The sequence below is a fragment of the Herpailurus yagouaroundi genome, unplaced genomic scaffold (genome assembly GCF_014898765.1).
Source record: "Herpailurus yagouaroundi ecotype Mexico unplaced genomic scaffold, PumYag 247, whole genome shotgun sequence".
NCBI classification, from domain to species: Eukaryota; Metazoa; Chordata; class Mammalia; order Carnivora; family Felidae; genus Herpailurus; species Herpailurus yagouaroundi.
Genome location: NW_024412464.1, coordinates 448,495 through 589,215, shown reverse-complemented (window position 1 = coordinate 589,215; position 140,721 = coordinate 448,495). Strand labels below are relative to the sequence as shown.

The 140,721-nt window shown below is 52.4% G+C and overlaps 3 protein-coding genes and 2 long non-coding RNA genes across 21 annotated transcripts in view; 3 read left to right on the top strand and 2 right to left on the bottom strand.

Moving 5' to 3' along the window:
• Positions 1–24,971: 24,971 nt before the first annotated feature.
• On the top strand, positions 24,972–70,643 carry CRHR1 (corticotropin releasing hormone receptor 1). Of its 3 annotated transcripts, none has more exons than XM_040460042.1 (13): positions 24,972–25,148; positions 45,697–45,784; positions 54,229–54,384; positions 58,271–58,356; positions 63,940–64,046; positions 64,791–64,911; positions 65,140–65,293; positions 65,591–65,651; positions 67,760–67,832; positions 68,099–68,184; positions 68,407–68,542; positions 68,723–68,764; positions 69,334–70,643. In XM_040460042.1, the coding sequence occupies exons 1-13, from the start codon at positions 25,116–25,118 to the stop codon at positions 69,472–69,474; spliced, it is 1,284 nt and encodes a 427-aa protein (XP_040315976.1). In that variant the 5' UTR covers positions 24,972–25,115; the 3' UTR covers positions 69,475–70,643. The 3 variants fall into 3 exon arrangements, with proteins under 3 accessions (XP_040315976.1, XP_040315978.1, XP_040315977.1); XM_040460043.1 differs by having other exon boundaries at positions 24,973–25,148; positions 54,229–54,348; XM_040460044.1 differs by lacking the exons at positions 68,407–68,542; positions 68,723–68,764; positions 69,334–70,643 and adding an exon at positions 68,264–68,391.
• Positions 70,644–78,578: 7,935 nt separating this feature from the next.
• SPPL2C (signal peptide peptidase like 2C) lies at positions 78,579–80,804 on the top strand. The gene has a single exon (XM_040460082.1). The coding sequence runs from the start codon at positions 78,657–78,659 to the stop codon at positions 80,691–80,693; it is 2,037 nt and encodes a 678-aa protein (XP_040316016.1). The 5' UTR covers positions 78,579–78,656; the 3' UTR covers positions 80,694–80,804.
• A 29,074-nt stretch (positions 80,805–109,878) lies between these two features.
• MAPT (microtubule associated protein tau) overlaps positions 109,879–140,721 on the top strand; it is a 96,423-nt gene continuing 65,580 nt past the window's right edge. For 4 of the 15 annotated variants that reach the window (XM_040460076.1, XM_040460073.1, XM_040460074.1 and 1 more), the window contains exon 1: positions 109,896–110,055. The gene's annotated coding sequence lies outside the window, so the exon portion shown is untranslated. Of the gene's footprint in view, positions 110,056–140,721 lie in introns of all 15 variants that reach the window. The other 11 variants (XM_040460067.1, XM_040460065.1, XM_040460079.1 and 8 more) reach the window with 8 other exon arrangements.
• Positions 132,166–137,593, bottom strand: LOC121020157 (uncharacterized). The gene is made up of 2 exons (XR_005785984.1): positions 135,563–137,593; positions 132,166–132,564 (listed from the first exon to the last, which is right to left on the bottom strand). It is a non-coding gene; the product is annotated as an uncharacterized LOC121020157 (long non-coding RNA).
• LOC121020156 (uncharacterized) overlaps positions 138,568–140,721 on the bottom strand; it is a 6,237-nt gene continuing 4,083 nt past the window's right edge. Inside the window, exons 1-2 of the long non-coding RNA XR_005785983.1 lie at positions 139,204–140,721; positions 138,568–138,806 (exon numbers count right to left, since the gene is read on the bottom strand). The exon at positions 139,204–140,721 is cut by the window's right edge and continues 4,083 nt beyond it. This is a non-coding gene — a long non-coding RNA (uncharacterized LOC121020156). The remainder of the gene's footprint in view (positions 138,807–139,203) is intronic.

The window sequence follows — 140,721 nt, the reverse complement described above, 5'->3', positions numbered from 1 at the left end:
GCTTGGCAGACAGCACCCCCCGGGTTCCATCACCAACATGGCACATCCTTCCTTTCATCTCCCTGGGCTCCCTGGCGCTTACGCTTTCATTGAGCCCAGCATCTAGCAAATAGCCCCATTGCTGCCTTTTATCTGTTTGCCTTTCAACTTGAGACCCTCTCTCCAGGGGCCTTGCCTGGCGACAGCACCCTTCAGAACTAGAGTGGGCTATGCCAGGCGTTTCAATGATACTAATTAATGACGTAATAATAACTGTAAAATCAGCTCCCTCCTCATTAGGGTGCTGGGCATGCCGGGCAGTGCGCTAAATGCTTTACGTGCATCATTTTATGTTTTTCTCACCACCACCTTTTAGGGCAAAGGCTCAGAGAGGCTGAGCAACTTGGTTGGGTGGCACGGCTTAACACAAGCACCAGACAGATGTTGGACTCAAGGCTGTCCAGTTCCACAAACTCCTCTGTGCACTAGTGGTTCCCAGGTCCAAGCTCGTCACCTTAGACTTATCAGGGGACCTTGTTAGAAATGATTTCTGGTCCCTCATTTTCAGAACTTCCAATTCAGTAGGCTTGGAGTGCGGCCCAGGAATCTGTTTTTTGTTGTTGGCTTCTATTTTCACCGTTTCTCTCAGAAGATTCGGGAACAAGGCCAGATGTATTTATGTACAGAGCCAGGTGTATTCGGGTACATCCCCCCGCCCCCCATAGATGTACATGTAATCTTCAAGAGCGAAAGGCAGAGATGTGAGTTGGGGGAGGGGAGGTCTTCCTGGGGAGCACACTGTGGGCCCACCCCCCACCGATCCTTTCCCCAACCCATCAAGAGCCTGAACCCAAACCTTGACCGGCCCCTTCTCAAGCTCTCCACTTTCTCCTGCAGTGGAGAAGAACAAGGAAAACACAACTGAGAACAGACGGAGCGAAAAGGACTTTCAGGGAACATAAGGAGAGGCTTGGGGACAAGGTGCCCGAAGTTGGACAAAAGGCATGGGAGAAGGTAGGCTGGGCGATCTGTGGGGTCTTTGGTCTCAGTGTCCCCAGATTAACCCACAGTGATGGTAGACTGTGACTTGTCAATCACTGAACAATTACGTATGAAGCAGCAGTGAGAGCTATTGCCTAGAAAGTTGCTGTAGGGCAGAGAGGAGCATAAAGCTTGTCCTTGCCCCCGCCCCCCCCCCCCCCCCCCCAGCACCGAGCCTTCTCGTTGCCGCGTGTTAATCCTCTGACACAATTTTGCCAAAGAATGGGGATCTTCGGGTCTAGTCGGAGGGCAGGTCCAAAATCAAGGAACGGCAGAAATTACTCTGGGACTGTACACAATGAAGTGTTAGCATGCGCTACAGCACGGATAAACCTTGGCGCCAGTAGGCTAAGTGAAATAAACCAAAGCCAAACACTGTGTGATCCCACTTATACAAGGTGCTTAGAGCGGTCAGGTTCAGAGACACAGAAAGTAGACCAGTAGTTGCTGGCGGCTGGGGGAGGGGGAATGGGGAGTTAGTGTGTAATGGGGACAGAGGTTCAGTTTTGCAAGGTGACAAAAGTTCTGGAGGGGCGCCTGGGTGGCTCAGTCGGTTGAGCGTCCGACTTTGGCTCAGGTCACGATCTTGCGATTTGTGTGTTTGAGCCCCACGTCGGGCTCTGTGCTGACGGTTCGGAGCCTGGAGCTTCCTTCGGATTCTGCGTCTCCCTCGCTCTCTGCCCCTCCCCGGCTCGTGCTCTGTCTCTGTCTCTCAAAAATAAATAAAAATGTTAAAAAAATATTTTTTTTGAAGTTCTGGAGACCAGTGATGGTAATGGTTGCACAACTGTGAGTGTACTTAATGCCACTGAAGTGTACCCTTAAACGTGGTTAAGAGGGTCAATCTTAGGTATTTTACCACAATTAATTTTCTTAATTTTAAATTTAAAAAATTTGTGTTGCATTGTGTGGGGGTGGTAGAGACTGTTAGTTTCCTGCCGATATTCACTCTCTTCTCTTTCCACAGAAATAGAAATTTTAAGGGCACCGGGTGGCTCAGTCGGTTAGGCGTCCGATTTCAGCTCAGGTCATGATCTCATGGCTTGTGAGTTCGAGCCCCACATTGGACCCTGTGCTGACAGCTCATAGCTTGGAGTCGGCTTCAGATTCTGTCTCCGTCTCTCTGCCCCGCCCTTGCTCACACTCTGTCTCTTTCTCTCTCTCTAATATAAAAATAAAACATACAATTAAAAAAAAAAGAAATAGAAATTTTATATGGGCACAAGGGCATTCAGAATAAAGACCACATTTCTCAGCATCCTTCTCAGGTAGGTGTGGCCATACGACCACATTCTAGTACATGGATGTAAGTGAAAGGGTCCTGTGAGAGCTTCTGGAACTTTCCTTAAGAGACAACACCAATGCACCCTTTAACTTTCCTCTTTGTCCCTTCCTTCATTGGCTGCCGGGAGTGTTGCCATCTTGGATCATGAAGCTGGGGGCCAAGAGCTCATGAGTCACACCTGGCAGGCAATACAGTGTGAGGCCTTAAAATTGAAACACCATATCAGCCCTGAGCTACCTGCCCAGATGTCTGTGTGAGACAAAGATAGACTTCCATCTCCTTCGAGCCACAACTATTTGGGGGTTGTTTGTTTGTTGTTGTTGTTTTGATCATTTGTACACAAACTTAAACCTAGGGGAATACAGAGGGGTAGGATGAATGATGGTGGGGTCTCAAGGAACAGAAAGGACCATGAGGTTGGAGCATTGGATGAAGGCAGCATGGATGAGGTCGGGCCAGAGCTGTCCTGATAAATGACGGGCTGCGAGATGAGTAAGGTCTGGCTCGTGTGCTCAAGGAACCCACTGTCTAGTGGGAGAAACGTTGATCTGTAGCCTGGGCCACTGCAATCAGCCATAAGGATCTCTTGCCACCCACGCATCAGGCCAGTGCACGGACTCGTATCCAATCTTCACAACAGCCCTATGAGGCAGGTGCTATTATTATCATCCCTGTTTGTCAGGGGGAAACAGGCTTATTATGGAGGTTAAGCAGCTCATCGAGCAGAGCAGGGATGGCGACTCAAACCAGGGATGGTCTGATCCTTAACCACTTTTTTTTTTAATTGTTAATATTCATTTATTTTTGAGAGAGAGACAGAGACAGAGACAGAGACAGAGACAGAGTGCAAGCAGAGGAGGGACAGAGAGAGAGGGAGACACAGAATCTGAAGCAGGCTCCAGGCTCTGAGCTGTCAGCACAGAGCCCGATGTGGAGCTCGAACTCACCAGCCGTGAGATAGTGACCTGAGCCAAAGTTGGACCCTTCACTGACTGAGCCACTCAGGGGCCCCTTAACCACTTTACTATAGGGGAACTCAATGGTCCCTTCAATGGGGACTCAATGGGCTCTCAATGGCTCATGGTCCTGGTAGGGTTCTGGAAATCTCTATGCAGGTGACATTTGTTCTGAGCCTCAAAGAGGCATGGAGCAGGGATATTCCAGGTGGAGGACACAGCAGAGGGGATGGCATGTCGGGGAGCTGGTGAGGCTGACTCAGGAGGGGTGTGGTGGGAGACAAGACTGGAGAAAAGGAGACTCCAATTCCACACAAAAGAGCTGCACAGAAGCCATCTCTCAGGCCTGAAAGTGTTCCTGGCTAAAGGGCTTGAATTATAGATGACTGTAGACTTGGGATGATGGATCTTCCAGAAATATGAATATTTTCTTATTTTTAAAAACATTGTTATTAAAAATGTTTAAACATTTATTCATTTCAAAAAATGTTTTAAATGTTTATCTATATTTGAGAAAGAGAGAGACAGAGCATGAGCAGGGGAGGGGCAGAAAGAGAGGGAGACACAGAATCCGAAGCAGGCTCCAGGCTCTGAGCTGTCAGCACAGAGCCAGACGTGGGACTCGAACTCACGAGCTGTGGGATCATGACCTGAGCCAAAGCCAGACGCATAACTGACTGTCACCCAGGCGCCCCAACATCTATTCATTTGAGATGAATTTGAGAGAGAGCACGAATGTGCGCGTGAGCAGTGGAGGGGCAGGAAGAGGGAGACGGAGAATCTCAAGCAGGCTCTGCACAGTGAGCGCAGAGCCCGATGCGGGGCTAGATCTCACGAATGACCTGAGCCTAAATCAAGAGTCAGCCGCTTAACCAACTGAGCCACTCAGGTGCCCCAGAAATAGGATTTTTTTTTTTAAAGGCCAAATTTTTCTTGGGCAGAAGGGATTGCAAAGTGCGGGGGTAGGAAGGCAGGTGAATTCCCACCTAGAAAATTGGTAGTCAAGGGCGCAATTAGCATGGCAGGTGGTAGCACCTGGAAAGGGTTTTCCAAAAGAAGAACTGCAAACTGCTTGCAAATGTCGATGGATAGTTCCAGACCGTGGGCTGTGAAAACTAAAGTATCTCCAGAGACGCTCAGGGAGAAGTCAGACTTAATTTCAGCAGAGACTGGTCACAGTTTTGTTGAATAGAAGGTACGCATCTATACTTGGGAATTGGGGTTACTTTAAATCTTGCGCCAAATAAAACGCTATCTTAAATTCAACAGGCAAAAGAGAGGCGTTAGATAAGTATTTATATCATTGTTTTAGTGTCTCTGCTTTATGAAAAAAAATCTATTTACAAATAGAGACGCATGAGATGTAGCAGCTCAGGAGCGAAACCATTGTCTGACTTGCACTCTGTGGGGGCGGCTACTTGATTTGGGGACAGGGGGCCAAAGAGAAACTAACCAGCCCCTCGGGGGCACAGCCCCGCCTCCCCATGCCACCCCTACTCCAGGAACAGAAAATGGGTAGGGTGCGGGTAGGGGAGAGGCGAGAGTGCCAGTGAGGGAGGCCTCTGGGGGAGAAGGCCTGCTCGGCAGAGGGGGGAGGCATCAATACCCCATCCTTGCCTTTGGGGGAAACTTGTAGTTTCTGCAGAGTGCTTTTATTTTCTGTAACCACAACATTCCCGTGGAGTAGGCAGGACATCCACAAAGTGGCATTATCCCCGCTTGCGGAAGAGGAGAGCCTCAGAGAGGTGGTGTGGTTTTCCTAGGCACACAATTGCCGGGTGGTGCAGGAGAGAGCCCAGACATCAGGTGGGGGGTTGGTGTAGGTGTCCCAGCAGAGGCATGACCCGTGGAGGTGGCATACGTTCCAACCCAGAGTGGCTTGTGGGAGGGAAGGGCGTGGGTAGGGACTGATGTCTGGGGGACCTCTCTGATCCCCGTGTCTTTCTCGTGCCTGCTTGCCCACCCCCAGCACCGTCCCGCAGCCAGGGGTGGGACCACCCCTTCCCCCAGGGGACTGTGCCCCATTGCCCTTGAAGCAGCTTTATACCAAGCCATTTGTCTCCACATGCATCTGTGCTCATTTTTCTTTTTTAAGAAATCAGAATGAAATTTTATTAAAAAAAAAAATCGATACCCACCCCATAACCTGCAGCACATGAATCGGAGAAGCTTACGTTTCTCAGTCTCGGTGCCTTTTTGCGAGGAATCCCCAGTGTTTCTCCCACTCCCTTGGCCAGAGGTCTTTCTGTCATGGGGTCTTTGATGAGCCACCTCTGGGAAGCCAGCCCCACCCTCTTGTCTTGCCAGCGGCTTTGCTCAGCAGTCCCTTCTCGCCCCAATTCACTTCCATTCTCCATCCTGGCCGATTTCCCCACCCCCCAACCCCCCAGCCCCAGCCAGGCCAGCCTCCCACAGACTCACTCTGGCGCCCAGCCCCAGTTCACCAGCCTCTCCAGCTGTCCGGCCCCGTCACATCCTTCAACTCCTGTTTCAATATCACCTGGTCCGAGAAGCAGGCACTTTGGAGTCAACAGCCTCTGGTCTCTACTCACTCCTGTGTGACCTTGGGCCCACTGCATAACCTCTCTGAGCCTCAAGTCCCTTATGGGTAAACATGTGGACAATAACACCACTTTCACACACTTTGGGGCTGAGGAAATTAACCTAGTGTATGTAACAGCCCTTAGGACAGGCTCAGCGCTTGTAAGCTCTCGGGAATGTTGGAGTCCTTTCTTTGGCCCCCTTGGTGCTCTCTGCTCCTTCATTCCACCTCTCTGCCAGAGAGTTTATTCTGGGGACAGAGCAGGCTACCCCCGCCTCCTCCGCTTGGTGCATCCAGTGTGGTGGGCATCCAGCTCCCGTCTGGAGGGTCAGGGTCTGAATTCTGTACGTAATGAGCATTCGGTGCACATCAAAGGGAGATGGGGGCTGGAACGGCAGAGGAAGGAAAGGAGGAAGAGGGGAAGGGGAAGGAGAGGAGGAGGGAAATGAAGGAGAGGAAAGGAATAAAGGGAGGAGCAAGAAAGAAATCATGGGGGCAGGGAGGGAAGGAAGGTCTCCTTTATCAGCAATGGATATCTTGTGAATTCCACACTGATTGGTACAGAACAGGGGCTTGAGGCCCTTCATGTGAGTGGATGGGTGGATGGATGGACGGGTGGAGGGAAAGAAGGGAAGGAAGGGTGGAGGGAGGGAAGGAGGAAAAGGAAGGAAGGAAAGAAGGAAGGAAGGAAGGAAGGAAAGAAGGAAAGAAAGGAGGAAGGAAGGAAGGAGGGAATGTGGTGTTAGTCTGTGTTCCCCTGCTCTGGACTTCCCTTTCTGTCCAGCTTGGGGTGATGTGGGGCTTCTAGGTAAGAGCCCTTGGCTCCAGAGGCCCTGTACTGCCCGGGGGGACCAGGAAAGCCCACCCCGGCCAAGTGCAGCATGGCGGCAGGGAGAACAGAAGCAGCCCGTCCGGCCCAGACAGGCCAGAGCACGGGCCTGAGCCGCGCCCGGCTGGCCAGAGGTGCGTTCTCCTTCCTCCTCGGGCTTCCGCCTAGCCTCCGGCTCTCCACCCTGGGGCCTTGCTGAGGGGCAGGCCTGTTTAGCATGCGCAGGGCCACCTGCCTGGCTGTAGGTGGGAAAGGAAGCAGGACAAGAGTCCTCTGGAGATTACTGGGCTTATAAAGGCCTGCCTGGATGGATGGATGTCGGCCTGCGTGGCAGGCAGGGGGCTGGGAGTCAGCCCAGGCCTCTGTGCCCTGATGCCGAGGGAGGCACCGGAGCTGCTGGGGCCCGAGCTCACTTGGAAACCCCCCACCCCCACCCCTACCGCTGGGAGAGCCCTTTCCCAACTGGACTGTGTGGAACTCTTCAAGATGAGAGAGGAAGGAAGGGGTATCCTTAGTCTCTGTCCTCTTCTCAGACATTCACAATGCAGGGAGTATAGTGAAGGCTCTGATGAGTCCTGCAGCAAAGAAACCCTTTTCATTTGAACATTGCCTCCCCAAACCTCTTCCATCTTCTGAGAGCACTCAAATCACATCTCGAAGAGGCTAGAATTTTGTAGGATGCGGTTTGGAAATGCTGAGGCAGACTAGGGAAGAGAGTTTTGGCCCTGGAAGTATTGAAAAGCCACCGAGGTCCCTCTGGAAAACTCCTACCCATCCTCTGAAGCCCACTTCGGAGGCCTCAGGCTATCTGTGGTGTCTCCTTATTGGGAGAGTCAACCAGTCCTTCATCTGTGCCCCGTGACCCTCCCACACCACTTTATTCTGTTCTTTTCCCATGGGGCTGTTCGGTTACGCTTATTTGCTGCTGGACAGAAGGCTTCTTGAGGGCAGGAACCGTGTGTTGTTCGACTTTGTTTCCCTACCTAATAAATAATAATAAACATGATAAACAGGTGCTCACTGCTCATTTACCTGTAGCGTTTAGCACAGCATCCTTACTTTACCGAGAAGTAAGCTGAGACCTAGAGAGGGGCCAGGCCTCGTCCAGTGTTTACGAGTCGGACTTGGGGGGAGGGGATAGGGAGTGCCCCCCAAGCTTCCAGGCTCCCTTCAACCTGCCCTCTCCCCCACCCTGACACTGAGCCAGTTGCCGTGAGTGCTGGGTTTTCTCTCTGGCATTTCTACTAATGGTCGGGCAGGAAAAGGACTCGGGTAGGGAGAGGCCGTAGCGAATACCCCCGCTTAGTTCAGCAGATGTCAGGATGCTCATTCTGTTCCCACCTCAACACCTTGTTTATGTCACCGTTGGCTGCAGGTTTGGTTCGAGGGCTAGTGCCCCTGACCAGGGTCCTGCTCTGGGCCTTATTATTATTCTGCTGCATCTGAGGCTGACTGCTAGCGTCCTGGTGGGGACAGTAGCCATCAGTTACACAAGCTAGGGGAGGGCACGGAATCCTGCAGCAAGTGACAGGGTAGGACTGCACCCTCATCAGTAGCTCATCCCCTCTCCGGTCTTCTTCAGGGGCCCTAGTGAGGGGGACCCCGGAGCTCTGTGCCAGCCTGGCAGGAGAGCAGGTGTAGAGAGAAGGCAGAGCAGGGAAAAGTGTCCTGAGCCGGGAGGGCAGTGCCACCCCCTACACCAGCCCTGTCCACCTCCAGAGGCAGCCAGACTCTGCTCTGGCCAGGCTGACTCCTGGTGTCTCTGTCTATGTCCTCTGTGTGGCCTTGCCTCCCCCCTGCCCCCCCCCCCCCACCAAGGGTTCACATGCAGGGTGTGGGTTCTGGGGAATGAGGGTAGCATCTTCTCTTGGGCCAGTTATGCAGTTGTACAGTGGCCTTATTTCGTGCTGATGCCTGGAGGGGGCGGGGGTAGCCACAAAGGAAGTGCCAGATGAAGTTTCCTTTCAGGGAGCTTCGTGTCTAGTCACCCGAGACGCACCTCTGAACCTTCCCCAGGGCGTGGCAGCCGGCAGGGACCCCTCGAGGGCAGAATGGTCAGTTGGCAGCCTGGGATGGGGCAGCAGGGTGGGCAGGGCAGAGGCTGTCGGCGAGCTAGTGTAGGATGGGGCGCAGGGATGTGCATCAGGGGAAGGAGGACTGGGCTTTCGGAATAACCATGCGCTATCGGTGAAGGTGTGGGGCAACGGGGCACCCTGGTTTCCTGAGGAGCCCTACCTTTGTGCACTCGTGCCCCCAGTGGGATAACTCCGAGGACTATGCCCCACAAAGTCTCTCCAAGTTCCTCCGTGGGATTAAGCTCCAGTCACTGTAGGGGTAACCTGCTTGGTTTCCTCCACTCCCTGTCTCACTCTCCCCTCCTCCACTAGGGCTTCCTGGGATCACCCCCCAAATAAACTACCTGCCCTTGAATCCTTATCCTAGGGTCTGCTTCCGGGGAAACCCACCCTAAGACAGTGCAAATTGGCACGATCTATCTGGAGGACGATTTGGCAATAAGGGTCAAAATTATAAATGCACATGTTCATGGGTGAGCAGTTCTGGGAATTTATCCTATAGATATACTCTTTTTAAAAATTTTTTTTCAAAATGTTTTAAAAATCAAAAAAAAATTTTTTTAATGTTTACTTATTTTTGAGAGAGAGAGAAAGAGAGACAGAGCATGAACTGGGAAGGGACAGAGAGAGGGAGACACAGGATCTGAAGCAGGCTCCAGGCTCTGAGCTGTCAGCACAGAGCCCGACACGGGGCTCAAACCCACAAACCTCCAGATCGTGACCTGAGCTGAGGTCGGCCACTAAACCAACTGAGCCACCCAGGCGCCCCTCTCTTATAGCTATACTCTTATATATGTCAGAAGATTTAGGAACAAGGTTGTTTTTTGTAGCACTCTTTATAAGAGCCAAATATTGGAAACGCCTAAAATGCCATCCCTGGGGATAATTTAAAGAGAACATGGTCATCTGATGAGTGGGATATTATGCGGCCATTACAAAGGAATGACTGGGGATGCTCTCTGTAGACCGATTTCGGACAATCTCCAAGATAAATTAAGTGGGAACAAAACCAAGGTGCAAAGAAGCATGTTTGTAGGAAACAAAAAGAGTGTGCAGCCATAATTGCTTGTTTATGTGAATAGACAGACGACGTCTGGAAGGGTACCAAGAAACTGATAAACTTGGAGCCTCTGGAGAGAGGCACCGGGCAACTAAAAGCCAGGGAGGGAGGGGAAATTTCAGGAGATAGTCTTTATACTTTTTGATTCTTGTATCATGTGTGAGTTCTGTGGTATCTGTTAATATATATATTCATTATAATGTATACATTATATATATATACATATATATGTATATATATATACACATACAACTTAAAAATAATTGTGAAGAATCCCCACAATTCTGCCCGATCACAGGGTTTTGCTATAGTGATCAACCCAATTTTGGCTCGTCTCGGGCAAGTTGGACCCATGGCCAGGGGCATTCAACCTTCCCTTTCTCATTTAGCATTCCCATAAGGTGGTTCTGCATCATTACTCCAGCTTTCTAAATAAGGAAAGTAGGCCTGAGTCCAGCCGTCCCCCAAGACGCTAAGAGTCCAAGCTGTCCTTCCCCTATCCCTTCCCGGGGTTACCAGAAGCTTCCCGACACAGGATTGCAGGTCTTCCTTTACTGAGCTATTTGAAATGCAGACTGCTGTCTCTGGAGAGGATGAGGTGAGGCAGAGGGCTGGACGGAATGACCTCTCCACGTGAGCTCCTTGTGAGTGGACACCACGTTCTATTTCTATATATTCCAGAGGCCTGGTGCAGTATCTGGCACGTTCGTCGGAAAGATGGGTGAATGCGTGTTTTGTTGCCCCCAGAATCTCAGGCGCAGAGGAATAAAGGTCTCCTTCCGGCTCCTGGGATCCTAGGTCAGTGAAAGCAGGCGAACGACACTCTGGAGTCGGACACATTCTCTTTGAAATCCCGGCTCTGCTCTCCTGCCTGCCGTGTGACCTCAGGTGAGTCTCTTCACTCGAGCTTCAGTTTCCTCATCTACGCAACGGGTGCAGAAACGCCCTGGGCCATAGATTAAGACCCCATCAAGGTGCCACCCAGTGTGCCTGGCACATAGTGGCTCTGCTAGGTACCTGCTCATCTCCCTCCTTTGGGTGGAAGAACAACCACCACCGAGATCAGACATTGTCCCCTCTTTGCCTCCACCAAGCACCCTCATGTCAAGGAGGTCCTCCTTCTGTCTAACCGAAAGCCCTCCTGCTAATTAACCCCCATCCATGCCCCCTGTGCTACAACTATCCTCGGGTAAAAGGAAAAGCTGTCAGCCTGGTCCCGCAGGAGCCTCTCCAGATCTGAAGGCACAAAGCAAGTCAAGGTTGAGTCTCGTCCACTGGGGGCCCAGCAGTCCGGCCCCTCCTGCTCAGCCCCAGTCCAGTTTCCATCCCTGTTATCCCGTCGCCTCCTGGTACAGGGTCAGCCGAGAGCTGTCCAGGGTACCAGGGCCCAGCGCCTGCCCTTCTCCACCACACTCCCTTCCTTCCCACCCAAGAAATCGGCAAATAGCTCAGATTCCGATGACAAGGAGATTGAACCCCAGGCACGGCAGCCCTGACAAGCTGCATTTTACAATAAATCCCCGCAATTAGACTCTGCAAACAGCACCACTGTCACTTCTCTGATACACGGCAGGGAATTAGCTTAATGTCCCTGGCAACCAATTCTTGGACTAAAAATAGTATGGCTGTGGGTTCACCTTCTCCTGCTCAACATCCAGTCTCTGCCAGGGAGGGAACGGCCTTGGGGTCCAGGTCTTGCCCTGGTGCTGGGGACTGGGCGTCGAGGGTTAACTCGGCTTTAACTAATGTGTCTGTCAAGGAATGATCCAGCAGGGCGGGGGTGGAGGCCGCCTTCTGTGGGGGAGGGAAGCCAGGCTGAGCTGTTTTATTTTAAATACTTTTCGAGGCTTTTCGAGTAGGCAGCCACCTTCCCAGAGGACTCCTTGGTTGGCCTGCCAAAATACCACCTCTTCTCTACCCATCACACCCCACCCCCCCCCCCCCCCCCCCCCCACAGCAGCACACCGCCATTTGGGGGACGATGGACTGGGGCTAGGTTCTAGCCCTCTAGTGCTCACCGTCACTTCCCTCTGGTTTGTAGTTTCCTCGTCTCCAGAAGGAGGGATTAAGTGAGTTCATCTGATTGTGTATTGGATTGCCAGACACAGAGTTTCCAGCATTTTGTCCCAAATGTCCTCACAAACATGAAGATCCGTGAAATACCAACACATCAGTGTGCAAACTCCTTGCCAGACCATCAGGCAGCACATACAAAGCAACATGGATACAAAACACACGTGTGTTCACACATACCCACAACCAAAAGAAGTTTCTTTGTGTAACACTTACTTCTACGATGCGTGGTGCTCTGATATGTTTGCTCCTTTTTTTAAGTTTGTCTATCTCTATCTATCTATCTATCTATCTATCTATCTATCTATCTATCTATTTAGAGAGCTCGTGTGCACGTGAATGAGAGACAGGCAGAGAGAGACAGAGAGAGAGAGAGAGAGAGAGAGAGAGAGAGAGAGAGAATCCCAAGCAGGCACCTCACTGTCTGTGCAGAGCCCGACATGGGGCCCAGTCTCACAAACCGTAAGCTCATGACCTGAGCCAAGATCAAGAGTTGGACGCTTATCCGATTGAGCCACCCAGGTGCACCCCCACTTTTTAATATTTGAATGCTCGTTCTGACTCACTAAATTTATTTCACCATCTTTTTTTTTTTTAAGGTTTACTTATTTTTGAGAGAGAGAGAGACAGAGTGCGAGCAAAGGAGGGGCAGCGAGAGAGGGAGACACAGAATCTGAAGCAGGCTCCAGGCTCTGAGCTGTCAGCGCAGAGCCTGACACGGGGCTCGAACTCACAGACTGCAAGATCTTGACCTCAGCCACATTTGGACACTTAACCGTCTGAGCCACCCAGGCACCCCTCACCATCTTGTAATGGGTTACAAATTGCAGTTTGGATACGGCCGACCTAGTTCAGCTCCTTATTTTACAGATAGAAGTACTGAGGTCCAGAGAGGGGAAGGGACTAGCCCAAGGTCACACAGCTGGCTGGTAGGAAGACCCGGACCAGACTCCAGGTCTGTTGGTTTCACGGTGGTTATGTCTCCTCTTGGACACCGACCCCTTTACTTTGCAGCTGCTCCTACAAGACTATAGCTCTAGAAGGAAACGGGCCATGTCCCCAACACTACTGTCCCTCCCGCTGTGAAATCCTGGCCCATAGTAGGTGCCCAATAAATGGCTCCACTGGGCTGATGGAATAGTGATGAGCAAGTATTTGGGGACCAGCGATGGCCCTGCTGCAGTGGGGGATTAATAAATGCAGTGGCCTCAGCCCGGAGACCAGGTCAGCTTTAGCTCATTACCAGGCCTGAGCTCTCCCAGGGCTTAGGAAGGCTGACATTCACCTTGGAGCAGAAATCCCCCAGCCAGGGGCTGGGGGAGAATGAAGAGAGGTAGCTGCTATTAGGAGGGGATGTTAGAGGTGGGCAGGGGCTGTGGAGACCAGGTGGGTGTCAGAGAGAGAGGGCGTGAGGAGGGCTGCAGCCCATTAGAACAAGCTCCAGACAGAATGGAACTCAGTCTCCTCTGACTCCTCCCATCTTTCTGGAAGGCGTGGCTGCGGAGATCTGGGAGGCGAGGCGGGGACAGGCAAAGGGGGAGATGAGGGATGGAGACACAGAAATGAGCAATTTCCACAAGCTCTCCCGAGTTAACATCAGAGACAACGTCAGGGGCCAGGAGCCCCTTGAGGCCTCCCACAGCCCCTCCCCCACCCACTGCCACCCCCACTCCACTCCAGTCCCTGGGTCTGTGAGAAATTCGAACTGGGGGCTGGGCAGCCTGGGAGGTCCAGAGAGGGGAAGGGACTAGCCCTCTGGGAGGGACCAACGCTCATTTGTTGACAAGATGAGCGGCCACTTTGCCCAACCCTTGTCCTCATCCCTGGAGAGAGACTCAGGAATTGGCCAGCACGACTCCCCAGGCGGCTGTTCCCTGTGGCGGCCCCTGTGCACTCCTGAGCACCTGTGATCAGCACAGACGCAGACCGTAGAAAAGGAGACAAGTAAGGTGCCCTGGCAGGAGCAGGACCCTGGCCATTGGTTTATGCATTCATTTGACAAGTGTCCGTCGAGTTCCTGCTACGATCTGGGCACGGGGCTGGGCTAGGTGTGCAGGAACGTGGCTGTGATCAAGACAGAGCTTAGGGGAGCAGGGAAGGCAGACTTGGGACAAGGGTGTTTTGAGTGGCAAGGGCATCTCACGGAGCTAGTCTGGGGCACCGGTGAGGCTTTCTAGAGGGAGTGAAGTGTAAGGTAAAATTTCCAAAAACGAAGCTGAGAATTCCAGAGTTGAGAAGTTGAAATGCGACAGGTGGCCTGGGGAGCCCCTCTTGTGTGCCGTTCGTTGGGGTCTCCTCGGCCCTGTGTCTCAGCCTCAGCTTTGCAGCATTGGGAACTTTGTTATTTCAGCTGCCTCCAGCAGGCTAGAACTCAGTGGGGCTGACTCACAATAAACAAACTTTCCAGAGACTGAGTCACATGTCAAAATGCCAATTTGTTTTTCTGTAATGGAAGTATATTTGGTAAGCTGAGCCTCTCTGGCAGCCTGCTTCAGGATTAGAAAACTGGGGTGTGAGTCTCAATGCCACGTTATACCAACTAAGGAGATAGGGGCAAAGCTTTAATCCTCTATGAGCCTCGGTTTCCTCATCTGAAAATAGGGATAATAATGGTTACTCAGGGCTGTCATGAGGAGGAAGTGACCTATTGTCAAATACAAGTGCCCCATTTTTCTATAAGAATACTGTATTCAGGTTAGTGATTCCTTAAATTTGTGTTTCGTTTTTAATAGATGATCAACGTACGTGGTATGAAATCCCAAAGTTACCAAAGGATGGTTACCAAAGTTGACAAGTGGGTCTCCTCCCTGTTTCTCACCCCTGCCTCACTCCTCAGCTACCTAGTTCCTCTCTTTGAAAGAAACAAATACTTATCAGCCTCTAGTGTATTCGTTTTTCTTCAAAAAGACTTCCTTGGGGCACCGGGGTGACTCAGTGGGTTAAGTGCCCAACTTCGGCTCAGGTCATGATCTCCCGTGAGTTGGAGCCCTGCGTCGGGCTCAGTGCTGACAGCTCAGAGCCTGGAGCCTGCTTTGGATTCTGTGTCTCCCTCGCTCTCTGCCCCTCCCCTGCTCGCACTCTGTCTCTCTCTGTCTCTATCAAAAATAAACACTAAAAAAATTTTAAACAAAAACAAAAACAAAACTTCCTTTATATTATAGAAGTAATTCATGGTTAAAAAAAAAATCCAAAGAGAATAAAAGGGAATACAAGGAATGCATCCTGTCTCTCGAGCCCCCCAAACTCACACCCTGGAGGTGACTGTGGTTGCTGGTCTGTCATATTCCTTCACAGGGTAACTATTAGGGCTGGTTCCAGATGCACTTCCAAGGGAGAGACTGCTCAGGGCACCAGGTTACAAACGAGAACACGCAGGATTAGTCAGGAGGTAGGCAGAGGCAGTGAGAAGTTCCCAGGGGACATTTCTATCAACTTAGGGCCATGTAATGAATTGCTTTTCTCCACCCCAGGGAGATTTATCATCCACCCACCCGCCCACCCACCAGTCCATCCATCCAACCCTTGCTGGCTGGGTCCTCTGCTAGGTGCTGTGGGAATACAAGATGAATATGTAAAACACTCTCTTCTCTTGCATCATCTGTCATTGGGACAAAGGACATACATCATGGATTTATTTAAGTCTGAAAGGGACAGGAGAGGTCCCCTAATATACCTCTAGCCCCCACTATGGGAAACTGAGGTCCAGAGAGAAGATGTGACTTGCCAATATCATGCAGCAAAAAGACTGCTGAACCGGGGCTGGAGGGCAGGTGTGGGGACACAACCCTAATATAAGGTGGGAACTGGTGCAGGAGAGAAGTGGGCTTGGAGAGTGTGGCATCCAGGATAGAGATTCTAGTTCTACAGATGGGGCAGGGCACTCAGGAAGCTGGCAGAGCTTAAGGACAAGGGCCAGGGCAGGGAACTTGGAGGCTGGATGTCTACAGGGGAGGACCCAGAGCAAGCCTGGAGACGTAGGTTGGGCAGGACATTCTGGTCCAGATAATGGGGCCATCCTTGGAAGTTTAGCAGCCACAGGCCCGGGGCCCCCGGGGTACCCCTGGAGTCATGCAGTGCACAGCTGTCTCCATCAGCACAGTGAGACAGGCATGGGCACAGCCTGGCTTTGCTACTCTTTGTCTTGGACGCCTCCGCCCCCTGCCCTTCCCTACCCCATAGCAGTATCTCTCCAGTAAGGTTTGGGGAGATGTCCTCCTGACATCTCTACCAGCCATGCCTCCAGCTGGACTCCCTCCACTGGGGTCTCTGCTCATTTTTTTAGGTTGCACCGAGCTTTGTTCTGTCTCTCCAGTCAGGCCCCCTGGGAGGCCTCACCATCCCTCTAGTTCACTAGAGTCACATGCAAGAAAAGATTCATTGTGCACTGTCTCATGTCTGCAAACTCAGCTTCTGAGCAGCCCGCACTGACCAAAGTTTTAGCAAGAAATGCATGACCCACTTGAATCGGAGAATTCCAGAAGGGTTTATTGAAAAGACTGTTTACAAAGATTTGCACAGAATGGGGAAACTACCGGGGGTCATGCGGTATCCTGAGGCCAGCGAGGACTGATTCTTCTGAGATCCAAAGAGACCAGGGGAGGAAGAGGGGAGAAAGAAGTTACCAGAACCTCTGGAGAGAGGTTGCTGTGGGAGCGGCAGGGGCCCCTGGTCAAGGGACACAGCCATGCCGTGGCCACCCCCACAGGGAAAGAGCTAGTGGGATAAATACACAACTCACTCTCCTCTCTTTAGCTCATCTACAGTCACGGCTTCCTATTGGCCGAACCCAACAGAAGGTGGGTGCGTGAGGAAGCCATTTGGTACAGTTCACAGCGGTCAGCCCTGGGACTGGGACACAGCAGGTAGGGAAAGGTGGAGGGTAGATATGGAGGGGCAAATGGAAGGTCCCCGCACAACCACCGTGACCTTCTCCATCGCTGACACAGCCACTCTCGCTCTGTGCCCTCACGAGTCCAGCCAGGCTCTGTTTCCTGTAAATGGACCTCCCACCCATCTTACAGGTAATTCCTCCTCTTCCCCCTCTCCTCTGCCCCATGACTCAGAAGCTCTCTGTGCTTTTCCCCTACCAAGCGTGCAGGTGGGATGAAATAACTTCAGCCTTTATCACCCCCTTGCCCTGGCCACATGGGGATGGAACCATCTGGCCAGCCTCAGGCCAGTCCTCTCATGCAGGAGGGACCCATGCAGCATGAGGCCTTCCTCTTCTGGAATGAACTACTGTTGTGTGGCCATTAGGCTGAGCCCCAGTCAGCACTTCTGTGGCTCAGGCGTACTTGGGGGTACTGGCCCACGTCCAGCTGAGCCACTGGGGCCTGGCCAGGTGGCAGCCAGCAAAGCGAAGCCTGGCTCTGAGCCACAGGCCTGGCTTAGGAAATCAGGCAGTGAGCAGCCCATGGGAGACAGCCTGCCTACAGGCACCTCAAGGCAGGGGTAGCGTGACCCGGCCCCCATCCCAGCTACAGCCAACTGGACCGAGGTCTCAGGTCCACAGTGTCCTGCAGGGGCCACAGGGCATCAGTCAGGCCTGAGGCCTGACGCATCAGTACAGAGTGCAGGAATCTGAGAGTCAGGAGACCAGGCTCTGCCCAGCTCTGCCCCCAGTACCCCTGGTCTTGGAAAAACTGCCTCCCCCTCTGGGAAGAACCATTTTTCAAAAAATGACAGCTACTGTACAACCCTAATATATAAAACTGGCCAAAAACCAGGGCAGCCTCAGAGCCCCTTCCTCAATCTCCCCATCGCCACTTTCTCCTCCCGCCTCGTCTCTAACTTCAGTCCCTGAGGCATCTCTTCAGAATCCCGGGGTTCCAAGGAAGATGGTCTGGAAACCCTGCCATATGTGCTCCCTAAGTGGTCCCAGGCAGCTCTCACATGCTGTAAATTTTTGCAGTGCATAAAAACAGGCAAAACGTTACCATAGACTCCCATGTACCCATCATCCAGATTCGACAGTTAGCAACTCACCGCCAACCTTGTTTCATCAACATCCCCACCCACTTCCTTTCCTCTCGCATTACTTTAATGCAAATCCCAGACACCATGCCGGTTCATCTGTCAAAATTTAGGTTGTATCTCCAAAAGATAAGAACTCAATACCATTAGCACGCTTTAAAATTTCTAATTAGAATACCTGTTTCCAATAGTTTATTTCTAGGTCTTTTTTTTTCCTGTTTGTTTGAATCAGAGTCTGCGTGAGGTCCTCATATTGTAGCTAGTTAATACAGCTCTTCAGTCTCTCTGTCTTGCTCTGTGAGTTGTAAGTGGCCAGTAAAAGTCAGGGTGGCCAGTTTTCCCAAGTTTCTCTGGGTGTGGTGAAGACATTCCCAGCAAACTGGAAAGGAAATCTGATCGGCCCGAGCCCTTTTTAAGGCCTGAGAGGAGGGGTAAGAAGGAGTGAAAAGGCCAGGCTGAGTCTCAGTGCTGTGGTTTCCCACCAGGAAGGTGTAACTGCCTGTTCTGGGGGGCCCGAGTCCAAGGCTGGGGTGAGATCAAACTCCAAAACAGGAAGTGCTACATCGGTGGGTCCAGAAGGATCCAGAAGAGGACAGATCCCTAAAGAGTGCACTGTCCTGGAGGCAGGAGCCTGGCGTCTAATCCGATGGTAAGATTGACCATTAACTGTAAACGTTTCATTTGGCATCTGCTGAGGCGCAGGACTTTGCCAGAGACTGGGACTACCGAGATGAAAAGGAAGCAGCATCTGCCCCCCAAGAAGCTCACAGCTCTTCAGGGAAACAGATAGGCACATTGCACATTTAGCTTCTAGACTTCAATGTACCCATCAGTAAAACAAAAATAATAGCACCTTACCTATTACACGAGCAGGTTTCTATGAGACCTCTCCTAGTTCTGAATAGGATTTTAAGAATCAGAAAAAAGGGACAAATGATACTTATATTAGAGTGGAGGGGGGAAGGCTAAACACTAACCTGGGAGAAGGATACAGAACATTCACAGAAGACCCCAGAGCCCTTAAGTCCTGTCCTGGCTCTACCAACTACCCAGCTGGGGGGACGTTAAGCAGAACCCCCCCCCCCCCACCATGGTATTACCTCAGTGCCTTCCCTGGAGCCTCAGTGTTTTCAAAATGATGGAGTTCAGGAAATCTGGAGTGGGGAACCCTTGCTTTTCTGTGGTTTTCAGACAGAATAGAATGTCTAGGTTTGGATCATAGTCCCATGGAAAGCCCAGGTTTCTGCTGTCCATGGTACCAAACTTGTCTAGGCCATGGTGCTTCAACCTCCACACTATGGATATGTTGACCAGATAATTCTTTGCTGTGAGGGCTGTCCTGTTCATTGAAGGATGTTTAGTGACATCTCTGACCTCTACACACTAGATGTCAGTATCTCTTCCCCAGTTGTGAAAAACTAAACTGTCTCTAGACTTTGCCAAATGTTCCCTGGGGTGGGGGGCGGGGGAAGCCCCTAGCTGAGAACCACTAGTCTAGGCTAGAGCGATGCTATTTCTCTGTGAAAATATGTGAGTGTGTGCCCTTCCTTTTGACTCTGCACAAATGGCCAGCATCTCTGATCTATTTTCGCTTCCAGAATGTTCCCATGGTGTCAACCCTTCTGACTTCAGTGCGCCTTTAAAAAGTTTTCTTAGAAACAACTTCAGTGGCCCTCTTGGCCACACTTAATAAGTGCAAAAACATGGTAATTGTACCCAGGATAAGCATACTTGCCCTGGATCAATACAGATTCAGACTGGGGGAGGGGGGAAGGAGGAGGAATGGGTAGGTCACCTGAGAACTCTGAGTGACCCACCTTGCCTATGTCACTACCAAGCTTGTCCTGTGGCTTGCCTTTACTCCCCTCTTTTGTCCTCCCACTGAGAAAGTAGAAGGAAAGAATGATTTTAGAGACTCATTTTCTTGGAGCTATGATCTCTTCTGGGTGATATCACAACTGCCTAGGGGTCTAGGCTCAGCTCATGTCTCTGGTACACTGGAAAATATCTGGAGTGGGAGCTGGGGACGTCAGGCTGGAGTCCTGCCTGTGTCAAAGCCAGCCTTGTGACCTCGGGCAAGAGATCAACCTCTGAGATCAGATTTCTCATCTGTAAAGTGAGGCTATTAATACCTTTTTTAGGGGGTTGTTATAAGGATTAAATGAGAAAATGTTTGTGAAAGAGCTATGTGGTACAAGCTGCCATACGAATCCTAATTACTATTGTTATTACCTGTTGTTCTAAATGAGAGAAGGAATAATATCAAGTCCTTTATCCAAGGGGATCCTCAGCCTGTCCCCTCCCCCCCCTCAGTTCTGCTGAACCTCACCCAGCCACTGCATCCCCATTTCTTGTCCCCATCAGATCAGTCTCCTCCCTTGCCATGCACTTGTTCCTATGGCTATGTCTCTAAGGGACCCTCCTGCCTGGAAGGCCTCCTCTCTTCTCCACCTGTCCATACCCGTGTCCTTCAATCCTTCAATACCCAACTCCCAACCCACCTCCTCTAGATCTTTCCTCTAACATAGGGGGTGGGCAAAGCCCCGTTTGTCCTCCTCTCCCAACTGAGCTACCTACAACCCCACAAACCCAAGACAAAGTTATGGGTCGATCTGGGTTGAAGATGATAAGATGATGATGATGATGATGATGATGATGATGATTTGTAAGATTTAATAATAAGAACCACTAATGTTTTTGAAGCACTTCCCATGTGCCAGGCACTGCACTAAACACTTTGCATGTATTAACTCATTTATAGAGTGCTGGCTGGCCATATGGGATTGAACATCTGTCTCTCGTCCAGACCCCAGCACAATATCACTTCCTTAGTAGAACCTTCCCCGTTGGCCCCAGGCAGAATTAATATTTCTGCCTCCATACCCATGGTGCCTGGTCTGTTATTGACCTCATTTCATTAGGTTTTAATTATTTATCAAAGTCTCCCCTTCCATTCTGTGACCGTCTTGAGGACTATCTTTATTAACCTTGGCGTCCAACAGTAATTGTCACATAGTTGCTGCTCATTAAATACTTGTTGAATGAATGCACTGCTGAATGGGGTAATTAATACCATCTTCCCCGATGTGCAGGTGGTTTTATGAGCTGTTCCCTACACGAGGCCATTTTCCTGACCTTACGCTTGAAGAAGCATTCTAGACCAGTGCTACTCCAAGCACGATCCCTCTGCAAACAATTTGTTGCCAGTCCATGACAGGGCAAGTGCAGAAATTGACAGTAAGCTTTTAGGAAATGTTAGGTACCTTGACAGTAGTTTTAAGTCCACTGGATCTAAAAGCTTTAAAAGTCGGGCTTTTATTTTGTATGTCTTTATCTGTTGCTTCCTTTTTCTAATAATGCGTTCTCACTGTTCTTTGCAATTATATCATCCGGCAATAGATTAGACTTTAAAAATCAAGAACTGTTTTTTTCGCCCAAGGAGTCTGGAACCACTGGTCTTGCTCCAGACCATCAAACTCACTGGGATACCCATGGTTGAAGTCAACAGAACCCATAGGTAAGGGGGCATCATCTGTCTCTCCTACTGTTTGGAAGGATGTGGAAGTGTCTCTTATTCCTGTTTAAATTCTTCATTTTTCTCCTTTCTTCCAAATCTGGCAGGTTAAATGAATGAAAGGTGACTCTGGTCTGGGCCTAGACAGGAAGAGGGGAGGGTAAGGGGGAGTCAGAAGAGAGTCTGAGAAGGGAATGGTCACCAGGAGCAGGGGGCTGCCCTGAGGGGGGTGGGGAGGCTGCTAAGGAGACCACTCAGCTGTCAGGCTGGCTGGCTGGAGCAGCTGGGGCTGAGATGGGGGAGGAGCATGGAAGGCCTCGGGACTGGAGGCTTCACCAAGCCCAGAGGATGAGAGCCAGGCTCTTGAAGGTGGAAGGAAGCAGTTTCAGGACAAATGAAAGGGGATATCGAATCCTTCTACAGAAGGGATGTTAAACAGGAGGCTCTTGTACCTCCCCCGAACTAAGCGGTAAAGGCCAAAACTCTAAGTAGGAAGGTAATGGAGTGATATAGAAGCTCTCCTCTTCCCACCCCAGAGTGGGAGTGGGGTGTGGATGTTAAGTCGGTGAAATCAAGACAGTCCACTTGGTGGAGGGGGGAATTGTACCATCTATAGATGCTCCTTTATTTATTTTTTTAATTTATTTATGAGAGAGAGAGACAGCATGAGTGGAGGAGGGTCAGAGAGAGAGGGAGACACAGAACCCGAAGGGGGTTCCAGGTTCTGAGCTGTCAACACAGACCCAGACGTGGGGCTTGAACTCACAAACCAGGAGATCATGACCTGAGCCGAAGTCGGATGCTTAAGCAACTGAGCCACCCAGGTGCCCCTGTAGATGCTCCTTTAGAAAGAGAAGGTCTGAATCCCAGGCCAAAAAGGTAGGAAGTACAAGGCATGATTACAGCCTAATCGATGGCATTAGCATATTTAAAGATCAAGTCTAGGGGAGGACAATGGGACTCAGAAAGGCAGAATTTGATGGTGTTTATTAAACATAGAGAAACACAGAATCTGGAAATCTGGAGCTGTCTGGTCCCCGGAGAGTCAGCTCCAAGGCTGGGCAAGGCTGGAGAGCAAGGTCTTATCAGGGCCTGGGCAAACCTCCCTGAGGACCCACCAGCTTCCTCTCCTCTGATTCCACCCACAATCTACTGCTGCCGTGACCTTCTAATCAAGAATTCTGTTCCCACAAAGAATTGCCTAGAAGGAGGGACCATGAGGCCTATACATCGGAGCATCAGGTCCACTTGATAATGGTGGTGGTGGTGTTGGTGGTGGTGACGATGATATTATAGCCACTACAGCTAACTTTCACTAAGCCCGTGTCAGGCACTGTTCCAAGCCATTTACAAATATTAACTCATTTAAAACAACCTACAACCCTATGAGGTAAGTCTACCCCCATTCTTAGATGAGAAAATTGAGGCACTGTTAAGTCATTTTTCATGTTTATACAGCTTGTACGTGGAATAGCCAAGACTCGAACTCAGGCTGCCTGACTCAAGAACCTGCCCTAGGCTAGACCACTATGTGTTTAGTTTTTTTTCTTTTTTGAAATGTTCACTTTTGAGAGAGAGAGAGAGAGCACGCGCAAGAGTGCACAAGTGGGGGAGGAGCAGAGAGAGGGAGACACAGAATCTGAAGCAGGCTCCGGGCTCCAAGCTGTCAACCCAGAGCCCAACATGGGGCTCGAACTCACACACCTTGAGATCATGACTTGAACTGAAATCAGACGTTTAACCGACTGAGCCACCCAGGCACCCTGCATTCAATTTTTGTTGAGGACAAAAATTGGCAGTCTGGCTGGTGTGCCCATCCATCTCTTTTGGGATTGGTTGGGGTGAGTCTGGGCCGGATTCAGCGTGACCAGCTCTGCAGCACTAACCTAATGGGGGTTTTGCAAGACTCGGGACTATGTGCTTCACCTAGAAAGTGCCGTCTTGTGTGGTTAAGCCAGTGTGACCAGCTGACTTCCTGGGCAATGCCCCTCCCCACCTCAGAGCCCAACCCTCCAGGCACTTTGAGCTGGGAATCAGGAACCTAAGGAGTAGGCTTACCAGCTATGGACTTTGGACAGGTCACCACCTAGTGTGTGTGCCTCAGTTTCCTCACAAGTAAGCTGTGCATGTTGAACCACGCTAGCCCTTACAGTAACTCCCTTTCTAAGTGAAGAATCAGGTGGAACCACGAACGCGCTGGTTCTTGCATAATATAAGAAGTGAGTAGATGGGAGGAGGTGGGTGGGCCCAACAGGGCACAGAATCCAGGGCAGTTAGGTTCAGAGTTCGTGTCAAAGCTTATTCACCGCCACTGTGGGACCGTGCTCCTCCACCCAGGAGTCCTCGGGGCTTGCTCTGAGAGGACTTGGCCAGGCGCTGCAGGCTGAGGCTTTGCTGGGTGGCCCCGCCTCTCTCTTCAGCTCCCCCGTGGATGCGGGAAGGGTTAGAAGTCAAAAAGTCTGTCCAACTGGAAGGGCTGGAGAGGAAAGTTTAAGGGGCTGGAGGAGGCGGGAACGGCTTCCCAGAGCTAGGAGCTGCGTAGGGAGCTAGAGAGCCAAGGCCAGATGAAGACCCAGAGGTCTGGAGGGGCGGCTGACCTCTCCCCCCGAGGCTTCGGCCGACAGGGGGCGCTGTGACCTCCTCCGCGCCCTGCTAGCTGGATTCCTAGCAGCTTTCCGCTGCTGTAGTGTAATGCGCGCTTGTCTTTCCCCTCCACGGTGCTCAGGTGCCCTCTGGTCCCGCGGAGCACCGCCGTCTCCCTTCCTCTTAGGGGTCCCGGGTTCAGCCCCTTGCCTGGAACAAACTGGGCAGGGGCTTAGTCTGTGGAATGAATGGATGAAGGAACGAATGAATGAAAATGAACGAATGAATGAATGAAAAGGATTCGTCCCACAGAGCTCCGCGTCTCCGCGCGCCCCCGACATGTGGATGCCAAAGGTGCCGGGGGTCGGATGCGACGCCCGCGCCCTGCTGAAGTGGGGGCGGCGGGGACCTTCTGGCCAGCTGGCTGCAGGGCGGGAACTGCCCAAACGCAGTTCCCAGCTTCACCCGGTTTCCGCGGCGCCCCTGCTCATTCGGGGCTGCCTTACTCCCCGGTCTCCAACAGCCTCGCTCTCATAGATTCACCCGGGCTCCGCCAGACCCCCCACACTCCCTGGACTCCCCAGGTCCCCACCTCTAGCCAGGCGGGAGGCGGGAGACTGCCACCTCTCCCGCCCCCGCAGGCCACCCCCCCCCCCCGCCTCCATCCCAGGCTGCGGCGGCCGCCACCGCTGCCAGCGCGTCCCGCCGACTGCCGCAAACCTGGGCTCAGGGAAAGGGGGTCAGCGCGGCGAGGGCGCGGGGAGCAGGTCCGGGAGGGGAGGGGAGGGGAGGGCGCGGAGGAGGCGAAGGGGGAGCGCGCCGAGGGGCGAGGCGCGGAGGAGGGACCGAAGGGGAGGGGAGAGGCGGGGGAGAGAGAGGGGAGGGGACACTAGGCGAGGGGGCGGGGAGCCGAGGCGGGGAGCTGCGCGGACCGAAGGGGAGGCGGCGGGGACGCCGGGCGGCTGCGGGTCCGGCTGAGTCGGGAAGCGGCGGCCGGACCAGCCCGGGCCGGGGAGAGCGGGAGCCCGCGGGGCCGGGCTGGGCTGCGTGGCCGGGGAGCGCGGAGCCGGGCACCTCGGCGCCGGGCAGCGACACGGGAACCCGGCCGCCCAGCCCGCGCCGCCCCAGCCCTCAACCGCCGGCCGGCCCCTCTGGGATGTCCCAGGGACCCAGGCGTCCGGGACGGTGACCGAGCGAGCCCGAGGATGGGACGGCGCCCGCAGCTCCGGCTCGTCAAGGTAAGAGCGAGCGGGTCAGCCCTGGAGAGCAGGCGTCCCCAGCCCCCGGACCGGCGCGGGGCGCGGGTGGGCTGTGGGTGTGATGGGGGTCACCGGGGAAGGCTGTGCACACACAGGTCCCTCTCGCTGGACCTCTGGAGCCGGCGTGGCGGGGGCGGGGAGGACTCAAGTGAAAAAAGACATCATTGTGGCGAAGCTGCGGGGCTGTTGGCGGAGGAGGGGGTCCGCCCACCCGGGCAACCAGCTCTGTGCGGAGAATCGCTTTAGGCTCTGGGAGTGAAACTTGGTTCCATCTCCCACCCTCCCATGCAGACCCCGACCCCGGGTCGGGAGGCTCCGGAGATGGGTTCCTCGCGGACCCCAGCACGCTCTCAGCAGCCTCCCCCCCCCCCCTCTCCGCACGCCCCCGCCCTGGTTCTTGGGAGCTCCTTCCTGCCCCTTCCCCTGCTCGTTAAGCTGCGAGTCTGGGGAGATAAATGTCCCCCGTGTCTCCCGGCCTTTGATCAATATCGCAGTCTCCGGGGAGGAGACAGTGCATCCGGCTGCGGTTACAGTTGCTGCGCGGCGGCGGGCCGGCGGGAGCACCTCGCTCGCTCCCCGAGCCTTTGCACTCGGGGTCCCTGCGCCGTGCGGCTGGCGGCTCCTGCTTCTCCCGCTCCGGCCCTGGCGATGCGATTCCGGCGCCCGGAGTTTAGAAAAGTCGTCCGATAGCATGACCAGCGTTTGCCGGCTCCTGTTCGGGGGCGACGGGGCTGCCCGAGGGCGGCGTAGGCCGGGGAAAGGCTGGGGGTGTCGTCAGGCCGGCCCGCGGGTAGTGACAGCCGCCACTTCAGTGCCCAGGGCTTCCCAAAGCGGTTCGGCTCGCCGGGTGTAGGCGCGTAAGCAGCCGCCGGAGGGAGAGGTGGGTGGGCCTCGGCACCGCTGCCGGGGAGCCCAGCTCTCGCCGGAGGATCCCGACTCCGCAGGGTCCGTGTGGACGGCCTGGGCTACAAATGCAGACAACACCAGCTTGACTGGGTTCAGAGCATTTAAAAGCGATTACATTGAAAAGAATTGAATGGATTTGGGGGAGGGGTGCGGGTTGACTGAATTTCAGTTTTCTAGCAGTAATTAAACCAACTCTAGGTATACCAGCTCCCAAGTGGTTCCAGTTCAGCCAAATTCTTTAAATGTAACAGCGGCCAGGGCAGAGACGTTACCAGTTACCCAAGCTTCTTCTCCATCCTCTCCCTCCCCTCCCAAATATTTATAAGTTGTTTTTAAAAACTGTTTTAAAAAACCCTCCTCCACCCATTAACTGAGGACCAGCGGTGAACCCAGAGATTATTTTCTGGGTGATCAAGACTGGGGGAGGAAGGTAGGAAGAAAAACACCCAGAGAGGTTGAATAGATGGCATTGAATGGGAATATTTTCCGAAAGGCTAGTGTGTACCCAACCTTGCTCTGAATTCACAAATCATTAAACTGAATTGGATCTTTTAAATGGATTCAGAGAACTGAACTGTAGGTTTGGGGTTTTTTGTGTAGTTTTTGTGTTGCTTTGTTTTTTAAGTTTACGTGGTAATAGCCGAATGTTCTTTCTCCGGCCTTTCTTAGAATCCTGTGTAATTCTCTGCTTAGAATTGTCACGTTTTCCTAAAAGAACAATTTTTTTTTTCTGTTGTTATGTGTGTGTTTTTCTCACTAGATGGTGAGATGTGTATGCCCTTTATGTCTGGCCTAATGAACGCAGTAGGTGTTCAATAAATACCGAATGAGGGAGAGGCAGCGAATGAATGGCCAGCTAATGCTCATTTCAGTCAAATAATTACTTGTTCCTTCTATTTATGTAGCACGTACAACTTGCGGGACATTGTTCTACCTGCTTTGCAAATATTAAGTTACTTAGTCTGCTTAACAGCCCTGGGAAGTAGGGATTATTACTGAGGCACAGAGAGGCTAAGTAGCTTGTTCAAGGTCACACAGCCAGTGAGCGGTGGAACAAAAACTCAAACCTAGGCACTGTTGTTCTAAGGGTTTGTTTTGTTAGCTTTTATCAGCAAATGTTCTAAGCCACTTAAATCTCATCCTAGACCTCTGCCAGATGAGAACCCAGATAGTTCTGTCAGTCTGTAATTATTATATTTTTATTGTTGCTATTTTTTTAAGCAGGCTCCATGCCCAACATGGGGCTAGAATGCACGATCTTGAGATTAAGAGTCGCATGCTCTGGGGGCCTGGGTGGCTCAGTCAGTTGAGTGTCCGACTTCAGCTCAGGTCATGATCTCATGGTTCATGAGTTCGAGCCCCGCGTCTGGCTCTGTGCTGACGCCTCAGAGCCTGGAGCCTGGAGCCTGCTTGGGATTCTGTGTCTCCCTCTTTCTCTGCCCCTCCCCCACTCATGCTCTGTCTCTGTCTCAAAAATAAATAAACATTAAAAAAAAAAAAAAAAAGAGTCGCATGCTCTACCGACTGAGCCAGTTAGGTGCCCCTAGTTCTGTCAGTTTGAATTTAGGGGAATTCATCCAGAATCCAGTTTGGTCCCCAACAAGTCAGCCAGTGTTGGGAAAGGACCACTCTGGGACCCTTATTGTGGGCTGAGCACTGCCCTGGCTACAGAGAACTGGGGGGAGAGTGTGTGGGGAGAGTGTGTGCAGGTGAATGTGTGTGGATGCAAAGGAGGGGACAGGTGAAATATTGTCTCTGCCCCCAGGGGAGAGGGGGATCGAGCACCTCTGGGTTACCCACCCACCAGCTGCAGCTCCTTGCAGGGAGACCCAAGTGTGGCTCTAAGAGGTGGGGTCTGGGAGTGTGAGGGTGAGTTCTTCCTATGTTTTAATGTTTATTTATTTTTGGGAGAGAGAGGAAGGAGAAGGGGCAGTGAGAGGAGGACAGAGGATCCGAAGAGGGTTCTGTGCTGACATCGCGGAGCCCGATGCAGGGCTCGAACCCATAAACCGCAAGATCATGACCTGAGCCGAAGTCAGAGGCTCTACTCACCGAGCTACCCAGGGGCCTCAAAGAGAGTGAGTTCTGAAAAGGCTGCTGGTTTTATTGCTACTGTTCTTGTCTTAAGAGCAATCTCACAACGCAAGACAAAGTCTAGAAACCAGAAGGGACAATTATTACCCCCTCACCCTCCTAACACAGCTACTGCTATCATTTTTGAGATAATCCCTGTAGGCCCTTTCTCAAGTGCAGGTTTGGGCACCGCTGTGGCCATCGGGCACACCCCGTCACTTACTGTGTCACAGCCCAAGTCTGGCCCATCCTATTCTGGAGCCTCCAGAGGGAGCTTGTCAACATCTGCCTGCTGCTTATGAGTGGATATACCTTGGATCCCTGTACTGGCGCACATTTGGATCATTTCCAAATTCTTTCTTTGACGGGTAATCTGGAGCCAGTTTTTGAGGGAGGCATTGGCAGAAGGGCAAACAAGTGAGCCCAGGGCGGGGCCACAGGCTGCCTTGCTGGGTGGGGACAATTGGGCTGGCCACAAACGAGGTGCAAAGGAGGAGAGTGGGGCTGAAAGCCAGGCTAGGACATTTGGATTCGATACGAATCTCTAGGGAGGGGTCTGTCCAGTTCCCAAGGAGGATACAGACCCGTGGAAAAGCAGAGGCTGTGAGGATCAGCCCAAGTGGAAAATCCGTTTCTCACCCTCTCTGACATTTGCTCCTTGGACAGCGTCAGCAGCCAGCGGGGTTCAGCTGCACAGAAGGAGTTTGGAGGGTCCAAGGGACCCTTTGGCAGCATCCCCAGTGCCCATGACGCGTGCTGAACCCATAGACCCGAGCCCTGACCATGGTGTGGCCGGAAGGAAGGCGTTAGGCACAGGGGCTGGTCATGCAGCAGTTACGGGGTGGAAAGACCATCAGCCTGGGATTTGGCAAATCTGACTTCGGTCTCAGTTGTGCCTCTAATCAGCTGTGTGACTTAAGGTAGGTCACCGTCCCTCTCTGAGCCGTGCTTTCCCTGCCTATAAACAGGGGTATTGCACTCGATTCCCGGGTACCTTTCATGTCTCTGTGAAAGATCTGTGTCCAAACACTCCTTAGGGCCATGACCTTACATGGGAAAAGTGGGGTGCAGCAGATTCAGTTCCCAGCTCTGTTCCTCCCCAGCTATGGGACCTTGGTACTTGGTATTTGGGCTCAGTACCCTGTATAAACTTGAGTATCCATCCCTGGCTATGAAATGGAGGCAATACCTAACTCAGAAGGTTGAGGTAAGGGTGAGAGAGTTCCCGCATGGAAACCCCCCGGGGTAGCACCTGGTACAGAGTTTGTTTTCAGAAACAGGTGCAAGGATTGCTTGCATTTCAGATCAAATGGGATCATGCAGGAAAAGCAACTTGGAGGAAGAGCTCTTGGGCGTCGCTCAATACGTAGCATTTTTGCGTCTTTCCCTTTCCACAGCACTGAGCCTCCCAACCCACCGCATAGAGTAGGCATTTCACAAATGTTTGTTGACGGGATGGATGGCGTTTTTGTTGCTCCTTCCGGTTTACCACTGCGCGATCACAGTGGACGCCTTGCTGTTCCCACGAGAGGCAGATGTCGTATCAAAACCACCCTAGCAGAAAAGCCATCTCTGATGCAGAAAAGAGTGGAACCGCCCCTGAAGGACACTATTTTAAAAAGGAAGGAACGGAGGAACGGAGGAAGGGAGACAGCTCGCAACAAATAGCCAATAGAGCACCCCAGTGATTTAGAGGATCCGTTGAGAGTAGAGCCTTGGCTCATGAAACTCTAGCCCCTTTGCTGTGACCGGAGGCGAGCTGGCTGGCAGCAGGTGACCTGGAGCCTTTCTTGTGTCCTCCTCTGTGCAGAGCGGGGTGGGGTGACCTCTCCCAGCTCTGACTCTCCCCTAACCAACGACGGCATCGACAAAAGGAAGCGTGAGTCCATTTTGGAGCTAAGGCCGAGTCTCCGTTTTAGCTACAGGTTTACATTCAAAGAATGAATTTGTTAATTACAAATGACCCCTGTCTGCTTAGATTCTCAGAGTCCCTTGGAACTAACATCACCCAGTCCTTTTTCAGTGCTTGTCTTCAGGCTTGCTCTCGGTCAGCCCTCCCTCACTGCCCCCCAGTGTGGCAGCCAGCATCTTCTTTCACAGGTGGGAACATCCCGTGAAGCAGACGGGGGCTCCAGGCAAGTAAGGTCATCTCTCTGAACCCCAGTTTCTTCATCTGTAAAAAGGGAGAAAAGAGTACCCACTTTATGGGATTAATCACCATGATTTCGTGAGATGTCAGGGGTGAAATTCAGCACAAATGTAGTGTCTGGCATATAGTAAGTGCTTAATAAATATTCACGATAGTAGTCACTTAATAAATCTTGCCAAATTTTATTAATCCAAAGAGGACCATCAAAGGAGGGGCGAGGAAATGGGAGGTGGAGGAAGGAGTGCTTGGCAGTGGAGAATCTTCCCCCTGCCCCAGAGTCCTTTTCGCAGTCCCCCGGGGAGAAGGGACGGGGTCACCTGCTGTCAGCTGAGGGCAAAGGTCAAAGGAAATCGGCTCTCTGAACATCTGACATATGTGAAGGAATTTGATAATAAAAGTAGAGGCATGTGGGGAGGATAATACCAAATGATTAACTCACTGATGCAAACAATGATTTTGAAAACAACTAGCTGGAACCTATTAAGCCACAGATTATTAACCTTTTCAGAGTAAGTGGTGTCTACTTCGGCAAAATGGAGAGAAGACAGGTGGGGAGGACCGGAGGGAGGAAGCTTGGGGAGCGTGGACGTAAGCTTCCTTTTCTGTGAAATGGCCACGTTGAGATGCGTTTCTGGGAGACAGGTCCCGTGTCCACAGAGCTGCCGACTCAAAGGCTCAAGCCAGACGTGTTCTTTGGCAACTGTCCGTGCAGCAGCCGTGAAGCTGTTTCAGGGACAAATGAAGATATTGCGAGTGCCCTTCCTGCCCTATAAACACAGGTGATTTCATGATCCCACCTTGGCCCTGCTGCGGCACCCCCCCCGGGGCGCGGGGGGGGGGGGGCCCCCGTGAGGTGCTTAGAGGAGAGCTTCGTGGGGTAGCCCCCCCTCCACCTTTCCATTGGTTCCCGACCTCCAGCCAATCTGGTGGTGAGCCAGGGCGCCTAGGTCAGAGTCCAGGACAGAAACTGGCCAGACTGGTCCAGCTGCTTCCATAGCTTTGTTCTAGGCTGTCAGACTACAATTTGGAGTGTTCAGAGGTGGTGGGGCTATCCTGAGGCACAGTGGGAGACTTAGGGGACCTGTGGGACAATGTTCTGCCCAGTGTGTTTGGCAGGTACCTGGAGGCGAGTGATGGGCTAGGGCAAAAGATGGCTGCGACATTTCATTTACGGCAGGGACTTTCTCCGCTTTGATCCGTATTTCCCCAGCCTCCTTGGCAGGGTGTGGGAAGGGCTCAGGGGTTTCCAGAGGTGCCAGCCCTGACACTGTGAGGATAGAGCCGGGTGGGGAGAGGAAAGGAGGCCAAGGATGCGGGGCTGGGCTATGCAGCCTGGAGGAGGCAGCTGGGTCCAGAAGGGGGTTGGCTACTCAGGGAGAGGGTCGAGGAGAAAGCTAAGGCACAGTCCTCCGGGGTCCAGGCCTCCTGCACGGGGGGCCCCCAGTCCCACTCACAGAAGCAAAGACCCAGCAGGCCATGGGCCTGCTCAGGATGGACAATTGTATTATTACATAAGATGTGGGCATGCGGACAGACAGCGAGGGAGAGGCAGACAGAGAGACAGAAACTAAAGGTGATGCAGAGGTGAGTACCTCTTGAGCCAGAGGTGCTGGCTCAAGTTGGCGAGAGAGAGAGAGAGAGAGAGAGAGAGAGAGAGAGATCAGGAACAGAAGGGCCTGGAGGACAGAGGAGGGAGGAAGAGAGAAGGAGAGGGAAAGAGGGAGAAAGAGGTGGTAGCACGAAAAAGGACCTGTGTGTCATTTTTGGCCGTTCTGGCTTTGCACTTTCTCCGTAGCGCCCGAGAGAATGTGTGCCCTGCTTTGGAGGCCAGAGATAGCATTTCCCCTCTTCGTTTCTTCCAAGAACTACCACCCCACCCCATCGCTAGCCTTCCCGGGGAGCAGGGATGCTCTGAGGCTGAGGCTCGCCGTGTGGAGGCTGCGGATGAGTGTGCGCAGACAGGAGTGCTCCCCTCCCCCTCACCAGCCTCCCGCTGCCGCCCCCCCCCCCGCCCCCGCCCCCGCGCCCGCTCCCCGGCCCCTGGGCTGAGTTCTCCTCCCCAAGTTCAGAAGGAACACAGCCTGCTGCCTTTGTGGTCCCAACTGATTACACACGCAGTCTGTCTGTCTGTCTATCTTGAGCCACTTTTGCATCATTTGCAATAGCGTGCCCCCACCCGCTACCCCCTCAGATGGTCACACCCCGGCCTGTCTTCTCTAAGCGCAGTCAAACCCGTGAGGTGCGTGGCACCCACCGGCTCGAGGCCAGGGCCAGAGGACTGACTCCCAGAGGAGCAGCCGGGCACCCGGGGGCTGTGGGTTCAGCAGTGGACGGTCACTCTCCGTGGTCACCCCCTGGGCCACACGTGCCTGGCTGGGAGGCTGAGAGGCTGGCCCTTGGACAGAGGCCTGTGTCCTAGGCTTGGCCTGCGCCCCTGCTCTCTCCCCTCTTCCTGCCCTTTCTCTCCACTTCACCCCACTTCTCTTGGCCGGATGCCTCTGTGCCAGGGCTCACACCCATGACCCCATGGGGTCCTCCTGTCCCTCTCTAGAGGTGAAAGAATCAGACGCTCCCAGCAGCCATCGATCCTCTGTCCCTCCGCCTCGGTCACACTGCCCCCTCCCCCCAGCCAGAATACTCATGTCTAACTGCCACCCTGCCTTTGGCCATGCTTCTGCCCCCCAGTCTCTGCACCAATCCTATGTGACACGTCTACCAAAGTCGTCTTGAACTATCCCTACCCCCTCTTCCAGGAAGCCCTCCAGTCGAAGTACATCTCTCACTGGTTGTTCCTGTGCTTCTGCTGGGTCTTCTCCTTCCTCTCGTGCATGGTGGGCTCTCAGACAACAGGGGCCCTCCTCCCACAGATGCTCCACACGTTCACTAGCCAGACCCCACACGGACCCCTGGTCACTCACATCCTCTGAGCCCCTGTTCCCGCCGTAGATTGGGAGCTGTCAGGGCCGGAGGAGTCTCTTAAATTAAAATAAAAACAAAGGTCTCCGGCACCTAGTCCAGTGCTCCACGCACACACGGCGCATCATGGATGTGGAATTTAGGCGAGGGGTCTCCCTGATCCTGCCTCCTGCTGCACGAGTGTCTGTGCTCGCAGAGGTGCTGTAGCGACAGGAGACACAGAAATGACAAGCTAGACAGATTCCTCTGCTTCTGCGTGTGGATTTGTGACTCAATGGCTTATCCAGCCCTACGCTGTCAGTGCCACTTAGTAACATTGAGCAATTCCGGCCCTGCCCGGTGTCCCACCCCGGTCCCCATAGCACTGGGGGCATCTCTCCACATGAGAAAGCAAGGGCATCACTTTACATCATGAGGGTCTGGGCAGGGTCAGTGGGAGACATTGCTAGAGGGAGATTTGGGGCTGGGCTGAGGACAAAGGTGCAAGAAACTTCTCAGAAACTGGGGTCTTCATTTTTTTTTAATATTTATTTATTTTTGAGAGAGAGACAGAGTGTGAGCAGGGGAGGTGCAGAGAGAGAAGGAGACACAGAATCCGAAGCAGGCTCCAGGCTCTGAGCTGTCAGCACAGAGCCCGACGCGGGGCTCAAACCCATGAACCGCGAGATCATGACCTGAGCTGAAGTCTGACGTTTAACCAACTTGAGCCACCCAGGCACCCCCTGCGGTCTTCAGACAGCAGGGCACTTAGGTCCTCAAGCTGGGGCTGGGGAGGAGGCGTGGTGGCGGCCCAGGTCTCCCTCCACATCCCTGCCCTGGTTCTGCTGGTAACGAGGCAGGAACAGCCAGGCAAGACAGACGTGGGCAGAGGACTCGGGAGGAAGGTAGTGGGTCCATTCTTGGCTCCCTCCAGGGGATCCCGTCTCTCAGTCCAGATCCTAACCCCTCCATTCCCTATGGGTGGGGGGCAATCTTTGGTGTTATTCCCTCCAGTTTGCTGGGCCCCGAGAGCTGTGCCATGATGGCTGCAGCCAGGCTGTGAAACGCGAGGCACACGCACACCCCCGAGAAGCGAGCAGCCCCGAGAGGCAGCACTGACCCTAACGCTGAGGCGGTAGGTGCCCACCAGGTGCCACCTCCTGGGCAAGTCCCGCAACCTCGCCAGGCTTGGTCCTCATCTGGACCATGAGCGAAAATAAAAGGAAACGCCTCTGTGCTGAGGGGCCCGTCCCCAACCAGACTCCCTGGGTGAGACCCCCCCCACCCCCACTTCTTCCGGGAAGGCCCCTCACCCCAGCCTCTGCTGCCCTGGATGCTGGCCCCAACCACGGAGCCTCCTCCAGGGGGCCTCCCGGATAAGCCGGCCTCCATCAGCTCTCCTCCAGCTAAGGCAGGGCTTCTCAAACGGGCTCCAGGGAAGGACCACGTGGATTTTTCCAGTCTGTGGCGGACTGGCACCTGGTCATCCTGCAAGTGATGACCGTGCGGCCTGCACCACCCGACTGCCCTGGAGAGGTGGACATCAGAGCTGGTCTAACCCTGTTGTTCAAGGAGATCAGTCTTGTGACGACACGCAGGGATATCACAGCAAGGACAATTCACATCGGGGTTCCTAAATGCTTACTCTCGGGGATAGTCTGCGGCTAGGCACCCATGCGGACCACCGTTTGAGTAGCACTGGTCTCAAGGCCTCCCCTGGAGCCAGAATTTATGGCCTGGAATCCCTGGTTCGCTTTTCATGGGAGCCTGGCGGCCGGCCGGCCTTGCTCCGCATCTGTGCACCTCCTGCCGTCAGGACTCAGCGACAGGGCCAGAGTGGCTCTTTCGGGGGCAGCAGTGGCTGGGGGCCCGAGGCAGCAAGAGCTCGTGGCCAGGAGGGCAGAATCCTTCTGCTTCCTCGGAGCCCTTACCCCTGGCAATTCTGTGCGGGCCCCTTCCTCCTCCTGGTTTTCACTCATCAAGCTGCACCTTGTCACTAAGGTCGGGGGAAGACTCATGACCTTGAGTGGTCGCAGTGCTCTGGGGAGACAAGGGAGGTCCTTCCTCTGTGGTGGGCTCACCCCAGTGCTCACAGAAATCAGCCCCACGTTGGCTCTAGGCCTTGGCCCCGGGTTGCCCAAGATAAGGGAGCCTGAAGTCTCCCTTGCTCCAGGGCCCGGCTCTGCCTCCTGCCTCCGAGATGCCGGCCCTGGGGACAGGTTGCTCCAGAGCCCAGGCTGGGCCAGCCCGGCCTGCCTATTTGGGGGAAGAGGCGGCCACACGATGCCGTCCCTGGGCGGCTCACTTCCCTGCATTGGCTGCACCGCGGGCAGGCACTTCCTGCTTCGGCTTTGCACCTCCCATGCGTACCCCGGCCTGGAGAAGCCGACTGGGCAGCACGAGCAGGGAGGTGAGGGACCTCCTGTCTGCCCAGCTGGCCAGGCACCCCCATTCCCGAAGGACCCCGGCCTCCAGCCTGAGGCCAGGAGTTTCATAAATGACTGGTCCAAGGTCCCCCACGGGGCATTTGCTGGATGGAGTGAGATCAAGGCCTCTTTTTGTCTTACAGACCTGCCTCCCTTGTTCTCCCATTCTTCCCAGGGTCCCCGCCCCCCACCCCCCCCCCCCCCCCCCCAGGTCCCCCCCCCCCCCCCCCCCCGCTCCCAGCTTCCATGATGGGCTGGCAGGTGCATGTTTTCAGATCCGGGAGGACGCTGCAAAACCCTCCAGCCCCCGGTTTCCAAACCTCAGCACTGTTGACATTTGGGGCCAGGCCATTCTTTGCCGTGGGGGCTGCCCCGTGCATTTGAGGGTACAGAGCAGCCTCCCCAGCCTCTAGCCACTAAGCGCCAATAGCACTCCTCCAGCTGTGGCAACCGAAAACGTCTACAGACATGTTTCGTGGGGGACAAAAATTGCCCCCAGCTGAGAACCACTGGGTTAGTTCAGTGACCCTCACTTCTGGTGAATCACTTGGTGAGCATTAAATAATAGACTCCTGAGTTTCCCCTCAGATCTGCTGAACCTGACTTCCTGGGGTGAAGCCTGAGACACAGAATTTTCTACCTCCCAGATGCCAAGGACTGCCTGGAAACCTCGGATTTCATCTAATTTGCTCCTTTTACAGGCAAAGAAACAGACGGGGCCATTTTCTATCTCATGGATGAGTATATAGTTATTCCTAATCGCTGCCGTAAATGACCCTGCTCGATGGGGTTCGGTGGTCAAGGAGTCCCTTGAAACCAGCCCCTCACGGCCTTAGAAGGCAGCTGCTTCTCCAGAAAACCCAGCCTCAAAACCTTTAGCCGTTTTCTAATAGGACCTGATTTCCACACGTCAGATGATTTCACTCTGCCTTCCCGGCCCTCTTCACATCCCTTTTAAGACGCGGCTTCTCAAAGGATATCCCTTTTTTGCCGACCCCGAAATCCTCCTTGCTTTACTCTTGTCGCAGAGCAGGCTGAGCCGAGGAGGACACAGCTGGTAGTGACACCTGTGTTGCCGGTGACTTCACACACTGTCCCCAGCAGCTCAGCTCCGTCTCCCAGAGGAGCAGCTGCCTCTCCCACGCCCTCAGGGGTGGTTTCCCAGTGTCTGGGAGCCACTCACGGCTTCCAAGAGCAAGGGGCCGGATCAGAGCCCCATCCAGGTTCCACTTCTCTCTGAGAACCAAACTTAACCCTTCCTGAGTCCCCTGACAGCGTCTGACTGCCACTGCCAGCTCTTGGGAAGCCAGGCTGTGGCCCCGAGCCAGAGATCAAGAGGCAAAGGAAACCTATACCTCTTCTTCTGGAGGATCTATGCTGGGGGGAGGGGTGGGGAGTAGGGAAGGAGGCAGGACGGTCAGGGAAACAGGCTGTCCTGGCCAGGGGTCCAATCCTGGCACGGAACACGGCTCCTATCCCAGGCCCTCCGCTCACTGTGGTAAACAACCTTGAGCAAGTTACCAACTGTGCATGCCTCAGTTTGTCATCTGTGCAGTGGGAAGAGAATAAAGGCTCCACCTCTTGGGGTCCAGAAGGATTAAAAGAGAGAAATGAGAGTCTGGCACCGTGCAAGCCTTCAGTAAAAGCTAGCGATTAGAGGAAAGGAAGAAGGAAGAAAGGGAGTAGGGAGGGAGATGGAAGGAAGGAGGGAAGGAGGGAAGGAAGGAAGGAGGGAAGGAAGGAAGGAAAGAAGGAGGGAAGGAAGGAGGGAAGGAAGGAAGGAAGGGAAATGGAGACTCGTGAAGACTAAGAGAGCTGGGGAGGTTGAGACCAGGACAGAGAGGGGACGGTGGGTGGGAGGGGGCCGGGAGGATGAGAGGCATGAGCTGTGGGAAAATACTAATGAGTGGATCTAAGGGGGAATCCTACCAAGAGAGGGTGAGAACGAAGGCAGAAGCAGCAGAAAAGGAGAGCAGACCGGGATGGGACCCGTGCCGTGTTCCGGGCACCGCCGCCCCCCCACCTCCCTTCCCTGTGCCCAGCGAATCCCCACCACACGCGTTCACAGGTGGATGCTGGCGGCTAGGAACAGAGCACCGGTGCAAAGTGGGTGCGCCTGCCCTGGGTGGCCCCGGGGGACCAGTCCGGGAACTTCCGGACAGGAGGGCCAAGTCAGGAAGGAAGCCACTTGCACCAAGTCAATAATGGTTCTCATAACCGATCGTTAACGGCTTACCATGTGTTCGGCCCCAGGCTGTTTTAAATGCACCCTGTTGTTGAATCTCTTCAAGAGCTTTAGGGTGTAACTATTTCATCCTTCTTAGCCCCATTCATAGATGGGGAAACTGAGGCTCAGAGAAGTTAAGTCACCCAAGGTCACACAGGAAGGAAGGGGCAGATAAAAGATTCCCATGTGGAATTTTCTGGCGCTGGAGTTGGAGATCTGATTTCTACTCTCCCGTATGTCCTGAAGGCGGAGCATATTCGGACCTGGAAAGGAATGTAGGGAACACACCGCCCTCCTCATTTGACAGATGAGGAAACCGAGGCAGGAAAGGGGGCAGGGGAATGACTTGTCCATGGAACAAGTTCGCCAGAGTCAGAACAGGATCTCAGCCCTGCACTGCCCACCCCAAAATGTTTTTGCCTTCAGAGCACCCCTCTAAGGAACTAAGAGCTGAGCGTCCAAGAGAGAGCTCCTCGCGGCTAGAGGAAAAGATGCTGGCGAACGGGAAATAGGAAATGTCCTGGTGGGGATAATTACAGGACCTCGTGGTCAAAGGAGACAGAGTAAAAACCCACCTGTTCATTCATTCAGTCAGTCAGTCAGTCATTTATTCATTCAATGCATAGTGGGACCTACTCTGTGCCAGGCCCCGCCGTGGGTACAAAGTCAGCCAAACAGAGACCCTGCCCTCAGGGTGCTTATAATCCAATACCTGGAATCTTTGGAAGGGTCTGTGTACATCCAGAGCTGGGGTCTTGTAGGTCCTTGCTGCCTCTGGGGTGGGTGAAGCAGGCACCCAGTGCTTTCGGCTGTGCTGAGAGAAGCAGCAAGGGGAGGGGGCAGGGCATACCTTGAGCCCAGGACCCCAGGGAGAAGGCGTGGGGGCGAGGAACACCCCAGAAATCCCCCCTCCCTGATCTGTAGGCAGGAGATTTTCCTTTCCATTTTTTCCTCTCTGCACAACAGCAATTTCAGTTAATTAAATGTAACAATAAATTATTTCTCATCTGCCTAAAATAATCTTTCCCAACCCACCCACTTTTGGGGAAACACACAGGCTCTTTGCCTTGAGGTGGGGACAGGCTGTGGCTGTTACAAAAAGAGGCTGTCGTGGGAGGACCTGGCCGGGGCAGGATGGGGAGCGGAGGCTGCTGAGGGGGCAAAGGCCCTGGGCAGTCACGAGGGCCGAGAAAGGGCACGTGGCCTCACTGTCCTTTGTTCCAAGTCTATTTTTACCCCGGCTGGTGTCCAGAGCACCTCTGCGTGGATCAGAAAATGCACCCCGGAGGGTCTCAGTTCTGCTCGTGCACAGCCTGCAATTCTAGCTCCCGGTGATCCCTCTGTTTGGCACCTCTGTGCAGGGCGGAAACCACAATTGCACGTGGGCCCTGCCTCTCCCCACCACCATCACTCTGTGTCTATAGATCTATGCCCTGTAGGCACAGACCTGCCTCTGAAGAGTTGCCTGGGCATATGTTTTGCTTCTACAAACCAGATCCCAGTTTTTAAATGCAACAGGGGAGCTAGCTTTTTAAAGGAATCCTGATTTATGACCTTCCTCTTTTTCACATTTAGATTTTCTTCTCTTGGCTTTACTTAAAACAGGCAGCACCTTGCAAACCAGATACCTGATAAGAGGCTAATATCTAAAAAAAGATAAGGAATGTGTCCAACTCACTAGCAAAAAAAAAAAAAAAAAAAAAAAAAACCAAAGAACAAAAAACAAAACAAAACAAAACAAACAAACACAAATAATCCAATTAAAAATGGACAAAGGACCTGAATAGGCATTTTTCCAAAGAAGGTATTGAAATGGCCAGCAGGTGCATGAAAAGGTGCTCACTCATCATCAGGGAAATGCTAATCAAAACCACAGCGAGGTATCGCCTTCTAGAATAAGTACGGATGCGGAGGGCAAGGAACCTCCATACACTGTCGCTGGGAATGTAAATTGGGTCCGCCGCTGTGGAAAACAGTATGGAAGTTCCTCAAAAAATTAAAAATAGAGCTTTTGTATGAGCCAAGAATTCCACTTTCTGGATGCATATCTAAAGGAAATGAAATCATTATCTCTAAGATCTGTGCCCCCCCCCCCCATGCTCATGGCAGCATTATTTACAATAGTGGAGACGTGGAAACAGCCTAAGTGTCCATTGAATGAATGGATAAAGACATTATCATCTATACATATATAGAGAGAGAGGCTTGTGTTAGTTCAACTCTCTCCATAATCAAGGAAGATTCTGAGGCCCAGAATGACCGAATTATGGACTCGGTCCATGGACACACGCAGAGAACTTAAAGTTTCAGAAGTGATCTCTCTCTCTGTTTTCCCCATGTGGCCCACCTCCCTGGGTACAGGTAGGAAAGACCGCATGGCCTAGAGGCCCAGGTGACTCACCCAAAGTCACAAAATCAGTGGCAGGACTGGGCTCAGAACTCAGCAGAAGCAGGAGGGATCCTATGGAGGGATCACTCTGGAATATGGCTATGGCTTTGTCCCTGGCCCCTAAAAGAGGTTTTCCTGGGGGCCGTCCCAAGCCCAGCATCAGAGGTAGTCATGAGGGTGGCAGGGTGGGGGGGGGGGGAGGCAGGCCCTTCTCCTTGCTTTTCATGAACTCCTGGGTGGTGGGGGCAACCCCCCCGCACCTCCAGGCCACCCCTCTTCTCCCTCCAGTGGCCCTTCCGGACCCTCCCTAAAAGGTTAATCACCCAATCATCCCATCAAAGGAAATTGCACTTTTGTGCCTTAAAGAGCGAATTGAGCTTCGGCAGCATAGTTATTTATGGTCTCTAATAAGCATTTCTGGGTGTGATTAACCTTTATGCCAGAGTCACACTGGGAATTGGGATGGCAGCTTCAATTCCAGCCACTGCGCTGGCCTGGGGGTGGGACACGGGCAGCAGCTGTCAGACTCCCACCCCCCACCCTCCCTCTCTGAGAGCCCCTGCACCCTTCCCTCTCCTCTGCCCATCCCTTCTTTCCATGCCCTGCCCTGATCTGGGCCATCCGCCTTCCTCCAGCTACTACCCGCTTGAAAATCAGACCCAGGTGGCCTGCCCCCTGGATCCTGGCCCCCACCCAGCTGCTAAAAACAGCTCTAGGACCTTGCGTTCTACCATAAACCCCTATAAAACAGAGAGCATGAGACCTGCCCCGCATGCTTTCCTTGGAACAGTGCCCCTTCCTCGGGGCATTGTTCCAGTTCCCTTGGAACAGGGACCCACTGGGTCCTTGGACAGTCATGCTGTAAATCCAGCGGCCACGCACCCTTGGCCTTCTCAGATTTAATGTCCAAGGTTTGGCTCCTTGGTGAGTGGAGGAATTTGTCACTGAGGCGCAGGTTTTATTTGGGGCCTTGGAGCTGCCGGGCTTCTGTACAGAAGCGAGGCATCACCTAGTGAGTGAGCCTAGCACTCCACCAGCTGCAGGTTCCTGGTGCCATTTTTGGTTTTCTCTACCACCTGTCGGGAAATAGTAAACCTCCTAAAGTCCTAAACACTCGGCTTGTCAGAAATGGTTCTGAAAGGAGAGCCAGCAGCTAGAGTTAATGACCGAGGGGAGAAGCTAGCAGAGCGGCCCCAGAAAGTGGCGGTCCTAGGCCAAAATCACTTTTGGTCCCATTTGGTGGAGGGCTGGGCCTCTGATGTGACCTCACCCACCGTAAGCTCTGGCTATGTATTTTGGGTGGCAGACCTCCCTGAGCAGGGGAGGGATCTCTGTGCCCTCTCTGGGAAAATGGCTGTCAAGACCCACAACACAGTGCATTTAATTACAGGGTTTCACAACTCCTTGTGTTGCTCGTGGACCCCAGATTAAGAACTCACAGCCTTAGGGGCGCCTGGGTGCTCAGTCAGCTAAGCCTCCAACTCTCGACTGTGGCTCAGGTCATGATCTCGCGGCTTGTGGGTTCGAGCCCCGCGTTAGGCTCTGTGCTGACAGCTCAGAGCCTGGAGCCTGCTTCGGATTCTGGGTCTCCCTCTCTCTCTGCCCCTCCCCTGCTTGCACATGCTCTCTCTCTCTCTCTCTCTCTCTCAAAAATAAATAAATAAATAAATAAAAGTTAAGAAACAAAAGGGGCGCCTGGGTGGCTCAGTCGGTTGAGCGTCGGACTTCGGCTCAGGTCATGATCTCGCAGTCTGTGAGTTCGAGCCCCGCGTCAGGCTCTGTGCTGACAGCTCAAAGCCTGGAGCCTCCTTTAGATTCTGCGCCTCCTTCTCCCTCTGCCCCCCACCCCTCCACTCTCTGTCTCTGTCTCTGTCTCTCAAAAATAAAGAAACATTAAAAAAAATTTAAAAGAAAAGAACACACAGCCTTGGAAGGAAACAAACAGTATCCTGGAAATTCTGGGGGCCTGTTCCTCTCATGCAATAATTACTTGTGGATGGAGCTAGAAATCTGGTGAATGTTGAAGAGGAGATCAATGTGTGTGTGTGGGGGGGGGGAGAAATACACAGGAAAACTCTGGAAGTGTTCATGGAAGTGGGTTGAGGAATGAGCTAGAAGCCTTTACAGACCCTTCCTCAGAGAAAAACGTGGCACAGGCACCGATTCTGTACAGAGCCGACCTTTCCCGAGAGGAGAGGGTGATTCAGGAATTTTAAGAAGCGTTTTTTTCTTTGCATGGTGCAAACCCTGTTGGTAGAAAATGCCTTTGGGAGCCATCACCTGTGAGGAAATGGAAGGACTGGGGTTACAGGCAGCCAGCCAAGGACAGGCTAGCCCTTTGTCCTTTGCACGGCATGTGGTCTGGTTTCGTGATGAATCTGGATTCACTCTGCTCCTCCGTGAACCCTAGGACATAAAGGTGCTAAGCTAAGGCCTTCCTGCCTATGTATTTGCCGTTAATCAGAACCCAGGGGAGTAAGTGCTTTGGAGCGTGGTGATTCCGGGCATTGAGGACCAGCCAGAGGTTCGTGACCGTGGTGAGCACCTGGGTTCAGCGCATGCGCAGGGGGACATGGGCACATCGACAGGGGACTGAGTTGCTTTGCTTTGGAGTGCTGGGGAAGGAGCTGCCACGGGGAGGGCTCCGGAACTGGCTTTCCGGGACTGCGGGGCTCACCAGGTGAGGCGGTGGGCCAGGAGGGGGGGTGCGCGGGCCAAGAAATGCAGGGTCAAAGGTGCGTGGACAGTAGCGGGATCCCGCGGCTGGGCAGGGACAAGTGATTCAATGTGGCTAGAACACGGTGTACTTTCGAGGGGGGTCTGAAAGACCACGGCACGAGCACAAAGCACGGCTTCAGGATTAGAAGGACTATAGCGGAATGTCTGGTGGCAGGGCTGCTACTTTCAAATAGGGCGTTTCCAGTTTCTTTAAGTGGCCTGCGACTGGGGCCTCACTTCCATTGTGTGTGTGTGTGTGTGTGTGTGTGTGTGTGTGTGTGTTGGAGGTGGAGACAGAAAGAGAGAGAGAGAGAGAGAGAGCGCTGGGTCCCTGCTGCCTGTGCTGAGCTGAGGACAGGGTTCGTCAGTGAGGACACTGCTGTTTGCGTAGCTAGCGAGAGCCGCTGGCTGGCCTAGTGGCTCCCTCCTCTCTCTCTCTCCTTCTGCGTTTTCATTTGGAAAACGAGGGTGAAGCTAGTTCCCCATCTCTCTGGGGACTGCGAAGTTTAATTACTGATTAATAAGGTGTTGGAAGTTCCTTGGGGCCAGACAGATGAATGGGTTTGTTCTAATCACTCCCAAGTCCTAAGAGCCAGTTAACTGAGCGTCCCGAGTGCTGGGCACAGACTGGGGGCGGGGGGGTACAGGGCTGGGGGTGTGCTTGTTAGCCTGGAGCTTGGCCCAGCAAGAACAGAAAGACCCCCGCGATGTGACGGAGTGTGACAGGAGTCCAGCAAGGGACTGGAACAAACAAGGCTCACTAAGGACACAGCGATGAGGGGACATGTGGGTGAACCATTAGGCCAAGAGGGGGCTTCCTGCAGGAGGTTGGGGGCAGGACAGACTCCAACCAGAAGTGGGGAGCATTCGATTCCACGTTGGGATGGAAGGTAGGAGTGAAGGGAGCAGAGCCCGCCTCTATCATGAGACGGGAGTGGGGAGGAGCAGGTCCCGGGGCAGGTGGGTGGCACTAATGGGGGGGCAGTGTGGGAGCGGATATTCATGGCTAGTGAGTAGGGAAGGCTCGCTTCTGGGAAAGGGCAGGTCAGGTTGCTTCTGAGGACTGGGGGAAGGTCCTGAGGTTCGAAAGGGTGAGTGGGGAGGAGTCCAAGGGAAGGGAAGATATACAACACGGGGAGGGATGGGATAGGGGGTGTCCAGCTTGGGGAGCTCAGGGCAGGGCCGGGACTTGGGTGAGGCGAAGGAGTCATTCTCCCCAAGCACAAAATGTAAGGGTGTCCAAAATCTCATAATCATGATAAACAATATTTTAATATTATCACTGATTTTCCCTTTTACCCCAAGCTCCAATATGCCCAGACTGTTACTGAGTTTGTCTTTTGAAAAAAGTTTTTGAGGGGCGCCTGGGTGGGTCAGTCGGTTAAGCATCCAACTCTTGATTTGGGCTCAGGTCATGATCTCACGGTCGTGAGATCAAGCCCCGTGTCAGACTCCATGCTGAGTGTGGAGCCTGTGTGAGACTCTCTCCCCCCTTCCCACCCCTCCCCCTCTCATTCTCTCTCAAAATAAATGAATAAACATTGAAAGAAATTTAAAAAGGCAGACAGAGCTTTGCTGGACCTCAGCACCCACGTCCAACAGATGGAAGGAGGAGGCTGGTTACAATGCCCGCCCCCCGCCCCCAGCCCTCAATGTGCTTCTTAATACCCTTGAAAATCAAGTCCCAGGAGAGACAACTGTCTTGCCACTAACCTATGACTCAATAACAATCAACGTGACCTGTTGAGTGCCTGTTGTAGACCTGAAACACAGTGTAATGTCAGCACATTTGAATGCAGTGAACAGAGGACTTCTCTATACACACTGCCTCATGGGAACCTGGGAGGGAGGGCCATTTACAGGTGAGGAAACCGAGGCCCAGAGAGGCCAAGTAACCTGCCCCTGGCAACACAGGGCTGGATGCCATGTCTCTTTTGATTCTAAATCCATGGGAGGGTGGTGGCCTCAAAGGGGACGCAATGATGGTGGGAAGGTGCTAGTTGAAGGGGCAGCCCTCCTGGTGTGGGGCCCATGCCACTCTCCTCCCAAGTGACCTAAATTCTGGAATCAGAGTGACAGGGAGCCCCCGGGGAGGATAAGGAGCAAAAGTTCTCCCTGGAATAAGGCAGGCCCCCTTTCCAGACACAAGTACCCCTTCACTCAGTTTCCTCATCTGCAAACGGGGACAGCCATGCCGGCCCCAGGGAGAGTTAAGTACCATGGCAGATGTAAAAGGGCTCCGTGAACCTGGAGGCACAATTTGTAGTGACTGGTAATTAGCTGGGTGGGTATGAGAGCCTGAAGCAGCTCGTTAAACTGGGCCCCACCGCCTGCAGCCCGGGAGGAAGGCCGGCAGGTGCACTATTAAAGAATATCTGTGAGCCCCCGAGTGCTCAGCAGGCGGGTGAGTGTGTGAGTGTGTGTGTGTGTGTGTGTGTGTGTGTGTGTGTGTGTTGGGACACAGTTGGGTCACCCTTGGGATCCCATGGGGATGGAGGTGGCTGCCCCGGGCACAGCCTCAGTGAATGTCAGGGAGAAGGTTCACCATTGTCCTGGGAACTTGGGCTCCCGCTCTTGTTACCAGCCTCCCTTCCAAGCCCTTCCAGGCACAGATGACATGGGGGCAGGGGGAGGGCAAGGTGGGATGGGGTGTCTGGGAAGAGACATGCAGGAGACAGAAGCGAGGGGAAGCAGGAAGCTCACGGCACGGTCTCACCCTGTCCCTCGTCTCCCTGTGTCCACAGGCCCTTCTCCTCCTGGGGCTGAACGCCATCACCGCCTCCTTCCAGGACCAGCCCTGCGAGAGCCTGTCCCTGGCCAGCAATATCTCCGGTGAGTCCCCCTCCCCTGATCCTGCAAGATCCCAGGTCACCACAGCCCCCCACCCCCTCCCCGCCCCCGGGTCCCCCAGGGCCTGCACACAGAGCCATGCCCTAAGGCAGGGGCAGCAGAGGGATTTCCTCTCCAGAGCTGCCCGCAATTTGTCAGGTCTCCGCAGAGCACTGTGGGAGGAGCGTGCTAAAGTTGGCGTCAGTAGGGTGGGAAGGAGAGCTGCGGTGAGATCACAGCATCTACCATGGGCACAGGAGGGTCCTGTGGCAAGTGCGCCACGCGGTTATCTCCCCGGCTCTGGGGTGGGCCACAGGGGAAGTCGCCCCAGCCCTCGCCGTGAGAACCAACAGAGCGGAGGGCTGGGCGGTGACTCAGGCACCCGCGAGGAAGTCAAGGCTGCTCTTCTGTGCTGCTAAAAATGCCCAAAGCGCAATACTGTAGGGTGCTAGCTACACGCCAGGTACTGTTGGAGGCGTTTGAGATACATTACCCCCATTCTCACTTACACCTAAGGAAACTGAGGCTCAGAGAAAAACGAGTAAGTCCCAGAGCCAGGATTTGAGCCTAGGCGGCCTGGCTCCCAGATACACTTTTTAACCCCGTGCTCTATGCCTCCTCAGTAGAAACTACTGCATAATTGCAGATATTACTAATGACTTGTATACACACACCATTGACAAAGCCCTTTGGGATGATTATCTTACTTCTCACAAGAGTTTAAGACTCGGCATTTGTACAGGTGAGGAGACTGACGCACGGGAGAGCCAGGTCTTTGGTTTCTGAGGCCACGTCTTTGCCAGCTTCGGGTGTGGGCCCCTCACCCTCACCCCGGCCACTCTAACCAGGGTCCTGGGGGTGCTGCTGCCCACGAAGGTGAGGGGGGCCCCTGCACCCGAGGGTCTTTGGGAGGCTCGCTGTTCTTTGGTGACTCCGTTTCCTCTTCGGGTCTCCCCTTGATTCAACCCAACTCATTAATTGAGTAGCTACTGTGTCCCGGGCCCCATGCAAGGCATGAGAGGTACAAAAAGGGGCTCACAGTCTGGTCTGGGAGTCAGGCCCACATCACATGTGCTATGGAGCAAAACGCAAGGGGCATGCTGACGGGGAGGTGGACGCTGTGCACCAGCCGGGAAGCAGAAGGCATTGGTTTCCGATCCTGGGCCTGCGGGGAGAGGAGGCTTCCACACCTTGGAGCGGCTGCCTCCTGGCCTGCTGGTCTTTTACTGTGGGGGGAGCCTGGGGAGGGGAGAGGAAGAGCACTGGGCTTGGAGAAGGCTAACTGGGTCCATGCTTAAAGTGGCACCGTCCTGTCCTTCTGCCCCAGGGACCCTTCTAGTAGCCACAGGAATGAGCATGCCCTTGACCCCCTTGGGCCTCACTTTGCCCAGACTGTAAAGTCAGGGAGGGGTGTTAACTCCCAAGGATCTGTAACAATTAAATGCACTAAGTTTTGTGGCAATATGTCACAAACTATAGAGAGCCTACCACTACCGGGTATTATTTTTTTTAAGTTTATTTATTTTTGAGAGAAAGAGACAGCGCGTGAGTGGGTGAGGGGCAGGGAGAGAGGGAGACGCAGAATCGGAAGCAGGCTCCAGGCTCTGAGCTCTCAGCACAGAGCCTGACATGGGGCGCGAACTCATGAGCGGTGAGATCATGACCTGAGCTGAAGTCGGATGCTTAACCAGCTGAGCCACCCAGGCTCCCCACTACTGAGTATTATTTATTATCGTTGGTAACACGAGCAGGCTTTTGAAAGTGCTTACTGTATAGCTGGCATTGAGCCATGAATTCCTCACTACGATGAAGGTGGCAGGGAGGATAGACCGGGGGTGGTATGAATCCAGGAAGGCTTCCTGAAGGAGTAGGTTTCACAGTGAGTCTCTGAGAGACTGTGTGCGTGAGCCGGCAGAGAAGAGCCAATGCTCTGAGCCAAAGCTAGAGTTGACTGAAGACCAGCAGGTGGGTTTGGTGGAATGAGACGGGAAGAGGAAGCCTGGGGAGGTTCCGGGAGCCCGGAGCATCTGGCTGTAAAAGTTGGCTAAGCTAGGCCATGGGGGAGAGGAACATTCTTGAGCAAGAGCCTGGAGTTCTAGCAAAGAGAGACAGGGAGGGAAGAGACCAGGCTGAGTCTGAGATGAAAGGTCCTGCCCACAGCTCCCCGTGCACTGGGGCCAGGTCAGCCCCCATTAACCTGTTTGTTGTGCCCTGGAGGAGTGACATCTCTGAGCCCATGCTGGTGTCACCTGTCCTGGGAGGCAACGGGCCATGATGAATATCGTTCATTCCCCAGTGATTTGTACTCTGTGCCCCTACCCTCAGCCCAGACCAGCCTGGCTGGCTTCATGGCATATAATCCATCACCCTCCACAACAGCCTCTGATAACAAGCTATTTATCTTCCAGTGCCAAGACCTACCCAGACCGATGGGCACTGGTAGAGACAGATGGTGAGGGTGGGGTGGAGGGACCAGGACAGATGGATGGGCGTCTGGCCGGGGAGGCTGGCACTGAGCTGGGGCCTTTGGGGGTCCTCTCACACGCCAGGAGGAGGGAGAGGGTGGGTCCCCAGGGCCAAAGCTCATCATAGACTTGGCAACTCATAAAATCATGGCATGAAAGTGGCAATGCCAGAAAGTAATAGAATTATTGACTAGTGACATCGGAGACAAATGAAATGATATTGTTGACAAGGATCCAGGGTCATCAGTTCCTATCCCGTCTTAAGGTCCTGAACGTTAATAATAATTAACGATAGCTTATGGTTATTTAGTGCCTACTATGTGTCAGACCCCATTCTGAGTACTTCAATCTCATTCAGTCATCACAATAGTATTGTCAGGAAGTATTTTATCCTCATTTTACGGAAGAGGAACCTAAGGCTCAGAGAGGTTAAGTCACTTGCCCAAGCACACACAGTTACTCAGCCGTAGCCCCAAGATTTGAACCCAATGGGCTGCCCCGTATGTGGCTACCCGGAGAACCACGGTGCCCAGGGCCCGGGGTGGTCGGTCATCTGAGTGTGCAGAGTCACCCCTGCAGTTTCCCATACCCATAGTGGGTTTACACACAGCCCCCGATTTCCCTCAGGACCTACAATGTGCCTGGCACTGTACTAGGAGCCGGGAATGCAAAAATGGAGAGCCTGCAAACCCACGGGACAGGAGGCTCCCGCCCACTTGTCCTGATGAATCGCATACCCTGCGGAGGTATCTTTCTGTTCTGTCCAGCCCAAAACAAGGCAGCCCAACCACAAGGCGGCCGAAACAACACCAGGACTCTCTGCCTGCCCTCTGCCACCTTCCCCGTGCCGGCTGACCCGGGCGAAACCCCTGCACATTCATCCCGACTGCGCCTTCCTCTGAATGGACGAGCATGTGTGTTTCAGAGGCTTCCCGTGGGCCGCCCGGCTGCTCCCACTCTGGCGAGCCTTGGCCGAGTCCCTCTCTTGAGCTTAGACCTCACAACAGCGGGGCTGTCGCTAAGTGCCCACCTACTGTGGTTCATTCAGAAGCCGCTGATGGGAAGACCCAAAATAACTGGGGACAGGAACCAGATTCAGGTTACCTTCTGAAGGTATCTAGGATCTGCTGAGCGCTTTTGGACCCTGAGCCTGCTGGGAGAGGAATTATGTAATCAGGGGGGCGGGGGGGAGGAACCCGCACCCGATTGTGCACAAGCATTAAGTAGGCCACCTTCAAAGGGTTCTCATCATAACAGGCCCCCCAGGACCCTGATTCAGCAGGGATTTTGTCAGAGGCAGGGAGGAGCCCCCCACATGGTTCCTTTCCCCTCTTCCCTCCATTTGCATGGATTTGGGACAGTCTGACCGCAGTGCTCCAGTGAGTATCGGAGGGTGCATGTGTGGGGGTGGAGGAAGATGCAGGAAAGTTTTGTGCATTACTTTAGCCGGCTTAGCTCCACCCCTGCCTCCAGAACAAAACTCTGAAGGGATCTGGCTGCCTCAGGAAGGGGTGAGCCACCAAGTTATAGGAATGTTAACACTCCAGACATGCCAAGTACACGCTAGCCTCAGGGCCTCTGTGTTTGCTGTTACTTCTTCCTAGAACACTCTTCCCCCAGATGTGCACATGGCTCCCTCTCTCTCTTCCTGTAGGTCTGTCTGCCTAAATGTTGGCACCAAATTAAAATAGCTGTCCTGGCCGTCTTTATCTCCTTGTCCTGCTTGCTTTTTCTTCATAGCATTTCTCACTGCTTCACAGATATGTCTGTCTATCTGTCTGTCTGTTTGCCGCACCCCCTACCTCCCACCCCCAACTAAGAGCAGGGCACTTAGTTTATTCATTACTGTATTCTCAGCCCCTAAAACAGGTACTGTGTCCCCAGCTCCTAGAAAACTTCTTAGATGGTCGGTGAAAACTTGTTGAATAAAGAGCAAAATCATCGTTCCTCCCCATCTATAACTTAATTGGCCAGGAGGGGCGTCCTGGGACAGGGCGGTGTGGGGAGGAGTTGACTTAAAATAATAGCTCAGGCTTCCTGCACCTGGCTATTTGCAAGGCTGGGTTACTCCGGTCCAAACCGCTCCTCACCCCAGAACTATGATATCCAAGCGGGAAAACACCCGCCAGGAAAGCAGGAGGGATTGGGCGTTTGTGCCAGCGGGACCTGGAGGGGACATTGGCTCAAGAATCAGAGTCCAACAGCCCTGACCTCTAGGCCCGTGTAGCCCCCGTGCTGAGTGACACAGAAACTTCCCTTCCTTCCTTCTCCTAGGAGATCCACTCCCTCCCCGTCCCCAGCACCTCTGGAATTACTTCTCCCTGTACCTTTTCCTCCTGGCTTTCTGTCTGCCTTTCCCTGTTTTGCTCCCAGTGTCGTTGTCTTCTATTTCCTCTCTCCCCGCTCTCCGTCCCCACTTGCTGCCCCCCCCCCGCCCCCCCCCCCCTTCCGTCCCTTCAAGCGGTTAAAAGGATTGAATTAGCGGCGTGAATTTCCCGAAGCACCCTTCACACTGCAGGGTACACAGCAGTGTTCAACAAATGTTGCTTCCCCTGCCCGCCAAGTCCTACACACCCTTCCTTGGAGGCCCGGGCTCTGCCCGATCCTCAGGGACCACGTGTCCGCAGAGCGGTGAGCTGGAATCCCTGCGTGAGCCACCAAGGGCTGTGGCCCCAAGGAGGTAGAGCACTTTGCGGGAAGGCGGAAAGTCTGCTGTGCCAGGTTCCGCGCCTGAGGCCCTATTCGGCGCCTCCTCCTACCCTCGACCTCTGGGTCCCCGCCTCTCCTCTTCCAGCCTCCCTGTCCTCCTCTTTTACTGCCTATCCCTTCGTCCCTCCCCAGCAACCACAAGGCCAATCCCCTTAATTCTCCTACAGGGGTCTCCCAGCCTGAGCCCCGCCGCCGCTCCTGATTGGCCTTGTGCATCTGACCCCGCCCCGTCTGGCCACGCCCCCAAGCCACCGTCGGGCCCAGTTCGGGGGGGGGGGGGCCCAGGGGCCCCCGCTGGTAGGCTGGGTGGTGGCTTCTCTTCTTCCTTCCTGCAGCCTCTCCTTACCTTTCTTCCCGATTCGCACAGACGTTCATTCCCTCTAGGATTTTCTGGGCTCATCATGTAAAGGTCATGTCCCCCGCCTTCTGTGAGCTGCAGGGAGGAGGCAGGGAGAGAGAGTGGGAGAGAGGCCCTGAGCAAGCAGGGGCCAGAGATGGTGCAACCAAATGCTATGAGGGCCAGTGACCCAGACCGGGGACCACTCTGTGGTGCAGTGGGAAGAGCCCTGGGCAGGTGTCAACAGCCAGTGTTCAAACCCTACTTCTGCTTCCCAGTGTTTGTGGAACTCTGCATAAACAGTTTGACTGCTCGGGCCCCGGTTTCCTTCCCTGGGAAACGGAATGAGCACTCGTGTTAGCAGGCGGTGTGAGACCTGTAGTAGGTGCTACCGACTCCTAATCTATACCAGACTAGGGGCAAATAATGTCTGCTGTGTCCACTTCCACCGCATACCTCCCCACCAGCTGTGGAAGGGGCAGGGCTCTGGCCATTGGCTGGTACCTGGTCCTCGAGGTCAGAAGGGCCATCTGCCTAGTAGCCAGTTTCTGCCTTGGCTCTAGTCTGGCCCCGGCTGTGGCTCGTGTCCAGTCCTGCCTGCCCTCTGTTCTTTGCCAAAAGGGCTCCGGGGAAATGGCCAAGGCAGAAGAGAGAAGGACAGGGAGGGGGGTAGGATCTAGACCTTACACTGAGAGAGCACATTAGACAAGTTCCAGATGCTGCCACACGTGACATTCCATTTAGTCTCCCCCGTGCCCAGCTCAGGAGACACTGCGAATGAATGAGTGGGTGAGTGAAGGAACAACTGTCCGAGGAAGGTACAATGGTGTCGTTAAATCGGAGGGTATATGCAAAGTACCTGGCAGGTGCCTGGAGAACACAGCCCTCAAAAACGTTGCTCCCTTCCCTGCTGTCTCCTTGACTTTCTCCCCTCCCCTTATTGGCACAAAATGTGGCGTAGAAAGAATACGTGGGTTGGCGTCGAAAACACCCAGCTACGTTTCTTGGTTCTTTCGCTCATTGACTCATGACTTCGAGCAAGTCCCTTAGCTTCCCTGTGCCTCAGTTTCCTCATCTGTAAAAAGGGACTAAGGACATGGCAGGGTGGATGAGGATCAATGAAATAGACGAAGACGGGCCTTGAAAAGGCAGAGCATGGCCCATGATATTATCCCTCCCTCCCCATGGCCACTTGCCTCCAGCTTCCCCCTCCTCTAGGCTCAGCACTATAGGCACGACCCAGGAGAGATTAAAACCTCAACCTGCTTTCCTCACTCCCCTCCCCGGCCCCCCCCCCCCCCCCAGCAACCACTCACAGAGGCTCTACTGTGGCACAACACCAAGGCTTGGCCTGGCCCGCCATCTCCTCGTGTCCAGTCAGCCCCGATGCAGACTTCTTCCTCTTTCAATTAAACCACTTGGCCTCAAGGCCTCTGTCCCTAAGCCCTGATTCATAGGAACGCCTCTGAATAGCTTTGATGAGCAAGAAACACCAGCAGTGGGTACGAGTGCCACTCAGGAGTGCTAAAGGACACCACCCTAACCCAGGCTGTTTCCTGAGAGACTGAGTTACAGGCTAATCTGAGGAGGAGATGATGGCAGGTGGGCCCAGCCAGAGCTTGGCAGCTGCCGACGCCTGGCCCTGAAGAGGCTGCCCTTGCGTTGGTTCACGGCTCTCCCTGGTTTGCCCGTGCCTTCTTGTGCCAGTCTCCAGAATTATTAACCCCCTCCCATCAGGATGGGCACACTGGCTCTCAACAGGACTGGTGTGCCAACCTTATGTGGAAGAGGGCATCAAAAGGCAGAGAAGGAAGGGACAGCGTCAGGAGGGGTGCGAGGACCACCCTCGGCCCAGCCTCCACCCACTAGAGACCAAAAGCCTTCCTACTCATTCCAGAAGCATTACTGTGGCCCAGCTCTGCCCCAACAGACGCACATACATACACACACGCGCACGCTCCTCTCCAAAAAGCTCTTCAACAAAGGGAAAATATTGGGAAGGGGGTTTTGACGTGCTTTTTTGAGTCACAGACCTCTTTGAGAATCTAGTGAAGGCCACGGTCCCTGAGAATCTAGTGAAGGCCACGGTCCCTTTCCCAATTAAGATGCATGTATACACCAATTTTTTTTTTTTCATTTAATTTCAGAGTCTCTACAAACCCTTAAAGCTTCCAGTAGAGAAGACCTTCAAGGGTCTTGATGGCTGAGATTAAGAATTTCTGATCAGATCCAACTTCTTAATTTCACTCTAAAGACACGAAGGCTTAGAGAGAGCAAGCGACAGGCCTGTGGTCACACAGCAAATTAGTGGCGGAGCCCAGTCAAAAGCCGGTGTTCCAGGCTACTTCCCACTCCCGGAGGTGGTGTCTCCTTCCATTTTCTCCCCATAGTTCCCTTCTCGATCAGTCCTCTCTTAGGGCCCCGCACAGTCTAGAGCACAAACACTATGCATTCAGTAAGTGTGGTTATCAGGCCAGGGAGAAGCTGGGCCAACTTCGGAGCCAGAGCAGATGTGATTTGGTTCCGTACATGTGTGAGGGGGCTAGATCAAGGTTCCGGGCTGTTCCAGACTGTGAAGTCTCGGAGGTCCAATCTATACCAAATGAGGGGCCAAGAGAAGTGTCTTCAGGCTACAGAGCAGCAGAGCTGAAGCATCTCCAGCATTTTTTCTAAATGCCAGCCAAGACCTCAGCTTTTAACACCACCTTCAACTGTCTCTGTTCCTCCTCTACTCTAGAACCCACACTGGCTCCCTAGTGTCATAGCATCAAATTCAGATTGCTTTCCCTGATGTCTCCCCTGCATAGGGTGAGCTCGTCTCTACACTGGGGTCATTGCTCCCATCTTGTTCCCAGTTGATGGGTGAGTGTGGGCAGGTGGATAGGACACCGGAGTAGGGATCTTGCTCTGCCTCACCAGCTGTCTCTGCCCCCCAGGACTGCAATGCAATGCATCCGTGGACCTCATTGGCACCTGCTGGCCCCGGAGCCCTGCGGGGCAGCTGGTGGTTCGACCCTGCCCTGCCTATTTCTACGGTGTCCGCTACAACACCACAAGTAAGGAAGCCTCTGGAGGGCGGACCATCTGCCGAGGTGGGACAGGATGGGAAGAGCTTGGGACTTGTTGGGGGGAGGGGGGATAATAACGATAATGGCAATACCATAATACCTCTCATGGATACAACCACCATTTACCAAAGGCCAGCTCTGTGCTCTTTATTGCTAATTCCCATACTATCCCTGGAAGATGCTATATATAACTATACAGTTTTCATCATATACCGAGGCCTCCAAGGCTCAGAGAGGTTAGGGGACTTCCCCAAGTTCACCAGCTGGTAAGAGGTGAAGCTGGAGCTGGCCTGCACGTCTGTGTGACACTTTCTTCTGCAGTTGACAGACTGGGTTAGTTGGGATAAGCCTATCACAACCCTATGAGGTAGGGCAGGAATCTCCAGAATAGCCCCAACTTTGAGCTCAGAGAGGTTAGGAGGTCTGTCCGGGGCCCTGCAGACCAAACCCCTGCAGGGGGCTCAGTTTTAGGTCCACAGGCAGGGCGTTTGGCCTGGCATGCAAGCCCACAGGTCTGCTGGGAGTGGGGGAGAACTGCCCAGGGTCTGTTGGATACTCGATCCCCATGTAAACACCTCGCTACCCTGAGGCCCTGAGCCTCCACCTCCAGGCTTTGCAGCAACTTGCTACCCTACCTGTCACCCTCAGAACTAATTTGCTCTCCCCTGCCAATGACTCACAGCTCCTGCTTATCAGGAGGACAGCAGCTGTGGGCCAGGGGCCTTGTCCCATCTGAGGGGAGGGTGGGGGTCCCTAGGGGTGGGTTCTTGGGGCTGGTGAGCCTGAGCTCAGAGGCCCACGGGGGCACCGAGGGTGACCACAAACACCAGGTGGTTCACTCGGAGACTTGCCATGTGATCTTAACACATTTTCCCCCTCTTACGGCCCTTGGCCCCTGGTCTGACGATGGAGAAGGCTGGATAGCATGGCTTCTAAGACTTTGTTCAGCTCAGAACTCCCACATTCCTCCTTCTGCCCCCTCTCCTTTACCAGCTACATAAAGGGGTTAGGGTTGGTGGCTGCAACCAAGGAGGGGTGGGAAGTCCCTGGGGAGGCTTCCAGTTAGGGCGGGGAGCCAGTCCACACAGCTTCACGTGTCTGCAACCACATCTCGGACCCTGAGAGTAGAAAGACTGAGTGGGGGCGAGAAGTGTGGGTAGGGGGAAGGGCAGAAGGACCTAAGAAGAGAGCTCGGGGCTCGAGCTCGAGGCTCGGAGCCTAAAATTTAGTAGGGCCCATTTCACAATTAGGAAACTGAGGCAGAGGCTGACAGCCGTCTGAGGTCACAAAGCGCCAGGCAGGGCCACGGCTCCACTCACAATGCCACAATGCCCAGTCCTTCCGGAGCTCCCAGGAAGGAGGCGGCACTGGGGCTAGGCTGGTGCGTGGTGGGGACAGGGAGGCTGCTTCCAGGGAGAGAGAGGCCCTTCTGTGTCTCCACAGTTGCCAGATCCTTCAACTTCACCTCCAAAGTGATTTTCACGTCCAAGACTACTTTCCCTCCATCGCCGGGGCCATGGCCCCAGTCCAAGCATCTAACCCTGTCACACCCTTGCTTGGAGTCGAGCCTTCTGCGGCTCTCCATTGCCTCCATGGTCAAGTCCACACTCCTGAGTGGGGCCGGCCAGGCTCTCTGTGGCTACAGTCCTGCCACTCCCCATGAGCTCCGTCCACTCCTGTCTCCAAGGTGACTTGGCGTGACCCCAATAAAGGCGTTGGTGCCTGGGCACGTGCTGCTTGATTAGCCAGCCCTGCCTCAAGTGGAAGCCGGGAGTCCTGGGTTCTAGCCCCAGCTCCGCCCGTAACTGGGCCTCAGTTTCTCCACCTGCAGGATGGGAGGGAGGTTTGAGTGAGGTGCTCTCTCTGCTCCCTTGCTCTTCCCTCTCTGATCCCAGGAGAGGAGCTGGGCGATGGTCCCTGGACATGGAGGCGGGGCCAGAAGACTCCCCCAGCGCCAGAAAGATGAGGAATACGCCCGTGTAATCAGCAGTGACCGGGAACCCAGAATTGTACCTAATCGTTAGGCCCTAATTAATTCATTTGCTGATGAGGCACTGCCAGGACTTCCAAACCTTTTCCGAAATGCCCTTCCTCCTGCTGTATCTGATCTTCAAAGGGATGGGAAGCTTTTCCAAAAATAATCCATTTTCCCAAGACTCTCCGGGAGGACTGCTCAGCTCAGCAATTAAAGACAAGGAGGTCGCCTCCTCCCTGGCAACGACTGGCTGCGTGTTTCTTTTCAGGATCACCTCCTCCCTTCCCGCCAAAGCCTGCTCCCTCCGGATAACCTGTCCTGAGAGGGCTCCAGGCTGCCCCCCTCCCCGCCGCCGACACGCGGGGTGCCAAGGGGGAGCTTGAGTCAAGGAGGCATCTCTGTAACCCCAGCCAGTACCCACTCTGATAGGGATCAGTGACATGTCCTGAATCTCACAGAAGGTTATACGAGCAATAGTTCCGAGACAATAATAATGAAAATAATAGCTCACACTACGAGCCGGGTAGACCCCAAGCACTCAGCACATGTTACCTAAAAATGCTCGCTCAACCATCGAGGCAGGCGCCCTTGTGAAGTTTGTTCCTCTCTTGCAGATAAGGAAGCTGAGAGGTTGTGTGGCTTGCCCAAGGTCACGCAGTTAAGAAGGAGTGGTGCCAGGATTTGAACCGAGGCGGCCTGGGTTAAGAGCCATGCTCTTGCTTAAAGCAAGACCCCATCCCTGTCTCCCCTCCCCCACCCGCATGCCTCTGCCAACCCGATCTCTGCCCAAAGTCCCTTCCTTTGCAGACACCCCAGAGCAGCCTGTGGTCCCAGGCACATCCAGTCCGTGGTAGACACACTGGATTCCCCCTGGTTCCTTGCCTCCTTCCAGACCTTCCTGAAATCCTAGTCGCTGCGCCCTCAGCCCTCTGGTTGCTTATCCCTCATTTAGCAATTAGGAGAGAATCAGCAGCTCCTTCGCCAACTCTGCCCAAGGGCTCAGCTCAGCTGGGTAGGGAAGCTGGGCAGAGCTTGAAAAATGCATTTAGCTTCATTTCCCCACTGGCATGCAGAGCCCAGAGGGAGCACTTTGGAGAGACCTCAGCCTTGTGGTCCTGAAGGCCAGACCATGGCGCCCTCTTTCTGGGAGACAGGCACATCTCCCCCCCGCCCCCCACCGCCCACCCCATCATCTCACTCTTGTCCCGCTGCTGTCAGGCTTCAGCTCAGACCACAAGGCTGCTCCCCATCTCTTTAGAAGGTGACAGGTTCCGGGCCACAGTCCAGTGTGGTGGCTGCACAGACCCCCACACCTCCCGGGGCTGCCCTCCTGCCTTTTCCTCCAAGTGCTACGTGCCAGGCTGGGAGCTGGTTGTAGTGGATCCTGTGAGGGCCACCACCCGTGACATCCCCCAGCACACTCCTGCCACCTGTCACTTTCTGTCCTAAGAGGCCTTCACCTTGGAGGAGCCCACCACATGACCCTCCAGCATAAATCCTGCTGTAGAGCAACGTCACCACGAGGACCTTCCCCAACACCTGCTCTGCAAGCCCCACCCCATGTGAAACGTTTCTCAGAAGGGCACCTACCACATAATCTGTTGCCATATAAGGCCTTGCAAGGGGACAGCCACAGTAAGCTGGTCAAGCCTGCCCGTGGGCCAGTCCCGTGAACATGATCATGGCAACCTGGATGGGCAGAGCCTTGGTCCCACGGGCGGGCACTGGGGCCTTCACTGAGCCCCCAGTGGGGCCGGTGGGCAGAAAGGCAGGTGGCTTCTCTCCTCAACTTCAACCCCAGAGCCCCCAGCAAGCAGGCCCTTGTGTTGGCCCAGATGGATGGATAGATGGACAGCCCAATAGACAGACAGATGCCTGGGTTGCTCTTTGGGAGAGGAGCCCACGCATCACTCTGTCTCTCTCTCCTTTTTCCAGACAACGGCTACCGGGAGTGCCTGGCCAATGGCAGCTGGGCCGCCCGTGTGAACTACTCGGAATGTCAGGAGATCCTCAGTGGGGAGGTGAGTCTGCCCGTGTAGAGGGTGGGTCAGGCCCCAGCTCAGATCTGGGTCTGCTGCACGGGCACCCGACCCGTTGAGTGGCCATCTCCAGGGGAGGGGAGTCAAGAGGGCAGCCACCGGCTCTGACACAGAGGAGTTGGGTCCTTGTTCCTTCCTTCCTTCCGTCTGCATGCACTGGGACAGCTTTTCCTCCGTTCTCCACACCGCCCACCTGAGCTGCACATCCAGGTCCAGCCTGGGGGAGGGAAGTGGGGTCAGGAAACATAGTTGGGCCAGAAGAATTGGGCTTGCGGGATGGGGGAGAAGACCACTCAGCCTCGTGGGGAGCTCCTTACCTGGTGCCCAGTAGAGGAAGTGGAAGGAAAGGAGGCAGGGCTCACGGGCAAAAAGCCGGGTCAGCACACCTCTCGGAGCCCAGCTCACGCCCACAGGGGGATGCTGCGGGGGAGGCAGCGAAGGCAAGGCATCTTCAGCCCCCTGTTGCATCCCACCTTGACCTGCGGGTCTGCAAAGCCTGAGGCGGATGATGTGTCTCCAACTGTAGGTCGGGTGGCCAGCCTCCCGGCCTAAAACAAATAACCCTCCCCCACCCCTGAGGGGCAGGCGTCTGTCACCTTCTTGAACCTGAGCAAAGGTGGACAGCACAGCGGCTCCCAGCCTCCCCCCTGCGTTGGAGCCCCCCAAACGTCAGGAGAAGTTCATGGTCCACCCAAATCCCTCCTGCTCGAATTTAAGCCCGGTCCTTCTAGTTGGCTACCCTGTGGCTCCCACCCCGTCTGCCATGACAGGGGCCTGTCTCCCCCTCTCCACCAGTGGGGTTCAGGGCAGAAGGAGGACTGGGGAAACACCAGCTTCTCATCAGTCCCCTCTTTGGCAGTGTAACGGGGACAGCACGGGCTTTGGAGGTGGATGGTTTGGATTCTGATTCCAGCACACAAGCTATGTGACCCCAGGCAGGAGACTGAGCCTCACCAAGTCCCAGCTTCCTGGTCTGTGAAAGGGGTGGGGGTAATACAGTGTCTGCCCCCTAGTAGATGTCTGCCTGCGTCTTGGCCTTTGGAGGGCGCTCCATCCACCTGCCACCCTTCTGCCTCTCCTCTCACCTGCGGTGAGGGGGGTGGGGGGTCATTGGTGAGGAGACCGGTAACACAGCCACCCCTACCTCTGGTTACGGACTTGTTGGGAACACCCCCCCCCCCCCCCCCGCTTTCCCCGGCAGCTCCTGCTGGCCGGGTTGCCTGGCATTCTGGGTAATCAATTAATTTAATTACTGAAAATGCCATTCCCTTCTGCCAGCCTCTCGCCTCGCCAGACCCCTCCCCGCTCTCAAGACGCACCCCCCACCCCCCATCCACTCCCAAGCTATGGAGAAGAGGAAGAGAAAAGTCTCCAATTAATGGAGCAGCAGGCTTCTCACTCTGGGCCTGGGGCTAAGCCCTAATTAAGCACCAGCACCCTAGGGGATTGCAGATAATGGATTTGCAGAAGGTCTGTCTGTGAAGTGGGGCTTGCGAGGGCTCCCAGAGGCCAGGCCAGGGAGGAGACGGCCTACAGCCACCACCACCAGGGGACGAGCTCCCAACTAGTCCGTGGCCCAACCTGGGGCAATGGCACTGACCACCCCCCACCAGTGCCACCCTGCACTGGCCCCCGCTTTCCACACCAGCAGCCCCCTGACACTGTCTCCCTTCACTGCAGTGACATCCTCCCCCCCACTGCCCAGACTCATCCCCCCCCTCCCATGACACTTGTACACAATCTGCTCCCCTCCCCCACACTCTACTGAGCTGGGGAGCCTGGTCCTTGGGGCACATCGTGAGGTGACATGAAAGGGATTCTGGGCTTGTGGGCTGGGGCTCACTGCTCACAGTGATGCTAGTTGGACCAGAACTTCTGAAACGCTTAAGAATCACTGGGGCTTCTTGCTAAAACGAGGATTCAGACGTCTGACAGGGCTTCAGATTCTGTGTCTTCAGATTCCTGCAAGCTCCTGGGTGATGCTGGTGTCGCTGGTCTGGGGACCCCACTTGGAGGAACAAGGGGCTGGAGTGCCCACCGGTGGGGTGAGGGAGTAGCTTGGAAACCTGCTGGTGAGGAGGAGCCACAGAGCAGGACGGCCCGGGGGCCGGAGAGACACCAGGGCTGGGATACTGGACGAGAGCAGTGGGGACCCGGCAGGGAGGATGCACTGAGTCATCCTGAACAGGCATCGGGACAGGTCTGACTCTGCCACCGTTGGGGACAAGGTGTGTCTTGCAGAGTCTGGTGGAAGTCGGCCGGGCGCTCGTTACTTACTGGATTCTGGTCACTGAGGGTGCGGTGGAGGGGCCGCTGCCCTAGGGCCACACTGTGCCACCTTCCTCAGGGCACCAGCCGGCCCTAGGTCTCCAAGGGGAACAGGGACAGGGTGCTGGTCAGGTGCCCAGGGACTGGCTGTGTCCGTTGTCCTTCAGGTGTCCTGGCCGCTTCTGCAGTTAATGGTGGCTATCTCCCAGGTGTCATTGGGGTCCCTTGAAGTATCACTAGACATCTCAGGATATTGCTGGCCGTTCTCTGTGGGTGTCATTGACCACGTCTCAGTATTCCTGACCATGTCGAAGGGTGTCCAGCTGTCTCTTGAGCGGCTGGTAGGTCTCCTGGTAATGCTGGCCATCTCTTGGGGTGGCCCTGCCGTGTCTCAGGCAGTCTCCTTGGGCTCTCTGCCCTGTCACCTCACAGGCTGCCCTTTCTCAGGCTGCATCAGGCTGGTGTGGCAGGAGGCAGCACAGGGCCTTGTAGCCGGAGGAGTCACCCAGAGGCGGCCCCCATGAATGGTTTGGCCCAGTTTTCATCCTCGGGGGAGTAAGCCTCTCATTAGCCCCTCCGAGGGTCCTGGGCGTCTGTTTTCAGTCCCTGCTTGTCTCCTGGAAAGGCACCGTGGGGTAGAGGGGAGGAGAGGTCTCTAAGGCGACTTGGATTCCCATTGCTGGCCAGGCAGCTTGGGCTGATCACGCAGCCTCTTCAGCTGGAGAAACAGAGACAGAAGGACAGCCTCAGAGGGCCACTGTGAGAAAGGAAAGCAGTGACATCTGTAAAGCACCTGGCACAGTGCCCAGCACACAGTAGGTGCTTAATAAATCCCACTCATCCCTCCTCCAACCAAACGACCCAGGGTCAACCTGCTGTGGGGGTCCAGGGGCGGGTGTGGCTGATGGCAGGTGGCGGTGAAGGGGTTCCCTGCATGTCCTGTTCATGCTGCCCACCTGGGCAAGTGAGCAAAGCTGGGGCATCACGCCGTTCTAGCTCCACAGGTACTGTTATCACCCAGGGGCTTCGCCGCACGGATTTGTGGGAAATTTTTTTTAATTTTTTTTTTAACGTTTATTTATTTTTGAGACAGAGAGAGACAGAGCATGAGTGGGGGAGGGTCAGAGAGAGAGGGAGACACAGAATCCGAAACAGGCTCCAGGCTCCGAGCTGTCAGCACACAGACCGACGTGGGGCTCGAACTCACGGACCGCGAGATCGTGACCTGAGCCGAAGTCGGACGCTCAACCCACTGAGCCACCCAGGCGCCCCTGATTTGTGGGAAATTTAATGAAAGGAAATTAAGTACAAGCTCCAGACAGGCTGCATGTGTGCATATCTTCTGGAGTCTCTGGGTTTGGCTCTATGCCAGACTCTCAGAGACCCTTCCCATCTCCACGGTGCCAACAGATACCCTCTGCTCCCCTTCTCCCCCCACCCTCTCTCCCACTTCTCTGTCTGCCCCCGCCTCTCTCTTGTCTGTCCCCATTTATACTTCAGTGGGTCTCAACCCTTCTGAGCTTGAGCCGCTAATGTGGTTTCCTGCCATGTTCCAAACCAGCCCCTTAGAACAAGAGCTTCCTGGGCCTTCCGGACCTCAGAGGTTTTCAGTGAGGACGTGCCTTCAGGAGGGGTGTGGTGGGCTCTGGGAAGAGCAGGGGAGGGAGGGCTTGGCCTCTTCTCGGGTGCCTGCTAGGTGGCCGGCTGCAGAGGTACATCCTTTGTTCTTGGGTGAGTGAGTTTGGGCCTCAGTTTCCTCATCTGGAAAGTGAGTAGGGCTGGACTCGATCCCTTAGGACCAGCTCTGATGCCCATGGATTCTGGAATTCCGACGGGAAGGTCTGTGGAGAGCCAGGAGCTCTTCAGTAGCTCTAAAAGGTTGAACGTGACCTTTGTGAACTTACTCATGGCCTGGCCCCACCCCAGGACCCAAGAAGGGGAGGGGAGGGAGGTGCTAACAGGGACCCCCTCACACCCCCGCCCTTTGCAAAGCCGGTTGCTTTTCAACAAAATTTGTCCTTCCTTCACACAGTGATGGAGCTCTACCGTGTGCCCCTCTCGGGACCCAGGAAAGGGTGAAGAGGGGCTTTGCTCTTGGGGGGCAGAATCTGCATAGAGCTGGGCAATGGGGACCACGAGTCCCCCATGATGGCGTGGGGCCCACATCTGCAGTCTCAGCACCTTGCCAGTCTGCACGTGCTGGTTAAGAGATGCTTTGAGGCTGAGGGACCTTGAATGAGTCAACATACTTCTAGGCCTGTTTTTCTGCAAAATAAGGTATAGACTCCCTTCCAGCTCCTCTACATGGTGGCCTTAATGGGTTGAGGAGACAAGAGATACGAAAACACTCTGGACGTGGAAAGGCTTCATGCCTCAGGGAGCTTACTTACTCCGGAAAGAAGAGACCACAGCACTTCTCAGCTTCCTTTATTTTATGCAGTGGTAACACTGAGGCGGGGGGTTGGGGGGGGCTTCATTATAATCTTGGGAAGGGGTCCCATTCATTCCCAGCAGACCCCCTGGACCAGGGGTAGGACCTGGAAAGTGCGTTATGGAGCCTAGAGAGTTCTTATGGTCTGTAATGATTCTGTGGATGCAACTGCCCTTCCTTCCGTGGCCACTAGGGGCAGGTTCCCTCCGCGAGGAGGGATTCTGGGTAATCAAAGAGATGATGGCTCAACTTAGAAGTGGAGGAGGGGCGCCTGGGTGGCTCAGTCAGTGAAAGTGTCTGTCTCTTGATCTCACAGTTCATGAGTTCAAGCCCCACGTGGATCTCTGTGCTGATGGTGCAGGGCCTGCTTGAGATTCTGTCTCTCCTTCTCTCTGCCCCTCCCCTGCTTGTGCTCTCTCTCTCTCTCCCTAATAAATAAACTTAATAAACTTTTTAAAAAAAAAGAAATGGATGAGGAAAAAAGTCCTAGAGGGTTGGTGTCCGTGCCCAAGAGGGTCACCTGGGGATCGAAAAGAATGGAACTGTGAGGGCTGTGCACACGTCTTCATTTACGTGGAGCAGGGAACCCTGTGTGATGTGGAGACCCGAGTTAGCTGGGATTTGTCTAATAGCACGGAGCAGTGGGCAGAGCATGGGATTCAGGGACAGATAGACAGACACAGTCTCAAACTGGACGGCCCTGCTCCAGGGCCATGCTTGACCATAGTCAGGGCTCAGGAAGGCGAATAACTATTATCATTATCAACCCCGTCTCGGCCACCTAAGGGGGCTATCCTCACGTGTCCAGTGGGTGCAGGGGTGCAGCTATGTGGGAGCCTCACGTCTGTCCCTCTCTCCTACCTCAGAAGAAAAGCAAGGTACACTACCATGTCGCTGTCATCATCAACTACCTGGGCCACTGCGTCTCTCTGGTGGCCCTCCTGGTGGCCTTTGTCCTCTTTCTGCGGCTCAGGTGAGAAAGACTCAGTGCTGGCCCCAGGCCCTGAGCAGGGTACAGAAGTAAGATGCCGGAGGGCCGGCACTGGGCAGAGAGCACTGGGCGCCCTGCCCCCTCGCCTCGGTGGGAGGTGGTGACAGATACGGGAGCCCTAGGTCTCTTGGAGCCTCTGGCAGGGTCATTTCTGCCCCCCCCCCCCCCAGCCCAGTAACTGCTACGGGGCTCACCTTAGGCCACCCACACCCTTGCCAAGATGCACCCATTTGGGAGGCCAGGAAGGTGGAGGCCTTTGAGCTTGGACTTGCCTGGGTCCAGAACTACTGCCAAGGACGCAGGTGGCAATGCCAGGCAGGTCTGTGCCAGGAATGGGGGCAGGAGCAGGAGCTGAGCATCAGGCCTGAAGGCTCAGAGGGAGTCATCCCACTGGAAACCTCTTATGTTTTGTGTTTGCTGACCCGGGAGCTGCGGGGAGGGGAGGGGGCCATGGGAGGCACCCCCTTCAGCAGCCCCGGGTCCCTGGAGCACTGGCAGTGTGGCCAGCTCCGCCACCAAGCTTAGGTCTGGGTGGGTTTCAGGTCGGAAGGGCCCTGGGGGCATCCGGAGGGCCCCTGCCACCCTCCTGGTATGACACAGCCGGTCAGCCCTGCCCTCGCTTTCCCCATCCATACGCCTGGGCTGGAGTGACGCTGGCGGCCTGTCCCTCATCTCTCCTTTCCTCCCCTGGTTCCTGTCACCGCCCCCCCCCCCGCTGCCCCCCAGGAGCATCCGGTGCCTGCGAAACATCATCCATTGGAACCTCGTCTCGGCCTTCATCCTGCGCAATGCCACGTGGTTTGTGGTCCAGCTCACCATGAGCCCCGAAGTCCACCAGAGCAATGTGGTGTGTCCTGGGGGGGCAGGCCCACGGTCAGGGGAAGGGTCTGGGTGGGACTGCCCTGGTGGGAAAGGGGCCCAGTAAAACAGGAGCGGTTCCCTGGGCAGGGGCGGCGAGGGGGGGGGGGGGTTGAATTTGGCCGATAGGAGGCGCCAAGCCCAGGGTGGGGTGCCGCCACTGCCACACCCCTGTCCCCCATCTCAGTGTCATCTCTGGGTGGGGGTGGGGCGGCAGGGCTGGTGCAGGTTGGTGACAGCCGCCTACAACTACTTCCACGTGACCAACTTCTTCTGGATGTTCGGGGAGGGCTGCTACCTGCACACGGCCATCGTGCTCACCTACTCCACCGACCGGCTGCGCAAGTGGATGTTCATCTGCATCGGCTGGGGTGAGCGCACAGGCCCCCTGCCCCAGCCGGGCTCCCCGCTCCTCACCCAGATCTGACCAGCTGGCTGGGGCAGGGGAGAGCTGGGAGACCGGAGCCAGGTCAGGGCGGTGGGGTGAGCACCATTTGGGGATGGGGGGCAGCAGGAACACCCTGAAGGAGGCATGCTGGGCAAGTGAGTATGAGCTCGACCCTGGGGAACCCCTGCCCACTTCTAGACCCTGGGCTGCCCTGGGGTCCTCCAGCCCTGCGTCCTCCAGACCCCACCGATGGGCTCTGTGACAGCCAGTCTCTCCCCAGGTGTGCCTTTCCCCATCATCGTGGCCTGGGCCATTGGGAAGCTGTACTACGACAATGAGAAGTGAGTCACCTCCTGCCCTTCGCTGCCCTCAGGGCCCCCTGAGCCCCGAGGTCCAGTCTCCTGGCCCAGCTCTGCCTGACATTCCCCGAGGACCTTCGGCCACATCACCTGCCCAGTCAGGGTCATTATTCGTCCATACAGGGAGAGTGCTGGGGGCTGGACTCAGTCCAAGGATCCCTAGCAGTGCTGTGCTCTAGGTGAGGCTGGATGGGTAAATTCAGGCTCCTGTATCCGTCTTGCGATTTCACGCCATATAGAACAGCATAAGTGTCCCTGGAAGTCTCTGGAGTCAGATTGCCCAGGTTCTGAATCATGGACCCGTCATTAAGTAGTTATATGGCCTTGGGCTAGTTATTCCAGCGTGCCTCAGTTTCCTCATTTGTAAAATGGGCATCCTAACAACAGTGCCTCCCGCAAAGGGTTTTTGTGGGGATGACACGAGTTCCTGTATATGGAAGCATTTAGAATAATGTCTGGCACTAAAAATATTAAGACTTGTTTTACAAAAGATTCCATGGGTTTTGTAGAAATTAATCTTGATGATCTCATAGGGTCCTTCCAGCCTCCAGCTCTGACGTCCTGAGATGACTTTGGTCTCGGGTGTTCCCAATTGCCCCTGAAAATTAGACTTCTGCTGCAGTGATTCTCAGCCTTGGCTCATGTTGGAGTCATCCAGGAAGCTTTAAAAAGTCCGAACGCCCAGGCTTGACCTCCCAAGGGTGGGACGCTTACATCTGGTGGTGGTCTGGAGTGTGAGCACCGGGGATTTTAGGGGCTAAGATTGAGAATCACTGAGAGAGAGAGGCAGAAAATATGGTTATAGACAGCCTGGGAGGTGCCAGCACCTTCCATGCCAAAGCGTTCTCAGGGGCCCATTGTCTGAGTGGGGTTCCAGCTGATCTCCATCACAGTGACAAGTCCCCCCTCCGCCCTCCTAGAGGGGAGGGGGCCGCCCACAACCTCACTGGGCTGGACAAGGAGCCTGGAAAATGATACTCATATTTACCAGGCTGATCCTTCCTGACTCCGCCCGGCGGGCTCTCCCTTCGTTGGCACAGCGGGCAGGGTGGGGGCCTGGGCTGGGAGAGCGGCCAGCTGCAGACACAGCTGGGGGGCCTGGCAGTAACGCTCCGGATGTTGGGGTCCGGCGCAGGAGCATCGTAAACCCTGGGCGATGGTGCCTGTGCCCGCAGGTGGGCAAGTGATTGCAGGCGAGGACAGGAAGACCCAGTGTGTGTGAGTCTGCGTCTTGGGGGGAAAAAGGACGCCTGGCTTAAGAAAGTCAGTCTGAGTGGCTCTGGAGCGCCATCTAGTGGTAAGGTGCTGACACTGCAGCAGAAGGGATCCAGGTGTGAGACGCCGGAAAGAATTTGTAGACCCTGGGGTTAAGGTCTAGACCTGGCCCCAGACGGCTTGCATTTGGTCTCCCCGGTGTCTTTCGAAACCTTGAGTTTGTTTCAAACCTTTAAAAGGTCAAGAGGTTTCACATAAAAATCTCAGCGTCTGGTTTATGGAAGCATCATGAGATCCAGGCACCGTGGGTCTGTATACCCTGGGGGCCGTTGTCTCTGCACAAGGACATGGGACTTCCCATGTGCCCCATCCCCCACCCCCCAAGAGATTTCTGGAGGGACATTCAAGAAGATGAAAAGCGGTTCTGCCTCTCCAGCAGGTGGAGCCTGTGGAATCTCTGCCTTGAGGCTGCAATTAAACAGATTCAGAGGTCATTGGCTGTTGGGGAACCGCTGCGTGACAGGGGCAGAGAACCACTAGTCAGTGGGCTTGTGCCAGAGCCACAGTGGGGACAGAGGGGAGCAGTGGTGTGCTGAGCCCTTGCCTGTGCCGCTCTGTGCTCTGGTCCACAATTGCCCTCCGTGCCACATTGCGTGTATCCAGCTTTACATCTCATAATAGCGTGGTGTCCATTCTGCAGATGGAATAACTGAGGCACTGTGGTGGAATCTTGACCTTCTGCCAGGGTTGGAATCGAGGCACCCAGATCCTGGCTTCTGGCCCCAGTCCTGCCCTGGCCAAGCACCGCCCCTCCCCATGCCACCGAACCGGACCCAGAGGGCCTCCCCCCTTACCTTCTCTCTGTGGCTTTCTAGGTGCTGGTTTGGCAAAAGGCCTGGGGTATACACTGACTACATCTACCAGGGCCCTATGATCTTGGTCCTGCTGGTAAGAACCTGGGTGGGGGGGGGGCAGGAGAGAAGGGTGCCTCCTGTGGACTGACAGGGTCCCCGTGCCTAGAGGCGGGGGCACGGGGCCAGGAATGTGTAAGCATGAACGAAGGTGGAGGGAGAGAAGCAGGGGCACCAAGAGCAGACTTGAGACAGCCGAGGCCCTGCCCCGTCCACCCGCCCTCCCCCCAACATTTTGCACACACACACACACACACACACACACGCGCGCCCACACCATCCCACCGTGTGCTCAAATTACAGATCAATTTTATCTTCCTTTTCAACATCGTCCGCATTCTCATGACCAAACTCCGGGCGTCCACCACATCTGAGACCATTCAGTACAGGTAACCCGGCCCGCCTCCCTCCCCCAATCCTGGGGGCTTCAGAGAGCCCAGCCTCTGACCCAGGGTCTCCCCCCGACAGGTCTGACAGTCCCTCCCGAAACCCCGGCTCCCCATCTCAGACATTCCTGGGAACCCGGCACCCTGCCCCCAGACCCAGCCCTCTTCACCACCCGTCCCGGGATGGGCTGTGACTCTGGGCCTCCCCACCCCGCCTCACCTCAGGAAGGCTGTGAAGGCCACTCTGGTGCTGCTTCCCCTCCTGGGCATCACGTACATGCTGTTCTTTGTGAACCCCGGGGAGGACGAGGTCTCCCGGGTCGTCTTCATCTACTTCAACTCCTTCCTAGAATCCTTCCAGGTACCACCACCCGCCCCTCGCTCTGGCCCTGGCTGTCCCCCGACCTCCTGCAGTGGGGATTCTTCCAGGCAGGGCTCTGGAGGGGCAGGAGGCTCTGGAGAGGAAGGGGGTGGTGGCCTGGAGGTTGGGTGGGGCCACACCTACCGCAGGCCCTTGACCCACCTTCTCTGTCCACCCCAGGGGTTCTTCGTGTCTGTATTCTACTGTTTCCTCAACAGTGAGGTAAGGACGCCGGGGTCCCAGAGCTCAGGATGGAGGGGGCCTGTTGGGACCCGAGATTGTCTGCAGCCCCCTCCTGCCCTCCACGTGCCAGCCATCTCTTCCCCGCCCCTGGGTCCCTAATGGGGATGCTGCAGGCAGCCGCAGGAGGGTCCCCGCCACCTGCCCACTCTGCTCCTGGAGTGACAAGCCCACTCCTTTGCCCCCATAGGCATTTGGCACAGCCAAGGCTTCAGCCTCATCAATGAGTCTATGAAAAGGCTTGTTGAAACCAGGAAGGGCTGAGCCCTTGGGCAGGGCGTGCATGCATGCTGAAGGTAGGAACTCTTCACGGCAAAGGCCGTATGATGCCTTCGTGCGGATGAGCAAAGGGCACCCCTCCTCTAACAAATCTGCAAATAAACAACATTGGCGATGTGAAGGTCACCACCTCCCGGGTGGCCCGTGCATTTCACACCTGCATCCCGAGCACCTGTGGACCCATCACACGTACAGCTGCTCGTGGCAGCCCGAAGGGAGGGGTGGGACCTAAGACCCGGGCTCGGACATCATGCTCTGCTCCGTGCCCACAGGTCCGCTCTGCCGTCCGGAAGAGGTGGCACCGATGGCAGGACAAGCACTCGATCCGCGCCCGCGTGGCCCGCGCCATGTCCATCCCCACCTCCCCGACCCGTGTCAGCTTCCACAGTATCAAGCCATCCACGGCCATCTGAGCTCGAGGGCCGGGGAGGGGAAGACAGTCTCCAGGCTCAGCCAGCCGCCCTGTCTGTGGAGGGGATCAGTGCCTTCCCACACCCTGCGCCCCCAGAAGCATCTGGCACGGACATCCTGGGGGGTGTCCCCCCTCGCTGAACCCCCAGCTGAGCGGGAGTTCAGCCTATGAGAGCAGACCCAGTCTGGGCCAGGGGATGACGGGAAATAGCCTATAAAGACTGGGCCGGTCCCACGGCTCCTGGCTCCCCCTTGCCCCAGGCCCCCCTGGAGGCGACATCAAAATGGAGTAGAAGTGGCCAGGTGGAAATCCAAAGCAGCACACGGGTCCCTCCAAAAGGTGTCTTCTCCCACGGCACAAGATGTCAGCCCACTGGAGACCTGGGGCCTGTCCTCGCTGCCAGGGGCATCATGGGAAACTCTTGTGACAGCATCCCAACCACCATGATGGCGCCTCTGGGTGTTGGCAATGCCTTCCAATACCGATGGGAACCAAGGCAGAAGCCCTGGCGATGTCATTATAGATCAGGTGACATCATCAGGCAAACGGCCGCGCCACTAGAATCCTCCCCAGCCACCGAAACTTCATCTGGCCCTGTGGCACTTCCAGCAGAAAAGCCCTGCCTTGCTGCCTTGCACCGTTGGAACTTTACTGCCCCGCAGGCCACTCAGGCTCCCCCTCCTTGGCCACACATAATATTTGCACCCTGATTTCTGCACCTCCTGTCCCTGGTGTCTCCCCTCTGTGGAAAGACGGGGCGGGGGGGGAGAGGGTGACGGCGTGGCTGGTGAGCAAGAGCCAGGGTGTGCCCCAGCCAAAGCCAGTCTCCTCATCAGGGGACAGAGGCTACTCAGGGCCACCCTGCCACTGGCTTCAGTGGTCTGGCCCTAGGGACAGCCTCTCTGCTGGTCACAGGGAGTTTGTGGCCCCCGGATGTCCTCTGGGGCATCGTGATTAGCTAAGCAAAGATAGAAGGGGCAGGGCACTTGGCCTCTCTCTGCCTGAGCATCCTGGAGCAGGACAAGTGACTCTAGGGGCAACCAGCCAGCCCCCACTGGACCCTCCCGTGTCTAGAGGTACCGGGCCACTAGAGCAGGGCTTTGGGAGATAAGGGTGTCAGCTGTGAGGGCATGGCTGCTGTAAATAATAATATTTATCTTTTCTACCAGCATTTGTGAAGGTCTGGACTGTGCGGGGGTGGGTGGGAAGGGCGCAGCAGAGAAACGGAGGCCACTTTGCAGTCTTCGGGGCCACTGTGGGGCTGGGAAACCTGATACCATTCACACCCATCAGGCTGGGGTGCTAGGTGAGCCGCTGGGGGCACGGGTCAGCGGAGCCCAGCCGACAAGGACGCCTCTTCGAAGGGGTGAGTCATAGGGAGAGAAGGGCCATGGGTGAGCAGTGCTGGCCAAGGACACCATGGATGGGACGGGGGCCACGGAGACAGTTTGAGCAAGAGTATGGCAAGGATACCAGACAGGAATGTGTCCCAGCCCCAAGGCAGCAGGAAGTAGAGTTAGGGAGGCCTTGACACTGTCCCGGAAACAGACCCAGAGACAAGGTTCCCGGAACCAACTCAGGGAAGGGGGGCACAGGCAGCAGGTGTGGGCATGAGGCCAGGAAAGGGAGGCAGCGGGAAGGGGGCGATGGCCACACCACAGCCACCGCTGCAGGCGGCTGGAACGTAATCCTGCTGCAGAAGCATGGGGAGCCGGAGTGGGGCGCACCCGCCTTCAGCCCATCCAAGGGGCCATCTGGGAGGAAGGCTGCTCCCTGGGGGCGCTGATCTCCCTGCACTGCCCCCAGCCTCACAGCCACACAGGCCGCAAGACCAGGACCGAAGGCCCAGACAGAGCGGTGTGTGGGAGCCACAGCCTGCACTACCAGGGCAGGGGAGGGGGTCCCACACAGGCTCTCCACCAGCCTGGGGCTTGCTTCTGGGTCTCCAGCCAGGGACGCTGGGAGGGGACCAGGGCAGCAGGACGGAGATAGGGTGACAGCTTCCAGAGCAACGGAGGGGGGGGTTGGTGAGAGAGAAGCCCTGGAGAGGGACGCGTCTACCCGGAAGGACCAGAAGCGCCTGCTGAGTGTCAAAGGGCCATGACTGAGGCACCTTTGTCCACTCTGCCTTTCACCCAATGAGGTGAGAGAGCAAGGCTTCTCTTACACAAGTCAGGCTGTGGGGACGGGCACTTCCCAAGGACGGAGGAGCCCGGGAGGAGTGGGGGACATCGTCAGGGGGTTGCATGGACCAGAGGTCCGGAGGGGCCAAGCTGGGGCAGCGCCCTCTCTCCTGCTTGAGCCTCCTGGTTGCGGTGGCTGATGGTGCCCTCTGAGCTCTTGCTGTGCACTCAGCACCCCAAGACGCGGGCCAGCAAACAACTGCAAGGCCCAGAGCAGAGGACACCTCCAAGAGGAGGCTGATAGTCCCCAAAGAAGCTGCCTGCAGGGTCCCTGAGCAGGCAGGGCCTGGTCCAGATGAGCCTCAGGACGCCTCCCATTCAGAGACTGTAAGGGAGGAGGGGCCACCTGGAGCAGGTGCCCAGAGTTTAACCCTTCCCAGCCCACGGCCCCGGGGGTCCAGGGTGAGGGCAGGCCCCCAGATAGGGTTTCTGAGGGTCACTGTGCCCTGAGGTTCAGCTTGTGGGCTGGGTGAGTGGGAGTGTGACGGACCAACAGACACACACGTGGCTTCACTGGGGGAGAGGCCGGCAGCTGCAGCGTGGGGGTCACTGTGGGGCAGGCCCCTCGCTCAAGCCTGGAAGAACTTCTCCACACCACACCCAGAGGCGGTCTTCCCCTCAAGTACTTGACTCGAGCCCATTTCTCCCTGGGACCCTCCTTCATGGGCACAGAGCACCAGTGGAGGAAAAACGCACCGTGGGGTTTTGGTTTTCTGGTTCCTGCTCCTCCGCCTCTGAGTGTGACATGACCCCTGTCCTGGGGTCCTCAGTTCCCCCCCAACCCCACCCCCAGGCCTCCTCAGTCCTTCTGCGGTGCTGGGGTCAGATGCCCTGGGATAGGACTGGGGAGAGAAGCAGATGTGGGAAAAACACGCGTTAGGGAGGAAAGGGGGTTTTAGAATCCAAATAATAATACGTTAATTGTGGGCATTTGTAAATTTGCAATCTGCAAAATCCTTTATAATATTTATTATCTAATCTTCAAGTGGCTCACAGAGGCAGGAATCATCCCATTTTACAGCCAAGGGAACCGAGGCCTGGTGATTCCTCTGAGATCAAAGGTCCTCTGGGTCCACGTCCAGGGTTCTTTCCACGCCTTCAGGTGACTGAAGTCACTGGGCTTGGGCTTCAGGAGGCCAGGACAGATAGAGCAACTCTGGGAGGGGCGGGGTGGGGGAGGGTTGGTGAGCAGGAGGCCTCAGGGCTTCAGATGCTCTGGCTGGAGATAAGTCCCAGGTGAGGAAAGGACCAGCCCAAAGATGCCACAGCCGATGTCCAGCTGCTGAGCTCAGCTGGGTGGGAGTAGTGAGGGTTCTGTACATCCATCCTGATTCCCAGCACGCCCTTCCCACCTTCCCAACATCCACCATCCCTCCACTCCCTAAAATGATACTTAACTGCAGCCCAGGCCACCAGAAGCTCCTGTGGGTCTCCCTGCACCCACCCAGGCTCTGCTCAGTCCATGCAAGGGGTTCATGGGCCTCCAGCTCAAGGATCTCTCAGGATCATTTCATCGGGCCTGACTTCAAACTCAACTACCCACCCTCAGTCCAAACCGAAGCTGGTTTCTGCATTCCAACGCCAGCAATGTTATCATGGACTGAGTGCCTACTGGGTGCCTCTCACTTGTTGACCTCACCTACGCTTCATACCACCCTGTGAGCCAGGGGCTGTTACCCCCATTTAACAGATGGGGAAAGTGAGGCACGGAGAGGTTACAAGACCTGCCCCAGAGCACCCGGCAATGGCATGTGAGCCCAGGCTGGCCCCGCTCAGCTTCTACCTTGTTCCGCCCACATGCAGAAGGAGTTCTTTGCCCCTCTGATACCCTCCCTGGGAAAATTCCTCAGTGTCCTTAATTTGTGGACAAACAGCATGCAGACACAAAGCCAGATGTCAGAGCTGGCACCTGCAAAGCACGGGCATCAGGTGGCCCACTCCCGAACCCAGCCTGGCCTCCAGGCTGGCCACAGGCTGCCAGCCTCCCTGTCCCTGTGTTATCCCAGAGCATCGCTTCCGATCTTGACCTCTGACAGCCCACAATCTCTGTAGATCCTGCCGGTCGGGCTCAGGCCCAAGACTGGCCTGCACCATGTGTATTTTTCAAAGCTTTAAGTGTGTCGGAAGCATCAGTGAGATCATCTTTTGGAGAGAACTCCAGAGACCACCTTCAGTCACCAGATTGCCACCCACTCACTCCCCCTGCCCTTCCAAGGGGTCCTGGAAAGATGGCTGCCGCCCAACCTCCTTGCCCACTGGGCCAAGGCAGGTGGGGACAGAAGCAAGGGTGAGGGCCATATGCTCAGGGCCTCAAGAGGAGACTGGGAAAATGCAGCCGGCACCCCGCTAGGGTGGGGGATGACATGGAGGGAGACCTGTGGGTGCTCCTATCTCTTGCCTTCGTTACTGGGGGAGTCGAGGAGGGAGCACTATCTCTAGAACGTGCAGCTAGGACAGCACTGGGCCAGGAAGCGAGGGCAGTGAGTAGGCCAGGTAAGCTGGGCACCTACCCCACCCTTCCTGAGCAGCCACACCGGGCTAAGGCCCACTATGCCCTTGCTGCCCCAAGCGGATGAAGATAAATGCTCCAGGTGTCCCCTAGGTCCTCTAAACAGAAGGCAGAGACATTGCCCCTGGCCTACCCTGGACTGTGACCTTGAGATCCCAGGCCGTAAGAAGAGCAGCAGGGAGGGGGCAGAAGCTGTGGACACAGAGGATGCCCTCAAGGAAAGGGATGGAATCTGGAGGGGGTGGGTGCTGCTGTAGCTTGTGTGATGGCACCTACCAGGGCATTGGTGCAGGCCACTGTCTGGGCACCAAGCAGCCGCAGAGAAGAACACCTCCAGGGCTGTGGGGGCGGGGGGGGGGGTGGTCTTTGGGTGCAGAGATTGGATAGACACTTCAGTGAGCCAGGTCCTAGGAAGAGCCTCAGAGGGAATGAGCCTAAAGAGAATCCTTTGAGCCCAGGGCACCAGGAGCCCAAGGGAAGGGAAGGAGCCTACATTTCTGAACCCCAAATCAGGGCACAGACTGGTCTAGTTCCAGAACTGTGTCATCACCCCAGTGGGAGCCCCATTCCCATTCAGCTGTCACCCCCCATACCACCTTCCTAGCCTCTGCCACCGCGAACCTGTTTTCTGTCTCTGTAGATTTCTGTATTCTGGAGATTTCATAAAAGTAGAATCATACAATATTTCTCTTTTTGTGTCTGGTTGCTTTCACTTAGCACAAGTTTTTTTTAACATTTATTCATTTTTTTGAGAGCCAGAGAGAGAGCGTGAGTGGGGGAGGGGCAGAGAGAGAGAGGGAGACACAGAATCCGAAGCAGGTTCCAGGCTCTGAGCTGTCAGCACAGAGCCCGACGCGGGGCTCGAACCCAGGAACCGCGAGATCATGACCCGAGCCAAAGGCGACCGCTTCACTGACTGAGCCACCCAGGCGCCCCAGCATAATGTTTTCAAGGTCCATCCATATCACGGCACGTATCAGAACTTCATTCCTTTTTATGGCTGAATAATAGAGAGACCTCGCTCTATCCATTTATCCATTGGAGGACATTTGGGTCCTTTCCACCTATCCCAAGCTGCTGTGAATGGTCCTGCTGTGAACATTCACATGCAAGTTTGTTTGGTTGTTTGTTTGTTTTGAATACCTGTTCTCAGTCCTGTTGTTATATACCCCAGGGCTGGAATTGCTGGGTCGTATGGTAACTCTACGCGCTTCTTTTACTGAGGACCCGCCAAACCGCTTTCTAAGGCCGCTGCGTCTCCCACTCCACCAGCAACGTTAAGAGACTTCCAATTTCTCCGCATCTTCGCCTGAACTTGTTACCATCTGCGTTTTTAACCAGAGTCACCAGGGGTGCTGGTCATTGACTTTTAAGAGACTCAAGACTCCCTATGTTGGGAGAGCAGAGCCCTGAGCGAGGGTCTGAGCTGAACATCAGGAGCTGGGGGCCTGCAGCCCTCAAAAAGAGGCTGGCTGGCCCTGCCGTGCTCGGACCTGGGTGCTGGGGTGCAGAGAGGTCCTGCTTCCCTAACTGCCCCTGAGCGACGGGAGCCCACGAAGGGAAGCTAGCAGCCTCCCTGCCCCGCCCCCCATCCCTGGGCCCTGCCGCGTGTCCCCGAACCAGCTGGGTTACGCTCACCAGTCTACTGGCTTTGTTCCCTAATGTATTTCTGACAGTTCCCTTGTCACGGAAATTACTGTTTATAATCGAATTAAATGTTGTCGCAATGGTTGAAACGGAATGGCACAAACAAGGAGAAATGTTGTCGCTCATGAAAATTCCGTTGAAAGACACGATCTGAGTCACACAATCAGCTGTCGATTCAGGTGGTGGTGAGACAAATGTAAAGAAATGCCTGGGTGGGAGGAGCCTGACAGAGTCCACGTGATTCTAGTTGCCGACCACTTTGCGAGGTCCTCTCAGGCTGCCCTCCACCCCCAAAGAACCCAAAGCTGGATGTTGGGGACGGTGTCTCATCAGCATGGATTTCACAAGGAAGGCGACTTGGAACTCCAGGGGACGGACCCATCCATAATCAAAGCAGACGCCTTCAGAAGATCAGTGACTGTGCACCTTGTGAAAGTTAAAATAAAATGTGCTTCATGGGTCAAACTGTGTTCCCCAAAATGTTCTAAACCCCAGGGCCTACCAACGTGACTTTATTGGGAAATAGGGTCTTTGCAGATATGATTACGTTAACATAAAGTCATCGGATGGGCCCCAATATAGCACGAGGGAGAATGCCGTGTGACCAGAGGCAGAGATGGGAGTAACATGGATTGCCAGCCACCACCCAGATGAGGAAGGGGTGAGGAAAGGGTCCTACCCAGAGTCTGAGAGGGAGCATGGCCCTGCTGACACCTTGATTTGGACTTTGTCTCAGTCAGCTTGGGCCGTATAACAAATACCATAGACTGGGTGGCTTAAACAACAAGCACAATTTTATCCGGTTCAGGGAGGTTGGGAAGTGTGAGGTCAAGGTGCCAGCTGAGTGGGTTCCCCTTGAGAGCACTGTTCCTGGTTTGCAGACAGCCGCCGTCACACCGTATCCTCCTGTCACCTCTCTTGTGTCTCTTGTGAAACCAATCCCATTCCTGAGGGCTCCACCCTGATGACATCGTTACCTTCCAAATGCGTCACCTCCGAATGCTAAATGTAAAGTATGGAGGTGACTTTTTAAGGAGTCCCCTCTTCAAGTGATTTTTTTTTTCAGCAAATCCATCTGCTACCCAGTCCCAATCATCTGGGACAAGTGGGCTGACCACTGTCCCCTGAGCACACTGCTCAGAGCACAGCAGGGGTAGCCAGAAGCTCCATCACCCCACAGCCTGGATTTCAATCTTGTCTCTATCACCCATGTGTCACCTTGGAAAAGTCTCTTCACTGCCCCGCGCCTTGGTCCCTTCTACTGAAAAACAGGGTCAATTATAGGGGTGCCTAGGTGGCTCGGTAAGTTAAGAGTCCAACTTCGGCTCAGGTCATGATCTCACGGTTCATGAGTTCGAGCCCCACGTCAGGCTCTCTGCTGTCAGCACAGAGCCCGCTTCAGATCCTCTGTCACCCTCTCTCTGCACCGTGCATGTGCTCTCTCTTTCTCTCTCTCAAAAATAAACATTTAAAAAAAAAGAGAGAGAAGAAAGACAGGGTCATTCATTCACACATCCCACACATTTTCTGAGCATCATTTGCTATTCCAGAATCTGAGAGCAGCAGAAAGATAGACAATGTCCCTGTCCTCATGGAACTCGACCAGGGAAAGACAGAAAGTAAACAAGGAAATGCACAAACAAAATCTTGAGTTGTGGTAGTGAAAGCTAACAAGTGGGCCTGCTTGCTCCTGGCCACGGTGGTGGAGATAACGTTGGAGCCAAGGCCTGAAGGATGAGAACAAGCAGCAGGTGAGGCTTCCGGCCCGGGGGCAGAGCCGGGTAGCTCCCTGGACAAGGGAGGTGTGAGCAGGGGGGGCTGGATCTGAGGGCGGGAGGCTGGGGCCTGTGGGGTGGGCTTCTCTGAGCTCAGGTTTCCTCATCCATGAAATGGGAATGTTCAGGTAAGTTTAAGCTGCTGTAACAGAGAGATCCACAAGAAGCCAATGGCCCAAGGAAGGTAATGTATCTCACAGTGAACGTCCCCCCCTCCACACACTGTTCCATGTAGACATCCGGGGTCCCAGTTCCTTTCCTTCCTCTCTTTCTGTCCCTTAGGACAATTCCTCCTCTCCATAGTCAATGGCCTGCCCATGACTGGCTTGTGAGAAGGGAAGGGACAAACAAGGAGCCTCATGGTCTCTGTTCAGGCTTCTGAAGGGCTCCCATCATTTCTGCTCAATTCCATTGGCAAGAACTTGACCACATGGCCATTCCTAACTCCAAGGGAGGCTAGAAATGAAATTCTGGTCATGTGTCAATACAAAGAGGCATGGACTTTGAAGGACAGCATGCTGCCTCAGGCCGGTCGGATATAGTAATACCTCTTTGCAAGGGCCCACTGAGTACAGATAAAGTATCTGGCACTTAGTAACTGCTCAATAAAAGTCTGCAATAGCTTCAGAAACTCTCTGCTCAATGTCCTCATTTCTTGGCCGCTGAAGAAACAGGTGCAGAGAGAAGAGGCATCTGCTCAGTCACCCAGTCAGTGAGGGGCCAAGTTGGTCCAGACTTTGTGTCTGGGATCCTCCATCTCATCCTCCCACCTCGTATTTCAGATTACCTGACCCAGACCCACCAGGGACTGAGCAGAGTGGGGACCCAGGTGACCTCTCTGCGGGAGGCAGTGTTAGGGAACAGGATCCTGAGAGGGACCCCGTGCTCCAAAGCACCACCCTGAGCCCGGGCTGCACCGCTTTGTGACTAGGTAGGTGGGGCCCGGGTTGGTTTCCCAGACAGGAGGCAGGGCTGCTCTATGACAGAGGGCCACACCCACCCCCTGGGAGAGGGGACCCCGCTGGGAGCCGCTGCCACGTCGGGATGCAGCAGTAGGTGGCTAAGGAGGATGGCGTTCCTGGGATTCTTTCTCCTCCTCCTCCTCCTCCTCCTCCTCACCAACACCGCTGCCCGGGGGGAGTATGGCGTGGTCCACGTGGTGTCAGAAAATTGGAGCAAGGACTACTGCATCCTGTTCAGCTCCGACTATGTCACCCTGCCCCGGGACCTGCACCACGCCCCACTCCTGCCCCTGCACGATGGTACCATGGCACCCTGGTGCCCAGGCAAGGACTCCTCCCGCCAGGTCCGGCCCGGCGCCCCCCGCCGGCGGCCCCTCCGCCACACCACCGCCATGGTCATGAGGGGCAACTGCAGCTTCTATGCCAAGGGCTGGCTGGCTCAGGGCCAAGGCGCCCACGGGCTGCTCATCGTGAGCCGGGTCAGCGGCCAGCAGTGTTCAGACACCACCCCGGCGCCCCAGGACCCCCACCAGCCCCTGCCCGGCCTCACCATCCCCGTGGCCGTGCTCCGCTACAACGACATGCTCGACATCCTCCGCCACACCCACGGCAGCGCCGAGGTCCGCGTGGCCCTGTATGCGCCCCCAGAGCCCGTCCTCGACTACAACATGGTGATCACCTTCATCCTGGCCGTGGGCACCGTGGCCGCTGGCGGCTACTGGGCCGGCCTGACCGAGGCTGACCGGCTGCAGCGGCGCCGGGCCCGGGGGGGAGGGGGGCCCGGCGGTCACCACCGGCAGGAAGCAGTGGCCGCCCCGCGGGGACAGGAGGAGGAAGACGAGGGCGCGCCGGTGGACTTCACGCCGGCCATGACGGGCGCGGTGGTCACCATGTCCTGCTCCATCATGCTGCTCCTCTACTTCTTCTACGACTGCTTTGTCTACGTCATGATCGCCGTCTTCGGCCTGGGGGCGGGCACCGGCCTCTACAGCTGCCTGGCCCCCCTGGTGCGCCACCTGCCCCTGCAGCAATACCGCTGGCCCCTGCCTGGCCACCGCGCCTGCCTGCAGCTGCCCCTGCTGCTGCTGGGCGGCCTGTGCGCGGCGGTGACCGTCCTCTGGATCGCCCACCGGAACGAGGACAGCTGGGCGTGGCTCCTGCAGGACGCGCTGGGCGTGGCCTACTGCCTTTTGGTCCTGCGGCGCGTGCGGCTGCCCACGCTCAGGAACTGTGCCTTTTTCCTGCTGGCCCTGCTGGCCTTCGATGTCTTCTTTGTCTTCGTCACGCCCCTCCTCACCAGGACCGGTGAGAGCATCATGGTGGGGGTGGCGGCGGGCCCGGTAGATTCCGTGAGCCGCGAGAGGCTGCCCATGGTGCTCAAAGTGCCCTGGCTGAGCTTCTCATCCTTGACCTTGTGTGCCCAGCCCTTCTCCATCCTCGGCTTCGGTGACATTGTGGTCCCTGGCTTTCTGGTGGCCTACTGTCACCGCTTTGATGTGCAAGTCCGTTCCCGCCAGGTCTACTTTGTGGCCTGCACGGCGGCCTATGCCGCGGGCCTGCTGGTCACTTTTGTCGCCATGGTCCTCATGCAGATGGGCCAGCCCGCCCTGCTGTACCTGGTGTCCAGCACCCTGCTCACCAGCCTGGCCGTGGCCGCCTGTCGCCAAGAGCTCGCCCTCTTCTGGACGGGCCAGGGCAGAGCTAAGACACCCGCCCAGGCTGTGGCCGGGCTGCGTGGCGCCCCTTCATTTGGCTCCGCGCAGAAGCGGGAGGATACGGCAGACGTCCACACAGCCAGCAAGTTTGAGGGGGCCGCCAGCCACCTGGCAGGGAACTCAGACACCAACCTTGAAGAGGACACAGCCGAGATTGCCACCATATCCGAGGATGAAGCCGCTGGTCCGGATGGCCACAGCGATAGCTCTGAAGGCTGGAGCGATGCCAGCCTGGACACTGACGAATTTCCTCGTGCCTCCCCTGGGGCCTCGGAGTTGCTGATACCTCTGATGCCACCGATGCCATCGCCCTCAGAGCCGGGCCACGCGCAGGCCCGGGCCCACGACGCCGGCCTGCCCTGGACGGGGCTCCACGAGAGGAAGGGCTTGAAGGTAAAGGAGAGCATGTCGACCCAGCCTCCCTTGTGAACCAGCACCCGGAGACACGTGCCTCTAGAAGGTCCGGCAGAATACCTCAGAGCAAAGCCACACGCAGTCAAAAGGAAATCAGGGCATTAAAGATATTCCGTGTCTACCCAACAGAGCTCCATTTTTTGCTGGGACTGTAAGAAAGCAGTGGCCACAGAGTAAGTCCATGTAAGGCCTGGAGGGTTCTTGGGAGAGGTGCCAACCCCAAATCGTGCAGAGTGGGAAACAGGCTCAGAGAGGGCACAGGACTCACACGAAGTTACTCAGCAAGGCCAGGATTTGCTCCCAGGGCTTGCTGGGCAGTGACTTCCCCTCTCCCCCACTGCCCACCCTCCACGCCAGAGCCCCGGCTCCTCAGCTTGGTGGACAGGTCCCATCCCTCATCACCTATCTTTTCCTCATGGCCGGGTCCAACTGAACCATTACTGCTCCTCGACCACACCCCTGGCTCCCATACTTCCCTCACCGACTCTGGACACGGACCAATCCCTTCTGGCTTCAGCAGTCTCATATTCAAGATGGGACTTATAATACCATATCTACCTGGAGGCAGAGGCATAAACAAGATGACCTCTTGAGTACCCCCGTGGTTTTTTAGGCTGGATGGTGCGGTTATATGTTGCTTAAGCAGAGGAAACAAACCCGGGGGTCAGGAAGGCCTCCTGGAGGAGTCTATGTTGGAGGTGAGGGAATCATATCCACAGAGGCAGTGTGGTCCAACGGTTAGGGTTCTTGAACCAGCTGTCCCCCCAGAAATTCCAACTCTGCCACTGACCCACAGCGTGTCACTGAGCAAGTGATTTAATCTCTTAGGGGCATGGTCTCCTCATCCGTAAAATGGGATAATAATAACAACTCTACTTATCATAGGATTTGGGGAAGGTTGGAATAGTTGGCTTATGTCAGGTGACTGACATAATGCTTTATGAATGTTCATTCTGTTTCTATTACTCTCCTAAATCCAATGCCCACAAGCCTTTGAGTTCTGGCCACAACTTCCCCCCAAGCCCTCCACACCCTGCACCCCTGCCCCTACCTCCTCGAGTCAGGGAGTGCACACCAGACCCCCCCACACCCATCCTCCCCCAGTAGGGTTCCCCCACCTGGAACTTCCTGCTCCTCCCACCCCCAGGATTGGGACTGGCTGGCTCCTTCTTCTTCCAGTCCCATTTCAAATGCCCCCCCCCCCCACAGGGAGACTTTCTTTGAAGACCCTTTCTAAAGAAAGCCCAGTCTCAGTCACTCTCCCTTACACCTGCTTACTAGTTTTCTCATCTCCCCCAGTCCAGCATCAGCTTCGTGAGGGCAGGGACCACTCTGTCTTGTTCATCCAGGTGGTTCCAGAGCCCAGAACAGGGATGGTATGTCGTTAGGCGCTTGATTTGTTTGTTGGAGGAATGGATGAATGAATGAGTGAACAAATGAACGAACGAATGAATGAGTGGCTGATCCAGCATGAACCATGGAGGAAAAGGGGACACGGTGGAGAAGGCCCCACCGTGCAGGCCACCTCCCTGGGCTCCTACAGGGCCTTGGTCAGTGTGGCGATGGGACTCTGAGGGGCTGGCTGGGCCCTGGGTATGCAGGGGTGCAGGTAACAGGCATCTCGAAGAAAGCCCCCTCACTGACCCCTCCGCAAACAGCACCTGAAGGCCCGAGCCGGACAAGGGCAGAGCGTGGAGTCTGGGCCAGGACACTGACCGGCCGAGCTGGCAGCTCCTCCCACTGGAGCCGGCAGCCATCTGGCCCGGACAGAGGGGCCTCCGCAGGCCCTGGCTCACTCCCAGCCCAAGCAGCCTCCCCACTGCTGCCCTGCGTCACTGGGCCTCCCAGGGGTGGGCTACATCCCTGCACCAGGCCTGGTGGGGAGGGCTCTCAGCCCCCTCGCCCCCAGAGCGGGGGACAAAGGACCTGTCTCCCAGGAAGTTGTGGTCAGGGAGGGGCCTGCGCAGTGGGTGTCCCCATGGCGGGGCCTACGCCTACCTCCAAGAGGAAGATTCTCAAGGGGAGGGTCTGGGGGGGGGAGGCCCCATCCTCCATCCACGTCTGAACTGGACTCAGGGAAGGGCGAGTCGGACTCTGTCCTCACGGCCCGACCCGGCAGAAGCAAGCATTCAGAGGACACGCTGTCTAGACAATGGGAAGAATAATACGATCTACCTAGGGGCTGCGGTGAGCAGAAACCATACGGGTCAGGGGCTGAGCCTGGGCCCCAGAAATCTTGTAAGTGCTGCTCCTCTGGTGGCCCACGGGCCTCTGCTCCCGCCTTGACCCCAGAGCCAACGTCTCCTTTTAACTGTGGGTTCTGCCTCACTTTGCCGGTCTGCTTCCCAGAGACTGGGTTGAAGCCAGGTGGCCGGACCAAGCCGCCACCTGTCAGAGGTGCCCAGAGCTGGCAGCCCCCCTCCCCCAGAGGGCCACAGGATGCTGCACATGTGCACACACACACCTGAACACGCGTGAAGATATGCGCACACGTCCATACAGGGCCCTCGGATACACATGCATATACACACACGTACTTCCACAGGCATGTGTGGGCCCGGTACTGGGCCCTCGCACATACCTGTGCACACACGTGCACCTGGGCTCTGACCTGTTGCTGCTGTTCCCTTCCGACGCAGCCCTTCCCCACCAGGCCCACCTGGGGCCTGAGGGAGTGAGGGTGCTGATGCCTGGACTTCCCACCCCAGAGGGCAGGGCGGCCCTTTCCTGGTGAGGCAGACATTGCAATGCGATGCTCAGACGCCCCTTCAAGGAGGGCTTGCGGTCGACAGCGCCCTCTAGGGGCCGTCTCCTCATTCCGGCCCAGATTGCTTTGCAGGAAGATGGGAGACTCGGAGGGCCAGCTCATGACCAAGCAAGACAGCGGTGCCAGGGCTTGGACATCTGCCCCCAAGCCCCGCTGCCCCGGCAGAGATGGAGGCAGGCCTGCCTCCCTGTCTGACGGCCCCGCCCCGCCTGCTTCCTCTGATTCCTTGGCATTCCTGACTCCGTCTTAGCATCTGCTTCTGGGAGAGCTCCACCTGTGACAGGTGGAGCCTAAGACGGGGCCAGGGCAGAAACCAGCTTCCTGAGGCCACATGCAGGGCTCCAGGTGGCCGAGGCCTGGCGCCGGGGCCGTGCTTTGCTCGGGCTACCCAGCCTTTCTCTTTGTGGCCTCATTTAATCCCGGCAAGAACCCCATGAGGTGAATAGTGGCAGCCTTGGCCTTTTTGAGTTAATGAAGAGTTTGGTGCCCTTCTGGATTCCCTGGAGAGTGAGAACCAGCAAGGACCCATGAGGTGCTCTAATCCATAGATGAGGAAAGGAAAGCCCAGAGAGGGTCAGGACCTACCCAAGGTCACACAGCAACGGGATAGCAGAAATAGAACACAACTCTGGTCTTCTACCTCCCAGTGCAACAGCTGGGGCCAGCTTCATGCCTCAACACCCTTTCCCGCACACATCCTGGTGTGCAAAGCATTCCTCTTCCAGGAGAACTCGGGGTCTACTCAGCCCTCTACCCTGTGCCTCTCAGGAGGTACAGCCCTCCATTCTCCCTGAGGAGTAGTTGTGCGTGTTGAGAAGGAAGGTTTGTGATTCAGGGTGAAGCGTCTCCTCAGCCAGCGCAGGAGGACGCAGCTGGACTCTGGGTCACTGAGACCTCAAAGCTCAGCACGGCTATGCGCTCACCCCGTGACACGGAACAACCAAGGCCACCCCTCTGCGCCTCAATACCCTCGTCTGTAAAACAGTTTTTGCTAAGACTTACCTTGCAGGTTTGTTATAAAGATTAAATGGGGTGAGGTAGGGTATAAACAGCTAACATCTGCCAAGCACTGACAACAGACTAGGCATACACATTATCGCATTACAAGAAACCAGGTTTTAGAGCAGAAATCTCCAGGACAGCACTTAAATGTCCCCACATGCCATCTTTCCCAAATCAGCTTATAGTTCCTCAGGATTGAGCTCCCAGAAATGGAGCCATCCTCTTCTTTTGGTCGCTCCATCCAGGCCCAGTGGGATGTGGTGGGTGGGCAGGTGAACAAGGACACCTCCAGCAAGCCAGACAAGTGGGTCCCTTTGTAGTTAGATGGAAGCAAGGAAGGTTTTGTGCCTTTTTTTCCAGCAATGCTGACTTTTAAGCGCTTTTGTGCTGCCACCTGCTGGTCAGTAAGATAAGAGCAGGCGGGCTCACACCCTAAGGGCCAGGGAGGGGCATTCCATTAGGGAACTTTGGAATAACCACAATTAGGGATGATATTCCAAAAATATATACTAACCTACTCATCAGCAGAGTTCTGAAGCTCCTCGGGCCCAGGGGTAACGCTTTAGAAGCTTGTTGTGAGAAGGTGGAGGTGTCCTGGAGAAGGGTCTGAGAGTATTTTGATATTTTATGAAATGAAAAAGCTCCAGCACAGCACCGCTGAATGTCCTTAATGCTTGGAGATGGTTCACGCTCTGAGGCTCATCCCCTCTCATAGAACCAGGCCAGCGTGGGGCGCCTGGGTGGCTCAGTCGGTTGAGCGTCATGATCTTGGGGTTTGACTCCGGTCATGATCTTGGGGTTTGTGAGTTTGAGCCCCACATCAGGCTTGCTGCTGTCAGCCTGTCAGTGCAGAACCTGCATCAGATCCTCTGTTCACCTCTCTTTGCCCCTCCCCCGCTTCCACTCTCCCCAAAAGAAATAATTAGAAGAAGAAGAAGGAGAAGAAGAAGAAGAAGAAGAAGAAGAAGAAGAAGAAGAAGAATCAGGCCACCATGAAGACGTGTTTGTGGCCGCCAGCACGTAGACCATTGTTGGGAGATTGGACTCCGTATGGGCCTCCCACCCTGAGGCCAGACCTCGTCCTTCTTCTTGGAGGCCCATAGATGCCCTTCCCACACACACCTGAGCAATTATTCATTTTGTTTGGGAACACATCCGTGCTCACCACTGGTTCACTTTCCAAATGCTTAGTTTTATCTTTAGGAGTAACTCTTCCCAGGACTTAGCCTCTCGCCTCTAGGACTGCCAACAAGAGCTCCACCAGGCATGGAAGTCTGCGCCCACCTGGGATCGGGAGACATGGTCTCGGAAAGATCCCAGGAAGGGAAGCTGGAAAGGGAAACTGAGGCTGCTGCTGGGAGACCCTTGGGCTGCTAGAATTCTGGGGTATTCTGAGAAATGCCTTTCAGTAGCTTCCCCCAGCCTTTTAGGGACTTGAATAGTAGAGAAGATTGGCAGGGAAAAAGGTGTGTGAGGTCTGAGTGAGAGTGTTAGCAGAGCCTCCAGACATCTTCCAGAGCTCTCCAGAACTGAGGACAGAGAGAGAAAGCAGCCTGCCTGAGGTCACAGAGCAAGCCAGTGACAAAGGCAACCAGGAACCTGGAAACTCACCCAAGAATCCTTCATAAACAGGAGACCCTTGCTGGAATGCAAATGCTTGCCTCTCAGGGACTGCTTCCTGCAGCCCAATGTCCCCCACATACTCGGTCTTCTTAAAGCAGGAAGCCCCTGAGTCCAAAGAGAAAAGAATTACTCTGGGAAAAATCTCGGGCCCCTCGTAACCCAGCCTGGGCAAAGCCTCACCGTGCCTGCAGTTCTGACCCAGTCAGTGAAGTGAACTTTGGCAGGAAGGGCAGGTCTCCTGAGAATCCTGGCCGGTCACAGCCCAGGATCTCCTCCAGGCCATCCACTGCTGCAGCCAAGAGAGTGTAAGCCAAGGGCGGGTCTGATCTCCACCCAACCTTGCTTAATCCTTAAAGCTGACTGTGGTCAATTGAATAATGTCCCTCCAATAGGTATCAATATCCTAGTCCCTGGAACCTGTAAATGCTCCCCTCCATGAAGTGGGGGGGGGGGGGAGAGGAGGACTTTGCAGATGTGATTAAGCTAAGGATCCTGAGATGAGAAGATTATCCTGTATTATCTGAGCAGGCCCTGAGTGTAATCACAGGAGTCCTAATATGAAAGAAGCTGAGAAGTATTGCACGCAGAAGTGGCTTGGGCACTGTGATGCTGGAGGCAAAGAAGAGAATGATGTAGCCACACGCCGAGGAACACCAGCAGCCACCAGAAGCTGGAAAAAGGAAAGAACCAGTTCCCCTCCATAGCCTCCAGAAGGGGCACGAGCCTGCTGACCCCTTGATTTCAGCTGGGGGATACTGACTTCAGACTTCTGGCTTCCAGAACTGTGAAAGAATAAGTATCTGTTGTTTTAAGCCGCCGGCCTTGTGGTAATTTGTTACAACAGCCACAGGAAATTCATATGTACTGGTCCACAAACATCCCTCACACAGGCGCCTATGTACCCAGCACTGTGCTTGAAAATGAAACATTTTACAGAACAGAGGAGACAAAGAAGCAACAAAACAGCAAAACTCCCAGTCTGTGTGTTTCTTTCTGCAGAGGAGAGCCAAGCACAGGGGAAGTCAGTGAGGGAGAGGCAGGGATTGGGGTATGAGTTACCATTCTCGGGGCAGGCTCCAGGGACTTCTTTCTATTGTTATATTATTGCACTCTGGAGAAAAAGTAGAAAGGACAGGAGAGTAGGGGGGAAACACAATCACTGTTAAAATTTTGGTATATTTCCATCCAGTCATTTTTTTTTTCCTTTCAGAGGTTTTAGTGTGTTTCACTTACATAGTTACCATCAAACTGGATATACACATTGGATATATGCAACATTTACATAGTTGCAATCACATCGGACATGCTGTCAAATTGGATATACATAGTTACAATCAAATATGCATACCAATATACATTGGTATTTTGCTATAAATATTCTATGTAACCCTTGAACCTTTATTTGGAGCAGGTTATGTAGTATTCTATAGCAGATATAACCACATAGACTTTATATTCTCTTATGGATGTTTGATCTGTTTCTTACAGCCCTATGAAGAATATTTTTGGCTGCAAATTACTTTATATATTTGAGAAGGTGTCTGTAAGATAGATCTAGCCATTTTATTTCTGGGAAACTAGGGATACGAAAATCTTTGAAGGTTGTCATTCATTTTGCTGAATTACTTCCCAAATCATATTTGTGACAATTCATCCTCTGTGTATGCTGTAAAGTAGGGAAGTGATCATTTTACCATACCCTCACCAGCATCTTTGTTAATTTGATATAATGAGAACCAGCATCTCTTTAAATTTGCATATCTCTGATTAGTAGTGAGGTTAGATCTCTATTTCCTTATTCTGGTTTATTAATGGAATACTCTCCATTCCGGGGCTTACCGCGGAGTCTGACCAGTTACCACTTCCTATTGATTCGGCACTAGGAAAATCTCTAGAATCCATTTTCTCATTCCCATTTTTACAAACTTATTTGAAGACGTCACCTCTCACCTGGGCCATTGGGATCTTTGTTACAGAAAAGAGAAAAATTGTTCTTTGTCACGTCCCTCCAGCTGAAAGACTTCAGATGCCTCTCTACTGCCTGTCAAACCAACCCCCAGCTTCTCAGTCTGGTGCTGAAAGCCAGCCACAACCAGGTTTCTCTGCCAGCCAACTTTGCCTCCTACCAGCCTCCAGCCTCTGTGTGTGTGTGGTTCCCTGTACACGCTTATTCTCACTACATGCCTCTGCCCCGCTGTTCCACTCACTTGGAATGTGTTTCTTCCACCCTCCTCTGACTCCTGTGTACACAGTATCCACTGAGATCCAGTCCACGCTCCCCAACACCCCTGTGCAGGGCCCTGTCCAAGGTCCTGGAGATGAGCAGTCACAGGATGTATAGTTCCTGACTCAGAGGGTTTTACCGCCAAAAAGCAGGTGGAAGAGGGCACAGATACATTCTCACTAATTAGGAGCCTTTTGGCTTTAAGAAGTAAGTGTCTACTCAAAATATCTCATACAAAAAGAAGAACTTATTGGAAGGATATGAGATTTCTCAGGACACAAGGGCCACCAGCTCAATTGGGCCTCTGGGGAATTATAAATTAGAAAGCTGTCAGAAAGCAAAGCTGCCCTCTCTGCCTCCCAGGGCTGCATGGTTTCTGGGTATCCACTTCCTCCCCGCTCCTCCCTGAGCCAACTGCCTCTGCACATGCATTTTGCTCTTGGCCCACTGTGGTACTTACTGGCCCCAGCTCTGGGGTACTGGCCTCGATCATGGTCTCTTGGCCCAGGGATCACCACCAATGGGCAATGGTTTCTATTAAGACACCACTCAGAATCTCAAGGGGTAAAAAAAAGTATGTATTAGATTTACTCTATTTGGGCAGGGTCCTGTCCTTGGCTGTTGGTGAGCCCATGGGTCCTTCACTCGGGTGCATACCCCTGGCTTAATTAGCTGTGGCTAGAGATGAAGGGCAGGGGGAGCAGGGTCAGATGGTAAAAAGGGTTATCAGAATCTGAATTTTAACAAGGCCCCCAGGTTGTTCATGCGTTTATGAAAGTCTCAGGAGCACTGCCATAGAGCAGCAGCTACCTGTATGATCTCTGATCCATCACCTGGGAACTCACCAGAAAGACGAATTCTGAGGTCCCTCCCCAGGCCCTGGAGAAGGTCTGGGAAGGAGCTGAATGTTTCACACAGGTGCTGTAAGCAAGTTCCATTCCCTGCCCTCCATTTGCTACAGAGAAAATTCCCATCTTCTTTCCATGATGAAGAGTCAGTGTCTTGCTCTCCACCTGTCACCTGTGGGTCTGCCAAAGAGAAACCACCCCACAGCTGCTCTATATAAATGTAACACATTGGCTCCATTCATACTGGTCAGAGGCATGTCACCTCTCCCTGTGGCCCTCACTTTCCTATTCAGGCAGCAAAAGGGCCAATGATGTCTATTGTCCCTTCAAGGATCATGGGTTTTAGTGTCCTTGTTGGTTCCCCCCTGTGTTAGTATCATGTGGTTGCTGTGACAAATGCCACAAACTGAGCAGCTTAAAACCACAGCCTGGAGGCCAGAGGTCTGGAATTCAGGTATCAGTATAGCTGTTCTCCCTCTGAAGGCTCTAGGAGAAACTTTCCTTCCCTCTTCCAGCTTCTGGTGACTCCAGCCGTTTCTTGGCCTGTGGCCACATCTAACTCCAGTCTCTGTCTCCATCTTCACATGGCCTTCTCCTCTTCTCCTCATATCCCTCTGACTTTCTCTCATGAGTGCACCTGTTGTTAGATTTAGGGACCACCTGGGTCACCCAGGATGATTTTAACTGGAGATTCTTAACTAATTATCTCCACAAAGACCCCTTTTCCAAATAACGTCACATTCACAGGTTCTGGGTAGACATGTATTTTGGGGAGGCCACCATTCAAAACACTACACCATCCTCCCTTCCAAATGTTTGGGACCAGACTAGGGGCAAATGGTACCCCTGTCTGATCTCCATCTTTGTCTAGAATAACTGCAAATGACAAGATTTCTTGTTAGCCCCATATTAGAGCCAGAGGGAAAAGAATTTCAAAGAAACAAGGCACATCCCCTCTTCTCAAGGCACCAGTGGTCGGGTGGGACCAGAAGGGCCAAGAGGGATGACACTGTTGCACCCCTGACCATGGCAGTGCCCACCCTGGCCCCTATCTCCTGTCAATTTCTGGAGCTCTGGCTGGAGGATGAGAGAATGCCCTGAGAGGAAGTCAGAGCATCCTGGATAGCATTCTGGGAATGGCAGGACCCCCAGCACTCCCAGTTCTGCCAATGCAGGAGGTATTATGATCACCAGAACAGCAATTAAGGAAGGGATAATCAGCCAAACGGTGATTCTCGGGCCTCGGCAGCCAACGTTCTTTGTAGTCTGTCTCAGGGCCGAGGAAGATGAGACTTTCCAGAAAGCGAGCTGGTCCAGAAAAGGCCCATCCCAGATGGCTGCTAATGTCATTAGTCCAGTAATGCTGAGTGAAATGAATGAGCTAGCCTGGCCCCACTGTGCTTCTCTGAGGGATGCTGATAAGAACATGATCTCCCAGGTAGGGACCCCCAAGCATGGGACCAAGGAAAGGAGAGACAGGAGAACTGAGGACAGGGTGTTCATGTTGGGAAGAGGGAATCAGGTCAGACTCGGGTTCTCTTCCCAGCTTGGTTACGAATGAGTTGGGTGAGCCTGGAAGTGTTCTTAAATACAGAACCTCTACACATCATTAGAAAAAGACAAACAATCCAACAGGATATAAGATGGGCAAAGAATTTGAGCAAGCATTTTACAGAAGAAACACAGATGGCCAAAATACATATGAAAACATGTTCAATCTCTCTAGTAATTAGGGAAGCAAAACCGAAAATGACCAGAACATGAGTGGTAAAGTGGGTGACATCTGAATAAAAGTTGAAGTTTAGTTAATAGAACTGAACCGGCATTCATGTCCTAGTTTTGATCACTGTGTTAGGGCTACATAAAATGCTAACATTAGAAGAAGCTGGATGCAGGGTCTCTGAGAACTCTGTTGTCACAACTTTTCTGTTAGCCTAAACTTTTTTGCCAAATAGAAAGGTAAATAAGAACTACCAGAACAACGATGACAGAAAAGAGAGAGAGGTCACTGTCTACCCAACAGAGCGGCAAGAATTACAAAGATTAGAAAGATCCAGCGCTGGAGGTGGTACTGAGGAGGAGCCGGCGGCATCGTGCACCTTGGGTGGGAGTGTGATTTGATACAGTTGTTTTGGAGGACACTTGGGCAGTATCAGTTACAATGTCATTTTGCGTGCCCCTTGACCCAGGAATTCCAGAGCTTACCATTTACCCGACCACAATCTTTCTACTTGTATTCAAGACATGTCCAAAGGCATTTGCCACAGCCCTATTTGTAGTAACCAAGAGCAACCTAAATGCCCAGAGGAAATGCACAACACAGGAAAGGTTAAATGATACACTGCCTCTAGCCCTGAAATATTACATAGCAGGTAAAAAAGAACGCAGCGCATCCGCATGAACAAAAAGGAAAAAGCTTACAAAGCAAAAAAAAAAAAAAAAAAAGTATAATCTCACTGGGGCACCTGGGTGACTCAGTTGGTTAAGCATCCAGCTTCGGCTCAGGTCATGATCTCACAGTTCATGGGTCCACATCCAGCATCCAGCTCTGTGCTGGCAGCTCAGAACTTAAAGCCTGCTTCAGATTCTCTGTCTCCCTCTCTCTCTCTGCCCCTCCCCTGCTCATTCTTTCTTTCTCTCTCTCTCTCTCTCTCTCTCAAAAATATAAAAAATATTTTTTTTTTTTTTTTTTTAAAGTACAATCTCAGGGCACCTGGGTGACTCAGTCGGTTGAGTGAGCATCCGACTTCGGCTCAGGTCATGATCTCACAGCTTGTGGATTTGAGCCCCGCATCAGGCTCTGTGCTGACCTGGAGCCTGCTTCAGATTCTTTGTCTCCTTCTCTCTCTGCCCCTCCCCCGCTCACGCATTGTCTCACTCTGTTTCTCAAAAATAAATAAATGTAAAAAAATAATTTTTTTTTAAAGTGTAATCTCACTGATGCAAAGGAAAAGCACAAATAAAACCATACATGCCTAAATGTGTGTATAACAAATGTGTCCACCACCCCTAAAAGCTAGGAAAGATACCCTCCCGACTGGCCCAAGTTTCCTCTGGAGAGGCCGGAGGGAAAGAGATTCTTCTGGAGAGGCCGGAGAGAAAGAGATTGGGGCACGCAGGGTGGGTAGGGTGGTGCCAAAGGGGACTTTTACTTTTTCTGTATTCTTTGCATTTTTTTTTTAATTTTTTTTTCAACTTTTATTTATTTTTGGGACAGAGAGAGACAGAGCATGAACGGGGGAGGGGCAGAGAGAGAGGGAGACACAGAATCAGAAACAGGCTCCAGGCTCTGAGCCATCAGCCCAGAGCCCGACGCGGGGCTCGAACTCACGGACCGCGAGATCGTGACCTGGCTGAAGTCGGATGCTTAACCGACTGCGCCACCCAGGCGCCCCTCTTTGCATTTTTAACAATAAGGCTTTCACGTATTACTTGTGCAGTTTTTTACGATACGTTTTTAAACCAGTGCTAACCTTCTCTGACCTGCAGTTTCCTTATCTTTAAAATAAAGGAGGTGGTATTACAGTGTTACGTGTCAATTTTATCTCAAATTTTAAAGATGCAATTGATTAATTAATTAATTTAATTTAAAAACGGTGTTGGGTCAAGGCCCAACCTCTTGGGTTGCTTCCAGCTCCGAATGTCTCTAACTTGAAGCTGGGCTGTGTCCACACCGTCCTCTCCCCACCCTGCCCACACCCCCTTCTCTGTAGTCCCCACGCTTGCCAGCTTATTTCTGACTTAAGGCTTTCGAGCTTGCCCTGTCTCCCAGATGGCACGTTCTGCCCCCATCTTCCCAGCTGGCTCCTTCTGGTCATTTAGAGCTCAGCGTAATGGTCACCTCCTTGGGGCGGCCTCAAGGTAGCAGTGGGGAAGGAGGGAAAGCCAGGGCCAGATCAGAGGGGCCTGGCGGACCAGGGGAAGGAGTGAGGATCTCAGCCTCAGGTGGGTGGGAAGTCGGGAGGGATTGGGTACTGGAGGGGCAGGGTGAGGGGAAGAGGGTGGGATGACGCAAGGCTGCCTCCACACCTCATCACAGCTGAAAGTCTGTCTCGTTCATTTTTGCGGGCAGAACGTTGGACATAAGTTAGAACCTGTCCTTGAGCAATTGGAGGTCATTTCAAGGTGAACAGAGCTGGAAGAGGAGGGGAGCGTCAGAGTGAATCTATTTCAAGTGAGTTTCCTGTTAATGTCGGTTTCTACTCCTCTGTAGCACAGTGTTTTTCCGTCTCCTGGACAGTAATGGCCCTCCTCAATTCACTTAAGACTTAAAGTATCCTGTTTTGACCTCTTCTCAGATCCTGTTCTCAAAAATGTCTTTCAACACAATGGCACGTCATCTCTTCTTGCCTGTCTACTTCTTCCCCTCACCACTGTTTTCCACTCATCCTCTTTTCCCCAAACTTCCTAAGATTTTGGCCCTTTCTCCATCCCCCTCCCCTTCCGTCTTTCCCCACTTACCAAGACTGAGATTCTTTGCCCTTCCATAAATTCTCTTCCCAGAGGCATTTTGTTGCTGGTCCTGCCCACCCTTCCAGAGTGGTCATTGGGCTGGACACACCTTCCATCGATTTGGCTCCACGCACATTTCCAAGGCTGGCTTCCGTAGGCTGAACGCACAGAAAAGCTTCCGGAACTTCCTCCTCCTTCTTTCTCATCCACAAGCCCAGCCTCATGAGTTGTAAATGGTTACCTGCAACTCGCTTGGGTAGAGGGCGGGGCTGTGGGTTCAGCTACAGGGAGGGCAAGGGAAGGTCCGGGCAGGGACTCAGACCCTATCAGGCCTCTCCCCATCTTGTTCCTGCTTCTCTCAGAGGCACTTTCTCCATGAGACTAGAGCCCTGGAAGGGGTGGAGAGGAAGGGAGCCTCATCTCCCAGTTACAGCTAGACCGAGTCCTGGGGTCAGCCCAGTTTGGATCACAAACCCACTTGCACAGACAGAGAGGTGGACACCATTATAAAGGACCCCATCAGAACCACATGGTTCAAACGGACAAAAGGGATATTTCTCGCTTTTTTAAAAATGTGTGTTTATTCTTGACAGAGAGGGAGACAGAGCACGGGCGGGGAGGGGCAGAGAGATAGAGGGAGACGCAGAATCCGAAGCAGGCTCCAGGCTCCGAGCTGTCAGCCCAGAGCTCAACGCAGGGCTCGAACTCCCAAACCGTGAGATCATGACCTGGGCCTAAGTCTGACGTTTAACTGACTGAGCCACCCAGGCGCCCCCAGGCGGATATTTCTTCTAAAGAAGAGGACACACATCTCCAAGAAAAGGGGAGAGACTCCTAGGCAGACAAAACAGGAGGTGTCCACATTCTCCCATGTCTAGCCCACGGCCTGGCCTCCCTGTATATGAAGACTGATTCTTTAACAGGCAGACAGACCTTGAGAGACTGGCTGGGACCACTGGTTGTTCTTGCTGTCCCTCCTTGAGCAGCTGCTGCCCTCTGTAGCACGAGCCCAGAGTGCACTGGCTCCCGATTCCATCAGCCCCCAGCTCAAGGCATTCATTTCCAAGGCATCCTGGATGCTGCCAAACCTGATTTTTTTTTTTTTTTTTTTCAGCAGCCAGTCTAACTGGAAGAAAGTTATTTTAGATGTTAAAATGTCAGATTTGGAAGGTCGGTTGTGTCAGAAAATGCCTCATTTGTGTACAAAGGATGGGCCCATGCTTCCCTCCAGGATGCTGCCTTTCCTTTTTTTTTTTTTTTTAATTTTTTTTTTTTTAACATTTATTTTTGAGACAGAGAGAGACAGAGCATGAATGGGGGAGGGTCAGAGAGAGGGAGACACAGAATCCGAAACAGGCTCCAGGCTCCGAGCTGTCAGCACAGAGCCCGACGCGGGGCTCGAACCCACGGACCGCGAGATCGTGACCTGAGCTGAAGTCGGCTGCTTAACCGACTGAGCCACCCAGGCGCCCCAGGATGCTGCCTTTCAAAGAATCAGATTTTTTTTTTTTTAAGAGCTAAGAGACCCCCGGAGGTCATCTATTCCAATCCCTTTATTTACAAAAGAGGCAACAAGCACAGAGAAGTTGAGCATTTTGCCCAGTTCGAACAGCTTGATAGTGGCATTGGCGATTAGGAATCTTAAAAACGAATCGACACTAAGGGTCTCACCTGATGATGTTTGTACACACAAATAGGACGATGAAAATGATCTCGGACAGACCTGCCTCACTTTTTTTCTTTAGGTTTAAAGTTTAAGCCATAGATTTTTTTTTTTAAAAGAAGTTCCTACTTTCTTTTTCTTTTTTTAACGTTTATTTATTTTTGAGACAGAGAGAGACAGAGCATGAACGGGGGAGGGGCAGAGAGAGAGGGAGACACAGAATCAGAAGCAGGCTCCAGGCTCTGAGCCATCAGCCCAGAGCCTGACGCGGGGCTCAAACTCACGGACCACGAGATCGTGACCTGAGCTGAAGTCGGACGTTTAACCGACTGAGCCACCCAGGCGCCCCTTTAGATTTTTTTTTTTAATTACATGAATACTGAATCTAATTTTTCTCATCTACAAAATGCTTTATCTTTACATGCCTTTGATCTTCAGTGGGCAATGGATCTTAGCTTTACATTTTCCTGCCCTTTGCCTTCTACTTGGGAGTTCAGGGACATGGGAGCAAACACTTCAGGGCCCCAAGGGGATTGGGGCAGAAGAATTCTTTGTAAAAGAGTTGCTTCCGTCACTGGTCCACTCTTTGAGGTTTATCTAGTTTGGTCTTCACATGTGTCTTCCTTAAAGAGACACACTCCCCTGTATTTATCACGTTTAGTGTCATTTTTCTTCTTTAGTCTGTTCATAATTTTGATTCCATGTCCCAAACCAAAAGTCACTGGCCCAACTTGCAAGAGAAAGCAGTTATTGTGGATGAACAAGCAAAGCACTGGGCCCTGAGATGCTATTGTTACACACAAAAGCCCCTCTATGACTTTGTGAGAGTCAATCTCCCACATCACACAGCACGAGAAAAAGGGCACTCACTGTGCTCACGCTCTGTTTAACCCTCCCGAATTTGTAAACAACTGAAACATAACACAAACAAGTTGTTTTTTTTTTTTTTTTAGCTTGCTGGTGTTTTTAACTCAATAAACTGTTTGTTAATTAACTTCACGAGCTTTTCTTTTTAACCCCAGATTATGTCTGCATGAATGAACTCCACGGGCTGGTTTGAATCGGATGGTTTCTTTGAATACGGCTGATTTCTGTGTTCGTGCCTTGTAACAGTCAGGATGGGCGAGACTGTGGTGGAGTAACAAAAAAACCCCCAAGTATCCATGGCTTACCAAAGTTTGTTTTCTGCTCAGGTTACATGTCTCGTGAGGATCTTGTTACAACAAGGATCTTACAACAAGATCCTCACGCAGAGATCCTGATGGAGGGAGGTTGCATCTTGTGACGAGCTTCCACACTCACCTCAGCAGGTGGCGAGAGCTCTGGAGGAACTTTCACCAGCAATCGAATGTTCCAGCCCGGAAGTGACATCTGTCACCTCCCTTTACAACTCATTGGTCTGAAATAGCCCTATGACCCCATGCAACCACTGGGCACTGTGCCACCAAGAGCGCCACACAGACCTCACCCTCCCTCCCCCAACACACACACACATCCCTCACAAGAATCCCATCTTTATACTGGGTCCAGGTAAATGCCTTTCTGGGGACAGCCCAGTGCCAAATCAATTGGTCAAACATTTAAGTACTAATTATGAGGAATTTCTAGTAGGTTTTTAGACAACCAAAGTCATAGAAATTCTTCACCTAATTTTATGGTATATAAGTTGTACCTCAATATTAAAAAAAAAAAAATTCACCTGCTCCTCCCCGGGGTTGGTGGTGGTGGAGGGGAAGTCAGAGGGGTACGATGACATCTAGTGGGTAGAGGCCAGGGATGCTGCCATATACCCCACATGGCTCAGGACAGGCCCCACAGCAAATGCTTACATGGTCCAAAAGTGGATTCGCTGAGAAATCACACCTCCAGGTAGAAGGCACACAGGAGCGTCCATGAGACAGCCTGTGGCCGAGCCTGGCATAGGGTGGTGACCAGATCCCACTTTTGATAACTAATTACAAGTGGCCTCAACTCTCCCAATATGAGTAGCCCTCCCTCTCCAGTGGTGACAACACAAAATGTCTCCAGACAGCGTCATAAGTCCCCAAGGGCAGAATCTCCCCCAGTAGGGAACCCTGATCAGAAACAACACCAACCTTTGTTAACAGCACCATTTCAGCTGTGCTGCAGAGGAACCCTGGGCGGGGAACTGTAAGACTTGCCTTTAAATCCAACTCTGCCTTGGGGCGCCTGGGTGGCTCAGTCGGTGAAGCATCCAACTTCGGCTCAGGTCATGATCTCGCAGTTCCTGAGTTCCAGCCCCGTGTCGGGCTCTGTGCTGACAGCTCAGAGTCTGGAGCCTGCTTTGGGTTCTGTGTCTCCCTCTCTCTCGGCCCCTCCCCTGGCTCATACTCCATCTCTCTCTCTCTCTCTCTCTCTCTCTCTCTCTCTCAAAAAAAAAAAATAATAATTAAAAAAAATTAAAAATAAACAACTAAATCCAGCTCTACCTTTATATCACTCAGTGGCCTCCCTCTTGGGGCCCCAGCTTCCCTCTCTGTAAAATGAGAGGATTGATCAAGACAATTCCTAAAGTGGATTCAGAACTTCTAGAAGGCTCTAGGGTTCGGGTTCTGGAATTTTTCATTCCAGCATCGTTCCAGGCATAGCCTCACCCTCTCCCCCAAAACAATAGTGGGGGGATGATTTCAGCTGCACAGCAGCACTGTCCAGATGACAAGAGGTGGGGGCCGTGGGGGACCGCAGAGCGTGGAAGGCCAGCAGCCAGTGGAGAAAGAGAAAGATGGGGAAATGCATCAGCAGTGGAGCTACGGGATGCATCAAAGGCATTTCCTGACCCTGGGCTGATCCTGGGCTGACCCCATTAAAAAGCCACCTGGGACCCAAGGAATAGACAAGACGAGAAGGGGCTGGTAAAAGATTTTTGGAGAAGAAGTTAAGAGGATAAATAGCGAGCTCTGTACACAGAGAAAGGAGCAATGCACCTGAGTGGGAGGGAAGTGTGTGTGTTCGTGTGCGTGCACGCCCGTCTCTGCTGTATCCTTACTAATGGCAAGAGAAATTGGACAGTTTCAATTCAGCTTGAATCTGCCTGTAAGCTTTAAAGAAAATCATGATCACAGGATTATTAGATTTGCTGATCTCTTATTGGCCTCCTGACTCTTGTTCAGCTCCAATCAAGACAGGCATGAGAGAAGGAAAGGGAGAGGGGTGCCCTCTGTTCCTTGCCAGCCACATTTCCTCCTGGTCCATCTCAGAATCCAATAAAGCCAACAAAACTTGAAAGGGAGTGAGAGGTATTTAATAAACGGCTGTTCAGTCTGAACAATGATTCAGGGCTTTTAGAAAGCTGGAAGAAACAAGCCAGATGGCCTTTTTCACTCTAGATCCCCTAAAAAGGGCATATATATATATATATATATATATATATATATTTTTATTTTTTTTTTTTTTTTTTTCTTTGTGTTAGGTTTGTACTTGTTTGGGTTTTTTGTTTGGGTTTTTTTTTTTTTTCCAGATGCATGAACAGTTTTTTGGATTGCGAATAAACTGAGCTCCCAGGCTGTCCTATATCCACAGTCAGCACCTGTTTCTTAGAAATATCTCACCCAGTTGTTCCTTTATCCATTCAGTCTGCCAGCCACTCACTCATCAGCTGTTTCTGAAGCACCTGCTGTGTGTCAAGTACTGTGTTATGGGCTGAGGGTACAGAAGGGAAGAGAATTCAGCCCTGGCCTCCCAGAGCACCGCACTCAGAGAGACACAGGCATGTGCACAAGCAATCACACCCCAGTGTGGTCAATGGGACATCTGGGCAACACCTGGCCCTGAAAGGGAGGGCTCAGGGGAGCTAAGTCTTGAAGGACAAGTAAGAGTTATTTTTGCAGAGGGGCGCCTGGGTGGCTCAGTCGGTTAAGCATCCAACTTCGGCTCAGGTCGTGATCTCGCAGTCCATGAGTTCGAGCCCCTCATTGGGCTCTGTGCTGACAGCTCAGAGCCTGGAGCCTGTTTCAGATTCTGTGTCTCCCTCTCTCTGACCCTCCCCCATTCATGCTCTGTCTCTCTCTGTCTCAAAAATAAATAAAGGTTAAAAAAAATTAAAAAAAAAAAAGAGTTATTTTTGCAGAGATGAGAGATGGATCCAGGCTCACGAAAGGCATAAAAGCAAGAGAAAGTGTGGTGATTCATTGAACCATAGAGAGTGTATTGTAATTGGACGGTAATGTTCAGACAGGAGATGGTCAGGCCACCCCACGGCTATGGTGCCCAGGAGCTCTGCCCTGGGCCTCTGTCCCCGGTTACCAAACTGTGGTTCCCATTACTCACTTTCCCATTACTCACGGTAGCTATGTTCTCGAAAGTCGCCATGCACACTGGACTAGCAAATATCAAGCCATACTGCCTGTAGGGGAAACACAGGCTTAGAATCTTACAGACCTCTGGTCACAACGTTCTCATCAGATGGATAACACGTACCCCGGTTTTACACGTGTCTCTGTTTTTTTTAATTTATTTATTTATTTTTTAAACTTTGTTAACGTTTATTTTATTTTTTGGACAGAGAGAGAGACAGAGCATGAACGGGGGAGGGGCAGAGAGAGAGGGAGACACAGAATCGGAAACAGGCTCCAGGCTCCGAGCCATCAGCCCAGAGCCCGACGCGGGGCTCGAACTCGAGGACCGCGAGATCGTGACCTGAGCTGAAGTCGGACGCTTAACCGACTGCGCCACCCAGGCACCCCTATTTTTTAACTTTTTAAAAATTTATTGTTGAGACACAGAGCACAAGTGGGGCAAGGGCAGAGAGAAAGAGACACAGAATCCAAAGCAGGCTCCAGGCTCTGAGCTGTCAGCACAGAGCCCAATGCGGGGCTCGAACCCACTAACCGTGAGATCGTGACCCAAGCCAAAGTCAGATGCTTAACCGGCTGAGCTGCCCAGGTGCCCCCATGTGTCTCTGTTTTAAAACACCTTATTTAATACATATGGATTCATTAATGTTGAGCTCATGGCCAACAGCTCATACCTGAATGATGCTTGCCTAACGTACATAGTTTCTTGGTGAGGCACGTCACAGCCTTCCTGTGCTTACAAACACTAGACAACACTTCAGCGTCATGTTTGAGGGCCATTTTAAATGGCGAAATCACCAACAAGTAAACACAAAAATGCAAAAAGTGTGCCACCAGACTATGAAAAGACACTTGTTTACAGTGTGCGAGCTGGAAGGAGAAGGCAGAGCATTGCCTTGTTTGACCTCAGCTGGGAACGTGCCCAGTTGGGCCAATCCCATTTTTTTGCAACTCTGCCCATGTCCGTGAGTGACTGCAAAATGGCGCGACTATTGATTTGGGGGTTACAAATACATTCCAGAGAGTAGGCAAATTGACAAATCTGGAATCGTGAATAAGACGGATTGTCTGTATTTCCAAAACGTAAATACAGACCTCTAAATTCTTGGAACTGCCAATGACCACTTACTCAACAGAATATTTTGATTCTCTTCATTTTGATTTTTCCAGTAATACAGGAGAAAGGCATGAGCGAGTGTAGGGCTCTCTATCAATTTAAGACTAAAGATCTGGGAACTCATGTAAAGCAACATTACACTAGAGCAGTGTTTAGAACAGACCATCATGTGTCATTCTAGAAGGGCAGCCTGTCAGAGGGTGACATTCTCTGATGCCAGGGAAACCAGACTACTTAACCTGCAGAATCATTCCCGACTGGAGCAAAGGAGAGTGTCTCAGAGCCCCAGAGGGCTTCTCTATTATGTCAACTGTCAGCAACCACGTTGTCTGTATTCATATATGGAGGAGCACCAGGAAATCACAGCATCGTTGGGCCCGTTGCTGTCAGGAATGCGACAGGCTTTGCCCAGCAATGTTTTAAGAACAGTCTGGGCAGCCTGGTGCTTCAGAATTTTCTGGAATGAAGTGATAAATACATTCCCAGGAACCCTGCCAGGGAGATTATTTATTTGAAATGCTAGACACAGGACTAATAGGTTTTACTTACTATTTTCAAATACAGGTAGTCTCTTATATAGGAAAAAAAAATGCTGTAGAAACAGTACCCTCAGTTTCATCTCCTAGCTGACCCACTGATGTCATCAGGGACTTTTCTTTATCATTAAAGAGTATATGTCATTATTTAGGATTTGATCTTTAAAGGATGTGTGCTACTAACTGCCTAGCTGATATTTAATGCCAATTTTTTTGCATTTCCCCAATTAAAAAATTTTTTTTTATTTTAGGGGGAGAATGAGCATGTGCATGCAAGTGGGAGAGAGGGTCAGAGGGAGAGAGAGAGACAGAGACAGAGAGAGACAATCTTAAGCAGGCTCCATACTCAGCACAGAGCCTGACATGGGGCCCGATCCCATGACCTTGGGATCATGACCTGAGCCAAAATCAGGAGTTGGACATTCAACAGACTGAGCCACCCAGGCCAGGTGCCCCTGCATTTCCCCAATTTTTAAAATGTAATTTAGTAGACAATAGATTTTATTTTTTCAAGTAAGTTTAGGTTCACAGCAAAACTGAGTAGAAATTACGGAGTTTCCATTTGCCCCCCATTTGCCCCAACACATGGCCTTGCTCACTATCAACATACGGCATCAGAGTGGTACCTTTGTTACACCCCACGAACCTAGTTGACACATCATTATCACCCAAGTCCACAGTCTACATTAGGATTCACTCTCCATGTTGTCCATTCTGTGAGCTTTGACAACCACACAATGATACGTACCTACCATCATAGGATCATAGAGAATAGTTCACTGTTTTAAAAATCCTCTGTGCTCTACTCTTCCCTGCCCCCCCACCCTGCCACCCACCCACCCACCCACACAGCCACTGACCTTTTACTGTCTCCATTGTTTGGCCTTTTCCAGAATGTCATATAGTTGGAATCAGTATGTAGCCTTTTCAAATTGGCTAACCCTGAATGTGTAAGATCAAAGTTAATAAGACACTTGCAAATTGCCATGCTGTGAGCGGCTTGAGGTCTTGGTCATAGGTGTCTTAGATGTTGAAAGCATGAATGGATGTGTCTCCAATTAAAAACAAAAAAAGGCAAGCAGATTCTCCAATTAAAAAAAAAAAAAACTCAGAACACTAATAATAATCACTAGTAGTACTTACAACTTAGTATTACTTGGGAAAAGAAATGATGATGATATTTTCTCTGAATAAAGAACAGCTTGTAAAACCTAAGGTACAAATGTCAAACTGTGTCTCTCTCCCTCTCCCTTTCTCCACAGATGATAGATGGAGAAAGACAGAGGGAGAATGAGCTTTGATTCAGATCTTAAAATCCTAACTATATCCTCCATAGAGTGGGAACTTTCCAAATGATGGCATGGTTTAAGTGAAAGGAATTTCTGCTCAGCTTTTTCAAGTTTTGTGTTTGGCGTCCTCTCTGAGCATTCCCCAAATTACCTGACACTCCCCTAGGGCTGGGTTATCCAGAGTGTCTGAGCAAAGCCAAATATAAGGAGAGGATGAGCTCACGGATCCGTTATGCCCTGTCCCTATTTCTAGCCCCCAGAATCATCTTTGCTTTTTTGACAATAGAGCTGCACTGCTGAGTCATGTGTAACCTACACCTTCGTCTGAAGTTCATCCTGCTTCCTGCCGGAACCCCGGGGAGCATAGCAAGGAGCCATGGCCTCAGCAAGGAAATGGAGGGAAGGAGAGGTGATTAGAGGCATTTGGGAAATATAAAGACAAATAGGAAAACTTGAGCCTAAACAGTAAGTGGTGAGAGGTACGTCCAGAGCAATTAAAACATGGATCTGCCTCACTTTACATAACTAAGGTGTTTATAAATTTACATGTAAATCAACCTGCATTCTAACTGCAACTGAGGGAACTGACATTTAGGCAAATCTGGTGATGGTGCCTTCTGTACTGTGATGTATTTGTCTGTCAATATCCACTTTCCAATTTAGCTGTAGTATATTGATAGTTCCCTATGTTGGCTTTGAGAGAGGACTGTAGGTGTCTCAACAAAACACCTCGCCTAGCAGACAATTAGGCAGGACAAATACATTTGAGGCTGGGTATATAGCCCATGAATCTGGGCCTTTGGCTTTATATCGAAAATAAAGACACGTTGGTCTTGAAAGCTGTCACATGTCTCAAAAGCAAATGTCTTGTTATGAAAAATGTTTTCGGGGGGTTCCTGGGTGGCTCAGTCGGTTAAGCATCGGCTCAGGTCATGACCTCAGGGTTCATGAGTTTGTGCTGTCAGCACAGAGCCTGCTTCATATCTTCTGTCCCCCTCTCTCAGTCCCTCCCCCACGCATGTTCTCTCTCTCTCTTTCTCTCTCTCTCTCTCTCTCTCTCAAAAATAAATAAAAACACAGGGTGCCTGAGTGGCTCAGCCAGCTAAGCGATTAAGTGTCTGACTTTGGCTCAGGTCATGATCTCGTTGTTTGTGAGTTTGAGCCCTGCTTCCGGCTCTGTGCTGACAGCTTGGAACCTGGAGCCTGCTTCAGATTCTGTGTCTCCCTCTCTCTGCCCCTCCTCCGCTGGCACTCTGTCTCTCACTCTCTCTCAAAAATAAAATGAACATTAAAAAAATATTTTTAATAAGTAAAAACATTAAAAAACATTTAAAAAATGAAAATAAAAATAAAAATGTTTTCAGGACACTATTTCAAAAAGAAAGAATGGGTTGCTCATTCAGAGGAATTACCAAGTGAGATGGCCTCCTTGCATTATTGTGGTTATTAATTGATACCCCCTCCTCCCCCTGGAGCTGATATTAATCGGCTCACAAGGCCCTCTCTAATAAAGACTACATTTCCCAGGCTCACCGGCAGCTTTGCGAGGCCATGTGAAAATCCCGGCCTGCAGGATGTTAACGAGAATGTCATATGTGACTTGCAGAAAATATCCTCAAAGGATAGAGATGTTCTCATCTTTATTTTTTCCTCCTTTCTGGGGATGTGATGTTTGGAGTTTAAGCAGCCATTTTGGACTCTGGGGGAGTGAAGGGTTTCAGGACAGCTCCCCCTCCCACTCCATCCCCAAATGTGCCACTTTGGCATATGGATTATTTTGAGCTGAAGGCACTTGAGACCCTGTAGGCTCAAGAGAAACTTTTTATCCTCCCTTACCTACATAGAAGAATCTAAATTGGGGGTCTTTCCCAGAATAGGGGTTATTAGCAGAGATAAACTGTATCTGAGTGACCCATCTGTAATGGCAGGGCAAACATCTAATTACCAAATATCTGCTATTATTGTCCTGTGAAGTGCTTTTCTTTCCTCTGAAACCCCAGACCCCCTACCCCTTTCTGTTTAGTTCAGAATGACATATATACCTCATTTTACCTGACCTGTCTTGGGAACTTCCATGTCTACCTGGATTCCCCACATGCATGTAAATTGATATTCTGCTGTTAATCTGTCTCATGTCAAGTTGATTCTTAGTCCAGCTAAAAGGACCTTTGAGGGGACAGGAATTTTGCTGCCCAAAAGGAGTGTGCTAAGGATGATAGAGAAACCAAACCGATGGACATGGGCTCCAGGAAGGTTTTAGAATTTTTTTTTTTTAAGTTTATGTATTTATTTATTTTGAGAGAGAGTGTGAGCACGAGTGGGAATGGGCAGAAAGAGAGGGAGAGAGAGAATCCTAAGCAGGATCCGCACGGTCAGCACAGAGCCCAGCGAGGGGCTCAATCTCACCAACAGTGAGACCATGACCTGAGACTAAATCAAGAGTCATCAAGAGCTGGACGCTTAACTGGCTGAGCCACCCAGGGACCCAAGGTCTTGGAACTTCTAAATCAGCCTTTGACTCCTCTTTGTGGACTTCCATGTAAGAGAGAAATAAAATTTTCTCTTATTTAAACCACTGTTGTGCTGCATTTTTTTGTCCGAGCTAAATCTCAGACTGACCCAGTCATAAAGAAAATGATCATTTCATCTCATTGTAGACTTTATTTAATTCAATTAAATGGACTTATTAAGCCCCTCTCTACATAGAAAAAGAAGATAGGAGTTGTTAGCTTGAAAGGGGAAAAGCCCGTCTTTATTTTTACAACCTTTACTGGAATTTTAACATATCAGTACTGAATGTAGTATTAACAGTACCTGCGACTTTGTCATTAATAGATATATATTTTTTAATTATTTATTTTTGAGAGAGAGAGAGAGAGAGAGAGAGAGAGATACAGAGCACAAGTAGGGTAGGGGCAGAGAGACAGGGAAACATAGAATCGGAAGCAGGCTCCAGGCTCTGAGCTGCCAGAGCAGAGCCCAACGCAGGGCTTGAACCCTCGAACGGTGAGATCACAACCTGAGCCAAAGTCAGATGCTTAACCGACTGAGCCACCCAGGTGCCCCGATAGAAAGATATCCAATGATGCCTTCTCTCTTTGGAACTTAATTTGAAATTTGGCTGTCATCTTTCTCTAGTTATCTACTACCTACCACAAGGTCCGCTGACATAGTCACATGTGTGAGAATCTTATGATAGACCAAGTTCAGGTTCTTTTCCCAAGGGTCTTTTTCATCCCGAATATAAGTCAAGATGTGCATGGCAGAAACTTCCACCCTAATCCTTTCTCTTCTTCTTGGGTACACAACTCTTCCACATTTATTGGTGTGCCTTACAGCTAGGGGTGGCCATGTGATTAAATTACAACACTGTGATTAGACGCTAAATTACAAATGTGATTAGACGCTCTGTCCAGCCTCTAAGACAGCCAGTGTGCTTCCTCCATTTGCTCCTTCTCCTTCTGCCAACTGGACCCAGCACACGATGACCCAGCCTCAAACAAGCCACACAACAAGACTCTAAGGAATGGCAGAGACTCAAGATGCAGGGAGTCTGGGTTCCTGGGCCTCATGTGGAGAAGGCCACCCACCGACCTGGAACACTGCCCCCTAGGCTGCGAAGGAAGTGCTGTTTGAGCCATTACATTCTGGGGTCTGTTTATCACAACAGTTTAGCCTACCTTGACTGAAATAGTATATGAATAGATTCGGTAGCAGACTGCCCAAATTCTATGCGTATCTGGAGCTTAGTTCCAGTCCCACATGGGACACTATTACACAAAGAAATTGAAGTCCAGAGAAGTTAATGAATTTACCTAAATCATACAAGATGGCTAAGATTAGGACCTAACTCTTCTGAAACCTAATCCCTATGTCATTCCACCTTCTATGGTTCTGTAGGGTGGGCATAGAATGCTGAATGTGGCCATGAGATTTCTTTTTTGTTGTTGTTAGGTTTATTTATTTATTTATTTATTTATTTATTTATTTATTTATTTCTTAGAGAGAGAGAGAGAGAGAGAGAGAGACAGAGTGCATGAGCAGGGGAGGGGCAGAGACAATCCCAAGCAGGCTCTGCACTGTCAGCGGGGAGCCCAATGTGGGGCTCAACCCCACGAACCATGAGCTCAGCACCCAAGCTGAAACCAAGAGTCAGACACTCGATGGACTGAGCCACCCAGGTCCCCTGTGGCCATGAGATTTCTATTTCAGCAAGAGGGAAGGGCAGGGAGAAAGGGACGGGATGTATTTCTTGGCCTGAATTAGTCAGCCATTAGCTACCTATGGTGATTAAATTATCTGGAAAGAATACCAACTCCACATCATATACAGTTAAATGACAGAATGACAGATCTGTTTAGGGTTGTTTTGAGCACTCATTACTTCAGTTCAACGTAGACAAATGTGATCATTCAGTATCTTGGCACCACAGTGTCATCAGGCCCCTGTCAGTTCACAATTACCTAAATCTTAAAGGAAACAGGACATTTGAGTGAGGATGACTGTTAATTTGACTGTTACATTTTATTTTACGTATAGAAATAAAATCATGTGTAGCAAAAGCATTGATAACGAACATGATGATAAAATGGCCACTATTTGTTGGCTCTGCATGTGGAACTTTACCCATATGCACACACACACACAAACATACTGTGTAAGAATATATATATATATATATATATATATAAATTATATAGATTTTTATAAAGAAATGTATATATAAGAGTATATATTCTCATTAAAAATTTTTTTAATGTTTAATTTTTTATTTTTGAAAGAGAGAGACAGAACATGAGCAGGGGAGGGGCAGAGGGAGAGGGAGACACAGAATTCGAAGTAGGGTCCACAGTCTGAGCTGTCAGTATGGGGCCCAATGCGGGCCTCGAACTCACAAACTGTGAAATCATGACCTGAGCCGAAGTCAGTCGCTTAACCGACAGAGCCACCCAGGCGCCCCTATATATATAGATTCTCATTGAATTTCTGTATCATCAGCTTTGCTGTGATGACAGCTCTCAAAATCTCAGTGATTCAGACGATAAATGTGCATTTCTTACTCATGTTACTCATGAGTAACTCATGTTACTCATATGTACTTCCTTGTGTGTTTTTTCCATTCTGGGACCTAGGCTGAAGGTGCAGCTCTACAGGACATGCCATTCTGGTGGTGAAAGAAAGAGCAAAAGTAGTAGAAAGTCGCAATGCCTCTTAAAGCTTCTTCTGGGACAAATTTACATAATGTCCATTAATTCTAGTAGCCAAAAACCATCAAATGGCCGAGTCAAACATCAATGGGGAAATAGAAGGCAGAGGCAGTGCAGATCACACAGTAACAGGCAAGGACATATAATAAACCCCATACAGGAAAAAGGGAAAGAAAACAATTGGCGACAATAACACAACTTCAGTGCTACAAGAGAGCTATTAATTCCACTCCCCTCTTCACTTTGGGAAAGATGAGTAACTCTTCTAAGCTCCTTCTAGGGGTTGGAAATATCCCTTACAGTTAGGGTGACTAAGGGAGGCTTTGGTAAAATTTGAGCTAAGGTTTGAAGGTTACCTAGGACATTGGGGGCGGGGTGGGGAGAAAGGGGAGGGGAGAAAGAGCAAGGACTTTGTTAGGCAAAGGAAAACCCCAGAGTAGAGGTGGGGAAACGCCAAACAAGATCTGTTTGCCACAGAGTAAAGAAAACTGGAGAGACATGGGCTCCTTGAATAATGGGAATTGAAGGCTAAGGAGTTTAATTTCATTTAGGGGGCAGTTAGAAAACTTTAGATATTTTTGAGCAAGAGAGCACCATGATTGAAATGATTGCTTTTAAAGACTGATCTGATTAGGGGGTGCAGGGTGGGCTATACAGGGAGAAACAGAGCAGGGAGACCAGTAAGGTGACTACATTTCCAGAAACAAAGTAGCAGCGTTTAACTAGGATGGTAGCAGTTGCAACAACAAAAAGGTCAGTTCTGGAGACTCAGAACCAGTGGTTTAAGAAATTAGCCCCCCCCCCCCTCATCTACCAGTGCTCCTAATAACAACATATTAATCTTGTGTGAATAAAGCATTTTTAACAGCCTACACTTTTTGTATTAATGTGTAATATACACTATTGGGCTTTTAAGAAGAAAATATAAGTGCTATGTGAATTAAAGCTTCAAGACAAGTTCCCGTACCCCTAGTACAAGATGGTTGCCACCCAAGCCCCGAACATATAAAGCCCCCCTCTGCCGGGGAAGGGGGGGCGTTAAATTAAACGTTGGATAGACCAAATAAGGCCAAACAAAGTCGGGGGACTGGGGGACCGGATGAATAAAAGCCACTGGTCAGTTTCAATTTGAGGTGTGCTATCCAGGTGAGAGTCTCCAGCAGGCATTTGGGAAATTCAGACCCTAAGCTCTACTTACAGTATAATGGTGTTCCAATAAACAAGATAAAAATAACTGTGTATGTGAAAATGCTTTGCAACGTGGTAAGCGCCATTGGAAACTTCATCTAATTTAAAATTTTATTCTAGGATCCAGGTTATGTAAATAATAGACTTGAGTACTCCTTATTTAAAAAAAAAAAAACCAACACTACTGTATTACAACTACATTAGCCTGTTTAAAAAATTTTTAATGTTTTATAATTTATTTTTGAGAGGCACAGAGACAGAGCCTGAGCGGGGGAGGGGCAGAGAGACAGACACACAGAATCCGAAGCAGGCTCCAAGCTGAATTAGCCTGTTTAAAATGGATTTACTAGGAATTCACGTTGGTCAGTAACAAAAAAGGCGGAAAGAAGGCAGGTAGAAAGGAAGCGGACTCAGGGAAACAAATCTCCAACGAGGGAGACCATTTCAGGGAAACTCGGGGGTCGGGATGCCCGGCCAGAGAAAAGCAGGGCGAGCCCAGGGGGAGGCCTTGAGGTCCAGGCTGGACGGACTGGGGAGCTACGTGGAAACACGCCCAGGACATTTCTGAAATAGGACATCACCCCCCGGGACAGGAAGGATAAGGGGCAGCAGATCTGGGGCGGGGCACCAGCCCCTTGGCGAACCCAGGGGGCAACCGAGTGACTCTCCCAAGGGCGGAGACCCCTCAGACAAGACAAAGGCTCCAGCCGCGGGAGGAGACCCAAGGTGCGCGTGCGCCACAGAACGCGCGTGCGCTTGGCGGCCAGCGCCGCGGCCCGAGGTGCGGGGGGGAAGGGAGACAAGGGAAGGGAGGCGTCAAGAGGAGTGAGCCAGGCGGCGGGGGAGGGCCGAGTGGTGGGGCGCTCGCGCGCGCCCACTGGTGGCCGGAGGAGAGAACGCCCACGGAGCGCTCGATGCCCACCCCTCCCTTGGGGAGGCTCGCGCTCCCGCTGCTCGCGCCTGCGCCGCCCGTCGGCCTCGGGAGCGCGCCCTCTCCCTGGTGCGCGCGCTCGCAACCTCCGCCACCCACCAGCTCCGGCACCAGCAGCAGCAGCGCCGCCGCCGCCGCCGCCCACCTTCTGCCGCCGCCACCACAGCCACTTTCTCCTCTCTTTCCTCTACTGTCCTCGCCCTCTGTCGACTATCAGGTAAGCGCGTAGCTCCTAAATCTGCCTCCCCGTCCGCCCCCTTGCACCCCCATGCTGCCAGCTCCTCGCCCCCTGCGCAGAGATGGGTTTCATGAGGTAAGCATAGGTCCGAGGCAACAGCGGGGGCCCCTCCTTGCGCCCTGTGCGCCCTGGAGCTGGGACCGCGGCGTCTTGGAAAGAGGACCCATGCAAGGGATGCACCTACGCGTGTGTGTGTGTGTGTGTGTGTGTGTGTGTGTGTGTGTATGTGTGCTGAGGGGGGTGTCCATGCGACAGCCGGCAGAGGTTGAGCGCGAAGGGTGGGGCGCGGATGGTGGTGACCTGGGGGAGGGGGCTGCTGTGCACTCTGGATCGTCACCTTTTGCCGCAATGGGCGTGTGTCTATGTGTGTGTGTGTTGGGGGTGTCCAATGACGACCCCCGAAACCGAACCTGTAATCCAATTTCTCTGCTTCGGTTTGCTATAAGCCCTTCAGGAAGGTATGGATCCGGTTCTAGAAAAGATGACTCCCTGCCTGCCCCTCCCTACACCTCCCCGGCAGCAATTCCATTGGGGCTTTCGCTGCCCCTGATTTAAGGCGGTGGCCCACCCCCTCCCCGTTTTCCTCCTTCAAAAACCCGCAGGGGACATTTGGGGGCTGGGAGTGGAATCGGGGAGATGGGGAGGGGTCCAGGCGCTGTCACTTTAGTCGCCCTTCCCCCTGCGCGCGCCTGGCACCGAGACGCGAGCAGCGCCGTGCCCGAGAGAAGGTAGTGCGCGGATCCCGATGTGGAGGCTCGGAAAGGCGAAAGGCTGGAGTCACCTGGCCTTGCAATGTGGAAAGACTCGGCATCGGCGGATCCCCGCTCGCTCGCGCTAGCAGCCGCAGCCCCGCACAGACGCGCGCGGGGGCTGCAGGTGCATTTCGGGGCGGGCCCCTTTCTCTGCGCTCTGCGCCTGGCGTCCAGCGTGTGCGCTCCCTGTCGGAGGCGCGGGGCTGGCGCGCAGGGCTCGCCCCTCACTGCGGCAGTGGGTGTGGACCCGGGTGGGCAAGGAGGGGGGAGGAGTAGGCTGTGCCTCCTCCCACTCCCACCCCTGCTTTTTTTCCCCTCCAAAGGCGAGGTGCCATCTTTTTGCGGCGTGTCACGTCTTTACGGTTCCGTGCCAAGCCGGGTGGCTGGGCTTTGGAGGACAGGGCGAGGACTGTAATTAAAGGGGGAGAGGGGTAATCGGAGCTGGAATCTTGGTGTTTTGCTGTGGGCTTGAGCTCTGGGGGCGTTCACCCGGAATCTTTCTCGGGGACTAGCTGCTTTGTTTGTAGGGCTTACGTGATCTGCGTTGCCAGCCCTAGTTTTTTGGCTCTTATCGATGAGGGTGTTTAACCAAGGCTCCCGCCCCTCCCCCTATTTTCCGCCCCTCATTTTCGAGCCCTTTGTTAGATCTCGGGCTTGCTGGGGTCAAGGAACTCGAGTCACAGCCCCGAGGGCATGCCTGGAACGGGCGTGACCCCGCGCGGCCCCCTCCTGGAGCCGGGCCGCGCGCCAGGAAGCGTCCACCGAGCCGAGGGGCTGGGATTGGAGGTCTCCGAGATCTCTGCGGGTGGCCGCGGGGGGACCCTCTGCGGGGTCCCTACACCCCAAGAGGCCTGGGGGGGGCCACACTCCACCAGGCTGCCCACCAAGGGGCACCGGCGACACTCAGGAGGTGGCGGGGACAGCGCGCAGTCGGAGACCCTCTCCGCTTCATGCCCTGTTGCTTCTCACGCGGGAGAATGTGAGGAGGGGGCAAAAGGGTTCGTCGGGTGCTTCGGGCCACACCCATTTTTTCCAGAGATGACTGGGGGAAGGGGGCACGGAGGGGAGGTTGCTATGGAAACCACACGCGTCCCGAGAAAGGACCCTGGGGCGTGGCCCCGCCCCTTCCCAGCAGAGATTGAGAACCCTAGGGACTGGCGTGGCCGCGGCCCCTCCATCTTCCGGAGGCGGCAGGAGGGAGACCCCCCCCCCGACACACACACACACACACACACACACACAAAACCCTGACTGAGCCGGTGGCTCTTCCTCATTGGCCTCCGGCGGCCGCAGCCACCCAAATCAGCGTCCCTCATGTATTTTTTATTATTGTGGCCGAATATTATTTTGGAAACGTGCGAGATTTTAACTTAAAAGCCCGAGTTCACCGCGACCCTTGAAACGAAGCGGGGGAGTGGGGAGCGGGAAAGGGGAGCACGGGCCTCCGGCAAAGGAGTCCGAGCCTCGCTCTCCTGCGAAGAGCCTCGTCCGCCCGGTTTTCTGGTTAATTCTATCGCTGAAAACTGATGCGGGGGCGCAGTTCCGAGAGGGATGAGCATCTCTGAAACCGAATCATCCACACGAGCTGCACAGATTGATCTGAATGTCCTGGAAATGGCCCGGCTCAGGGTCGAGAGTCCACCTGGGGCCAGGCCGAACCTTCCCGCTGTGGCGTCGGAGATCGGAGCCCGGGTAGTGCCCGGCCTCCCTGCAGAGTTGGGTCCGCCCCGGGCGGGTTGCAGTAGAGGCTCAAGGATCGCTTCCAGGCTCTTCTCGGCTCGCCCCCCTCCACCTCCTCCACCCCCGCTAACTTAGAGCTGGGCTCGGAATTCAGAATGCAGAGCGAGGGTCTCGTAGCCGCCCTGAGAACTGGTAGTCCATGGCCAAGGTTGCCCAGGGCGGACCCCGGGCGGAGAGGTCGCCTCCTGTCGGTTGGGGGAAAGGGAGCTTTGCGGGGAGCGAGCACATTTAGCTTAATGCTTAGGAACAAAGCGCAGTCCAGACGTCCGTGATTTTGCTCCATTTTGAAATGTGTTGGCGCTTTGGTGGGGCTGTCGGTAGGCAAGGCCTGGGGGGCTGCTAACGGAGGAAATATCGGGGCCAGGGGCTGGGTGTTCATGCGCAGATCGGGAAACACCATCCCAGCTCTGAGCGCGGCTCTGAGCATGCTTGAACTAAACGGCTTCCCCACCCCCGGATCTCAAGGGATGCAGCATGTGTGCCCACGCTGCGACAGGAAATGTCCATGCACCGATCCGAGGGCCATCGACTCCTGTCCCCAATCCCCATCCGGCGGGAGCTCCTTTACGTCCCGGGAGACCTCACTTAGCCTCTGGCACCCAGGAACCTTCAGGCCCCGGCTCCAGCTGGGCTGAGTTGAGATGGATGATGGAACCTGCGACAGCGGCCTGGCTCTCCAAGCCACCTTGCCTGTGCTCAGGCGGGTGGTTTTTGTTTTTTGTTTTTTGTTTTTTTATCCCCATCCCTTCAAATGACATGTCCATAATTAATTAAGGTATTATTTTGCATTTTATGATGCTGCTTAGGTTTGCTAGGGAGGAATTGCTTATCCATTCCTCCATCCCCAAACTGTCTGTCTAAACAATAAACAAATTACCACCCCACCCCACCCCCATCCCAGTGCCTGGTCTGGAGTGACTCCTGGAGCTGATCAATTCCTTGATCAGTAGTTGCTTCTGTAACGGGTTGTGTTTACTGCAGTAACCTGGCTTGACTCTTGGGGTTGCCTTTGGATAGTTTGCAGGAGAGTTTTGTTGGCTTTGCTGTTTTTTGGACGAGTGACAGTCCATGACTGTGTGTGCCTGCCCTACACAGACCTCGTCTGCACCTGCCCTTGATGGAAGGGCGTGGCTTTTAACTGGTTTCTGGTATTAGGCTCAGCATCCTTGACAGGAACAAAAGAAATGGATTATTCCCATAAATTGCAAGAAGAAAACTTAGAATCAGTTAAACTGAGAAGGGTCAGATCTATTCCATTTGGAGAAGAGCTCCTTCTACTGAACATGACCTTTGACCCCCATGCCCTTTGAGGGCAGTGCCAGCCTGGAGGTATGACAGGATTGTGGTGCCCTTTGTTTAGGTTGGATTTCCTTTCTGCCCTTTTAACATCAGTTCATGAAGCCCATTTGTTGACCACTTTAAGAAATTGTGTTTTATTCCCCCTTCCTTCAGCATTTATGTATATGGTCTGAGTGGCTTCACAGCTTGTGTGTGTGAAAGGATGTTAGTTTTCTAGTGAAATGTGTAATAGTTTTCCAACTAGATAGTTTTGTCCTTACTCCCACCTTGAAAAAAGAATCACTCAAAAACAAATAAAAACATGCCCAGGGGCTTAATACTGTGCTGGACATCCAATAGGTATTTGGTCCATACCCATGTAACAAATCAATGGGTAAAATGGGAAAATGCAGGTCAAAAAGGTGGCAAAGAGAAAGTAGAATGGGAGGGGGGTGCCTATTCAAGGTCATGGCATCAGGAAGGTTTGGGAACAAATCCAGTCCAGTTTGTCCCTTGCTGAGTGTCCAAATGGCACCCCTCAACCTGCTTCTGCCCTTTGGTGCACCTCCACACCCTCCCTCCCCTGCTTCCGAGCCACCCCCCTTCTCGGTACAGCACTTCCCGGCTCATGTCACCCTGGTTGTCCAGAAGAGTGCTGAAGAGGGAGGGAAGGAGAGAAACCACACAATACTGCCCTGCCATCTCTGGGACTGTAGGTGCTCCCGGTACCCGAGGTCAGAAGGACGGAGGTGGGAAACCCCATCGGCCTCTGCCGCTCCCCGTCCTCCCACCCAGCCCTTTTCATGATCCCGCTTCAAAAACTGCCCTCCGACACCTCTACACCCCCAGAAATATCCACCTGACTAGTCACCCCTAACTCACCACCCTAGGTGCTTCTGCCAGTGCCTTGCAGGAACACTCGCATGGAGGGGCACCTGAGCAAGTGTTGGGAGGAGAAGACTCCTGCCTCACCAACCGGGCTGCAGCAGAGAGAGAAACCTGATCTTCCAGCCGGGACTCTCCGCTGTTTTCCTGTAAAACAGTGGGTCTCAGCTCCTGGGGCCATTGACATTTCTAGAGACATTTTTTATTTTCACAGCTCGGGAAGAGTTGTGGCATCTAGTGGGTAGAGGCCAGGAATGTTGCCAAAGGTCCTGCAAGCCACAGGACAGTCTGCCACATCACAAAGTATCCGACCCCAAATGTCACTAGTACTTGAAACATTGTTACTCTGGTCCTCTTAACGTGGCAGCTTATGTTCCTCAAGTGCCTTTAAGGAGGCACTGTTCTAAGTGCTCCCCAGAGATGATCTCATTTAGTCCTCACGGCAGCCCCCTTTGGTAGTAGGTGCTGTTACTGTCTCTGTTACATATGGAGAAACTGACGTACAGAGAGGTTTAGTAACTCACTAAAGGTCACACAGCCAGGGAATGGTAGAGCTGGGATGTCTGACACTAGCCACCTCCCCTTCTCAGCTACACGTGGCTTTAACAGGCCTTCATGGGCTAGCCTGGAAACCCAAGCGTGCTCTGTAACATTGACCCAGTGAGAGTATTCAAGTTCCAGAGCCACTGATTCACAAAATGAGCTTTTGAGAGAGTCTGTAATTGGAACACGATCTAAAGCTCACAATTTCTGATCTAGCCTTGACACGTGGAGCAAGGGATTTCACTCAGCCTCTGCTCTGTTCATAAAACAAAGAGAAAATATCCCAGGGACCTTAAACCCAGGAAGCCCCAAACCCAGGTTTTCAAGACCGCTCTATCATACAAAAGAGCAGCTGGGTCTGCTTGACTCAGAGGAGGCTAGAAATCAAGACTGGGGGCTCATGACATAGATTCCGCCATGGTCAGGGTCAAATCACTGAAGTTTTAGGGACGGCAGATTCTCATCTTAGGTCCTGCCCTGTGACAGATTGAAGCAGTGGGACCAGCTCTGAGCCTGTGGCTGTGAGTTGAGTTGGGTGGGCGTGGAAAGGGCCTCATGCAAGAATCTCGGGGCTCCCTTGGCAAAGGTGCTTCCTGCTTCTTGCTTCCTGGGGCCCAAGCTCTGCAGGAAGTATTCCTTTATGCTGTGACATAGAGGGACTGCCTAGAATCCTTCATCCCCAGGACTCACTGCCCCTCCACCCTAGGAGAAGTTTGGAGGCCACTGTAATCCCACAGCCTCCCCTGTACCCTGTGTGGGCAGTCAGACATATACCATACCCGTCGGTCTCACCCCAATTACCTCGCCAGAAAGGTTACTGTCCAAGAATGCGTTTCCTTCTCCAGGCGCCATGTTCCTGCCACCTCCAGGTTCCTTTTCTGCACAGATGGCCTCTGCCTGAGTGTGGGGAAGCAGTGTGAGGCCAGCTCGGATGGGTTTTGAGCTTTTTGAGTTCTCTGATTCGGAAGCATTCTGCAGGTGTGCACCTATGTGGGCTAGAATCGGCTTCCACAAAATACAAATTTGAATGACTTCCAGGTGGATTATCTGAATTTGTTTTTGCTTTGTTGACATTTTAGCGGGTTCTGTACTTGCTCCAATCAGGGACGCTATTGAAAGAATCCCCCCAAAATGTATTTTGTGCCTCAGCTGTTGAAGGAAGGTTTGTGAATACCTTGTAGGCAGACACCGTTTCTTCCTCAACAGGCCCTCAGTGCAGGGCACTGGCTGGCGGCAGAGAGAGGTATTACATTTGGTCAGTTGTTTAAGGGTGTGGACTCTGATCAGACCTCTTGGGTGCAAATCCCGGCTCCCCCACTTACTGTGGGACCCAAGCTGTGTTGTCCCCCAAGAATTTGGTGTTGTCCCCAAACTGGGGTATGCCAGTACCTATCTCACTGGTTGCTGTGAGGTTTAAAAGGGGGTGGGGGGTGATGCAGTGCTTAGCCCAGGGCTTGGCACCTAGTAAATTGCTCAGTGAATGGTCTCAAGGGCAGCAGCTTCTGGATCAACGCTGGTGACTGGATGAATGTTCAAAGGCATCTACTGACCCTAGTGATGGAATCCTTATAACAGATAAATTGTTACACTGAGTAAGGCTCGAACTACAAGTAGGCACCTGCCCAGCTACCCCTGGAGCCAGGCTGGAAGTGGGTTCCCCGACTTCACACACACCCGTGTTTAAATGTGCAGACAGAACTCTTGCCACAGGCAAGCAGAAGGACTTGTCATCTGTTGTCCGTGCTTCTGTCCTCTTCCTTCCTGAAATCCACTCCACGCCAGGAATAGACTGTGTAATCAACATGCCAGCCTGAGCCGGACCACGCCCTCCCACCATCCCGGGAACGGTGACCTGGCTTAGCTAACGCACGGGTTCAGAGCTCTTACTTGTAACTCACTGAATAAAAAGTGAGCAAGGATGGGCTTGGGAAGGTAATGGAAGGCAGTGGAGGAGACGATTTACAGATGTGTTGAACTTGGTAAACTGGTAAGCAGGCTTCATGGTCAAGCAGGAAACGTTAAACAAAACAAAATGGACATGTTCTGAATCCAGGGAACTCCCAAGCCTCTGATAAGCATGTTCATATCTGAATTACTAAATCTGGTTTAACAAGCCTTCTTATCTATGAAACGAAAACTGAGGGTCATAATACGTTAGTTTTTCAAAGCCATTACATCAGAAAAACCATTACAAAATGATGCTCTTGGTGTTTGGATCAGCTGGTTGGAATTTCTTGTCTTTTTTTTTTTACCTAAGCCACACTCATAATACGTTGGTTAGGACTTCAGATTTTAGCTCCTTGGAAAAAGGGCTTACACTACAGAGGAATCTGAATGCAGAATCTCTCTAGCATTTTACTATTTTGTTCACAGTCTGTAACATTTTGTTTAACAGTAAAAAATTACTCATCTTTTTTTTTAATCTTTATTTATTTATTTTGAGAGAGAGAGAGACTGCACTCAAGGGGTGGGGGAGGGGCAGAGGGCGAGAATCCCAAGCAGGCTCTGCAGTATCAGCAGGGAGCCAGGTTCCGGGGCTTGAACTCATGAACTGTGGGACCATGACCTGAGCCGAAATCAAGAGTCAGACGCTTAACAGACTGAGCCACACAAGCGCCTCCAGAATTACTCATCTTTTTTTTAATTTCTTACAAAAAATTTTTTTTTAATGTTTATTTTTGAGAGAGAGAGACACCGTGAGCTGTGGAGGGGCAGAGAGAGAGGGAGACACAGAATCGGAAGCAGACTCCAGACTCTGAACTGTCAGCACAGAGTCCCACACGGGATGCGAGGCTCAAACTTGGGGCTCAAATTCATGAACTGCGAGATCACGACCTGATCCGAAGTTGGACTCTTAACCAACTGAGCCACCCAGGTGCCCCCAGAATTACTCATCTTTATGAAATTTTTCCAAAGCCTTCAACTGGATTTTCCTAAAACAAGTTAATGGTTTTAAGAGTTTGTCTTTCATTTTGCACTTGAATCTCATTAGCTTGCATCTTATTTAAATGATGGAGTTATTGTAACAAGTGTGAAAGATTGGCTGTGGTAGGAGGAGGCCTTGGCTGTGGACATCAGGCCCTGTGGACCCAGCCTTGAATATTTATAGTCCTTCCTTCCTGCTTCTTGCATGGTGACAGCTAGGACAGGACCTACTGTGGAGACTTTGGTATTAAGTGAATGGTGGGCAGTCCCCCACCCTCTCCCCACATCTTTTCCTTGCCCACCAGAACTAGCTCAGCACTTTGAGTCCATTCACATAGAATCCTGGTTTAAGGGAGTGTTGCAAAACTCTTCCCATCAAACTCAAAATAAACGTAAATCCCTCTTACTATATTAATTCTCCATAGTGAAGGAATTTTAGATCAAGGTCCAACAATTAAAAACCATTGTAAATCAGCACGTTAGAATTAAATCTGAAGCTGGTGAAAATAGTGTTCCATTCATGGTCCTTCCTTTGCTCTTGTCCGCTGTCCTGCTCAATCAGGCATCCAATAGAAGAGGGACACAATTGTCTCTGGTCCCAGCTTCTGGTTTTCCTACCCACCTGTGGCCTGGTTTTCTATATTTCGAGGAAGGCTGGATGATGTTGTTTTAGGATTAGTCTGCAGTTGTAGCACAGAAAGGCCAGGATCATCTGGCCACTTTCATTTATATGCCCTCCTCCCCAGGACACCAAGGGGATTAGAAGACCCCTGGGTCCATAATTGCTGTCATGTGATCTCTAGCAGACACATAATGCCAAGAAGGAAGTGCTGGGAAAGACTAATTCATTGAAACGTGGAACTGTTTCCCTCCTCCATGGCAAAGGACCTGAGTGAGGACCAGTGTTCTAAATTGTGTGTCAGCCGAATTGTCCTGGACCAAGTCCAGTGCAGCCATATATTTGAAGGTCATTTCAGAGATGCTTTTTTTCAAACCATTATCTTAACTCACGCTCCCTCTCACAGCCTACCCCTCAAAAAAGAGGCTTATTGGATAATTAATAATCTAAAACCAAGTGCTTTCATGCCCAAGGGAAGTTGACAATGTAAAAAATCTCTTTGGCTTAAAGTATATAGACATATACATATTATAATTGTATATTTAACTGTGAATATTTACTCCCTTATTTGTTGTATGTCTAGACTTTATATATTGGGTTTGCCGAACACCTGAACAGCTTTCAACTTTAGTATTAGTAACGCATCCGAATTTAAGTCAAGGTATATTGGGGCACCTGGGTGGCTCAGTCAGTTAAGTGTTTGACTTCAGCTCAGCTTATGATCTCTCTGTTCGTGGGTTCTTACCCCGCATCGGGCTCTGTGCTGACAACTCAGAGCCTGGAGCCTGCTTCAGATTCTGTGTCTCACGCTCTCTCTGCCCCTCCCTCACTCATGTGTGCTTGCTCTCTCTCTCTCTCTCTCTCAAAAATAAATAAACATTAAAAAAAAATTTTTTTTAAGTTGAGGTATGTTAATAAGCCAAGCAAAGGATGTATATACAAGTAAGATAGTTGTATATACTTTGCTGTATTGGGGTTCGGTAATAATTGTGGTGTAGATTCATGTGAACCTGTCCCTTTCAAAGTTGCCCGTTGCCAAGAATAGCAGTTTGGAAGTCACCAGCCTTTCTGCCATCCACTTTCGTCTTGTCTTTTCCTTAAGAATAGGGAAATTCCACACTGATCCCAACCCACATGCAGCAGCTGAGTTTCAGCTGGTGCTGTCACCACAAGCCCAGTTTAGAAATGAAGGATTTCGCAGAACATCCCTAAATCCGATTGAATAAAGAAGCTATCGGTGACAGACTCACCTGAACCTGCTTTAACCCTATTTAATCTTTCCCCAGGGTTAATCCTGTGGGATGTGCCTCCTGGGCATCTCTACTGGGTTCAGTTCTGCCTCCTGTCGTTCTGAAGTCCCTCCCTTTTTAACACTGCAGGGAGTGATGGCTGCACTCTGTTCCCTGCAGAGTGTTAATAAAGACTGAATAAATTGAAATAAATCCCTTTCAGTGTCACTAAAGTGCTATAAATAATTATGAACCAATGCTTGATGCCTGATGGGACATGCACGGGAAAAAATTTTTTTTTAACTGGCAGGATTCATGTTATAAGTTGACAATCTGGACCAAGTGAAAAAGAACTTAAAAAAAAAAAAAGATCTCCTTATCATTTATTGCTGGCAAAAATGAATTCCAGAAGTTAACCATCACCTCATTTTGTGGACCCGTTATCACCCGCTGCGTGGGCTTGCCAAACCCTGAATTTAATTGCAGCCTTTCCTACTTACCAACTGAGAGACTTGTGGGGAAGTTAAAGATTTCCTGTACCTCCATTTTTGTATCTGCAAAATGGGGATTGTGCAGTCCCCCAGCCCCAAGTGGATGATAATGTGGGCTCCCTTCTCACTGGGTCGTTGCAGAACTGAAATAAAACCATCTATGAGAACTCATTTGAGCTTCTCAGAAGACAGGTACCACAGGGAGTGGGGATCCCTCCCGGGAGCCAGAGTCAGGCGCCAGGCCTGATGTCTCTCGTGGGTTGAGTGGAGCCTGATGCCTGAAATAGTACACCTGCTGCCCCCTTGCCCCCCTCTTGCGGGCCAGACGGTGCAGGCTCATTCCCAGGGGTGAGCACCCGTCAGCAGGGCCTGCGCCCGGGACGGATGGACAGGCGGCTGCAGTCCAGCCTGTACGGGTCGTATCTGTCCCCCTCTTCCCAGAGGAGGCCTAAAGCCAGGGTGCAGGACAGGACAGTGGGTGGAAGTGCCCGTAGCATAACCTCAGGTGATATCCTGCCCCTGCCAGTGCCGACTTCTCTGGAGAGGGGCTGGAGCTTTCCTGACACCCCCAGATGGAACGTCCTAGGAGCCCTTCCGTTTTCCCTGGGGGTTTTCAGTTTCCTCCTAATCAGACAGGGACTTGGTACAGAACCTTCTATTTCTAATGAGGCCTGGGAGCAGCCTCTTCCGGCTACTGGGTGGTTAGCCCGGGTCGGGAACTGAGTAAGGCAAGAGTGATTGAATTAAAGGTTGGAGTTGACAAGGGGGTGTAATATTCCGTTGGCTCTTTGGTGGCAAGAAGCTCGGTGAAGTCTCATTCATGGAAGCACTTGCTCTTGGGATTTGAATTGACTGGAGCTGGGCTGCCGTCTAGCTGTCTTTGCCCAGGGAACGGAGAAACCCGGTTTCTCAGGCGTGTGCATGGTGGGTAGTATTTCAGGGCAGGTGTGTAACCCCAGCCCGACTTCCCTACTTCAGACCAAGTTAATGCACTGCCTACTGGTCCAGATTGGTTTTATTGTATGAAGATGCTGATAATAACGGTACTAGCCAGTTGCATTTATTTTACTAAAAACATTGCCTTATTTAACCCTCACTACACAACCCCCGCCCTCTGAGGCAGGGATTATCATCCCCATTTTGCAGGGCAGCAGACTGAGGCCCAGAGAGATCTCGGCCGGGGACACAGCCAGATCACACTTCTCTGCAGCTCCTGTGCCTCCTGCCTTCAGTGCCTCCCCTGTGGGTCCGCTCTCCAGGCCAACAGGCATGTCTTTAGTGCTAATGACCAGAGAAACTGTGCCCTCCAGCCTCCCTGAGTGGGTCGTATGTAACCTGAGCCTGGAGAAGGTATCTTAAACCGAAAGCTAGCCTCTAAACTGGGCTGTTGTTTCATGTTGCCGGTGACGGCAGAACCAAATTTAGTGTCGTGGGCAGGTCGACAGTTATCAAACAGAACAGCTCGTTTTTCTTCCAGTTCACATAAAGCATGAAAAATCTCCACCCCTGCCACACTTCCGTGGAGGGGTATGTGTGACCCAAGGCTGGCACAGGTGGCCAGGAGGGGTCCGGTGTGTAAACTCAGGGGAGATGACATTCAGGTTCCCGGGCAGTGTCTACAGGGAGAAATTTCATTGAAAGTGGGCATTTTCCCTGGACCAGGCAGACGGCTGTTGTTAGGAAAAAGGGTCAAGGTGGGAGGGAGGGAGGGAGGGAGGATGAGTTGCAATACCCAGCCTCCTGGTGTACCGTCTGATCCCCTTCATACAACCATCCACTTGATTTCCCCCATGTCTACACCACTGTGGTTCATGCTCTAGGACCAGGAAAAGGGGGAGTGATGGGGAACAGAAAAGGGGGGCTCACACAGATGGGGTTGGGTCACACATATTACATATTTAGAATTTGCAACCTCACCAGGTACTTTTAATGGTATTGAAATACATTTCCCACAGCCACTCTTGTATCTGCAACAAGCTATTTCTCAGTTCTGTTCTTGCCTCCCACCTACTCCGCCAATTTGTTTTAAGTTTATTTTTTTTATTTGGGGGGGAGGGGCAGAGAGTTGGGGGAGGGGCAGAGAGAGAGGAAGAGAGAGAGAATCCCAAGCAGGCTCCACACTGTCAGTGCAGAGCCCAGTGGAGGGGCTCAAACTCACGCACCATGAGATCATGACCTGAGTCGAAATCAGGAGTCAGATGTTCAACCAACTGAGCCACCCAGGCGCCCTCCCCAAGTTTTCTTGTTTTTTTTTTTTGTTTTTTTTTTTTTAAATCCACTGGCTATAAAGGCAACCCTATACCGTATGTGAGATCCCACCCTAGTTTCTGTTTTGTTGGATTTTTCTGGGGGGAAAGACAGAGCAGTAATCATTTCAGTCTACAAATTTTATTCAGGGTGAGTAATACAAGTTGCTCTTCAAGAAAATTCTTAAAAGCACCCCAAAATGGGGCCACCTGGAAGAACACTGCCGGTCTTAGCACTGAGCACAGGCCTGCTTAGCTCTCGTGGACCCGGGTGGGAGCTGCAAGTTTGCACACAGCCCTGGAAGCAAAGTCAGGAGCATGGGAACACTGGGCAGAGGGCAGCTCTCCTGGTCGCCCTTTGGACAGGCCAGAGTGTGCTGGCCACATCTGTGCCTCTGGGTGCAGGGACCTCATCATCAAAGGCTATGGCCACATAATAGACACCAGAACTTCCAGTAGAACAGACCCTGTCCCCCGTGGGCCCAAGTTTGCAAAGAACACTTAGGATGATGAGGCTTTCTGGATGCCCTAATATCTTTCTAGTTTGGACTAATTAGGGAATGGTCAGTCTCATTTAAAAACCTGAGTTACTTTAACACTCTTATCTAGGTATTTGGGAGAGGGAAGTACCGTAGGAACATTTTTTAACACATAGGCATGAGGAAGAGCTCACGTCTGGGTGGCCTATGTGATGTGATGTCAGGACTCCCCATTCCCCAAATTGCTAATAAGCAGATAGTACTTTACAGTTGATATGATCTCATTTAGTTCTCTCTTTTTTTTTAACGTTTATTTATTATTTTTGAGAGACAGGGAGTGAGCAGGGGAGGGGTAGAGAGAGAGGAAGATAAAATATGAAGCAGGCTGGAGGCTCCGAGCTGTCAGCATAGAACCCGACACGGGGCTCAAACTCACGAACCATGAGATCATGACCTGAGCTGAAGTGGGACACTTAACCACTAAGCCACCCAGGTGCCCCAGATCTTATTTAGTTCTTGATGTGAGCCTGTAAAAATTCTTTTCCCCTTCACAAATCATGAAACTGAGGTTCAGGGAGGTTAAGTGGGGTTCAGGAAAGCTAAGTGGTACTTCAGATCACATGGCTAGTTTTAGACCAACAGGGGATTTGAACCCAGGACTTCTGCTTCTCAAGAGCAGGCCTCACCCCTGGCTTTTCCGTCCGTGGCTCTCCACTGTTTTAGCCTGAGGGATCCTACCAACTGCCAGTTCCTGAGTAGAGGGTAGGGGAGAGGAGACCTCACTGCTTCCCACACCCCTCCCCAGGACAAAAAAAAAGTTTTATATATGTATGTATATATGTGTGTGTGTGTGTGTGTGTGTGTATATATGTGTGTGTGTGTGTGTGTATACACACACATATGTACATACATATATACATACATATACGTATATATATACATACATATATACATACATACATATATATGTATGGCAGTGACCTGGAATTTTAGCCTGAGGATTTGTACATTATGATAAATAAACGAAAAGATTGCTTTTCCTTCTTAAAAAAAAAAAAAAGTCTATTCGGCATAAGATATGTTTGGTGTGTGGTCATAATTTGTGTCCCCCCCAAAAGTGCTCCCTGCACCCCAGCAGTGGGGAGCAAGGAGCAGTGCAGGTGAAGGGAGAAGATGAAGGTCCAAGTAACCCCGCTTTGGGCCAAACTGGTAGGGATGCCCTGATGGTTTGCTTCGTGGTCATCACCCACATTTCCAGGGATGCGGAAGACCAGGAGAGAGGAGAAAACCTCCATGGTGTTAACACAGACCTGCCTAAGTAACACATCCTGTAATACAAGTTTTTTTTCATAACTGAAGGCTAAAAGTGGTTGCTAGAATTTAAAGGTAATTAGTAAATTAATGGGGTTTCTCTCTATATGACTAGTTTCAAAGCAAATTGATTAAAACCCTCCTCCTTCACATTACTTCACATTACTTGGTGTCCATTATTTGGTGTTTAATTTCCACAACGTTATCTCATTCCACTTTTTTGGGGCTTCCCCCAGGGAATGAGGCTCCCTAACACATCCATCTGTTGGCCAATGTTTTGTTCATCTTTGTATCCTCAGTGCCTAGCACATGAATTCTGTGCACGTGGCACAGAATAAAGGCTCGGTAATTGTTTGGTGAATGAATGAATAGATGAGGGAGTGAATTCAGTACTGATGAAAACCTAAGGCCTTTCTTTTATTTTTTGAGTATTTTTTAAGTTTATTTATTTATTTTGAGAGAGAGAAAGAGCAAGCGAGGGAGGGGCAGAGACAGAGGGAAAGAGAGAATCCCAAGCAGGCTCCGTACTGTCAGCACAGAGCCCGATGCGGGGTTTGAACTCACAAACCGTGAGATCATGACCTGAGCTGAAACCAAGAGTCTGATGCTTAACCGACTGAGTCACCCGGGCACCCCAAAACTTAAGGCCTTTCTTAAAGAGACTTGCAGGTATGTAACTCATATATTTGTGAGTGACGTGCCACTTTATGATTTTAATACCCAATCACTTTATATCAAAACAATTCTGGGGCACCTGGCTGGCTCGGTTGGTGGAGCATGCAACTCTTTTTTTTTTTTTTTTTGGTAGTTTTCATGTTTTTATTTAAATTGCGGTTAATTAATATATAGTGTAATATTAGTTTCAGGAATAGAATTTAGTGGTTCATCACTTACATACAACACCCAGTGCTCATCACAAGTGCCCTCCTTAATACCCATCACTCATTTAACCCAGGAGTGTGCAATTCTTGATCTTGGGGTTGTGAGTTCGAGCCCCCCATTGGGTGTAGAGATTACTTAAAAATTAAATCTTTAACAACAACAAAACAATTCCAACACTATTTTTTCTCTTAATGCTTTCACACAAATGACCTGGAGTGGGGAGGGGTACAGGTCAGCATTTTGAGTGTTAAAAGGGGAAATATGTACACTACTTGCCAGAATCTTTTAAAAAGCTAAGACTTTGTATTGGTCTAAGCCTTGAGATTCTCCCGGAAACCCGAATGAGCCCTGCTTCAAAGACCAAAGATGTTGATGGGCAGGACTGGGTGTGAGGCCTGGTCCCTAAGCTCATACTGGGAGGGGTGGTGAGCAGGTGAAGGTGAGCCACTTAAGTCCCTGCCTCCTGGGGAGAGGCTCAGGCCCAGGGAGGGCTGTCAGAATTAGCGAGTTAAAACCCTGGATGCCTGGTTAAATTTGGACTTCAGATAAACAACAGTTTTTGTGTTGTTTTTTTTTTTTTTAGTATAAGTGTGATGGGCTGCATAAATGCTCCCCAAGGATATCGGATCCCAATTCCCAGAACCTGTGACTATGACCTTATTTGGCAAAAAGGATCTTTGCAGATGTCATTCAGTGAGGGATCTTGAGGAGAGATTCTACTGCATTGTCTGGGCGGGTGGTAAATGCAGTCACTTGTGTCCTTACAAGAAGGAGGCACGGAGATGAGAAGACCCTGTGATTGATGATGGAGGCACAGGTTGGAGCGACGTGGAGTGATGTCGATCGCAGCAGCCATGAGGAGTCGGAAGAGGGAAACAAAGGGTGGTCTCCTAGAACTTCCGGTAGGAGGGAGGCTTTGCCAACACCGTGATTTTGTCCCAATGATGTGATTTTGGAACTCTGGCCTCCACAACAGTCACAGAATAACTACCTATTGCTTTAAGCCACTCAGTCTGCAGTTTATTGCAGTGGCCCTAGAAAACTCACACACGAAGTATGTCTCACGCAGTCTTTGGGACATACTTACATTTAAACAGTTGTTGTTTATCCAAAGTTCAGATTTAACTGGTTGCCCTCTATTTTATCGGGCAACCCTGATTGCCAGGGCCAAAGAAAGGGGCTTTAGTAATTTGCAGGGAAGCTGGTCGAGGCTCTCAGGAAGTGGACATCCTTACACTAGGAGTCTTTGTGAGCATTTGTGAACACAGTTCCACTGAACCCATTTGAACTTTACTCTGGACAAAAAAAGGGGGGGGGCAATTAAACAGGTGTTAATGATTTATTCTTTCAACAGTCACTTGAGCAACTTCCTATAAAGCAGCAGCTCTGTGTGAGGGCAGAGGGGTAGGACATGAATTGATCCAATACCTGATGAATCCTGCCAGATAAATCCCGTGAAATATTGATAACACCCGAGCTCGGGTGATTCCACGGCACGTTTCTGATACCTGAGCTGCCCCTGGGAGTCCCGCACCCTTCCTGCGGGGTGGCGGGGCCCACGCAGAACCCGGGCGGTCCCCGGGCCCTCGGGTTGTGAATCCTGCTCGCAGAATCCACATTGTTAGAGCTTTAAGGGACCTTGGGTCATCCACAACAAGCAGGGGGTCCTGGGACACCTCAGAATTGCCCCAGACATCTTACCAAAATACCAAGCCTGGGAAAAGAGAAAAACAGATAGTTTACAGGAAAAAAGCAAGGAAAAAAAAAAAAAAAAAAAAGGTGGGGACTGAAAAGATGCTCGACTTCACCGGTTATAAAGGACTGCTGATAAAGCCACAGAGAGATGCCACTGTCCCGTGGATCAGGTAGCAGAGATCCGGAGGGGAGGTAACCCTGCAGCCGGCTGGTGCATGCTGTCACCTCCTCTGGAGAGAAATGTGGCTGATCCATCAGATGCCTTTTGACAGAGCATTGCCACTTCTAAGAATTTATCCTCGGTATGTGAGCAAAGGCATCTGTGGGAGGATGCACTGGGGAGCCGTCTGTTATGCAAAAGTCTGGAAATGATGGATATGGAACTGGTTAATTAAAGTGTGGTCCCCCCCATCCGACCGAAATGCACTGCTGTGGTCGACAAGGAGGAGCTGTTCTGTGTTCCCGCTTGAATAAAAAAGAGGGAGAATGCCTGTCAATGAGGCTGTGTATGTGGAGCCTGGCTGGGAGGAAAATGAAAATCAGGTTTCGATGTAGCCTCTGGGGAGAGAAATTGTGGGTGCTGGCAGGGAACATCATTGTCACTCACTCTGAACTCTTTTCAACTGTTGATGTTTTACATCGTGTGTATTTTTTTTAAGCTAAATTCGTAGATATGCTCAGGCTCATATATATGCTCACTTCAGACGGATGAAAATATCTGGAAGGAGGGTTCTTTCAAAGGCCCCCCCCAGGGGAAGCTGACAGGCATGACATCCCTGGTGGAAAAACTCTTCATCCTCTAATTTCAGAGAGATGGAACCTCTGTGACATTTGTGGGCTAGCCTGGGCGCATCACTGTCTTCGACGAAGGGCCTTCCGGATGAGTTACAGGAATCCGACTTACCAGGAGCACACACACTGTGGGGTGTGTGTGTGTGTGTGTGTGTGCAGCATATCTGAAGTGTGTAATTGAACACACAGAGCACCTGCTGGAGCACTCCCTTGTGATAGAGGTGGATGGGGCAGGAGGACAGGGGAGGTGAGCTACTGTGTTATTTAAGTGCCCAAGCCTTGTTGTGCTTTGGGACAACCCAAACTAGCCCCACGAGCCACCCTGGTCCCCAGAGTGCCTGGTAGCCTGCCTTCCAGGTGAGCCGCCCATGGATGAGTTCTCTGGGGCGAGGCTGGATGATGCACCACTATACAATTTTCGTGCCCAATCCTTTTATATCAAAAACAACTTCAGTGCTGTTTTCTGTCTTCTTCCTTTCACACAAATGATCTCATCCTCCCACTGCTAGCCGGGTGGCACTTACTGTTTGGAAGGGGGGAAAAAAATGGAAGCTGCCATTCTAGAACCTCAGCAGTGGGGACAAAGGTGAGGGGCTTTCTGGCCGCAGCCCTGCCTCAGGGGACCTGGCACCGCGGCCTGTCTCCCGTGGAGTAACTTTCATGAGCAGCTCCACACTCTGCTCCAAGGCCTTGCCAGAGTCCCTCCAGAATCCCCCATGTTCCTCGAAGGACATAGAATGCGGCCCCGAGACCCTGCTCTTTGGGGTCTCCTGCACCCAGAGAAGCAGAAAGACACTTCTAGTCTCCTCTTTCGGGTACAACAGAGCAATTCTCAGAGACATTCCAATCCTCAGAGGGCCTCATTTCAGTTTTAATTACCGTGTTGTCCGTTGGCTCTCTCCAGAGAGGCTGACAGGCACGGCCACGGCTAGAAGTTCGTGCCCCCCAGCCCTGAGCCTCTCCCACTGTTTGTTAGTTAAGGGTCACTCTGCTTGGCCTGTAGGACCCTGAACTCTCAGAACCGTGGAGGTGGAAGGACCCCCAGGGGCCACCTGGTCCCAGCAACTAGCCACTGCCCAGACCTCCCCTGCTGCCTTCCTGACAGAAGTGCTCTCATGATGGCCTCTGTTGACGATGGCTTGTGGCCTCTGTCACACGATGAGATGGGCGGGGGGGGGGGGGGCATGGAGGGAGGATGAAGAAGGGGCCAGCAGGTGGAAGTGTTGGGAGGTGCCCCAGATGTGTGACATCCTTAGAGTGGATCACCACTTTCCCTTCAGTGCCTTTTTTCCTTCTCAAGGGACCTTTCCCCCCACACCTCTCCTGCTCTCTGAGGTTATACTGAGAAAAATCCACAGAGGTGCCAGTGCAAGGTGTTAAGGCCCACGAGTTTGGCATTTTAACAGAAGCCAGAGCCACTTGAGAAATGAGGTAACAGCCCAAAGAGGGAAAGTGACCTCCCCAGAGCCACACAGCACGTCCATGGCAAATCTCAGCTAGCACAGGTCTCCTTCCTCCCCTCGCACATCCCCTCCCAGGCTCCATGTGGCTTCCCCGGCAATGGCTGGAGTGCCAGAGGGGGACTCTCAGACCCACCTGGCCAGTCGTGGGCGTCACCTTTCGCTACAGCAGCCAGGCTGAACTGGCTTTACTCCTTTTGAAAGGAGAAGCATACACCCTGCTTAAAAACGCCTGCTAATTTTCCTAGAGAAAGTCCACAATTCCTGGAGGATGGCTGGGTGTCCCAGGTGGAATGGCTTTCCCCTCCGGTGTGCTTAAATAACAGAAGCAACATTTGTTGCTGGAAAATATCCATTAGGTTAATGAGATTTTTCTACCCACGGAGATGAAGCACTTCCCAGTAGTGGGCATGCTGCGGTCGGACACGTCGCGGTGTGAACAAGAACTTCAGAACCGCCATTCCGTCCCACCCACCCACGTGGTAAGCCCCGCGAGTGGAGTGGGCTCATTCATTTTTCTGTCCACTTTGGCCATTTGCTCCCTTGCTGTCTCCTGGAGTCACCTTCCTGTCATTTCCAAAGTCTGTGCATCCCCTGTTAGCACCAAAGCTGCTCTGGGGGCTCCTGGAAGGTCAGCCCTCCCTGCACCTGCCTGGCCTATTCTTAGCAGCTCAGTTTTCCCCAAGTATTGTTTCAATCATTTATCGTTACCATGTCTTACTCAAGAAACGGACATGAGATGCTATTTATTTACCTACTTCTTCCCGCCCTCCTGAATTGCAGATGAGGTGTGGTGGCAAGGGTGCACGCCTGGGAGGAGGGCAGACCAGGCTTGACGCTTGGCTGTCCCCTCCTGGCTGTGTGACGTTGGGTAAGTAGCTTGACCTCTCTGAGCCTGGTTCCACATCTGAAAAATGGGAATACTAGCACCTCTCTCTCCGGGCTGTGGTAAGGAGTGGCAATGATTCATATAGATGACGGGGCACAGTGAGCGACCAGCCCTTAGTTACACTCCTGAACACCTACCGTGATAATCTGCAAACATGCCCCTGTGTTATTAAGCTCTCGGAGGCCAGGTTGTGGAACTGAAGATGGGTTACAGAGGGACTGTCACTTTCTACCTTCTGCACTGCATGTTTTCCCAAATCCAATAGGTCTGTATTTCTTTTGTGTGTGTGTGTGTGTGGCTAAAAATTTATCATATTAGTAGTGATTCTCATTATCAAAACTTCCAACAGCAGCATGAATTACTTTTATAATCAAAAAGAAGTATTTTGAAAAAAATTTTGAAAATTTTTGAAAAAATTCACCTCAGCGACTCCATTTTCCACTCTTCTGGTGTTTTTGAGTCTTTGCTGCTCTGTCCACCTTCCAGCTCTGTCTGACCTCTCCAGCCCTGCCTGTCATCACCTCTCCACCCTCACCCCAGCCACGTTCCCCTCCACCCGGGCAAGGTGGAACTGGAGGAAAGGGCTGCCTCTGCTGCCCTCCTCCCAATGCACCCTCACTCCTGCTGAGGCCAGAGCCCCTCATCCTGGCCCCTCACCTGCCCCTACCCTGGGGAGGACCCTGGAGGTTTCCTCATACCCGGTGCAGAGAGCTCCGCTCGGGTTAGTTCCTGTGGCCACACTCACAGACGAGCTTGTGGGAACCTGTGGGTTCTAACCAGAGCTGGCTCTTAATTACTCTGCCTTGTTCGTGTTTCTTCCCTTCCCTTCCCTTTACCCCCGTCCTCCACTTCTGGGCTCTAGCGGAGGTCAGTGGGCTCACAGCTCAGAAAGATTCAAAGGTCTCAAGGTGGGCCTGGCAGCTCAAAGCTGCTGAGGTCTATCGCAGACATAGACTCTGTTACTAGGCCTCTGTGGGCTAGCCTGGGCACCTGGCTGCCTTAGACCAGAGAACCTTCCAGATGGGCTGTAGGTAGAAAATGCAGGTGCTGGAAGTGTTTTTCCCGGGCTCTATATGCACCTGCAATGCACATGCTTTGTACAGATCCTAGGCCTCCTGTTTTTGTTTTTGTTTTTGTTTGTTTCGGTGATGGATTGGGCTTTCCCCCAAGCCCTCTGCTCTCCTGTGCCCTGACGCTGTTGACCAGCTGCCTGGCTGGAGTTCACAGTAGCAACAAAACAAAAACAGTAATGACTAAACAGTCATCACTATATCGCCCCACTGAATTTGCAGATTCTATCCATTTTTTCACCGGGGGGAAACTGAGGCTCAGGGTGGCTAGGTAACCTTCCCGTGGTCCCTCAGCCCTTAGGGGCGACGCTCAGCAGTACAGTGGCTCCTTCCTCCTCCTCTGCCTGGAGGACACTCCAGCCTGAGCATTGCTGCCTCAAGGGGCCTCCTCTCCCCAGGCTGTATACCTCCTGCCTGGCTCTCCAGCACTGGGCCTGATTTCAGGGGCTCAGCTCTGCCCCCCTGACCTTTCTCTGTCCTTCAAGGACACCAGACTGGAGTGCTCTGGCAAAGTATGGGGTGGCTGCACAGGGCACGTCACCTGCAAATGCCTCCCAGTGCCTGGAAGTCCACAGACACACTCCTCAGCTCCCCACCAACCCGCAGAGGGACATATCTGAAGTCCTGAGACAGTGGGGCGGCTCTGCAGGGAATGTGAGCTGCAGACCTCAGCAGTTAGAGAGACAGCTGACTGGCGACGCGGAGCCTTCATCGCATCTGCCCCTCATCTGCTGTTTAGCACCTGGCACACTGTGGATACTTAATACTAATTAAATTCATAATGAACGTCAAAAAGGCCAGCATGGGGTAAATGTATGCATCTTTGCACAATAGTTCTACAGCGTGATGAATGAGCCGTTAATGGTTAATAAGGGATAAATGTGAATGTGGGAAAATCTGATTGCAAAGGAGTTTCCTCTTTCCTCCCCTCCCCAGATTTTTAAATGAAAATGTAGGATAATTTCCCTTTGGTTGTCCTTGTAGTAGGATTTATGATGAAAAGAACAGGGACAAGAACTTTTACGTGCTTCTCCGTATAGACTTGGGCACAAATTTGGAGTGTTTCTCAGTCGGTGAGAACCAGCGCAGAACAGGCCGTGGGGAGTCTTCTCTTCCGGAATGGACAACCAGTGTCCCTTGCAGGAAAGTCCTCTTCTCCAGACCCAGAGCTGATGCCCTGGCATCCGTTTTGGGAGTGTGTCCTGTAAGACAAACTGGGTCAGCTGGGTCAGAGCATGGAGGCCGCTTACTCTTCTCAGTGCACACCAGCCAGCTCTGAGAGTTCAGGACACTCAGCCCTCCTTCCCGTAACAACCCCCTCTGGGCAGCGCCTGGGTGGCTTAGTCGAGGAAGCACCGAACTTTAGCTCAGGTCATGACCGTGTCGGGCTCTGTGCTGACAGCTCAGAGCCTGGAGCCTGCTTCGGATTCTCTGTCTCCCTCTTTCTCTGCCCCTCCTTTGCTTGCACTCTGTCTCTTGTCTGTCTCTCAAAAATAAATAAAAACATTAAAACGAAAAAAAGCAACCCCCTCTGGACGGAAGACCTTGGAGGAAGCACTGTGCCTGGCCTGGGGTCACTGGGCTTGGAGGGAAATCAGAGGGGGTTCATGATTGCTTAGGTAAGTGGGTGACAGTGAATTGCTTGGTGCCCCGAGGGACAAGGTGTGAAGAGCCCAGACAAGAAGCAGGTCATCAAATGCCCACACAGGAGTGGCACTCGGGAGGCCCCAGCCAATGATAGTGTCGTGTGGGAGTGTGGCTCCAGTATGGCCAGATCATTCCAACTTCTCGAGATAAATCAGAAATTGTACTTTGGAGGAAGATATCAGGGCACGTGGCTGGCTCAGTCAGTAGAGCATGTGACTCTTGATCTTGGGATTGTGAGTTCAAGACCCACGTTGGGGGTGGAGATTACCTAGAAATAAAATCTTAAAAAGAAAAAAATATCCACTCTCTTAGCAACTTTAACAAAAAGAAGAAGAAGAAGAAGAAGAAGAAGAAGAAGAAGAAGAAGAGGAGGAGGAGGAAGAAGGGCACCTGGGTGGCTCAGTTAAGCATCTGACTTCAGCTCAGGTCATGATCTTACAGTTCATGGGTTCAAGCCCCTCTTCAGGCTCTGTGCTGACAACTCAGAGCCTGGAGCCTGCTTCAGATTCTCTCTCTCTCTCTCTCTCTCTCTCTCTCTCTCTCTGCCCCTCTCCCACTCAAGCTCTCTCTGTCTATCTCTCAAAAATGAATAAATGTCAAAAAAGAAATTGTATTTCAATTGAATGTCACCATTTTCAAGTGTGAGTTACTAACTTAGAAGATTTAAACTAATATACTTATGGGATGTTTGTCTGGTTTAAACTGTATCTGGAAGGATTCAAGCTAGACAGCAGGAAGAACTTCCTGAGATGGGGATTTTGAGAGCTTGGGAGAAGCATATCATATGGTCCTGCTCTTGCCAGTTTGGAATTGGGGTGACAACCAGGAGTCGCTTATGGAAAGTCATTTCCAAAGGAGTGACAGCAGATCCCACTGCAGAGTGCTGGGGCTGGGAACTGCCTTCATCTCTGTGGCAGAGGCCAGCCCTTTGTCTACTTTGGGATATTCTGGTGCCATCCTATTGGAAGGGAGGAGCAGGGACTGAAGATTCCCCTTAAGGAGGTCCAAAGCACCTGAGCCCATGACCCTCAGCAAATGGTTTTTGCTGACGGATACTCCGAGTCCTGTCTCTGATCAATATCATGACTGACCCTGGACGACTCAGCCTCCCGATCCGAAGGCCTTATGTTTTGCTCTTTAAGGGTTCCATTGATCTGATACTTGTTGGTTGCTGTCTTTTAACGAAGGGACGTTTTATCAAAACTCCCAGCCAAGGTGTCTAAAAGTTCTAAAAACGTTCAGCACGTCCAGTTGAAGGCCTACTATGTGCCAGGCACTAGGCTACTTGGAACCACTCAGTCCTGGCCCATGAGAAACTGAGTCTGGCTAGGGAAGAAACACACACACACACACACACACACACACACACAGGGGTTTTATAAGTTAGTTTTATATGTATGGTAAAGGTGTTATTATGTTGAGGCGTCTTGACATACTGTTCTCTTACAAGAGAGGACGCCTGGAGCAGGTGTTACCTGAAGGCTTCTCTCCAGCATTGGTTGTCCTCTATCATGACTCAGGGATTTTCACTGAGCATGGGATGGGAATGTGGCTCAGAGATGAGAATGATGTTGGGACTGGGTCCCCACCAGGATGTCAGACCAGGCTAGGACTGGTCCCCAGAGCCATCAGGAGAGAATTGTCCCTCTGTGGCCGATTTAGCCCAGAAGTCCCATAGTGTTTATTCTTGAGACAGCTCCAGGGGACAGGCAGCTGGATGTGGTCTGACTGTCGCAGCTTTGCTTATGGGCACTGAGGGAATGCTGGGGGCCAGCCTACCTCCAGGGCTCTGTGTGGTTCTGTTTTCCTCTCATAAAAGGGAATCTTAGTTTTTCTCATTAAAATCTTCTCTCACCTCTGCAGCACCTAAGGAAACCGCAGCTGTTCATTGACTCAGCCACTGTCACCACCGCGTGGAACCTTGACCTACCCACTTTAGTCTTTAGGAATAGTCCCCTTCTTGAATGATACAAACCGGTGAGGAAGTGGAACTCCACTCTCACTTCTGGGAAACAACTTGTCCTACAGTTCTTCTCACATGGCAGTGAGCTTTTACGCACACACTCGAGCCAAATGCCTGGGTTCAAATCCCAGCCCTGCTATGTTCTAGCTGTACGTATGAGCTTGGGCAGGTTGCTCGACCTCTCTGTGCCTGAGTTTCCTTATTTATAAAATTGGTGTAAAAATAACAATACCCACCTTATAGGGCTGTGAAAAGAATTCAGTGAATTTGGGTTTATAATGTGCTTAGAAAAGAGACTTGCACATAGCAAGTGGTAGCTGAGTGTTTGGATTTAAAAGATCCTTCAGTACATTCTCTGGAATTCACAAGTCCCCTTTTTTGCATTTCACAACTAAGCCCTGTCTGCCTTGAAATCCAGGGTGAGACAGGCCTATGCAAATCTGCAGGAAGAGGAGAGAGAACACCCCCCGCCCCGCCCCAGTCCTTGACAGTGACCTCAGGACATAGCCGTGGCCCCATCAAGTGTGCAAAGTCTGGAATCTCCAAAGCCCATTCAGATGCCGGTGCAGGGCCACATGAGCTTCAGTCACCTGTGACTCTGAAGACTCCTTTGCTCAGTCCATCCTCACTAGCAAGGGTCACGGGGAGTGGAGGAGGGCGTATCGACTCCCAAATATGGGAGAGTGGTGGGCTGGCTTCCCAGCCTCCTCCCCTCTGTTCTTCTCTTGCCTGTTCATCCATTCCTTCCTCTTTGAAGGCAAAAAACACCAAAAAGCAAAAACAAAAACAAAACAAAACAAAACACAGTGCCCAAGGCAGGGGAGAAGGGCCCCAGAGCTCCATGACCTCACAGACCTGGCTTTTCTGCCGGGGTGACTGTGATGTCATGCCCTCCCTCCCTCCCTGGCCACGCAGCCCCTGGGGCCCACAGGACGGATGCATCAGTTCCATCCCTCCCGTAGACCTTTGTGCACCCATAGCCCCCTTGCAGCCCCCGCTCAGCCCATCTCTGCCCGTAGGGGCTGCTCCTGCCGGTTTAGAATCCAAGTAACAATCAGGAGTCGCTTATGGAAAATCATCCCAATGGAGTGACAGCACGTCCCACTGCTGGGCCTGGGAACTGCCTTCATCTCTGTGGCAGAGGTCCGCTCTTTGTCCACTGGCTCCTGGGCAGAGAAGCAGCTGCGAGAGCCCTCCCTGTTTCCTTAGGTAATGTTGCTGCCCTTCCCTGGGCAACACTTGGGGACCGGCACTTCATAACACACCCAGTGTCCCCCCTGCATCTTCCTAGCTGCCTGGATTTTGGAATTGAATCAGATCGAGACTGGCCTGCAGAGGAGGCCGATCTCCAGACCTCAGTGCAAGAGGGGGTCAGATTTTCCTAGGAAAACTTGCTGCGTTGTATGTGGGTGAATTTAATTTTGACTCCTGCACACCCCATTAGTGCCTTTCATCCCATGATGCCTTGCTTTTTCTTTTCCTTCTCTCTCCTTGTCCCTTGTGTTGGACATGGGATAGGAGTGCAGACATACATGTTTGCAGATTTGTTTATTCATGCAGTGACCATTTCAATGCCTGCCGTGGGCCAGGCAGAACGAGAAGCTCTGAGAGGTGGGGATCCTCCCCTCCAGGGCCGCACCTCCCTCTGCCTGCGGCCCTCAGTCTCTGCCCCCGTTCAGAGATAGCATTTACTCAAGTCTGCCCCCATAGGATGCTAGTGGCAGGAGGCAGTTTGGCAGGATGTATAGAGAGGCTTAAAAATACTGCTATCCAGGGGTGTCTGGCTGGCCATCCTAGCTGGCTCCTCCTCTTCCAGCCAGATTGTTCTTAAAGCATCCTCAACACCATTGGCACCTCCACATTCTCCCAACGTGCCCACCCTCCTAGCTGAATCCAGGCTGGACTCGGCCCTCAGTCTTTCTGCTATAATCTCTGTATCAGTCAGCAAGGCCAGGATGATGCTGCAGTGACAAACAAGTCCCAAATTCCAGTAGCTTCACACATCAGGCGACACTGCTTCTGTCATCTTCCAGCCTTATGGGTCATCTTTTAGGTGATTGAAAATTTTCTGCAGCCTCCTGCCTTGGGGCCTTTGCATCTCGTCTCCCCTCTGTGTGGACTATTCTTCCCTGCCACTCTCTTCACCTTGCTAACTTACCCATATCCCTCAGGCCTCTGCATAAGCATCGCTTCCTCAGGGAAGTTTTCTCCCACCCCCCAGGCCACCCAGGTGCCCCTTCTATGCTCCTGTGATCTTCTGGCCTTTCTTGTGACACTTGTCTCACTTGATTGTCCACTGTCTCCCTCAATGGTGCCTTCACAAGGGCAAGGACGTGTCCGTGTCACTCAGGGCTGTGGCCCCAGCACCTGCACCCTGGTTGCCAACCTAACTACACATGAGATTCATCTGAGGAGCTTTTGAAACATGATGCCCAGGCCCTACCCCAGGCCAGTTGAATCCTAATCGCTAGGGTGGGTCCAGACATTAGCAGATATATTTTTGAAGCACTGTAGGGAATCCTCTGCTCAGTTGGTTGAGCATCTGACTCGATTTCAGCTCAGGTTATGATCCCAGAGTCATGGGATTGAGCCCCGTGTCAGGCTCCATGCTCCATGAGGAGCCTACTTAAGATTCTCTCTCCCTTTGCCCCTCTTCCCCCACTCTCTAAAATAAAACAAACAAAAAAACCAGGATGGGAAAGATATTTTCCTAGGTAACAATATGTTAATTTCATATTTTGCTTCAGCCAAGCTTTATTATGCACCTTACATGGGGCAGGCTCAGTGCCTGGGAAGGGTATGATTATACCCATTGTACAGACCAGGAAAGTTACTGTAGGTGGGTGGGGCACAAATAAGCAGTAAAGGATTGCAATAAATATTAGCTCCACCATCAGTCAAAAACAAAACCTCCATTACTTTTTAAATCACTGCTTAGGCCTTTCTTCTTTCCTTATTACTCTCTCCTACCTGCCATCCAGTCCCCTTACTTCTAAGTACAGAGGGTTAGGATGACTTATTCTTCATTACCCACAGTTTGCATGTGTTTATTAAAAAGTTTTTATGTTTATTTATTTTATTTTCAGAGAGAGAGAACATGAGTGGGGGAGAGGGAGAGGGAGAGAATCCTAAGCAGGTTCCATACTGTCAGCACGGAGCCTGACGTGGGGCTAGATCCCATGACCGTGAGATCGTGACCCGAGCCGAAATCAAGAGTCGGACGCCCAACTGACTGAGCCACCCAGGCACCCTGCACGTGTTTATTTAAATGTCAGGAATACCTGGCCATTGTCGGCTGCTACAGATCTCTGAAGCACACACTCCCAGGGGAACTGGTAATGGGTGCCCAGCCCCTGCTGGCAAGCTGTCCACCCTCTGGCAAGCTAAGTTCCTTTCTGGAAAAAGTGTGGCGTACTCTGCATAGAGAAATCCCTGTGCCTGACCACCAAGGCAGCCCTGAGGCAGGGCAGGCAGAGGAGCGCCTAAGCCCCATGAGGCTTTGGCTCTGTCCCTGGAGAGTATTTTATGTCATTGTTGAAAACTACGTAGAAGAGCTGAGATGGTCTCAGGTATCAGAAGACAGACACAATTTTGCTTCATCTCAGCACAGCCTTTAAAGGTGGGGTTACAGTGTCACATTACAAATGAGGAAACTGAGGCTCAGAATGGTTAAGTCACTTGCCCAAGATCACACAGCCAGTAAATTGCAGAATCAGAATTTGAACCCAGGTCTTTCATCTTCAAAGCCTGTGTTCTTTCCATTTCCCTCTGGTCAATTTTTTTTAATTTCCAAGATCAGACTCTTCCTCTTTTCGGGACACCTGCCTCCTGTCCCTAGAAAAAGGTACATACTGTTAGAAGCTTTTCTGGCATGAGCCCACTCCAAATTCGCTTAATTTTGCTTTGTCATGCCTGCCCGGTTCCCCCCTCTGGGAGACCGGGAAGTAGGTCATGGCTACAGGGAGCACATGCTCTGGCTGCTGTGAGGGTGGCCTCTGGTTTCGAGGCTGGGCAAGGGCCAGACCCCAATGCAGCACCACCCTCTGTGGGCCCTGCTCAGGTTTCTCATCCCTGGCCCTGAGAAGTCTTCATGAACCTTCACATCGTTGAGTTTTACATGGAGTATTGCACATTAGCAGGGAAATTGATGGTTCAGGGAAAAATTAACCTTCATTCTCTTGCAGATCTGTGGATGGTTGAGTCTGGCTGATTGTGGAAGGGGTTGGCTCACCCATCACAAGCCACTTTGCAGAATGGTGGTATGAGCTGCTAGGCACCTTGTCACTTCACTTTCCCCTCCTTTATATCACAGAATGATCTTCAGAAATAACCATGAAATGAAATGATAGTAATAATGGCCAGAAAAGAAACAGAAGGAAGAAAATGTTTCTCTGACAGAACTCCATACATATAATTATGCCACAATTACAAAAAAGAAAAGTAAATATTATGGTACCAAATAGGACAAAAAGCACAAGTACTTATTAAACTGTTATTATATCTACGGAGGTTTGATTGTTGGTTGCAGCCTGATATAATGATAATTTATGTAAATCACTGTTCAGTTACTAATAAGTGAATTTTCATGAAAGTGAGACATCTACAGAAGTTGCCTGTAATTTAGCAACCACTAAATCATACCACGGAGGTACTGCTTTACTGCTTAATTTTTTTAGTTTTAAACACGATAACTCAACAATTAAAAAAGAAGTCGTTTCCATTTGAAATATATTATTCAGACTCAGTAAAATATATCACGTGTGAGTAAAAGTTGTACTTACCAAGCCCAAAATTACACTTGGCAGTTCACACTCAGTGTTGCTCTTTTAAATTTTAAACACAAATAAAAATCTCCATGTGGCCCCATGAAAGGACAGCATTAAAGTAAGTCAGCTCCTAGGTGGCCGAACTACCTTGGTTCACGCTTACAACCTACTTCCTAAATGCAGGAACGTGCTGTCTCACTAAGACTGAAGCCACAAATGGTGCCCGAAGCAAGCTCACAATTCTGAACTGTTAAGAACTTTCTCTTGCAACAACCGTGTGGAGCCAACTCCACATATGTTGGGGCCAATTATGTACCTGGGAGTTCTCCAAGTGACTTCTATGGAGAAAACCAGGTTTCCTAAAGGGTACGTTTTTTAAAGTGCTAATGTAAACCTTACATACGTGTTATTAACACTCACCGGCAATGACACCGATTGTTTATAACTTAGAGACCAAGAACACATTTTTGAGGAGGAGTATTTTAGCACAAATACTGTTTAGGATTGTAGGCACACGACGCTCATAAAACCAGGCTGGCTGTTAGTCGGTTTTATTATTGATTTTGGATTCTCTACAGACAGTCCACCCCTTTATTACCTTGCCATGTGGCAGCCACTTTCTCCACCTCACCCTTGGTCCCCACATTGTACTCCAGCCCCTTGTCCTGGTGGAGCCAAAGGGAGATTATAGAACTTTGCGGACAGTCCTCCTAGGACTGAGGAAACTGAGGCAAAGCCTTGTTTGTTCGGGGAAGATAAGGCCACTTGCCAGATCCCAGGTCCCTTGACCTTCTTCCTGGACAGGAAGAAGCCACTCTGGCTTGAGAGTTCCCTCTCCCAGTGCTCTCAAGTGTATCTGCACCTTAAAATGTCTTCTCGTGGAACTTTTGCTCTGTTATATTTACTGCCTTAAAAAAAAAAAACAAAAAAAAACGAATAGATAAACCAGAACAGGTTAGGTTTGAGAAGATTGAAGTGAGCAA

Bases quoted from the DNA above. Each gene is read 5' to 3' on its own strand.
- CRHR1 (XM_040460042.1), top strand. From the start codon at position 25,116: ATGGGACGGCGCCCGCAGCTCCGGCTCGTCAAG. The intron at 45,785-54,228 runs GTGAGTCCCCCT...TCTGCCCCCCAG, and splicing joins CCTGGCCAGCAATATCTCCG to GACTGCAATGCAATGCATCC. The intron at 65,652-67,759 runs GTGAGTCACCTC...GTGGCTTTCTAG, and splicing joins CTGTACTACGACAATGAGAA to GTGCTGGTTTGGCAAAAGGC.
- SPPL2C (XM_040460082.1), top strand. From the start codon at position 78,657: ATGGCGTTCCTGGGATTCTTTCTCCTCCTCCTCCTCCTCCTCCTCCTC.